The sequence below is a fragment of the Micropterus salmoides genome, unplaced genomic scaffold, assembly GCF_014851395.1.
Source record: "Micropterus salmoides isolate LMB-PRFRI ecotype aquatic unplaced genomic scaffold, ASM1485139v1 Ms_hic_scaffold_21, whole genome shotgun sequence".
Lineage (NCBI taxonomy): Eukaryota > Metazoa > Chordata > Actinopteri > Centrarchiformes > Centrarchidae > Micropterus > Micropterus salmoides.
In genome coordinates, this window is record NW_024041262.1 from 10,606,430 (window position 1) to 10,721,722 (window position 115,293).

The window sequence follows — 115,293 nt, forward strand, 5'->3', positions numbered from 1 at the left end:
GAGGGAGGGGGGTTCAACATGTGCGGCTGTACCGGCGAATACCAGGGACGGTTTTATATCCAGATCCTACAACCGACACAGGAGCAGAGGCTACATCCCCATTGCGCGTATCACGACGCAAATGGCACGCCCCCCCGTGCCCCTCGCACCCTCCTCCTCCTCCACACTGACAGGGAGGCGTTTGCTGCAGGGCGCCATTTTCAAAAGCCATCTTTGCATATGAGATTTATTTTGCTGCAGGAGGGCTGCAGCCGTCCTGCCGTCTCATGTTACACATATGTCTGCCCAAGAAGAATTTGGAGTGAACAGGACGAAAACAGGAAAACTGGACGAAATATCAACTTGTCACCTGTTTTTCTGTTCTGTTTTGTTTTTTTGTTGGAAAGGTGAGAAATTTTACAATTCATTTTTGGTCATTTATTAACAACAGGTTTGGGTTAGGCAGTGACAGGATATTGTTATTCGCAGTAGATTTATCATTTTACAGCACAGGGTTGTATAACGAGATTAAGGTTATTGTTTGTTCTTTAATGATTTCCATAGAATTTACATTTTATTTGTGTAGAAAATCCAAACGAAAAAACGCATTCATTGTTTAACATGTTAAAATCATTAACAGGCCTATAATTATGCAAAGTTATGACATAAAAAATTCATAAAAATAGATGTAAATAAATGTAACGACTTAATGTGAAACATTACATCTGAACAGGTTACTTGGACAGTAATTTCATTCGTTTTCAGTATAATTGAATATAAATTGAATATGAGACTAATTCATTTTAAAAATTAGAACATTTCAGGATGATTTCCCTTTATTTAAAATCTGTTAGAAAACACTTTTAGGCAGTGCGTTCAAGACGTAAAAACCCAAACAAATAAAAACTAAAAGTCGATCATTGGCGGGTGGGCGAGCCACATTCGCCATGTTGAGCTCCTGTGTGTGTGTGTGTGTGTGTGTGCGCGCGCGCGTGCGTGTGTGTACGTGCGCGCGCGCGCGTGTGTCCAGAGATCATATTACCCTGACCTTTATTTTATTTTTTACTGAAAATGAAGGTAATTTAGGCTACTAATCAAATGTGGAGAATTTAAATGTAAAATATATATTAAATAAACTAAATGATCCCGATTTTGGATGCAAGAAACAAAACAGACTCACCCAAAAAGCGAATTTGGCACCAGTGTGAGAACAGTTTCCTACAGATTTTTAGTCACTTTTATCGTCTTTTTTTCAAGCAGAAAGATGGACATTTCTCCTCTTGCTTCTTCTCGTCTGATTTGATGTTTTATCTTCTTCTAACGTCGCAGGGCTTCAGAAAAGTGTAAAATTACAGGCTGGCTGCAGGAGCAGGGCCCACTTTACATAATTACACAGGGTGGACTAGTCTGCTCACTTTGAAGAACACGCTTTTAGTTCTCCTAATCACCCCAGCGTGTACAACAGCAGCTCATTTAAATGCAGACATATTATCCTTATTATCTTATTCGCAGTTTTTGCAAAAGAGTTTGAACATTTTTCACAAAAGGCAGCATTCTGTTTGCTCCTGCCCGTTCATTTCTTTCCCCAGTTGATTACTTGGAGTTTTGTTGAATAGCCCTGCTCTCAACCGATTAAAAACAACTGTCAACGTGTTTGAATTTCGGTGACTAAAATTCAAAATATACTGGGGGGGTGTTTGGGCTTCTGGAGTCTTCACTGTTGGTGAAGTTAATTCAAAGTGACTGCAGCGGGACGGTCAGCGTTTCTGTGCAGCACTATGAGGCGATAATAGCAGTAACAATAATAAGACACACATTCACACCGGAATATTAACGTTACAGCAGACGGAGAGCAACGAGCCTGAACGACCACTTCTAGTTTGTCGTTCGTGTGTGTTTGATGCTTAAAGCTGCACTGAGCCTCAGGCTGCTGCCAAGAGTTCAACATGTAACTACAATTGCACTGCTACTACTATTACTACTCCTACTACTACTAATAAGTTGTTGTTAATAATAATAATAATAATATTAAGACATTCCTAAATAAAATTAAGAATACAATACACATACAATACAATAGGTTATTCTAAATAGATAGGCTACTTAAATTATCAAAGTAAGCAAACGTGTGTTATTAATGCATATGAATTCATAACGTTTTGATTAATTCTTAATTATAAATTATTGTAGGCCTAAATTTAAAAAAGATTACAAAGAATTATACTTTAAAATAAAACTGCTTCACAGATCCCTCAAACAAGCAATTCAGTAAATCTAAAACCAAATAAAACAGCCTACATGTATAAAAGCGGGGGAAAAAATATTGTCCTGTTACTTCTTTTCAGTTAGGCATTGTTAAAAAAACCCAAAATATTATAACAGAATAGAGATTTGACTTTAGCCTAGGCTGTACATATAGACATGTGCTGTATTTTCTCCTCTATTTATATTTTTTGTGTACTTTTAAAATAAAATGTTTATAAACAGTTTGGCTATTTTGGAGTTTATTCTCTCAAACCCTCTCCATAGTCTTTTGCTGACTGCATATGTTTGATCACTTTGTAATGTTGTTCGTGTATTTGTGTCATAATGATTAGGCTATTTGTTAAATAATTAAACTGAAGATTTAATATTTTCGGTTGTAGCCTTTTTGTCCATACAACGATTGTTGTGCGTGCCTGTTGTGCTCGCGTAATTGTTATTGGTCCACCTGAATTATTTAAAAACTTGGAAGACAGAAAAGCTTAGTGTGTGTGTTAGTGTGTAATCTAGGCACACCTGAAAGACGGCTGCTGCCCATAACTTCTGTTGAACATGGCCTAAAGTGCAAATTTCATTTTAAAAACGCTTTCAGACTTTAGTGTCAGGGGAGCAGAAAGGGTTATGATGGGCCACAGCAGCGGAGCATGCTGGGATGTGTCCGTGCTCAGCTGCATGGCGCTCGGAGGTGATTTTAGCAAAAAAAGAGGCAGGTTTAGTCGCCTCAAAGCGAGGGACTCTGGGTGTCAGAGTCCAGCCTGCGCGGTCCTCCTGCAGCGCTGATGGGCGTCATGCAGACCATCCATATCTCCATAACTGCATTGCACACAATTAAGACGCTAATTAACAAAGTGGCTGGTCCGTGCAATGTGTCCGGGATAATTCAAACAGCGTTCATATATGTAGGCTGCCAATAATACTTTAATAATTGCTTAGAGAAATCAGACATGCATGCAGGCAAACCGTCATCCTTCACTTTTTATTATTTCAGTCATTTAACTGATAAAATCAGGCTCACTAAATGAGGGTAAGGACAAGTTGGTGCTTTTCTAAAGATTTAATGAACTTTTCTTAACAGCCACTGGTGGCGTTTTTTTACATTAGAGTGGAGGTTACAGTTGTTTACCATCTATCCATCCATCGACAACCGCTTACCCTGCGTACAGGGTCAGTTGTTTACCTACTTTTTTTAGTCATCAACATCATTGAAAACTGACCAGTAAATGCTTACTACTCTATGGCCACTTTGCTATGTGGACTTGAATCTGCTGCCTTTTGTTGCTCTATACTTTACATGAAAGATGCTTATTTTCGCTACCAGTTGATTATTTGGTAAGACAGAGGCGGAGCTGAGAGGAGGAGGGGTGAGGTAGTGGTGGAGGGAGCCCCCCTCTTCTCTCCTCTCCTCTCCTCTCCACCTCCCCTCTCAGCCCCCGCTGCACTGGGATGGCCTGAGAGAGAATCCCCCACCCTTTAGTGAGAAGGCACCCAGCTACGAAATACAATACAAACTCAATTAAATGCAGTCTCTGCTGCGTTTTACCGCAATGAATGATAAATTGGTCGTCGTTCTCACACTGTAGGATCTCTGAAATTGCAATAATAGGCAGAATCGTTATGTAAAATATGCATAGGCCCACGTTTACCAAATTTAGTCCAGGAGGGGCAACTGTCTGTCCGCGCCTTTGTTAGGAAACTCCCCCTCAAATAACCAGGTTTGTCTCTAAAAGCATGTGTTTAAGGTCAAACTGCTACATGGACTAAATTGCCACATTGTTACCCGTGAGGGAGAACGGCCGCTGCAAAATAAAAATGAATCTACGACTTTCACATATTGTGAAAATGCTGAATAATTTTGTGGCCGTCTAGCGTGAAATTAGTACATGGCAAAAGATGGTTTAGCAGTAAACAGTGTAAACAATAATTACAGAGAGCAAGAGAGAGAGAGAGAGAGAGAGAGAAGGAGGGAGGGTCCTTACCTGCAGCCTCTGGTGCAGGGAGGAGAACACAACCATGCAAACTCATTTTAAACATTTCTCTAAACCTATAAACACATTCAAAATCATTCATGTATTTGCTTTAAACCAGACAGTTATGTGGTGAGATTGCAAATAAGTCCGAGAGCCTTTTTGTAACACATTCATTCAAATATGAGGATTTAAAGATTAAATTAAAGTTGAGGAAAATAAATAGAATCTTGATTTCTTTACTAAAATATGAATTATATTAGGCTTAATCTTGTTTATGTTCATGTAATTCAGCCATGGGGAGTGTCCATATTACATAAAGCTAAACTAATTTTAGAGACTTACATATTATATGGTAAGGACATGAGTGACTTTACATTTTTTTAAATAGTAAAAACGCTTTAAAAATCAGAGGATGAAAAATAATCCACTGTGGGCTCTTGCAACAATAGGTTAACTTTACCCAGTGTTTGATCCAGTAAGACAACAATTATACAAAAATAACACTAACAACCCATTGCTACTGGGTAAAGTTAACCCAGTAGTGTGTCTGTGCTATTGACCCACACAGGTTAAATTCAGGTTCAACCCATTGATTTAAATGGGCTCGACTGGATATGTTAGATTTATGCAGAACAATCATTTTATTCATCTCTGTTAAAGCAGAAACATTTTCTGTAACAGTAACATGAAGAATATAATATATAAGTATGTAATGTACATAGCCATTGCCCATTTTGCAAGTTTAATCAAGGTATTCCACTTCAGTCTTACACTACTTGCTGTTTTCAGATAAAACCTCAAATAAAAATTTCAGCACTCACTTATAGCCTAAATGTCACTCATAGCCCGCTCAGAACAAAAACATGTAGAGGGTCCCATGTGAAAAAGAACAAACAATAATTAATTTATTGTTTAATGTTAAAAATATAAATAATATACATGACTTGACACCACTGATTTAAAACGTATAAATCATTAATTTAAAATGATAGATTTTCGACCAGTCACCTGGTGAGTGTGTAAATTCGTGGAGGGTGAAACTACTGAAACACTTTTTATGACTCACATTCATAGCAAATATCACACTAAGTGGTATCACACTGATGCCAGTTACATGAGCTCGTAAGGCCCCTGAAGGAGAAGTGAAAACCACGCTGACTTCTGAAAATATGAGTTATTTCTGGTTATTTTCACAGCATTTCTTTCTGAAAGTGATCTTGAAAACTTGTAGATTTTTTTTAAACCAAAGGCTGCATCTGGTGAGTTACGCCTCCCATCAGGCTCCATTCCCTTTGAGACGTTCAACGCATAGTTCAATTCGCTCCTTACTGAGGGCATAAAACAACAAGCCCACTATTCATTTGTGAACGTATCTTGCACATTCCTTTTTTTCCCTTCTCTCTCTACACACTGACATTTTCTTCATACAAGCCTTTCCCAATTACCTCGCCGTGCTGAAACACACTCATTTAATAGAACAGAAAACAATCGATGCAGTATTATGCTCTGTCTCTTTTTTTTCTTTCTTTCTTTCCTTTTTTTTTTTTTTTTTTTATAACAGACACCAGCATGTTGACATGATGGGACTAAACGTGTTGGAACTGGGTGCAAAATATTATAAAGTGAGGAATGACGACCCACTTACACTTTACGTGAGTGTGTAGAAAAGCTATACGGACTGTGTCAGTCTAGTTTTATTAGAAAAAGGGGAAACCTCAGGAACAGATTCATAAACAAATCAAATACTACAATTTCAAACAGACGTGTCTAATTAACTCAGAAGTCAGGGTGCTGTTCAGGACAGCTAATATTTAAGTTTTGATGGGGATGTCTGAACGTATAAGGCCAATAGCGAGAGCTGTGTATCATGAAAAAAATATTGATTTTGCAGTGGCCTGAGAAAGACAGACACACACTCCCTCACTCTTTCTCCTCCTCCCTCTCACTCCTTTTTATTCCATTAATCTCTCGGAGCAGTGTAAGATACTGGAGGGTTAGTGTAACATTGTGCAGCTCTAATATATTCCAGCCCTCACTTTGCCTGTGGCATCCATATGTTTAATTCCACTACAAATGTTTTGACAGCAAATGAAAGTCGTTTCTTTTTCCTTTTTTCCCCCAGTACATTGTGGAAAAAAAACACTTTTTTAACTTCTCTTTCTCTGCATCTAGAGGGTTTCTCTCTCGTGTGTGTGTGTGTGTGTGTGTTTGAAAAAGGAGCACAGTGATGCTTTATTTAATTGGTTGTGGACCACCTGGAGTTTCAACATTTCCCCCGGCTGATTTCAGACTCCCCCAGGTCAACTATACATGTGATGTGTCTATAGCTGGAGAAGAGACAGGTGAAATATCTCATTAGCAATGCTAAACTGCGATAATGTTGCATGAATTGTGTTTTAAATTCCATGGTGTTTGTTTCGTGGTAAAAAAGAATAAAGAATGAAAAAGGGAAATTCTTGAATTTTATTTGGGGAACACATCATCCTTTTGCCTCCGACTCAACACACACACACACACACACACACACACACACACACACACACACCTAAAGGGTACTAAAAGGCATCTACTCACACAAAGCACACAATAAACACAAGCACATGACCTGCAGGTGTGTGTACGACAATGGACACCATCAACAAGACACTCCACTCTCTGTATTAGTCTCACTCACTCACAAACACACACACACACACACACACACACACACTTGTGTTGACCAGGAAGGAAGGAGGCTTATGAGGTCACCAGGAGAGAAAGAAAAGGAGATGGGAGAGTGGACTAGAAAGGGTGAGAGAAAGCAAAGGGGGAGTGTGTGTGTGTGTGTATATAGCAGGTTCGGGGTGGCAGGGGGTTTCTTACGTGTGCTTCCGGTGCAGGATAGCCCATTCATCATTCTCACATGGTGGGTTTACTTTGCCAGTGATAGAGAAAGGGTTGAGGAGCAGCATTACAGGAGAATTAATGTGTGTGTGCGTGGTGTGTGTGTGTGTGTGTGTGTGTATTTGTTGGAGGAGGGGCACATCAATTGAGAGTGGGACCGATAGCCAAACCAGATGTGAAGGTGTGTGCGTTTGCTTGTGTGTGTGTGTGTGTGGCAGGGTGTGTCACAGGGTCAGATTTCCTTCCCCCTTCCTCCCTCATAGCTGACATACATGTCATGTGCCACCTCTCCTTCTACCTCCCTCCTCTCTCTCCCATCCTCACCTACATAAAAAATTAGATGAAACATACACACACACAGCTTTCTACATTCCTCTGTAGCACACAAAATCACACGCATATGCTAAACCCACACACACATTATCAAAGCAGAAGATTGATCTTCACTTAAAGTTAAAGGTATCTTGTTTGTGATGACATCACGCTACAATTGTATGTCTGTGGGTTCAGAGTAAGGTCAGGTGACATAACTGATGATCCCGTCATGGGCTCAAACAGCTGCTGCCATGACAACAACAAAATATGCAACAGGCCATCCTGAGAAAGAGAAGAAGAAAAGGATGAGGAGGAGGAGGAGGAGGAGGTCAAAGGCTCGAGGACGGCTGAGGAGTCATGTCCTCCGTCAGAGTAAACTTCAACCACTGGAGTGACTTCACACCTCCCCTTCGCCTTTCTCTGGGTTTTTTGTTGTTGTATCTGTTCAATTCTGAATCAGCTCAACTGGAACGCCTGGTGGCTTCTCCAAGGCCGTCTGCTGACCCCTGACCAGCAGGATCAGCTGGTTTTGTGTTATGGGAAGCGACAGGAGGAGTCTCAAAGGATGAGCCACAGCCTCCCCTACTGGCCACATACCAAACCACACTCTGCTGAAAAGTGAGCGACTCAAGTTTGATACTGAATCATCTGAATCCGATTAACTAAACCAATTAAAGGATCCGTTCGACTAAAAGCCAGCAGAGGAGGTGGGATTTGATGGAGAGCGAGTTTAAAAAAAAAAAAAGATCATTCTTTAAGGGGAAATGGTGAAGGGTGATAGAGGGGACAGTGAGCCGAGGTCGTCGCTGTAACTGAGAATTGGGAACACCTGTGGGATTCTGGGATTTATCATATCATAGACATGCATGAATAATACACTGATGGCGTATAACATGCACGCGGGGTCTCTCTTTGCCTTGTTCTCTCTTCCTTTTTTCCTACACACACACACATACACTTCCCTCTGACCTTGTTTGGGGTCACACAGAGGGGGACTGAAATGAGTTTCAAATGTTCACATTATTTATTATTGGGTATCATCTCACTGTACAAATCCCTTACAGATGTTAGCCTCTGGTGCATGCCTGGGTGTATGTGTGTGTGTTTCCTTGTTATACAGTGTGTGTGCATAGTTAGGAAATGCTATGTAGAGACAGCACGTAATACTTTTAAAGGGAGGTTGGTATGTTAGTGATTGGTGAGGTATGGAGGTCAGAGTACGTTAAGTGATGGTGCATCTGTGTGTATGTGTCTCAGTAAGGGGGTGAGGCTCTGAGTGACTGGAGAAGAAATGAGGGATGATCTTTATGTGGCAGCTTATTTGTTTTTAAATGCAGGAGGCTCAGAGGCCCCTAACTAAAGGCATCAAGCACGGGGCATGAGGGGCGTCCGTCACTGTGCTGTCAGCAGACACACACAGAACAAGGCAACGAGAGGGAAGAGAGAGCGACGCGCAAACTGCCCCGTCTTGTGATCGGCCAGCCTTGTGAGTTTCATTTGAGGGAAAACAGCGTCTCATTTTTGGGAGGAGAAAACAAGCACTGTGCAAGAGCAGGATGATCAGTCACACACTGGACGCAGTTTCACAAGGAAACGAGTGATGAGTCTGTGAGAAGTGAGAAGTTGCACGGTGATGATGTGATCCAGGATCACAAAAGTTAAAGAAACTCTGATAATGCGCAGATAAAAGCACAGTGAAGGTAAATGTTTGGTAACAGGATTTTGTTCTGGGTGCTACTTTGTCCTTGAACAGCAGAAGTAAGGCAGCCATGTGTCAGGATTTCCTAAATTGGATGAACCATCTGTGTAAGCAGTTTAAACATTATGCAAATAAAATGAAGAATAAAAGAAGAAAATATAGTGGCATCTAAAAGGAATATAGTGTGGACATATTTAGCAATGTTATAGGTACCTGTGGGGAGTTTGCATACTGCAATTGAAACTTAAAACATTTTATACACTAATTCCAGTAGCCTATTTTTAATATATTTACATTTGAGCTACAAAATAAATAAATTAATACATACATACATACATATTTAATTATTTCCCCACCAGAATGTTATTCCAGGCCTTGTGAATGTTCAAACCATATTTCAGATTTTTTCCGAAAATACAACTGAAGACTTAACCACATAAATACAATATGAAAAAATGGTTTGGTTGCATTGGGGGAAACTTTACTCTCATGGCCTTAGCATTTTTAAAATCCTGGCTACAGTCCTGATTACGTCACTAACACGTGGCGTCATTTCCAGATTGAAGGATTAAAAGGTTGAGAAAAATGTCTTACTTCTTTGGCCAATAAAACCCATAAAAATCCTTTGGATTATTTCAAAACCTCATTAGCACAAAAATGAAAACAAGGTTGTTTTTCTTAGATGATGACATACATACAGTTCATATTTACATGGTTTTCAAACGACAGTGACGCAAAACTAAAATACTTACAGTTATAATACTAATAACAATCTTGATATTGCTGTCATTATAAGTAGTCAAGTAGTAGTGTCAGCCTTGAAAGTACATTATTAGTTTTATTAGAATTATATAATATAATTAAATAGAAATAAACAAAAAATGTGGATTTTCTTAAATTTGGGCTATGAAACTGGTAAATTTGTAGCTTTTAGGTTTAGTTGGACTCAAGGAAATAAACAAGAAAGCTCTACATAAACAAATAAGGACACATTTGATGATTCGAGAACGACAGTCAGATTCACAAAAAAGCAGAGAAGGGAGGCCTGGTTTTCCAGATGAGCTGCAGTTTGTCTGAGGTCTGGTAGCAATGAAACACTCTGTAAAAGGTCAACGGTGAACTCCGAGGAGAGGAGGAGCGGTGTCGAGGACTGGTTGGTCACCAGTCTTGCCTCAGGACAGAGGGTCAGCGTCGTCGCAGCCTGGATGGGACTGCTGACCTTTCTGGTGTCAGAGCTGGGGTCTGTGTGTGTGTGTGTGTGTGTGTGTGTGTGTGTGTGTGTGTGTGTGTGTGTGTGTGTGTGTGTGTGTGTGTGTGTGTGTGTGTGTGTGTCCCCTGGCCTGGGGGAGGATTGAAGGCAGGTCATATATAAATGTGCCCACATGTTGAAAAGGCGGATATGTATCGCCTCTGCATTTGGGATTTTTGTTTTGTGGATGGTTTGAATTTGGATATCAGCAAATAAATAAAGAACACACACATATAGAGGAGGGGGAGGGGACTTAGGTACTTTGTAAAACACCTCGGGTTCCTGTTTTTGGCCCACACACTAGAGAGTCCTTGGCAGAAGCTAAATGGACGAAAGTAAATAAAAGTGGCCATTATGTGTGGGCTCCAGTAAATAGCTGCTCTCTTGTCTCTCTGCGCTTCAAAAAGAGGGGCGGAAGATGTGATCACGAGGAAAGCCCGTGTCTTTTCTTCTCTGGCCACTACAGAGGGGGTCTGGCTCTTCTCCTCTGCCCCCCCGCCCTTTTCAGCTTTCTCTTTCTGCTTCCTGTTTCTCTCTCTCTATCTCCAGCATCCTTCTCCTCTTCGTCCTTCTCCAACCCAGTGTTTCTCAAACACGCAGGAAGGGGAGAGAGATCAATGGTGTCCTCGGAGAGAGAGGGAATTACACAGCTGAATTTCGATGAGAAGAGAAGAAAGGAAGAGGAAAGGGAGAACAAGCAGAGGCGGGGAAGGCATGTGAAAAGGGAGAGGGGGAAGAAGGATTGTATATCCTGCAAAGGGTTGGGGGTGGGGGGGGGGGGGGGAGAAATGGGAGGAATGTGGAAAAGTATGTAGAAGACAGGATGAGAGAGTGAGCCTTGCAAGACTTGATGCTAAAATCAGCCAAAAAATAAATAAAAATTACAATCCTTGAAAATTAATCTTCATGAGTGTAGTTTGAGGTGTGTGTCACTGTGTGTGTGTGTGTGTGTTGCTGGACTGAGATAACATCCATAACTGTGAGCATCGGTCCGTCAATTGTGCTGACAAGTGAATGCCTCGGCCTGCGTCTGATTTGCTGGAATTGGAGAGATATTTCCTGTTTATAAGGGGGAATCTACTGTGTTTGCATCAACACACACACACACACACACACACACACACACAAGACTCAAGTGGTAAGAGAGATGAGAAAATAGCAAGAGAGATGGGGAGAAAAACAGCAGCTGTATATTGAGATTTGAATCATGAGTCAACTTTTCTTCTGTCCTGGTGTGATTCAAAGTCGTGGGCATAGGTCACTTAGATGTGACCTTTGACCTTTGAGTTCTTTTTTCCTTCGTCATTTGGCCCGAACATCCTCAAGGTGTAACTGCACTTTATTTGCTTAAAAAAATAAAAATAAATCAGTCAGCAGAATGAGTCACCTAATTTACTAAACACTTGTTTTCTATGCAGATAGGTTGGGTTTCATTTCGCAACGTTTTGAGATGTGTTTCTCTGAGATTTCTGCCTCCACTGTGACAGATTAGAGGTGAATGTGATTTTGTTTGTGCTTCTCACATCATTAAGCATATACATTAAAATCTCTGTGTTTCTTTTAAGAAAAAAGTGTTATGTGCTATTTTGGTAATCCAACACTGCACCAACAGTTTTCATAGAGGGAAAATAGTAAAATGGGTGTAGAAGAACACTGTTCACTATGATGTCTGTGGATTCAAAGTATTTCTTTTGGGAAAGATGCTGTTTTATGCAATACTAAATAAAATTGAGCACCTTAAGTGAAATTCTGTTTACCACCATTGTATAGCAGCAGATATCTCAGAGCCTGGTACAGTATCTTAAATCCTGGGCAAAAAATCTCCAAAACAAAACCCAGCACAACTGCATGGATAATTACAAGATACCATTGTAATTTGTGTGAACCGGCCCTTTAATAAAACCACATAAAGAGCAAAAACAAGCAGCGAGTCTGATGCATGGCTTCTTGGCACAGATTGATTAAAAACATTTGACAAGCTAAAGTTCAGATTTTCAGGAACGTCCATGTTCACTTCCTCTGCCTATCCTACAGCATTCTGCGCCTACATGTGTCAAGATTCACAAAAAAACAAATTTGAATTCATCCCACAAAAAAAAATAACAACTTATTTGCAAGATTTGGAAATGCTTAACAGAGTTGAAAGCAAATGTGGCAAACTGTCCACCCCAGACCTCCAGACTCTTTCACTTCACTACTTTAATGTCAATCCGCTGTCTGGTTCTTGTCATGTCTCTCTTCTATGTAATCCTTTTGTGGTTGGGAAAATTCCTCTCACTTTCTGTGCACAGAGCACACTGAGTGCACATTTTATACATTTTTTAAATTTACATTTTATAAACGCTTGTAAGTTAGAGGCTGTATCATCCAAGGCAATTCACTGGGTTTGTTGAGAGTGTTCAGGCTGCTGTCGATTCTGTTTCTGACTGTAATGAATCAGCATAGCAATAAAAAAAATAAAGGATGAATAATCCTAATATTCATTGGGTAAGGACCTGGCAGTTCATGTGATAAGTGCCACTCCTAAAATCCTAATGATGCTGCTGGCACCAGAGAGCCATATAAAGCAGCGTTTCAAATGAAGGGCCTGTTTTCTGGCTGAGCAGCCGCAGACGGGTAAAGAGAAAGGAGAAGTGGAGGAGCCTGAGGAGAACCTGGGACACCAACTCTCCTGGCTCTGAACTCTGCACATGGCTCGAACGCTGTCAATTACTGGGAGATATACAGGCAGGCCCGTTTCCACCACTTTACTGAGTCTCCTTCAGTTGCGGCCCACTCGGACTGTAAATTATCACTCCCCCATCCAAGTTTTGCAGCAGTTTGGAGTCACCAGTGAGACCCTCCTCTGTCTCGGTCCGATTCTGAAGGAATTCCCTCCCTCTGGGTGCCAAACCCCAAACCATTGCGAAACGGAGCCGTGGAGCATGCAGCTGCACGTCCATGTGGACACGCTCACTCGCAAACATTGATTTAAACACACACAAATGCACATTCGTATATGGTATATAAAATCCCCTGGAGTTATAGATCATTGGGAACAGGTAGAGAGTTTAGCATGCGCGCGCACACACACACACACACACACACACACACACACACACAGGCTGTAGATCAAGGATGTGGGCAGGGACGTCAGCACTCCCATACACAGTGAGCCTTATTGCAGACTTTAATAGAGGAAAGCCAGCATGAATCCCCACAGTCATTCTGTTCCAGTCAAACACACCATTCACTACACACTGGCCCTGTGTGTGTGTGTGTGTGTGTGTGTGTGTGTGTGTGTGTGTGTGTGTGTGTGTGTGTGTGTGTTAACACACATAAGGCCCTACATACTGTACATCATGTGCTTCGGCGTGTCTGTGTGTGTGGTTAGATATACAATAAGCATGTACTGTATGAATGTGATTGAGTGTGTTCTCATGCAAATGTAACATACATACACAAATGTGTGTGTGTGGTCATGCATGTGAGTACATTTGTATTTACTGTATCTGTGACATCTGAGAGAGAGAAAGAGAAAAAGAGAGAGAGTGTGTGTGTGTGTGTGTGTGTGTGTGTGTGTGTGTGTGTGTGCGCGTGTGCGTGTGCGGTAGGATGGTGAACATATTGACCCATCAGTACTGCTCTGTCACCTCTTCTCTTTATGAGTCTGGCCTTTTAAAAACACACTGGATTTATGGTCAGTTTGGGCGCTATCTCAGGCACTCTGTGTGTGTGTGTGTGTGTGTCAAAAGAAGATTTTTTTTTCCCTAAACATGACTCTAATGTAGAAAATCAGTCTGGTTTGCTGTCAAGAGAGGAATTAAACACATAAACAGTCAACGTGATGAGCAGGTTATTAGCGCTGTGTTACTGCGACCCTACAGTACGTCACATGGAGAGAGATGAGATATTTAGAAAGAGGGAGTCTCATAGTGAGTTTATGTGCACAGAGTAACACATAAAAGAATAAACCAAATAATATCTCTGACCACCTCAGGTATCTCATCTACAAATAAAGCAGCATAAAAATGCAATGAAGATGCAGCCAGCTCTCTGTTTCAACTGAACTTTCATTTATATCATATAATAGGGGAAATTGACAATTTCAGTAGCAATAGCAAATACAGCAAAAGAATTAATTAAATCTTTTTTTTTACCCATAATACTTTGAGGGTGTGCATTTGCAAGGATTAATAAAGTAAAAGCACTAAAAAGATTTCATAGTTTCACTGACACACAGTGTAAATTATCTGAGATGTGATGTTTACACAAGTTGACCCAAAACTAGGTTATCGGAGTAAGAACAGAATTCTTCCCGCATGTAAACATAGTGATTAATGTCGACATTAAAACTTAAGCACACATTGCACATGCATGCGTACAGAGCAGAGTGGCGCAGATGGCGGCTTGACATCTCTCCCTCTCTCTCTCTTTCTGTGCTATGCGAAATCCCACGTCATCTTAAAAAAATCCGCCCTGCTTCCAAATTGATTTCACAGTGCAAGAACCCCCCCTGGAGATTAACAAAGTAAATTCCATTTCTTCTCCCAAACAGAAGCATCCCAAAATTTTTTGCTTAAACCTCAGATAAGCAGACACGGAGGATTTTCTTGAGACTATACATCCTTTATCTGTGATTCTAGGCACTATGAAGTTGTGGATGGAGTCTAATGTGTGGTCCATTTGCTTCATTAATGGGGCAGACGCTAGCCGTTCAGACAAGAAAACGCCTATTGTTCCCTTTACCTTCCCATTTTTAATGTGTAGCATTAGTCCAGCAGTTGTTAGTGCTAGACCATAGTGCTTTGCTGATGGTCAAATGACAAAGTCTTAATAGAATATAGTGGGACCAGCAGGACAAAGGTGGGCAATGTTCAGCTGGATGCAGCCAATTTCTGTGTGAGAGGCCTGCCTAAAAACCCTATTCATAGGCCTTCTAATGCTGGTCCGTAATTAAATGTGATTACTGGAGCAGAGGGCTTCTCTCTCCCTCTCTGAGGGCCACACACAGGACTGGAGGTTGCGTGCATGCGCTCATTAAGGAGGCGCTAACAGATGTACACAAGCAACGACCACAGGCATACCTAAAAATCTAAGCCATATCTCTCCCTGACACACACACAGACACACACACACACACACACACAAACATAAACAGCAGTAAAAAATCATGTATCTTCAAAATGTCAACATTTATGGCACTGAGAAAAGCAGGATTCGATTTGAAAGGAAATAAGCCCAAGGGTGGGAGAATTTTTTTAACCGAGGAGTGTGTAATCCTTCAACTGAGGTTTAAACATGAATTGGAGTTGCATGGCTTTTACCTGACAGTTTGCAGCCTACCAAAGTCTCCCCAAAAAGCACAAACACAAACAAACACATACCAAGTAACGCAGCAGTAAATAAAAACCAGCATAAGGTAAACCTTCAGTCAGTGATAATCATAAAGCAAACAAGCAGAAATATAAACAAAAATCAATTATGGTTTCTATCCACACACACACACACACACACACACACACACACACACACACACACACACGCACACCTTGTCTAGCCCGCTCTCCGGTCCAGTTTCCTGGGCAGACACGGTCCCCTGGTGCTCATGGGAAATAGTGAGCATGCCAGGCCCCACAAAGGCGTCCTTTCAGCCGCCTGCATGCTTGACCTGTGCAGGGTCAGCGCTCAGCTTTGTGGCCCGTGACCCCTGAGTGACCCAGGGTCACGGCGAGGGCCCGAGGTCAAATCCAGATGCCTGCGTCTAATTTTGCCCCAACTGGGTTATCCGTCCAAATCTGCCCTAAAATTTGGTCCCCTCCTAACCCACCAAAAACCCACTACTACCTCCACACATGACTGAGTCCCATAGAAATAGATAGGTACTCTGCAGTCTAATTGGGCTACTGTGGAGTAGTGCTCACACTCAAGCTCTCCGTCACACACACATGCTGGCTTGACCCCTTGTAACTGCGCTAATACCCCATCCCATGGCCTTTGGTCGATCTTGAGGGATTAAGTGCAGAAAGACACATACAAGCACAGATACATCCACACACATATACACACACACACACACACACACACACACACACACTTGTGAGCGCAGAAAGCCTGACTGAGGGTCTTACCTTGAGGGATTAGGTGCAGAGAGACAGGACCCTCCAGCCAATCAACTGGTCTGTCACATTGATTTTGAGGGGTCACTGGTGCACAATGGCCAGGGGTTTCCTGTCTTAACCTCTCTGATCACACACATATGCACGCACATACTCATATACATGCACACATAATGATAAATAACTTTATTTATGTCATGTATGTAAAAGGCAGAGTTAAGAATGTGCTTTATAAGAGGGTAAAATGCAAGAATAGTAAGTGTAAAATAAAAATAAGCCCTATAAGCATTGAAACTATACAAATACGTAATTATTACATATTCAAGTCGATAGAAGTGTGTTTTCAGAGGAAATTGTTAAAGATGATATTGACAGAACCATATTTTTCAGACAGGACTTTCCACAATCTTGACACAAAGGCACACACACACGCACAAACACACACATGTCTATACAATTTAAAATCCCCCCGTTTGCCTTTCAAAGCTTCATCACATCCCTGCCTCTGAAAATCCTCCGTCCCCGAGGGAAAGCACACCCGGCAGGGGGAAAGCTCCCAGGTCAAGCCCCCGCCCCTTCCAGCCCCTCGCTCCGTCTTCTCCTTCCTGGTCAAACAACACAATAGTCATCTATCGGAGAGGGCACCGGGCAGGCGCTTTGGCTGATGGAAATAAACCTACCGACTGCCAGCAACATTTCAGTTGCTCGGGCTGACTATTCACTCTGACGTCATCCACAATTGGTCTGTTCTGTTTCAGTCTTTTTTGTCCCCCATCCCCCTTCAAACACACACACAAACACACACACACATTTAGCACTTGCATCCCTCTGTTGCCCGTTTCCCTTTCCTGAAGGGAGTCTCTGAGGCATCTGGAAAAACAGGATTCATGCATGTCTGTTTGTATTGTTATGATTACAGACCTCATCAATGGTGGAAGAACTAGTCAGGCCCTTTAGTTAAGTAAAACACAACAATGTAAAAGGAAAAAACTCCATCGCAAGTAAAACTTTCAAAAACCCTCTTCAGCAAAAGTGCAGAATATTATCAGCAAAATGTGCCTAAAAAGACAAAAATATACCAAAACAAAAAATTCAAAATGCCACTTGTGACTGATGCATTATTACATTATTATTTTGTCACTGGTGCATCAGCGTGTCATTAGCATTTTGCTGTTCTAGCTGGTCATGGTGGAGTTAGACTTAACTATTTTATACAGTTCAGTAGTTTTGTCCAATGATTCCCAAAGTAGGGTTTAGACGCCCTTCAAAGGGTCAAGGAGGAAATAAGAAAAAAACATGTGTGCATGTAACTTGTATTCCCCCCCCCCCCCTCTCTGATCATAGTTTTTCTGTGAAATGTTTAATATTCAACCATTTTGGACCTTGAGCAGTTATTTCTAAAGGAAACCATCTGAAAAGTTAAGAGGGGAAATCACTCTTTAGTGGGACTGACAACATCTCACAGACATCTGAAACGTAACAAAGGCCCCTAAGTGGATGCTGTTTTTGTAAAAGGTCAAAAGCCACTGGTTTAATCTTTAACAATGCACTGTATTGTCTAAGCATATCACATGTTTTTCTAATGTTTAATCCTGTAAAAGCTGTTAGATAAAGTAGCGAAGTAAAACGCAGAGTATTTCTCTATGAAATGCAGATAAATTAAGCATAGCAGCATTAAAGGGAAATACTCAAGTAAAATACACAATAATGGAGAAACGATAACAACATGAATGTGCTTAAAGATAAAGAGGACAAGACATCGAGCTATTTTATTAACTGAAGTGTGTCCAGTGGCACCAAAATTATGACTGCTGTGTGTCCACTAGTGGGCGCCAAAGCATTTCAACAGTAATGAAACCAGCGAGCTGTCTTGTCTTCTCGTTCCTCCTCGACTGTAATTCCTACTTCCTGGTTACGCGTTCAGAAAAACAGCCAGGTTGGAGTTGTCAATATCCTCTTATACCGGTTCTGCGTCAACCTGAAGTTTATACACAAAAACGCAATTTCATAACGATAAATGGCCGTTTAATGTCTCTAAATTGCCGATGATAAAGTAAACAGGACAGCGAGGCGGTGCACGCAGAAGTCTCAGAGAAAGGTGAGTTAACGTAAATGAAACTGAGTTACTAACGTTAGTTGTTTAGCTCGCCAACGAAACGCTATTATCTTTACGGCCCGCTGTCTCTTTCATTTTAAAACATTTAATATTAACGTGTGTGTTTGGTTAGTGGGTATTTTACTAAACGACGATAGGCTCAGTTGTGTCAAACTCTTGTTCCCCCTCTGTGTTTTCTCCCAGAGCGCCACGTCAGTGATCTGCGGAGGAGTCAGAAAAACACAGTCGGAGTCTCGAGTCCCCGCTTTGGACCAGACATTAGACCGGTATACTTCACCGGTGGCCTCCAAAGAGCTGCGTTTTCTTTCCGAAGGACAATTCCGGAAGCGGTTCAAAATGACGGCGTCCAACTGGGGTCTGATAATGAACGTGGTGAACAGCATCGTCGGAGTCAGCGTGCTCACAATGCCCTTCTGCTTCAAACAGGTGGGTAACCTGCAGCTGCACGCGCACCAGCAGATAAGACGTGCAGGTGCGGCGACAAAATCCTTCCCAGAAGCACGGGCCTTTACTTTGACTGTGTGCAGTGGTGCAAGTATTTAGATTATTTACTCAAGGAAAAGTAGTAGTATCCTGGATTTAAAACAGAAGTATTAGGCTAACAAAAAGTACTCAAACAGATGTTAGTCTATATAATTATATTATTGAGTCATTAACGATGCATTAACATTGTGTATTCCTGGTATGGCAAATAATTGAGTTGCAACAAACCTTGTCTTTGAAGCATTTATTAATTAAAGAAAATGACATATATGATAAAAATCAGCTGGATGAAAGGTTTTGTCCCCTTTTCAGAAACTAACGTCTGGCACAGAGCAAAGGGATGCATAATCATTTGGACAGTCCAAGTTTCTATGTTTTGGGGAACAGAGATCCTTTCTCGGCCTTCAATGAACATTCAAGGCCAGGACAGTAATGGCTAGAAAGGAAAACTCTCACAGCTCTGACCTAAACCCTACACACGTGGACAGACTACTATAATGAGTATATGCATAAGAGGCTAAATGGAAGGTCAGCAATCACAAGCAGTACCTGATGTTGTACTTTATCAAGATGGAACTCATTTGTACATATACATAGGGGTAGTTTAATCTTTAATGATGCATCATATTTTACAAACGAATCAAATATTAATCTGACAACTTTTAACTATAGCTTTGAAATGATAGAATTGAATAAAAAGTATCTCCAGTATTTCTCTTTTAAGAAAGTGGTAAGATGGAAATAATTAAGTAAATGACAGGTACTGTAAAACTGTACATGTATACAGTACTTAGGTAAATTTACTTAATAGTTACTTTCTATCATTGACTACATACCTTTTGCACAAAACAAATAGGTTATAGTCAGATTGTATCGTATAGGGAAATGTTTCTAGCAACATTAATACTAGCTTTTGTTTATTTTCATTAATTTTATCAATATCACATATCAAGCCACACACAGGTAGCTATACCTGAATAGATTATACTGTATGTCTCTATCTGGCATGATTTGGTTCCCAGTAAATAATGACTAGAGCAACACACACATTGTCACACAAAGCGAACTTGATGTAGTTCATCGAAATAATATCATATACAGTAGGGCTGCAGCAAACGATGATTTTAGTGTTCACAGCTTCTATAGGTTATTTCAATGATTCATCGATGCGTCATTTAAGAAGTACTTTTGTTTAGCGGAGGCCAAACCACTTTTGTCTAGAAAACACACCTGAAATGTGAAATGGGAAATGAGCGTTCCTGCACATGAAACAGCTGTTGTTTGTTATTATAAAGATGGCAATTATAAAGGCAAAGAATATGGGTGAAAGGATGGATTAGCACACACAGGTAGCAGGGATTGTCTGAGCTACAGAGAGAGCTGGAGGGGAGTTAAAAGGTGCAGCTCCCCGACACATAGTTAACTCATGACTGAGGTTACAACTCACGGCCCAAAAAGGAGAACAACAAACACACGTGTACATTTTCAGCTGAGGTCTGCGGCTTACTTTGGCTAGCCTTCAACTCAACAATCAATCATGATTTCAGTTAAATGCTAAAGTTGCTGTTACTTACACCTTGTCTGTGGTCCGCTGGCAGAACACCGGGTGCTTTCTGATCAGGTGCTGTTGCCGAGGCGACGTAAGTTTTGTTTTATGGTGGATGGACTGTGACATTAGAGTTGTTGTTTTCTTTAGCTTGAAATAATCCCATACTTTGGACACTTTCTTCTTTGTCGCTCGCTATTTTCTCTCTCTTCCTCCACTTTACAAACAGCGCCATTATAATCACGTCGTGTTCACAGCATAAGTGCGCTGTGCGACAGTAATAAATGTCTGTGCGAAACACTGTGCTGTGTAGTTATACTGATTAAAGCATTTTAGTAATTGATTTAATCAATTTAATCGATGTATCGTTTCAGCCCTAATATACAGTCAGTTGTAGTTTGGGGTGGTGTGGAATTTAAAGACGGGTGTTTCTTGCACAATGCGGTGTGACGTATGTCTGTTTTACAAACTTGAATTACTATTCACTTTTCACACTGTGAACGGCAACGTAGTGCAAATAGAAAATAGGGCTGTTGCGATAACCGCAAAATTGAAATACCTCAAATACCTAAATTCTGGTCAAGCCTACCGCGGAGGATGGCAAGCACCGCAACAACCACAATGTTCATACTGTACACTTCAGGGCGTGTTAAATAAATAAATGAGTGCTTCAAAAGTTAAAAAGGTTCAAAAGGTTAGTTAGGAGTTAGTTAGGACAGCCCATTCAATCTGAATGGAGTTTGGATCGATCAGGGCTATTCTATGCTAACTTAGTCACAGTAAAGTACAATGATAGTTGGAATAAAGTTACAGACACAGGTTTTTTGAACTCACCAGGTAGATCAATCTCCTCGCTTTCTTTTCTCCAAGTAATGTCCAGTTTTGTCCGGTAGTCCGACAGAGCTAATGAGGCTAACAACAACACTGGAACCGATGGATGTGCATCCATCTGTTCCAGAAAAAATTCGCGTTTGGTCTGAATGCCGCATTACTCTGCTATTTGGCACCAAATGGAAATTACTTCACCGCGACAGCCCTAATAGATAATGAAATGACTAGAAATAAAATAAACAACATATTACCACAGAGTTGTTGAATCAACCTCTTGCTAAAGCGCTTTCAACAAAAACTGGACATTGTCACCTTCAGCTTGATGACAGTGCACTTCACTATGGCCTGCGTGTTTTTTTTGTGTTGTCATTGTACAAGGACATCAGTGTGAAGGGAAATTTATGAGTGACTACTTTTATAGCCTGGCAACTTCCCCGTGAGATCAGTGGACGCCTGGTTGAACATAATCAGTATCATTCTCCTTCTGTTGTGTGACTGCCTTAAGAGTGTTTTCACTCCCCCCATTAAAATCATTTGAACATATTGTCTTGCATGTTTTGGCACAAATACTTGTTTTGAAAATACTGTAGAGCAAGGCATTACCCTCCAACCCTGGAAAATAGACCCAAAAGGGAGAGGATTTCACAAAGCATAATTGTGATCACAGTAAGAGCTCAGGAAACAACTTGCTGTGAAGCCTACTTCCTGCCTCACTGCCTCCAGGTGCTTGGTGTGTGGCCATGAACCAAAGTGTACACAAATAAAATATAAGTTCAAAATGTGTGCTGTATTTATAGGTGTTTCTGTACAGGAAGAACTAAAACATAAAATAATATTTTTATTGAGCCTTTACATTTCCCTTTAATTAAAAAACAGCAATATACCTCTCTACAATAGTCTAAGACACAACAGAGATTTTAAGAACAGCAATTTATTACCAGTACAGTATATTATAATCATGGCTATATTATTATTATTATTATTACTATTATGACAATGCATGGAAGCACATACTCCAGACTATTCTCCCTTAAGCAAAAGAAAAAATATATTATTTTTAAGGATGTATGTTGTGTCTTACAGTGTGGGATAGTGCTGGGAACTCTCTTGTTGTTCTTCTGTTCGTGGATGACCCACAAGTCTTGCATGTTCCTGGTCCACACAGCGAGCAGCACCAAAAGAAGGACCTATGCAGGATTGGGTGAGTTTTAAATAGTAATGAGTGACATTTTTCTGTAACTAAGTGTTTGGTGCTTTGTGTTTATTACTAACAGTCCAACAGTGATTCAGCCTTTATACAGTAAAGGCTTTGCATTGGCAACTTTTCACTTTTCTCAGTGCGCATGACATCGTTTATGGCAGGACTTTCACAGATGAACCCTCTGAAGCACAGGAAATGATTTGTTTTACCATTTTGGCAGCAACAGCCGCAGCTTTGTTCAGAAAGAGGAAGAAGAAGGCAGTTAGCAGTAGCAACGATAGCAGGTCAGATAAAAGTGCGTCAGCAATGGAAAAGTCACCGCGTCACTACAGACATTGAAATGAACAAAGATTTGAGGTTTAAGCTGCTGTACTGTAGTACACATGGAAGATATGTAGTATATGGGAAAGGCTAAATTAGCACAGTTATGGTGGTTTGATTTTTAAGCATTATTAAAGCAGAAACTATTTTTAGGATGCTGCCATCTGTTGGTCCCCATGTTTACACCCATGTCACTCCCTTCTCTGCAGCCTTCCATGCTTACGGGAAACCCGGAAAAACACTGGTGGAGACGAGGCAGGTCTTATTATTAATTCGCTACATTATACTGTATTTGAAGTGACTTGATTTTCTTCAAATAATTATTGTAGTTGTATTAAAAAAAAGATTTATATTCAAAACCATAGACTTGAATAATTATTGTGATTTGACCTTTTCCCTCTCTCTCTCCCACTGCAGTATGATCGGTTTGATGTTGGGGACCTGCATTGCCTTCTACGTTGTGATAGCTGATCTGGGCTCAAATTTCTTCGCTCAGCTGTTAGGTTTACAGGTCTGAGATCAGTATTTGCTATTTTTTATTTCTCAATCTTTTTTTATTTCTTAACTTCATGATCATGATCAAGTTGTGCTTTTCGTCCCCACTGCTCTCTTCCGCATTCTTCTTAACTTTACTGATAAGCAGCCAAAAATAGTGACAAACCAACAACAAGCAGTCTGTTAGTAAGTTCTTGAGTATCAATGTTGTATTATCATGTGACACTGTCCTCTGAAGGTGACCTTCAGTTTTCGCGTGCTGCTGCTGATCGCTGTGTCTCTGTTCATCGTCCTCCCTCTGAGTCTACAGAGGAACATGATGTCGTCCATCCAGTCCTTCTCTGCTATGGCTCTCATGTTCTACACCCTTTTCATGTTCACGGTGAGCCCGCCAACACACAGACTGCTACACTTCACTCAATGCATCTGAATAGACTGCCGGGGAAACACACTTTGGCTTTGCTTACAAAGCTCAACAGTCAAAATGCACGAGGTAGAACGCTTTTTTTAAGTTAGCTGTACAGTTGCAAAGCATCGGACATATAAAGTGCAGTCATAATCTGACATCTGCAGTCCAGAAAGATGGCATAAAGAATTGTCAAGCTGCACAGTTAAAGTTTCAATTAGATCAAAAACCTTTGTGGATGTAATGTCAAGTGATTATTGCCGTTTTGTTGATGCATTTCTGTGTTCACTGTGTTATGTATTTTGAGTACTAGAGTTAATTCGCTCTTTATGCTCTTTAATTCTTTCCCAAAGACGTCACACATGTAAATATTATAGATGCCTTTATAACCGGCAAAATAGTTAATTGACATTACTCTCTGTTTTAACTTATTTGATGGTCAGAATATTGTCTTGGATAAATGTTATTTTGTTATATTCTGTGTTCATTCTTCCTTACTCGCTCCTTTGTACAGAACCATGTCTTCCTCTTGCTCCTCTTTTTTTTAAAGAGCAAATTCACACTAAATCACATCAAGCAGAAAACAACTGCTGTGCTGCTCTTCATAGCTGAAACAAAGGCTTTCCCCTGGGAGTGAGACACCGTTTGGTAATGGCCACTAGAGACATTTTAAGCACTGTAAGTGCAAAGCAAATGGAGGTCAAATCCACGCAATTATTCAACTCAACTAAATCACAACCCTTTGCAACTGTAGGGAATATTCTTTATGTATTTGCTCACTTGTTGATATAAATATGTCAAATGCATTTTATATCTCTCCCAGACTTATTTTTCTAGCCCATTAACTGCTGTTTGTACAGCATGTACAATGCATTTGACATAATACTTGTATTTGTTTAGGAAAAACACTTTATTCTCTTATCCTGAGTCAGCACAATGTTCCTATTTGAACATACCTTTATTCCCCAGTCAGTCACCATTGATTAGCAACACCTCCATGACAGCTTAAATGTTTCTGAGGTTAATACTAACCTTAACGATTATTTAAACCTGAAAAATTAAGAAGATTCAAGATTGAATTTTTAGCCATGTAGCCCCACCTCAACCTTTTAACATTTGAAGGATGCTGCACTTCTGGCTACACTCCAACCAGTAATGTTTAATATAAAACTATTTTGTACTTTTTTTTTTGTACTTTATTTTTCTTCTTTCTGGTTGAATGGTCCATTTTCTTTCCACTGTGCATTTTGTTTTGCAGTAGCCTTTTAGATGTGTATGCAAATAAGCAATAATATCTTGACTTTTTTTGAATTAATCAAGTACACTAGCCTATAAAATGTCGGAAAATTGTGAAAAATGTCAATCGCAGTTTCCTAGACCGTTATAGGATTTTTAAGATCAATATTTGACTATTTCAAAATCCGATATTCTAATATATCGTCCGATATTCTTTTTTTCTTCTTCTTGTCAGAAACACATAACATAAACAAAGATTATCCCTAACATTTCTTATGTGTAGTTGTGACATAATGCAGTTTAAAAAGAAACCTGTTGTTATAAATGGTACTTTGAACAAAAGTACAATAATAAATATTACATTTTTGATAAATAAGAGTTCAACGTATAAAGAAAAGTCTCTCGGTTCCTTTTGTAATTGTCTTTTATTGGCTGTTATAAACGCAGATACTGAGTTATCTGCAATTAGCTCACATCAGCTGATAATCAGCACGCCAATAGATACCCCAGCTGTTTTTCGTGCAGCAGACAGTCTAGATTGCACCGCTAAGAAAAGCAGCAAATAATCACATGCAAAAAGTTGGAACCTGCAATTGAAAGCGATTGGCTAATCAACTGATGGACTAATTGTTTCAGTACTGATGCAAACTCAGCAGAGACATGCACATCTTTGCATGTAACCAGTTCAAACAGGCATCAGCACAGCACAGAGCACATTTTCAGCTTAAACATATATTTAAACCCTTGCTATCAGTATTAAAGGACACACAGCGCTGAACCCATGTACCACTAAAGAGTGCACGGCTGTTTGCATTTAACTAAACAGCACTAAACACACAGCCCTCTCACAGCTGATGAGCTTTTGGCTTCATGGTTTCTGAGTGCGGTCTGAGGTGCGACATACTAAAACGGTTTGACTCAAGTGACGGTCCAGCAGCAGTTTTCTGCCTGGTGTGATTCAGCTCGTTTACTCTTTAAAGGCACACACAGAGTTTGTGAGAGAGAGATTCTGTTTTACTGACCTGTAGCACTGCTTTCACAGACTTCTCACTGCTGTATACAAGTCTCTCTGTGTGATGTGACTTGTAGTTCTGTAGCATGGCGATAAACTGGAGCTGTGGTGTGGTGTGGTGTGTGTCTGGCTTCAGATCCAGGCCCGGCCCGGTCCAGACCCCTAACCCTCTAACAGTGATGTATCTCCTTCCCTCCCTCCTTTTATTCTACCCTTCGTTTTTCCCTCCTATTCCATTGTACCACTTTACTTCTTTCTCTTCCTCCGGCTCCCTCGTTTCCTTCTGCTCTTCCTCACCCTCCTCGACTACCTCCTCTCCTCTGTCCAACTACTGTTTCTGTTGCTGGTGCTGTAGATAGTGTTGTCGTCACTGCGCTACGGCATAATCTCGGGCTCCTGGGTGGAGCAGGTTCACCTGTGGCGCTTCAAGGGCGTCATTCAGTGCCTGCCCATTATCGCCACAACCTTCTGCTGTCACCCGTAAGTAAACCACGGAAACCACCCCCAAAATAACACCACCATAAGGGCGGTGGGGGGTGCGGGGTAGAGAGTAAAGGAAGTGTGCAACTTTATACTCCTTAACCCCCCCCCCACACACACACACCTATCTTCCGTCCAGTCCTCTCAGTCATCCCCATTTCTGTTTTCACCTTTTAATTTGGGTTTGGTCTGAGCCATTCAAGCTCTGTGAGAGAGAGAGAGAGAGAGAGTGTGTGTGTGTGTGTGTGTTTGGTGGCAGTAGTATTAATAAGGCAGACGAGTGAAAAGTTTCATCTTTGCTGCCCTCCCACCTCCACCCTACAGCCAGGATGAGCGGTGTGGGTGTGGGAGGCTGGAGGGTTACAGAGTGTTCTGCTGTCCTTTGGGACTTGATCAGGTAATTAAAGGAGCAAGACACAGGAAACGCATGCTGATCAAAAACCTGTGGAGTTTTTTTTTTTTTAAATCTAGATTGCCCTTTTGTAAGCCTCTTATGCTTTATCAAATTTAGAGTTGACTTTTAGTCTTCACGTATCACCCTCATTACTCAGTTTCTTTTGGCTATGACAGGTTTTTTTGGTTCAGTATGGCGTTTCTCGTCATGTCTATATCTTGTTTCCCTTTCTTCATTTTCTCTGGTTTTCTCTGCTCATTCATTTCTTTCATTATCTGTCTGTGAGCCATCAGCATGGGTGTAGCCCCTCCTCTTCTCCGTTCTCTTCCCCCACTTGTCTTCATTTGGTTCGGGCCGTAACTCCCCCCCTCCCCCTCCTTCCCCTCAGATGGTGGTATCCTCGTTCAAACACGGGCTGCTCAGCGGCTGGTGGATAGGGCAGGTCAATGTGGTGCGCTGGGAGGGTGTGTTTCGCTGTCTCCCCATCTGTGGGATGGCCTTCGCCTGTCAGTCGTAAGTACTCCTCCCGCCCCTCCACCCGAACAGGACCATATGATGAAACTAATGTCAAACAAGATTCAAAATAAGGGCAAATCTGACAGTAGTCCTAAAATCATGTGGTTGGTAGATGCTCATATGGGGGATTTTCCACTGTTTAATACAGTGAATTAAATCTTTCATCATTGCATGTAGAAATTCAGCAAACTTCACAGGTAGCGCATGTGTACGCACCATTCCTTTAAGCCACAGTGGAGAGAGTTTGGGGTGAGTTACGTAAAGAGACACACAAATTCATGGTGGAGATGAGGTGGTTGTTGAGGATTTCTTATTGCAAAGGGAGGCTGCTTATTTTTGCTAATGTGCTGTTCACAGTCAGCTCATCTGTTTCTGTCCGTCCAGTCTAGAATTAACCTGAGACTTAAACTGCTCTTTGTCCACGCTACTGCTTTTGTTGTTGTAAAACTCAATTTGGCCGTTATGGAAAGCAAACATTTGTTGGAAAAACAATGCCATGCAGTCAAGTGACTTTTAAATGTCACAAAAAAAAACTACAATAAGGATTCACTGCAAGAAAAATAGCCTAACTTTTTCCATTCCATTAACTAACCCCGCAGAGACGGCAGAGATCACACAACCACATCCACTTCTCGCAGCTTAATCAGAGCTACTCTTAGTCACTGTGTTCATTCACCTCTCCATTTTCATCCCCCTGCATGCTCTGTCACTACCTCTTGTGTCCTCTCAGCTTTAGTGCTAGCTCTGGGTGTGCAGTGAGTTGAGCGGGCGAAGGGCAACGTGTGAGGGTCTAATGGGATCTGGGTGCACGAAGTCTTATCTTTGATTTGAATGCAGTGCTGGGAGGGATGTTAGGGAGTGGTATGGTGAGGTCATTAGCAGCCAGATGTTTGGGTGGTGGTACTGTATGGGTTTGTTTGTGTGAGAGAGTGTGAGGTAAGTGGCAGGAGTGGGTGACTGTAGCCTTGAGACTGCAACAAGACTTTAATTAATGTAATCTCACAGAGCCAACATAACATTATGGTAGGGCGGGTGTGTTCACCAAGTGAGGTGTGCTCATGTTAGAAGAAGAAGAAGAAAGTGCGGTGCCTGTGTGTGTTTATGCATGTGTGCGTCGGTTCCCACTAGCAGTGCTGACTGATATTTGGCAGGGTGATTTCTTGGCCTGTGGTCAGGCCGAGCGAGGCAAGCGCTCCGCTAGGCGGCAGGCAGCTAAGCCAAACCACTAATCAACACATTGGCCTGCCGCCATCTTACAGACACACACTGATGTATTCACAGGCTGATTAAACAGCTCTCAGCACATTGGATTTTTATTACATTCATGAAATGTGTTTACTTTCAGTTAAAACATTACTTAACATCACCATTTAGACGGGATGGGAGCTGGCCCTGCTGTTTTTTGGCTGTACGCTTGAATAGCGCGGAGGAGTTAGCTCATAATAGAGGGACATAAGAAAACTATGCAGCGAAAATGTCCCTCTGTGATGCTACTGTCAGCATGCTTTCAACTCCAAGTTAATGATATTATCTACAGCACATACACACTTTCACCCACATTCGCTTTGAAGACCTTCGCCATCATATTTCCTCCATTTAAGGGCAGCGTTGAAGCAAAAACACATTAGCCTCTGAGTCTGGACTATTGAGTGACCATTAGATGCTTTAGCTCCCCACTTACAATAAGCTGTTTTATTTAACCTTGGCTATGAGATTTACTGGTTTGCGGATTAAAAAAGCACCACGGGACAGTGCTTGCTCATAAAACCAGTGTGTGTGAAAGAGGGACACACAAAGAGAGAATGAGAGGCAGAGAAAGTTAGGGTTCCTTGCTCTCTGTCATTTCTTCCTTTCATAGCAAGAGAGAAAAAGAAGAGGCAAGCACAAATAGTCTGCCAGGAAACTTTATTATACTGTAAAACCTGCCAGGCACTCACACACACACACACACACACACACACACACACACATTATATATATATAATCAAACATCAAAAGAGGAGTATGAGACAAGAGTTCAGAATTTCAGCTCTTTTTTCGTGGTATTCACATCTACATGTGTTAAACTACTCAGGACATACCAACCTTTATTTGAACACACCCATTTTTTCAAGTGAGTAAAACTATTGGTCCCCTCCACATCGTCACAGTCTCTTATAGCAGAGGACCGAAAATGACAGAAGGAGACAGATACCTTGGTTTACATACAGTCTCAGGTTCAACCTCAGCCAGCCTTGATTACTGTCACCCATTCTGTGTCACACACACACATACACACGCTCATATGTAGACACTTCTTACACACTTCACCCCCTTTGCCATGACATTACTTACATCTACAATATTAATAACATAATATTCAGAATGTGAAAAAAGTCCACATGTTGAAAAACTTGTTGCATTCATGTGCTTGGCAGAAGTTATTATAGACACACAACTTGTATGTTCATGTGCTTTAAATGATGTCTGGCTATATGAGTTTTATTCATACATTTAAAGCGATTATTTAAGAGTAAGTTTTGCAGAAGGTGGTAGTGAACTATATTCATTAACAAACAATGCAGAATATCTGCAAATTTACATCACTGAGTAGGCACGAGTGACTTTACGACCAGTCAAACAACAAATTTGACTTAATTTGCTTAATTTGATGTGTTACATAACTGTCTTACTGTATTAAATCTTTAATGGGCTAAACAAGCAGAAATAAATCACTTGTCTGAGTTGGACGCTGACAAGGGCGTGAGGAGGGAGATGCATCATTTGATGATGAGTTGAACAAGTGGGCATCCAGATTGCTGCACATTAAAGAAATCTACAGAGCAATTTCCATTATCAAATTTGAAGTAAGCAGATAGCTACACTGTCAAATGTTGTCAGCTGTTTGAGCAGAAGAAGAAAAATCACAACTCTGCTGATTCAGGTGACATCAATGAAACTACTGTCCCAGACTCCCCCTTCTAGACTTGGAGGTGCCACTTCCCTTAGCAAAAGTTGTGTCTCTGATAATGCTGACAGCACATGAATGCACAGCAGCAGTACCTGTGTGTGTCATGCAGCACGCAGACTAGTGTTGTTGTTGGGCTGCTTGTCTCTCACAGGCAGGTGCTGCCGACCTACGACAGCCTGGATGAGCCGTCCGTCAAACGCATGAGCACCATCTTCACCTCAGCCCTCAACGTAGTCACCATCTTCTACATCACCGTGAGTGCAAGCACACTTCTATGCACACCAGCCTCCAGTGTTTACACTGGTTACATTTGCCCCTGTCACTGCTGTCACATGGAAACCTTGTGAGAGTGCCTGCTTGTTCTGATAGTTTTGTTGAAATCAGTGCTTAAAAATGTATTGAATGGTGTCTGTTACCATTATTATTGTCTTAGTATCTTTATGTCGGTCTTTCCAGCTGTTTTGTATTTGTATTAGTGGAAGAGTCTTGAAAGGTGAAGTTTCCATCAGACAGCACGGCAGATTTCTTGTGCACGTACGCTTTCATGTAAAAAACAATGAGGGACTTTCTAAAAATAAACATGTGCGTCTCCTTCTTTTTGTTTTCCTTCCAAACCTATATTTTGGTTCCCTCCGCCTCTCTCTCTGAACCAGGTGGGTTTCTTTGGCTACGTCAGTTTCACAGATAACATTGCAGGCAACGTGCTGATGAACTTCCCGTCCAACCTAGTGACGGAAATGATCCGCGTGGGCTTCATGATGTCTGTGGCCGTTGGCTTCCCCATGATGATCCTGCCCTGCCGGCAGGCCATCAACACCATGCTTTTTGAGCAGCAGGTCAGCTTGAATTCTACTAATAAACTAGCTTTATGGGGTAAATCTAAGTAAATTAATCATAATTTAATATACAGTGTGACCTATTGCCTACCTATTAATCATTGTTGATCAGGCACTCCCATTCTCTGCAATACAGTGTGACAATAGTAAAAACAGGAACATGTTGCGCCCTGTAAACAACAGAGCCCTCTGGAAACACCTGCTGGGGAACTTAACTGCGACGTAGATTGCATTTGCATCATATCCAGACATTGTAGGCACATGACTCCTGTGACGCGCACACAGTCTTTTGTAGTTTAGAAAAACGTGTCGCGTATGCAGTACATTTGTGAGATTTTATTTATTTATTTAGTCTTTCCTTCTGTACCTCTTATATCACTCTCTGTTTCCGACTTACAGCAGAAGGATGGGACGTTTGCTGCTGGGGGATACATGCCTCCTCTGCGCTTCAAGATGATCACTCTCTCCATTGTTTTTGGCACCATGCTGGGAGGCATTCTTATCCCCAACGGTACATCCTGCACGTGTGTGTGTGTGTGTGAGCAATCAGCCACGGATTTGAATTGTATGTGTATGCGTACAGCTTGCTGACTGGAGGTGCATGTGTTCCTTTATGTGGGCGGAGTGGCTGGGGAGCTTTACGACGTGTGTGAATGTGAATATATGAGTCAGTGACTGTCACACTCTAACACAGTCCTTAAATCAGGGCCCTAACTTTTATCTCCTTTTAGACGGGCAGACGGGAAGATAGGGCTATTATTCTCCCAGACTCTCTCTCTCACACCCACACACAGACACATGCCGCAGACACACACATCCATGTACACACCAATATTGGCTCTCTGTCAGGTTCTTTGAGTCTTTCTGTCCCCCTCACAAACGGCTCCAAAATGGTGGAGATGTAAAGGTTAGCATCAGTTTATGTTTTATTCATCCTTTTATATGGTGGCTGTTTGTTAAACTTTTGATTGGGTGGACACACACACACACACACACACACACACACACACACACACACACACACAGTGTGTTTGGCTGGGTCTTTGTGTATCTAATCAGACTAATAGACTGAGGAGAAGGGAGGTAAGGACCCTGGGGAGAATGGACACTAAATCTGAGGGAGACAATCTGGTGTCCGTCCTCTGGATGAACGATAGGTTTCCAGGCCCGATGCCCAGCCGGCCCGGTCCACAGAGACAGGGGTGGGGCCAAGGTTTTCTGCTGCCAGGAGCAGGGTGCCATGGATGGGAGCCTGAGGCTGGCCGGGTGCCGGATATGAATGGCAGAGGCAGGTCTAAATGGAGCTAGGGAATGATTTGAGTTTTATAGCAGAAGAGATCAGTGCGCTCTGTGGGACGCAAACCACGTCTGACTTTAAGCTAACTATTTCAGCTGTCCATTACGTTTTGGCCAGGATTTGTTTATTTATGATTACCACATAGGCCCTGACAACTGCAGAATTACCCCCCAGGGGTACAAGTAACACTGGTTGGGAATCACTGCTGTAAAAGGACCACAATATAATCTGTAACCTGTGTTTTTTTTCCCCCTTTTCTCTCTTTAGTGGAAACCATTCTGGGTCTGACTGGAGCGACCATGGGCAGCCTCATCTGCTTTATATGCCCTGCTCTCATCTACAGAAAGATCCAGAAGAATGGCATCCTCGCTCAGGTTACATAGCCAGAATTTTCCTAATCATTTGCTCATTGAAAATATGTTTATTCACTGTTTCTGACCTGTTGTGCTTCTCCTCTTTCTCTCTCTGTTCTGTAGCTGGTGCTTTTGGTAGGTCTGTGCATCCTGCTGGTCAGCACCTTTACCACCCTCTCAATTTCGGCCAGAAGCCCCGGAACCAAGGTCCAAGGTCCTCCTCCTCCAGCACCTGACAAGAAAAACCTGCCCCTACCGGACCTCCGCGAACTGCACGGTAAAGATCATGACATGCACTAATGGCTGGCAATCACTTACCTACTTGAGGGAATGTAGATTAAAGTGTTTTACTAATGAGCCATGGAAACATTTACCTCAAAGGTCCGGAGCCAGGGTAGTCTGCAGTGTCTGGGAGTGGACAGCAGCGCTGCATGTAGTTAAAGGCACCAGCAGCACGGGAGTTTATTTCTTGTTTTATTTTCAAAGTTATGGACCGCAGCCCGTAAAACAGCCACAAAAAGACAATATGAGGTAGTAGTAAAGAGCCAGAGAGACCAAAACAAAAGCACAAAGCTGTAGAAAAAGAAAGAGGTTTCTTTCATCTCTGAGAGAAGAAAAGATGGAGACAGACACAGTGACTGATTGACTGACGGACAGGCAGGGTGAGGAGATAACCTCTTGATAATATCTGAGAGCAGCGCTGAGTGCTTGACATTGATGGAACGAGGGTGATGCCCTTCAAACTCGAGTAATTTCTCTCCTCCACCCCTCTACCTCTGTTCATTTCTCCTGTTATCCCCTCCCCCCAAAATACATTACCCCCCATATCTCCAGTGGCAGCTATAAAATGCCTGCGAGCTTTAGCTGCATAAAGGGAAGAGGGTGATTGTGGGGCGAAGAGGAACCCTTCGAGTTAATGTTATCAGTTTTAGGCTGAAACAGGAGGGGCTTTTATTTTAACTTCCTGTTTATACCCCATGGTTTCTTTTCTTTGCAGCAGTCTTTCCACACATTTTTACTCCAGGTGAAACCCATGTGTTCCAACCTCCACACCAGTTTCCTGTTTGTCACTTACAATTTTAATTCATCTCTCTCTCTCTCCGACTCATTTATTATACCGGTCAGTATTTTGCCTTCGTCTGTGTTTGCTGCCACCTGGTGGAGCTACTCCTCAATAGTCAGCTTGAAGTCGGTTACAGCTGAGTTGATCTGTACGTACGTAGTATATGCCGAGGTGCTAATTTATTTTATTGCCAGCATTTAATGTGTGTAATAAACACAACTGTAGAAGAAAATATATGTCAGGGCCAGTATTAAATAGTACTAGCTAGCACTAGAATGTGGTAGTTTTATTTTTCTGAGACAAGAGAAAATAGTGGAATAAATGAGGCTTCAAATTTATGGTTTCTTAATTTTGTCGCAGTAACGTGTCTCATATTTATCAGACTGTATACACTGGCTGTGTGAAAAGTGCAGCAAAGGCAAATAAAAAGCTCACCCGCAGCAGTACTAAATAAGAGTAAAAAAAGCTCCTAGCATGAAAACTTTATTTTTATGGTTGTTTAAATCTATTACTAAAGGACTTATTTACTCAGTCATGTTGCCTTAACAGGGAGCACAGTTTAGCTGAAGGATCTTGGGGATATACACTGAACAAAATTATAAATGCAACACTTTTGTTTTTGCCCCCATTCATCATGAGCTGAACTCATGATGAATGGGGGCAAACGGCTTACTCATGTGTGTCTCAAACATCTAAGACTTTCTCTATGTACACGAGGCCTATTTTTCTCAAATATTGTTCACAAATCTGTCAAAATCTGTGTTAGTGAGCACTTCACCTTTCCCGAGATAATCCATCCACCTCACAGGTGTGGCATATCAAGATGCTGATCAGACAGCATGGGTATCGCACAGGTGTGCCTTAGGCTGGCCACAATAAAAGGCTTCCATCAGTTCCATCACACAGCACAATGCCACAGATGTCGCAAGTTTTGAGGGAGCGTGCAATTGGCATGCTGACTGCAGGAATGTCCACCAGAGCTGTTGCCCGTGAATTGAATGTTCATTTCTCTACCATAAGCCGTCTCCAAAGGCATTTCAGAGAATTTGGCAGTACATCCAACCGGCCTCACAACCGCAGACCACGTGGAACCACACCAGCCCAGGACCTCCACATCCAGCATCTTCACATCCAGGATCGTCTAGACCAGCCACCCGGACAGCTGCTGCAACAATCGGTTTGCATAACCAAAGAATTTCTGCACAAACTGTCAGGAACCGTCTCAGGGAAGCTCATCTGCACGCTCCTCGTCCTCATCGGGGTCTCGACCTGACTGCAGTTCATTGTCGTAACCAACTTGTTGGGCAAATGCTCACATTTGATGGCGTCTGGTACTTTGGATAGGTGTTCTCTTCACGGATGAATCCCGGTTTTCACTGTACAGGGCAGATGGCAGACAGCGTGTATGGTGTTGTGTGGGTGAGCAGTTTGCTGATGTCAACGCTGTGGATCGAGTGGCCCATGGTCGTGGTGGGGTTATGGTATGGACAGGCGTGTGTTATGGACAACAAACACAGGTGCATTTTATTGATGGCATTTTGAATGCACTGAGATACTGTGACGAGATCCTGAGTCCCACTGTTGTTCCATTCATCCACGACCATCACCTCATGTTGCAGCATGATAATGCACGGCCCCATGTTGCAAGGATCTTTACACAATTCCTGAAAGCTGAAAACATCCCAGTTCTTGTATGGCCAGCATGCTCACCAGACATGTCACCCATTGAGCATGTTTGGGACGCTCTGGATCAGCGTATATGACGGCGTGTTCCAGGTCCTACGAATATCCAGCAACTTCGCACAGCCATTGAAGAGGAGTGGACATTCCATTCCACAGGCCACAATCAACAACCTGATCAACTCTATGCGAAGGAGATGTGTTGTACTGTGTGAGGCAAATGGTGGTCACACCAGATACTGACTGGTTTCCAGATCCCCCCAGACCCCCCCAATACAGTGAAACTGGACTTTTTTGAGTGGCCTTTTCTTGTGGCCAGCCTAAGGCACATCTGTGCGATACCCATGCTGTCTGATCAGCATCTTGATATGCCACAGCTGTGAGGTGGATGGTTTATCTCGGCAAAGGTGAAGTGCTCACTAACACAGATTTTGACAGATTTGTGAACAATATTTGAGAGAAATAGGCCTTTTGTGAACACAGAGAAAGTTTTAGATCTTTGAGTTCAGCTCATGATGAATGGGGGCAAAAACAAAAGTGTTGCGTTTATAATTTTGTTCAGTTTCTATATTGGATATCGCACATTTGCATAGAGGTGATTTCCAGTAGCAGTAGACTTTGTTGTGATAGACTGTGTTTTGTGTGTTTTCATGTAGATAATCTTCCAAACAAGAAGCCAATGGAGATAGAAAAACCTGACCTTCCAGCTGTGGAGGTGGTACAACCCGTAGAGAGGGGCCAGGCTGAACCCCTCCAGATTAAAGGACCAGTGGAACTACCTGAGGGGAAGAAGGAGGAAGAGGTGCAGTTGGACCGCCCCGATGCTGGTAAGGAAACTGACCCAGGGCTTGAATCTTAATTGTTTCCTCAATGAACTGATTAGAATTTGTGATGTTTTGTGTATTTACACAGGTGTTGCAGCACCGGAGGGCGAGGCCCATCGCCATGAACCACCTATCCCTCATGACGAGGTCATGGTTGACACAAGAAAAAACAACGCAGAGCTGGAAGAGGACAAGAAACAACCTGTTCCTCCTGTAGGAGGTGGAGACGAAGAACCCAAAAGAGATGGAGGGCATGCTGTGGAGATAGAGGTAGAAAAAGACCACAAGGTTGAAGAGAAACCAAAGCCTGAGGAGGCTGTTGTGAGGAAAGAGGAAGTGGATTTGGGTGGAGGTGAAATCCTGTCCAATGAGGTGCTGGAGAAGCTGGATGCTGACGCAGGCAAAAAGCAGGACGTTCCCCGGCCAAAGGAAGTTGAGAAGCTCGATTCTGTGAAAGATCCTCTTGCAGGGAATGCAGCTGAGGTGGTCAATCAGGTCCATAATGTGGGCAAAGCTCCAGAGGCTGCAGGGAAACGTGAGTATTCTAGTAGTAGTAGTCTCTTTTGTGTAACTCTAGTTACATAAAAACAGTTCTAGGAAAATACAACATTGACCTTGTGATATTTGGTGATCCCACAGCTCCACTTCCTGAAGGAGAGCATCATCTTGCTGCAGCCGAGGCTCCTGCTGCAGACAGCAAAGATACAGCAGACGAGAAGTTGGACGGTAAGTGGAGTAGAAAACCTCTATTTGGATAGGCATGAGTTAATATCTTAGGTCACTTATTCACACACATTGTAAAACGGGTTGCACTGCAAGTGTATCATTTAGGGATATATTTTTCATTTTTGAATTGCTACAATTGATAGGATGTGATGTAATCTAAAATATAGCTGCATAAAAATATTTTTGTCCTGCTAACTTAGAATTAGTAAACTTCTTTTTTTTTTTAACCAACATTCAGTATTCATTCAGCCTCCATTGATCAGAATCAGCAGCTTTGAGTGGATATGACAGTAAGATGACAGTAAGACCCAGCACATGACTGTTTTCTGTTTAACCATAAGTGGGGAAAAACTGACAGCATCACTGTTAAATTTTCCACTTCTGTGTACACATACATGAGTGCTTAGGTTATTCTTGAAAGTGGCACAATAGATACAACAAGTACAACACTTCTTTTGATCACAGATTGAAAATGTTGAAAATGAAAATGTTTATTGAAGGTGGAGTTTTCTTTACTCGGCTATATTGTAACAAACCTTATAGGATTTGCCATGGTCTGCTGCATGCTGTTTATGCTCCTGCCTCTCTTTTCCCCATCTCAGTTTGCTTGTTTTATCTTATATAATGTAATCGGTCATCTGATCTTGCTTCTTGTGGCTATTTGTGATTCTACAAGGGGTGTAAAAGACAGCAGAGATATTCAAATCCATTTCTTTCTCCTACTTCTTGACCTGGCTCTCCGCACTACGCAGTCTTTTTTGGCTTTTGTTGACTTTCTTGCTCTGTTTACGTTTGCTCTCTCTCTCCTCCTCTTTCTCTTTTTCTTTCTTTCTCTGCTGGACTCCTATCACAGTGATAAAAAAGCTGGTTGCAGGTATGAATTCCCTCTTGCCTCTTCTCTTCATCTCGGTCTGTCCCTCAAATGTTCTGTCACTCAGTGGGCCATTTATTTGTTCATAGATATTTACATACTTATTAATTTGTGTTTTTATCATACAACTAAATAATCCACTCACCTTTCCCCTTAACATAGTTTGTGTGTGTCTACTGCTGCCCACTCCAGCTAATGTTTAAAGCTACAATCTAGTACTAAGCCATATCTCTGTTTCCCTTCCCCTCTCACCTAGACACTGGTCCCACATCAGCCTAACTAAGCTTCTTAACTAATGCTAATGTTCTCAGAGCAGGTTGTGACTTATTTTAAATTAATTCAATGTTTCTGTTGTGCAGAGGGCCAGCTCGACCACGCTGTGCTACTGCAGGTGATCCAGGAGCAGCAGCAGCAACAGAAGAGACTTCTTGACCAGCAGGAGAAACTACTGGCTGTCATAGAAGAGCAACACAAGGAAATCCACCAGAAACAACCTGCTGGTGAGTATACACATGATGTTTTCCAGGTGTGACAAAGGGCTGGACGATATGGCCAAAAATGTTATCACAATAAAAAGTTTCATATCTTTCGATATCGATAATTATCACGGAAAGTATCAAATCGTTCTTTCGAGTTTAAAGGCTGATTTATACACCCCAGCGAAAGCTGAAGAAACCTGAAAATTGTGGTTTCTTCTTCTTTATGGTCTTGATTCCAAACAGTGGATCACTTCACAAATCGGAGGTGGAACATTCAAAATAATTATGATAAAATCTTTGTCAACAAATACGCATGAGTAAACTTAAGTAAAAACCTTTTTCAGTCATTTTCCCTCAACAACTAAATATCTTCATAAAAAAAAGTTCAAATTTGTGTATGATTCATGTGAATAAAATGAAACATTTATGAATATTTATTGAACATTTATTATATTGTTATTGGAAAAAATTATATTGTGATAATTATTGTTATTTTATTGTCCAGCCCTAACGTGACACTTGATGGAGAGCACAGATTTCACACAACAAGTAGTAGTGTTCAATCTTAGAAATAAATGTGTTTATAACTTAAAGGAGCTGCAGCTGATGGTGAGGCAGAGAAAGGAGTTCAGGAACACTTGGAAGTGATGGAAGATGGAGCGGCGAAGCTCAAAGACTCTGACCTGGCCTCAGACCTGAAACAGCCCAAGGAGGGAGTTGGAGCTCCACAGGGTGGAGTAGCTGAGCATCATGCTGTGGCCCAGAATCAAGCTCAGGCAGGTGATAAGGTTCCTGAAGTAGGGGCTCCTGAATTAGCTGTTCAAGCGGCTTACAAGGAAGATGGCCATATTGCACCTAGAGGAGAATCCCATAAGCAGGGTGAGCTTGGGGCGAGAGGAGTGCCACTGGGAAAGAAAATACCTGACGACCGTCAGCCTGTACATGAAAATGTCCAGGTAGCTCAACTTGAAGATAAAGAAAGGAGCCTGGATAAGGAAAAGGAGAAAATTGAAAATATTAAAAAAGCACTGATAGAGAGAGAGGTTCAAGTAAGACTGGAAAAAGAACAGCTTGAGAGGGAGATAAAGGAAAAGATGGCCAGAGAACAGAAGTTAGAAAAGGAAAGAATGGAGAGAGAAAGGATAGAGAAGGAAGTGCAGGCAAGATTGGAAAGAGAAAGACAAGAAAAGCTGGCCAAAGAGCAGGAGTTGGAGAAGGAAAGAGCTGACAAAGAGAGGATAAAGAAAGAAGTGCAGGCTAGGGTGGAAAAAGAGCGACTGGAAAGGGAGAGAAGAGAGAAGCTGGCCAGAGAACAGGAGCTGGAGAAAGAGGGAGCGGTAAAAGAAAACGCTCCACAGGAGAACCCTGCAGAAGAGAGTTTTCAGCAGCAGATACAGAAAGCAGACCAGGAAATATCTGAGAGGAAAGAGAAACAGGCGGAGGAGGCTCAGGAGAGACTGGCCCAGGTGGGGCGAGTCGTAGAAGCCGTAAATGCTAGAAAAGCTGCACCGGGAGCTGAGAGAGAAGATGGTAAAGCTTTGAAGAAAGGAGCACGAGACCTCAAAGAGAATGTTGCTGCTCAGGCGGACCCCAGAGAAAGTGTGGAAGACGGGGGCGTCAAAGCCGAGGCTCGCCCCCAGGGCTCCCACGAGAAGGTCAGGGACCAGGGAGAGATGGATCTAAGGCGGAGGCGCAGGGCACTGGGACCCAGAGAGGCTGGAGGGCCCCTGAAGGAGACCAGGGCTTCCAGGGGCGTGCCGGGGCTGGAGCCCCTTCTGGAGCTGGGGGGCTCAGACCTGCACGCAGCCCTAGAAGAGCAGCTACTGGCTGGGGCAATGGTACACTCACGGCAGATTAAGCAGGCCTCAGAGGACGATGGTGCGAAATAACAGACAGACAGCAACATACTTCACACCTGCAGAGAACTTGTTATACTGTGGACCATGATATCGTTGCCTTGCTTTCTTTCTTTCTTTTTGAAATGTTACGGACAAAGAGGAACATTTTCCATTTCGTTATACTGTGCACTCAAATAACTCAAATTCTTTATTAAAGAGCAATGTGTGTACATATTAACTTATTTTTGCCTTTAGGACGAGCATTTTGAAAAGGTCGTAGTGTACATAAACCCTATGCAAATAACGTTCTATAGTGTTGTGACAAGGCGGACATAGTACTGTTTGTATGAATCACCTCAGTTCCTTTTCATTCAGCAGCTTTATGGAGTCTGCTTCTCTCTAGGATATGATTTATTGTCTCCTGTGCTGATTTTATTTTAAATGTTTCTGGTGAGTTTGTGTTTTCCTTTTACTTTGAGATATAAGTTTGTTGTGTGATCAGTGTTTAGGGAACCTACATTTACCACATGTTGGATGTGTCATGTGGGTTCAAGCGACCTTGCTGTTATTTCAGTACTCTTTCAAATGAAAATAAGTGCATTCAACTTATTGTTGGAGCTAAGAGGTATATATAGTGTAGTCTTGCTCTTTGATAAACTGGGCACGACGAAGCAGCTTGACACATCTGGATCCATCGCAGTCGATGCCATTCCATCTTCAGTATCTCATTCTTGTTGATTTATTAGTGCCTTCTGATCCATATGCTGCAGTGGTGATAGTTTATCAAAACAAAAATGTGGCAGTTTCTCTGCTTCCACTGGACCACTTACTGTAAACAGTACAGTAATTATGAGAAAATAAGTGTACATTGGAAGGAAATAAAGACTGTTGTGTTTCTTAGTAATCAAACTTTTCCTCCATCAGTTAGCCATTCCACACATGCTGGACCTTTGTTTTGTACAAAAGGCTATTTTAATGACTATTTTTCTATGTGCATTGTATTTCTGTAAATTTTGCTGATAAGAACATCTCTAACTTACATCACTGTTGGTTTGTGTTCAGACTATAATGACTATCAGCAATGTTTTATTCGCCTCTGTATATTACAGAACTGTATCAGTCTTGCATATTAAACAAAGTCATGAAAAGGTGTCTGTGAATTTTAAACACACCAAACACATTCAGTTCATTCACAGTGCCAAGTAGAAGAAGGGCTATGTTATCATCAAGATAAACTAATATTCGTTCAGCACTACAAGTCAATCAACACTTGAAACTTCATGTCTTCTCTCTCAGCAATGAACAGCTGATTTGACGGTCCAGGTAGGTCCGCTCCAACAGAGCCATGACAGTTTTCTTTCATTTGGCTCTTTTCTTGGCCTGAAATAAAACAAAGTAACATTTGAACAAAGGCCATCTATCACCACTTCATAGGACCAGCAGGAGGATTTCGGACCTTATCACGTACTGCATTTGTAAAGCAGGTCTTCAGTGCTTCAAATTCCTTGGCGCACAGGTCCTTCCTCAGCTCCTGTCTGCCTGTTGTGGTAGCTGCAACACACTTCCCATACCCTGCTGCCTGAATCACACATTAGTTGACATTAGATAAAGGAAAACAACGCAAGTTTATGTTTCACCTTCTGTCCAGGATAAAATGAAATTTCTGTTATTTTATTCTATTGTATGCACTTAACTATCGTCCTCTCTGTGCATTGTGTCATTAAACTCCATTGTTTCTCTTACTCTATTATTACAACATTCATCTTACTCATACAGTTTCTGTTTGTGTAAATGGGTAACTGCATTTCAACGTGCAATCATGAACTGAGTAAACTCTAACCTCAACAGTCAAGCCGAACAAACAATTGAAAAAGTCTGATATCTACGTTATAAATGAATAACTGGCATGTTCTTGTAACCTGCACTCTACAGCAGTGATTCTCAAAGTGGGGTCCGGGAACCCCCAAGGGTCCTTAAGGGGGTTCCCAGCAAAAAGGGGAATCATTTACCTTTGCTATAATTCCATCCATAAGTAACACAATGCGAGGATGTATGTCTGGTTTGCCCATTGGTTCATACACTCTGTAATAAAACATCTAAAAACAAAACTCCCATCAGATCGGGACCCTGGGACAAAATCTAACCTTATCAAACTTATTTAGGGGTCCTTGACATAAAGGATAACCACTGCTCTACAGTATTAGTAGTAGCATTAGTGTTGCAAAATGCAGGCTCTGCATAATGGATGTTAGTCTGTGGTGTCCAACAAACCGCATAGATGATGATGTTCAAATGAAAAATACGTGGGATGTGCTCTTTGGAAACTGCAAAAATGGCCTCGTTAACTTGCTATGGGGCATGGGGGCACACTGTGTTTTGTGGTCCTGACCTGAAAAGTGGTTTTATGTAGCATAAGCACCAAGTTGGAATTCATTTTAATATTAAGTGAACTATTTCTGAGACCAAGACGTTCCCGCTATGACAATGTCCCAATAACTTTTTCAGTGCTTACCTCTCCTGCACACTGTGCAAAAAGTTCGGGGAAATGTCTAATTTTCTCTCGAGTGCGACTCCAGACATTTGGCCCAGACATGGCTCCTTAATGGTTTCAAGTCAACTGACGAGCACGATAGAGATGAACTGCCAATTCAGAAACCGACGCTGCCTCACGGTTTGTTAAATGTACTTGCAAACATATAAAACATTTAAACGAAAATACACATCAACAAGCAGATGAAGCACTTCTGTCATCCATGGACGGCGCCATATTGTTGACCGTGTCATCAAGGTAACTTCCAAAAGCATATTCGGTTATGTTATTCGCTCATCTCCCTGTCAATCAAAATGTCAGCTCTAGCTTTCCTCAAGTTGATTCGCTGTTTGTCGACCTCGGGCGTGACCAAAACACCAATAGAATTTAGGATTGCTCCTTGCTGTTCCGTGATTGGCAAGCTGTCATCCCCAGCCCCGCCTTCCCCTTGTGCCCCTCAGAGGAAGATGAGTAACTCGCAGCCAGAATTGCTAAATCATGGCTACATTTATGGAACGATTAGCTTTTCTTCAGAAAGTAAGTAACCATTAAAGCCATTACTAGTTTAAGAAACCATGAAAAGCCGAACGGAGCATGACGACTATGACGCGCGTTGACGTGTCTGTTTGAAACTGTTAAGTTGTACCATCACTAGCTTGTTACTACTAGTCTGCTAGCTAACAGCATGAAGAAACAAACTGCTAATTAGATTTTATGTCATTTTTTCAGTGACTTGCCAGCTTGTTTCGTTGAAGTCTTAAAGAAACAGACAGACATAAAGCACAGATAAAACTGCTCGTTTGTCCAAAACGCCTAACCTGGTACTGGTGTCATGTCAAGTTTGTGTCCATGTCAGTGCTGTCAGTCAACCTGTAAAATACACAGGTTGGATTGTAATCAAACAGACAAAGTAAGCTTACTGTGCGCTTTGAACTTGTGACTTAGAATCACACTTTTTAACCATCATCTTTTCCACCAACTAAAGGTCCCGACTCTGATGAAGGCTACAGCAGATGATGAAAACCCCTGTCCTGGCTACCTTTTCCAAGAGATAGGAAGTATCCTTTGGCAGCCTCGGTTGTGCTTCAGCCAGCAGCTGCAACCGCTGAAGGTGATATAAATATGTGGCTCACATGCAAAGAAACTGATTTAGCTGATAGCTGCTGAATGGTCCAAAATGTCACCTGTAATCTACAAAAAATGTGGAAACTAGCTAAATTAACAAATTTTAAGGTTATTACTGTGAACATATGGTTCACCCGGTTGAAATCCATCGCTCACTGCTCAGTGACACACCTTCCTTTTTAGTGTAAAGGACTGGAAAGCTAAACCAATGGAAACTCTTCAGTAAAAATAAACAGACGAGATCCATTATTTGGATTTGAATCAAAAAAGCAGGGCAGCTTTTAAAGCTTATTAGCCTAAGCAGGAGTTAGTTATATAAAAAAAAGCACATCCGTAATATCCACACAAGAGTTAACGATTTATAATGTTATATTATTATTGTCTGGTGTAACCAGGGAGCATCAGACATACTGAAACTGTTACGCTATGGTAATATCCTTAACCATCATCACACCGTAGAAATCTCCCATGAGTCTTCAGGTTGTGGTCAGTGTTTATTGGAGTACCTTCTGGAGAGGCTGCAGGTGGAGTCCTGTCATGTCAAACTCAAGGTGAGAACTGTTATTTTTCAAGTTTCCACCTGTAATATGAAACTGAAATGGAGCTGCCATGTAGCCATAATGTATACATTTTTAAATGTTGGTGTTTTTCCTACGTTTCCTGTCTGTGAGTTACTCTAACAGGGTTCTGTTCATGCTTCAGGTGCTGAAGATCTTCGTCCATCTTTGCGGTCATGGCTCAAACCAGTTCCTCACAGAACTTAGAAGGAACTCCACCTTCATCCAGCAAGCATCAGGTTAGACATGAGTCACTTATGCTTTTCGCTCCGTTTAACTCTCATCACTCTGTGGCCCCTCCGTCACCAGAAAATTCACATCGCTGTTGGATGTTTTGCTCTTTAAGTTTACAGCGGCCCTCCTGATCCTATCCACGGCACGGCATTGTACCAGAAAGTGAGAAATACAGCACAGGTGAGACTCGGGTTGTATTTAATGATCATGTCAGTCATATATCTGTGACAGCTAGGTAAGCACACTCAATTTTTATACTTCATTCTTTTTGCAGGAAGTGGCCAGGTTGCTTTTCACAGATACAATTTCCACCAAAAGCGTCATCTCCCCGCTCAACGTAGCCCCCCCAACAATGGGTGAGTAACAACAAGCACTTAATTTAACGGACCATACTCCACACACATCTATTCATTACACTATCATGGTGTTGAGTTTAATGAATAATAAAACATGGACTCAAATCAAAATGGACAGAACCCATTCCTGCTGTCGTGTTTAATAATAGTGTACACTATTTGAAATATTAGAGAGCATGAGTGTCTATAAAGAGCTTAATGAATTTGAATCAGTTTCATAACCTTCTTTGCGTTTTCTGAACTAAAAGCCCTTAGTACAATTGGTCTTCTGTGTCTTTCTGTCCAGGTATGGGCTCAGGAACTTCCCACAGGTCAGGAATGCAGGGATTTGGATACAGTCCAGGGAAGCAGGGGACAGGTGAGTGGTACACCACCACACACAAACACAAATCCAATCAATCTTATCTTCTGTGTAAATTTCTGTACCGTTTTTCTGTCTGTACCTGTGTCTCCCAGCGGGCAGTGACTCACTACTTGATAAGATCCAGAAAGCTGCAGAGGTAGTGGCCAGTGCTGTCCTTCCCCCAACTGAACACCAGGGCATCCGTCTCCATGACAACCATTACCGGGCCGTAGTTGCGCCGTCTGCTCCCATAGAGGTGGCCGTGCCTGCGTGTGCCTATAACGTTCCTGCTCGCAGACCAAAAGGTGAGACGGTGAAGATTTCTAAATAGAAGGCTCGAAGCTGAAATATTTTTGCAGATGAGTCACTGACCAGCTCACTATGTAACAGTGTGTCAAGACTTTATTTTAAATCAATTTTAAATTTGACGCCTGTCTACCATGTGTCTTCACCGCAGCGTTGACCCAGCGGTGCCCAGGGCAGGCAGGAGGCGGCTGGGAAGAGACAGACAGCGGCAACAGCTCCTCTCACAACTCTTCTCAGGATATCGCAGCTAACAGCAGGGCCTCTGTGGGCAGCAAGTCAGCTGGTACCGGGAGCCAATCGGGGGCCAGTAGAGAGAGCAGTGGGGACTTATCAGATAGGTGAGTGGCAAAGTCAGCCTGTCAAACCAGCTATTTTCTGCCTATATCTCAACGCAGTCACATCCAGTGTGCGGCATTAGCATAAGATACCCCACGTATTCTCACTTTGTCCACGTCATTGTCTTTTCTGTCTCATGCACTGCCTGGTGTCCAGAGTGGAAGCATTGCACTTAGGGGACTGTGGCCAGGAGATGGCGCTCATCAGCAGACTGACTGAAGGATCCAGAGTTTTCCTGTCCAGAGAGGAGAGCCAGCACTTCATCAAAGAGTCGGTGCATCGAAAATCAGCCGTTTGGGGGCTGATTCTCTCTCTGTGAAATGTATTATTTGTCTGTTTTTATAACTGTTGTATGGCCTGATTTCTGTCTTGTTTAACCTGTCAGGTGCTCCATACTCAATTGTGAGGTCGTGGTGGAGTTGCTCACAAGCAAGCTTCAAGATCCCTCAAACATTGTTAGGATGGTAATAATGGTTAGGATCCACTCAAGATCCAGGTTTTCTTTTGATTTTGTGCAATCCTAATAAAAAAAATATTATTTTCCTTCAATCCTGCAGCGGTCGCTGTGTGCTATATCGTGCCTCATGACCTCTGACCTCCTCTCTCTGGAGCAAATGTTTAGCGCTACACAACGAAAGCTCCACCAGTTGAGTGAGGGGGCTCCAGGACCTGTGGCCAACAAAGCCACCAAGGTAAGAGAGACTTAAAGAGAACGCTACAAATGGTGAAGACGGATAGGACAGAACAAGATAACTCAGAATGAGGGTATATTTTTTTTGTATTATCTCCTCTTACCAGATCCTGCGACAGTTTGAGGCTCTGATGGGTGGATCTCTACACGCTCCGAGACAGGACACAGCAAGCAGCAGTCATCAGGCGGCAACAACTAATCAGCTTCCCACATCTACATACTCAGGCCCTTTACTACCAACCCACTCTACCGGCATCACCAATCTCAACCATTATCAGCCTGACACCTCGCTTACAGGTGTCGCTCAACCACCAAATCACCCATCTTCCCCTTCTAGTCTGGCCTTGGCCCAGAGAGACTCCTCAGGGGAGGTGACGAATGACGGCGTAGAGGAGAAACTTTCTCCCATTCAGCAACAGTTGGAGGTACAGCCAGTCAGGACTGCTGAGGTTAAACTGGTTGCTGAAGAATCAGAGCTGAATAGGGGCTCGTCCCATCCAGCAGAGCCCCACAGTGAGCAGCCCTGTCTGAGCAGACTATCCCTGTTCAGCGGTATGGAGCTGGTGACCAAGGGGAGGCCCCTGTGCGGAGGAGAGACGTCCCAGACGGGCAACAGCTTAAGGGAGAATCTAGCTGTGCATAACATCAGCATCAGCGACGGCGCTCCTCCAATTTGCAGTTTAGTTGTGGCTGATAGCAGCCAACCAGTATCAGCCTTCTCATTTCTCAACTTTTGACAAACGTATTACAGCTGGAACTGTTAGTTAAACCAGTGATCATGTTTATCCTTTCTGAAAACAATTTAATTTTATAAACCAAGATCAGATGTGGAAGATTATAACTACATGTATATTCACAATATGTTTGGGTTCGTATCTGTATGGTGCCTCGTTAGAAGTTGTATTTAAGCAGCAGATTGGGTCAAGAGACAAGAGATTTAGGACACGTAACTGTAGTCCTTGGATGAGTGCAATGCAGAGTTGGTTCAAAAAATCCCTCAACTGCTGTAAGTGAGGACTGGTGTTTAAGCTATGTCGCTGTGTGTTGGCTGAGGTCTAATTTCTCAAAAGTATTTCCCAAATACGGTTGTCTTGAATAACAGGTTATTACAGATAGTTGCTTTAATCTCAGGATTCCTTTTAGCTAACTGAAACAACTCTTAAGCTTCTGCAGCACACCTTAAACCTCTGAGGGAGAATTCCTCAATTTGTAATTTGCACTATAGTTGCTTTTCTTATGGACACACAAATCTGCAAATGAGAGTTGTCTTCCACATTTTTTGGTACTAAGCTATTATGTCAATGTAAATGTTATCAGAGTGTTTACAAATAATTTATTATATCTACCCTGTCTTGATAAAAACATACCCGTGAGAGTGGTTGTAGCGTGCATGCCTATGATTAAAAACTGTTGGGAGAAGTAATGGTGGAATTCATTTTTGTGTGCATAACCAATGCGTGCAATTGTCTTTGACAAAGGAATTGCAATCACAATAATGCAAAATACCTGCAATGTCATTAATGGTTGCTCATGTCACCAAATAAAAAGCCTTACCCTCACCATCTCACCATTGTTATTTCAGTTACATACTGTAATGTTGTTGAGGACTGGAATGTAGTACAAACTACATGCCCAGATGGTAATCCCACCTACTGCTGCGTACAATGAACGCTACCGATGTATTTTGTTTCAGTTCATGCTGTTGGACATGAACAATAAACTTTAAACTAAATTTTTGTTGCAGCACTAACTACGACATAAATGACTTTTCGCTGTACTGTATTTAACTGAACTCTAAATGGCACCAGTGACCTGTTGCAGACATCACTTTCAGCAACGCTTTATTTAAATGTCAAATGATTTGGAAAATTACATAAAATATGAATCACTTTCACATCTCGCATTTTATTTGCAACACAGTGTGCTGGTCATATTACACCATACGTGAACATGTATGGCCGACTGGCTTACGACACACACATATACATATGTTGTGTAAAATGTTAAAGAAGTAAACACGTGGTTACAAAGTGATTTAGAGAGCCTTTACTGGAGGCTGTTTTTGTCAAGAGCACTGTGCTGAGCCTGAGCCGCACACTCCTGTGCCTGCTCTCACAGCTCTATAATTAGCCAGGGTCTAATCTGAGGTTGGATTTTGGTGGTGAGACTAATGAAGAATCTCATTTCCTATACCTTGAACCCGCTAACCTGCCACACCAAAACGGATTCATTTAGATAGTGAAAGCAACTGCAAATACACTATACTTTAACTGCACCACTTTGGTTAGAGAAAACAAATAAGGCCTAAAATGTTATTTCTGGATCGTTTTAATAATGCTCCTTGGGAGTGAATCCATTGGCCTCCATGAACTTCCTTTGTGAACGAGATCACTATAACTCCCACTTCACAAATGCAAACATGCGACTGACTTCCCCAGTCGAGAGTAAACAGAATGAGGATTTACTGAGTAAAGTGCTTAGCTTTATTTAGTTTTGCAAGCACTTTGGATCATCACACTTTCCTTGTGATTAGCACCAATGAAAATGTTCACGCATCAACGCACGCATGTAAAGAGAATGATACCTCTTTATAAAGTGCACAGGGTGCGTGCGTGCGTGCACACACACACTCACATACACACAAACACATCAATACTGCACAGAAAACCACAGTGGCTGGGCCATGGATAGGCGGATGTGCTTATGGTCTTGACAAATGGTACATGGTGAGGTGGGGATGAGCCTTTGCTCCCAAAATCTGTAAACCTCCCCACACATCATCCCCTTCCTCCTGACCCGAGTGTGTCGCTTGAGGCTTTCAAGGAGGAGCCGCCGTGCCAGTCGTGTCAGCACTGATGGGCAAGGGACAAAAGGTCGGGAGTGGGGGGCGGGGGGCAGAGGTCACGGTCATGTCGAGCCTGGACGCCCTCTTGTCTGCAGACTACTGAAGTGTGCTTCCCTCAGGACTCTGTTGATGTGGTCATAGGAGACACCGCTGCTGTCGCCATGGAAACTATGCTGCAAAGAGCTAGCAGACTCTTCGGTCTTTGGGCTGAGGGAGTACTGGGTGATGCGGTTGTTCTGGCTGTGTATGCATGGCCTGGCGCTGACCACTATTGCTCTCTCTGGACTACTGATCCCATTACTGCTGTCGCTGCTGGAAGACTGCAAATACAGAAGAGAGATGGGCTCTGAAGTGTAGCTTCATGGATGGATGCAGAAGCTTTAAATAAAACATTCTGAGCTTTTCCTGACAGTGGTGCACTGTATATGCAATGCAGAGCCACATGTCTGTATATGCATGTACTGTTGCTTTCTCTATCTATAAACGTCAATGGGCTTCACATTATAAGCTTTACGATAGAGAATGAATTACGTTAGCAGAAAGATTTATCCTCATCTCAAAGATGACTTTCATCACACAGTCAGATGAAATCTGGGTAAACCTATATCTTTGTGATGGTGTAAATATGTAAAAATCAAGCGATTCTTACCTCTGAATCCAAATCTGAGACAAGCAGGGTGGGACCCCCTCCTGACCTCTTGGCCTGAGGACTCAGCTGTTGGTCCTCCTCACTGTCACAGCTACGATGTCGTTTCCTGTGCAAAACAGCAATGGGGAAAAAATAGACAGTATTGACAGTGTGACAGAAATTATGCGGGGGTGGGGGGTTGGATGGAGAAAAAGAGAGTATCAGAAAGGCAGAGGATGAAGAGGAACCAAAAATAGCAACTCACACTCATGCAGTTACATGATCAGAGTGTGGCACTCCCATTATGAGAGCACAATGATTAACATACCTTCACTGGGGTCTACATACAAATTTTACTTATAGTGCGGTTATTACATTGATTCTGCATTGTCAGACTGAATAAACTAGGACACTGTCTTGGCGTTTAACCGTTACAATATGTGATTTAGCTACAATGTTGCATTACAATAAAGTGATACAATTATTAAATGCAATGCTGTATGTAAAAATGAGCCAGTATTTATAATTATTCCCCTTACCTGTTGTCTGTCAGCATTTCTTCAGTCTTGACGGATGATTTTTTGGCAAAGCTAAAGGCTGACACTCCTTGTGAGCCGGACTGAGACGTCTTATTTTAAAGCTCTGGCTGTGTTACAGCTCCACCACCATTTCGCAGAAACTCAGTGTGGCAAGCTCCGTCTCATCTCATCAGAAAGTCTAGGATTTGTGAGTGAGCGATCGGCTGAAACACAGGTCGCCGAAGGAAAGCACAAACCTCAGCTGTGAGTTAGTCCAAGTCCGCCCTGCCTACGCCTCGGCGGTGGTACAAACTGCTGCTGGGCGTTTGAAAGCTAACAAGCTAACGTTAAGTACTGTAGGTATTCTCGTTCATGCAGGGAAATCTCGAGAAACTCCGAGCATGACAGTGAAGGGAGCACGCTTGCCTGCTAGCTGCTACAGCGCAACGATGTATCAGCTACTATTAAAGCTAACTACTTTAACGTTAGCTAACTAATATTGCACTATGCTGCTAACTTAAAGTTCTTCCGCTTTCGTATTCGGTCCAATTGGCGTTAATCGCGGTTAACGGCTGCTTGTACGTAAAGACAGTCCGCCGCAAGAAACTAGATGAGTAAAGTGGAAAAACATATAGGAAACTTTAATCTTGTCCGAAATAGGATAAGCGACAGAATGTTGTCGTTAGGTGAACCATAGTGAGCTTGTCTTCTTTGCTCGTCGTCACTGTCGGTATCAGTGAAGAGCTCCACCCCTATGTTTACCTGACGTCATCAGAATCGGTACAAAGCGGAAACGGCTTCCGGTGGTGTGGTGTCAAGCAAGGGGGTAAGCCAGGGATCGGACGCTGAAGCCGACCAAAGCCTGCACGGACGGTTCCATGTAGGCCCAAAAATGACGTCAAAACCCTGTGATATCCCGTCGAACGCGAGAGATGTAACCGTACTGCTTACATTATAAACTTTTAGTAAATCTTTTTTTTTTTAAGTAATCTTTATTGCAAAAAAAATTATACAAATCATAAGTGACATACCAAAATATACACAACAATATAAAAAATATACCCGCGACCCTGTAGGCAGGATAAGCGGTTGAAGATGGATGGATGGATGGATACAAACATATAAGATACTATACAGTTTTGCCAGGGGAAGCCTATCATTACAAAGAAAAAGAGGACCATATGTTGACAGTTTTAACTGCCTTTTTGTTGTTGGAGCCAGAGATCAGATTAATATAATGTACATCTTCTTGGATAAAAAGTACAAAATTAGTTTTTTTAGCGCTGAATTTACATTTATGAATGTGAAATTTTGCCAAAAGAATTAATACATTTATAATGAAGTAAATCTTTTCATTACTTTGACTTCTATAAAAGCAAAATACAACATTCTTCCACAATAAGGCAAAGTCTTTAAGATGGTCAATGATGAATCTGCTGAGGTTTTGCCAAAATGTTCTAGTGTGTGAGCAATACCAAACTAGAATGGGCATTTCCTTAAGAAAATTCATGTGAGAGCTGCCAGTTATTTTTTGCAATTGCTACCGCTGTCGGTGCAATGTGCAGCTCCATCAGCTAAGAGACTCAATGATGTGCTGCATACTTGTTCAGCAAACATATGTGTTAAGTTTTGCCCCTTTTCATTAACATGCTGTGACTGGCGTTTGACCCATCAATCTCTGGATCCAGAGCAAGAGCAAGACCTAAACCACTGGACTACTAAGATACACTGTGAAGAGAAGGCTTTCAAGTTTCTTTGTCAATCGTGTGTCTTATTCTGACAAAAAAATGCCTCCTAAGCACCAATAGAAGGCATGTTCTGCTTATAAACATATTTTCTGTGATGTCTACTCCGCTGTTGAAGGATAAAATAAACAGCCAAATAATTATGCTGTGAAAGACTTAATATCATGTAAACAATGATTGCATTTATAAAGACTAACAACATAGAATTTTAAACTAATCACTAAAAGTCAGTAAGGACTCTACATTCTGTTCGCATCTAACTTAACAAGAACCAGCTGTATTAATTCACAAGCCATAAGATATATGTGTTGTGCATTAAAATCAATGTCAGACATAAGAAGTAGTATTTTGAAGACTGTCTCTATCACTATCCTATTGAATATATTTTAAATTCAGCAGTTCTTATCAAACGAAACAGGCCCTTCACTCCTGGTTTCACTAGTAAACCACCACAATAATAATAATAATAATAATAATAATAATAATCTTTATTTGTAGAGCACTTTTCAAAAACAAGTTACAAAGTGCTTTAACAAGTGTAAAGACAATAATACCCAAGAGACAATAATACAAAAACAATACAAGATAAAGCATGAAAACATTGAAAAGACTAAAATACACGTTTAAGATAAATATAAAATTAGTAAAATACAATAAAATAAAAGGGATAAAATGAAGTCAAATAAGATCGGGAAATGCTCTCCTATAAAAGTATGTTTTAAGAAGGGACTTAAAAGAGTTCACTGACTCAGCTGACCTGATTTCCTCGGGCAGGCTGTTCCAGAGCCTCGGGGCCCTGACAGCAAAGGCTCTGTCCCCTTTAGTTTTCAGTCGAGACTCTGGAACAGACAACAGACCTCTGCCCGAGGATCTCAAGGTGTGTGCTGGTGTGTATGGGACTAAAAGGTCAGAAATATAACAAGGCGAGAGGCCATGAAGAGCTTTAAAAGTGATCAATAGAATTTTAAAGTCAATTCTAAAACATACTGGGAGCCAGTGTAATGAAGCTAAAATAGGAGTAATGTGGTCATATTTCTTTGTTCTGGTTAAAAGCCTGGCAGCTGAGTTCTGGACAGTCTGGAGTCGATCAATAGATTTTTGGGTTAAACAGGTGAAAAGGCTGTTGCAATAATCCAGGCGTGATGAGATGAAGGCGTGTAAAATGGTCTCCGTGTCCTTAAAAGTTAACATAGATCGAATTTTAGCTATATTTCTAAGTTGATAAAAACATGATTGAACAAGCTTTGTGGTGTGCTGCTCGAAATTTAAATTACTATCAAACCAAACACCAAGGTTCTTTGCCACAGGCTTAATGTGATTTACTAGGGAACCAGCAGGCAGTATTTGATTTGCCATCTGCTGGGATCCAATGACCAGGATTTCTGTTTTGTCTGAGTTCAGTTGGAGGAAATTATTTGACATCCATTTTGTAACTTCACAAAGGCAGTTGTTAAGTGAACTCAGCATTCCAGGATCTGTAGATCTGACGGGCAAGTATATTTGTCATCAGCATAAATATGAAAAGAAATGCCATGTTTATGGATAATATGTCCAAGGAGAAGCAGATACAAGGAAAACCTGAGTAACGCTTGTGTTTCAAGCAAATAGAAGACTTATTAGCAAATTTTATTGTAATTTTGTAATGTAATTTTCGCCCTGTCCCTCAGAATTCCCATGATGCATGGCGGTGAAGAAAGCTTTGTTAAAATTTGCAAATAAGTCTTCTATTTCCTTGAAACAGAAAAGTTACTTTGTGATTTATGTTTTGTTAATCATGTCTGCTTGGAATATGGTGTTTTTTGTTGGTAATTGTCACTCTTGTAGTGGTTTACTATTGAAACCAGGAGTGAAGGGCCTGTTTTTATTTGATAAGAATGTTAATAAGATCAAAATAAGGAGCTGAAGAGTTCTGCTGTGAAAGACTTAATTTCATGTAAACAATGATTAGAAAGACAGGCAGCATAGAATTTTGAGAGTAACCACTGCATGTCAGTAAAGACTATACATTTAGTATGAAGTTCAAACAATGAACAGCTGTGTAAATTCACAAGCTATAATATATTTACAGGTGCTGGTCATATAATTACAATATCATCAAAAAGTGGATTTATTTCAGTAATTCCATTTAAAAAGTGAAACTTGTATAATGTATACATTAATTCCACACAGATTGATATATTTCAAGTGTTCATTCCTTTTAATTGTGATGATTAAAACTGACAACTAATGAAACCCCCAAAATCAGTATCTCAGAAAATTTGAATATTACTTAAGACCAATACAAAAAAGGATTTTTAGAAATGTTGGCCGTAGGGTATTGGAAGTGATTGAACGACATGTTTCTTTGCAACGTTGCGCAACGTTCTGCAACGGACTTCGAGGTATGTTTTCTCCTGTTTGGTGGGCGTGTCACAGGTGTTACCCATTCAGCTGCCACAAATTTGTGAACACAACAGTGTTAAAAAGGCAGGAAAATTCAGTGCGCTTGCGTACACAGCAGGGTGATCAAGGAAACACCGTTTCCGTTGAAAATAACGTTTTGCTACGTTTTGTCTGCGCTGAACTCGCCCCTGTACTCAGAGCTGTTCACTTGGATCATCCAAGACGCATGTTAATGCCAGGTGTAAACAGGGCCCCAGATATAACCAGGACACATTTAGTTTTCAGGATAAAATTTTCATTAACAAAACTCAAATGTTAAAAATATTTAATTGTATTGTTTAATATAGTTTGTCATAAACATACATAGGTAGGTGTATTGGGTCAGGTATTCAAACTATAGCAAGGAACAGAAAATGATCTCTACGTGATGCCATGTTGCAAATTTCCCCTTGACTTCATCTGTAGCCATGTTAATGCTGTATGTCCCTCCCATAGATGAAGGCGATCCAGCACTCTGTGGAGACGCTGCAGACAGCGTTGGTCTCTCATCATCAGGACTTGGCTAAACTTTACAGAAAATACACAAAAGAAGAAAGGCATCTTCTGGAGGAAGGATTCCACCCAGGGCCGCCAGGTTCCCTTTTCCAAACCATCATAGTGAACTCTTACTCAGACTGGATCTCCGCTCACCCTGAGGAGCCTCAAGACTTTGAGAGCTTCTACAGAGACCCTAAATGCAAAACCCCCAATGCCAGCCACAATAAGATGCTATTTTTTTTAAATGAGGAGACATTTACTGTAAGCATGTTTGGTATGTCTCAATGCCACTTTAATAACGCATAACCCATGAGCTCTTATTTTATATTTTTATTTTACCTTTATTTTACCAGGAAGTCTCATTGAGATCAAAAAAGGTTGCAGCCATTTATAAAGACAACATATTAAAAAGCTACATACAAGGTAGCAGCCATACATAAACATAACATATTAAAATGCTACATACAATCATGACAAAATTCACAAAAACAAACAAAAAACAACACAAAAACACTTCTATTCAAACACAGTGGCCTCTCAAGAAAAACAACCACGTCTCCTTCACCACATTCTTTATGATGCTCTTAAATTTATCAATTGATATACATGTTTCTTTACATGTTTGGGATCTTTTTGCAAATTATTCCATGCCCAGGGTGCATAATATGAAAATGCAGTTTTCCCCAGTTCTGTCAAAGTTTACCTAGCATGGCTTTATTTATAAAAATATAGCAGTGCTGTTTTCTGCGGGTGGTCAGTGATGTACAACACACCAGATCATAAAGAATGCAATGGTGAGTGAGGGACTTTGCATTTGTAATAAAGCGTAGAGATGCATGATACACTGAATCAAGGCTCCGTAAGATGGAGGAGGCTGTGTGCATATATAATATGTCACCATAATCAATCACAGACAGAAAATTAGCTTCCACAAGTTTTTTTTTTTGGCATTGAAAGTAAAGCTAGATTTATTTCTAAAATAAAAGCCAATCTTCACTTTGAGCTTCCTAACTAGATTAGCAATATTTACATTAAATAAAAGTTTGTCGTCTATCCATATACCAAAGTACTTATACATGGGCACCCTTTCAATGGATTTACCATCAGATATAAAAATGCTAAGATCATCAAGCAACTGTAGTCGAGCTTTTGAGAAGACCATGAACTTCGTTTCCTGAGGATTTAAAACCAATTTTAAATTGAGCAGAGCAGTTTGTAATGACTGAAATGCAGTCGGAAACTCTTGCACAGCCTGTGCTATGGAAAGAGCATGAGTATAAATGACAGTGTCATCAGCATAGAAGTGTATTTTTGCTTGAACATCCTTACCTAAATCATTTATAAAAACAAAGAACAGAATAGGTCCCAAAATAGACCCCTGGGAGACCCCTTTAGATATCTCAAGAAACTCAGATTTGTGGCCTTATGCATGGACACACTGAGTCCGATCTACAAAATAGTTTCTAAACCATTTAACAGCATTAGCACAGAAACCAGCATCCCTAAGTTTGTTCAGCAACAATTCATGATTCACAGAATCAAACGCCTTGGATAGATCTACAAATAAGGCAGTGCAATGGTGTTTTCTTTTTAAGGCACCAATAAGATAATTTATTACCACCATAGCAGCAGTAAGGGTACTGTGGCCAGTTCTAAAACCAGATTGAAAATTGTTTAAAATATTATCAAGTACGAACTGTTTTAACTGTAAATGTACCTGGGATTCAAGGATCTTAGCCAGGATTGAGAGTTTGGAGATTGGACAGTAGTTGTTTAGCTCTTTAAATAAGGGGAGAACATAAGCAGCTTTCCAGATTTGGGGTATTGAATTGGACATAAGACTCAAATTAAAAATATGAGTAATAACATCTGCCACCACCTTTCGGAGATAAGGATCCAGATTCTTGGGACCTGCAGATTTTTTGTGGTCAGTGCCCTTCAGAGCTTTACAACCTTGAGCAACTGAAATAGTTTTAAAATCAAACAAATCCAGATTTCTATCAGTTGCAGTGGTGACAGAATATGACAGGTGCATTTACATTTGAGCTGTCAAATGCAGACCCAACACAGATAAAGTGTTTGTTTAACTGACTGACCATAGCAGCTTTATCCTTTATTTCATCTGAGCCAACCAGAATGTGTTCAGGGAGGCTTGAAGCAACATGTGTAGCTGACATAGATTGAATTAATTTCCAGAATTTTGAGGGGTTATTTAGATTCTCTGTAACTGTCTTCAGATAAAACTCTGATTTGGAATTTCTTATCATTAAGGTGCTCTTGTTCCTTAGGGTTTAAATGTAGTCCAATCAGCAGAGGTGTTAGAAAATCTAGGTTGGGCCCACGATTTATTTCTTAAATGAATTAGCTCTGAAAGACTGTTTGAGAACCAGGGATTTTCCCTACCACTGATCTAAACTTTTTAATCGGAACATGTTTATTAGAGATACACATAAAAAGTTAGTGAAAATATTCCCATGCCAATTCAACATCCGGAATCAGAGTTACTCTGTTAAGATCACTATGATATAAATCATGCAGGAAAGCCTGCACTTGAAAACCTTTAAAATATCTTTTAGAAAATTTACCTTGGGGATTTTTGTATTCCTGACACAAGCAATTGCACAATGATTGCTGACATCATTGCAAAATATGCCAGTTGAGGTGTATTTGTGAGATGTATTTGTTATAATTAAATCAAGCAAGGCAGATTTATGTTGTGCTTTAGGATTTGGCCTTGTTGGAGCATTAATGAGTTGCACTAGGTTTAATGAATCACACAGTTCTTTAAAACAATCTGATGTCCCTGAAAGCCAGTCCCAATTTAGATCACCCATAAGGATGAATTCAGAGTCATTTAATTCATGTAAAATATCTGAAATAGATTTGAAAGCAACCTTTGCAGCAGATGGGGGTCTATAGCAACCAACAACAGTGATGTAAGAATCCTTTGATACACCTACTTTGACGGCAAAGACCTCAAACTGTTTAGCTTTAGTAATTGGCAGAGTTACAGAGCTAATGAGCTTGGATTTGACATACATGGCAACCCCACCTCCTTTACCCAACCGATCAGTTCTATAGACTTTGTAACCATCAATAAAAATTAAGTCATCAGTTACAGATTTCTTAAGCCAAGTTTCTGATAGAACCATTACACCAGCATTTGTCGTATTTGCCCAGATCTTGATCATATCCATTTTAGGGACCAGACTTCTAACATTTAAATGTATGAAACCAAGGCCTGATCTACTTTTGAAAGCTGAGGGAGTGGGTAGACATTGCACAGAAATACATGATGTCAACTTATCTGCTGTTTTATTGCGGACAGACAATGCAGCAGTGTGGAATCTCATATTGAAACACTTCTTCTACGAGCTTTCTGTCAAGTTTCTGCCGGCGGTGACTGTAGCTGAAACAGGATGCTCGTTCAGGGTTAACAGTAACTCACACAACCTTCACATCCTCACTGGTAAGTTAGGGAGTCCATGTCTATTGACTCTTTTGGCCACTTTCCATGTTGAGATGCAAGAGCATGAGGGGTGAAATGCAGTGATCTCCATCTGGACAGTGTGTGATATTGCTTTGTTATTAATGTTTTCTCTTGAAATGTAGGTGACCTGCAATGATTCCTGAGGAATAGGAAACCAAAAGATGCTTTTTGTATTGTTGGAATCACAATGATTGACCTCTAACCCAAAGACTCCTGGAACTTTGTCTTTGGACAGGCTTCTCTCTGCAAGGGTGAGATTTTACCACAAAGCATTAATTAAGAAAATATAAATAACTTTGATAGATGAGACATAGAGGGATGCTGCTACACTAAATAATAATACTCCACTTCATCTCAATATACTGTAAATCTGCCCTGATATATCCAAGACAAGCACACTATCAAAGAAGAGGGAATCAGTAAACATTGCAGATAAATGGTAGTGTCTGATGATGTAATGTGGTGGAGATGCCACTAGGTGGTTCTAAAGTGATTTACATGTCATCCTCGCTGTTGTTTCTCAACTGTTCTTGCACGAATGGGCATTTTCAGCTTTGCCAGGTATGAGGACAACTTCTACAGCAGAAGTTATGCTGACAGGCTGAGGAAAGGGCTTCAGACAAAGCAGGGGGACTACTCTGTGTTTGATATTACATTCCCTCCATCAAGGGCACTCTGCTGCTTCGATCCTGCAAGGTTTCTTACATACTTCACCACTCACTCAGTTTTGGTCATTGAACCTTTGAATGGCCTTCCCAAAGGTCGCCCCCAATTTTACTTTTATCAGTACTGCTGATAAAACACTCAATACTGCTGTTTTTTTTGTCAGAAAACCCTGAAGTTAAATATTTCTTTCCAGACAATGACCTATGAGATTGGCCATATGTTTGAAATAATGCATTGCCAGTGGTTGAACTGCGTCATACAGGGCCCCAACCACCTTGAGGAGTCTGATAGTTGGCCCCTGGATTTCTGATCCATCTGCCTTTGCAAGCTACAGGTCGCAATCGGCTTCAAAATAGCTGAAAGATACAAGGTAGAAAACAAGGAAGAACCCTGATTCTGTTAATAATCCCAAATTTATCATTTGCAAATTTAAGTCTTTGTACAGTAGATGTAACTTATCGGACAGGGCAGGTTCCAGTGTTATAATGAAAATAGCACATTTACATATAGGAATAGAACAAGTCAATTTGGTTTCTCACTTACTTGGTGCTGGGCTGGGTCAATGTGTTCAGTTGAAGTATCACATGCCAAAGTCATCCTTATTATTTCAACTCTCTTTTTAGCAACATCCATACACCACACCGAGAATGTTCTCAGTTACTGTACCTTCAGTAACTGAGTTCAGAGTTCACAGGGGTCCTTAAAGTAAACTCTTAAACATTTTAACCTGCATGTGCTGAGCTAGTAGATACTGAAAGACATATTTCACTCTGAATCTGACTGTTTCACAACGACAGTTTGAATTTTAACTAATGTTTCAGGTCCAGTAAGTATATCCACTTTTTTTTTACTTCATTACACTAAAGTCATTTGTTGCGACATGTGCTGTGGTTTACAAGGAAGCTTCTGGTTCTTCTGAATTACAAGATGTTCGTCAAACCAATCGAAAGCCAGTAATGTAAGAGTCATCTACAAAAATTGGAAATACATAAAGGTAGATTGCAGCTCATCAGAAGAATCTGCTCTTCCACGTAAGAGAGAAAGTCTTAAGAATTAATTTTGATCGACTCTTATCAAGAGATCAGTTTACCAAATGCTACTTTAAGAGAATGTTTATCTGTGTTCAACAGGCCTTACTGCACTGGATCAAGGAGGGTCAGAGTCAAACAGCCAGACCAGAGGGGGCCTCTGCCTGTCAGCATGTGCTCCACTTTTCTAAACCCACTGAAGCCTTTCACACATCCAGGCTGTGGCTCCGCAGGTGCCTGGACATACTGGATAAAAGATGAACTATAGTATTTGCCCATAAATGTAGATAATATTGGGAAATAAATGCAACAGCTCTGATGTATTCATGTTTACCATGCAAAACTAACATTTCTTCTGCTGTTTGATTGCAAAACAGAATCTTAATTTTGGTTATAACTCAATTCCAAAATGACTACATGGCCCACTCCTATTTTTTCTGTGTGGTAATGACTACCTATACTAATGTATCTGGGAGACTCTTTACAATTGGACTATCAGCTATATATTGAGTTGTATTGATTTAAACATGTTGAGCAGTTCACACAGACATTTTGGGTATGTTTCCAGGCAGAATGAAATGATGACTTTAGTTTAATTTATTTATTTTTTCATCTAAATTAAAGATGCAATATGTACAGAAAATATATTTTAATGTGAAAATGTACAATATTCTGTTAACATGAAGTAAACATGGGTACAGAGTTCTGTTTTCAGTGAATTATGTGACAAATACAGCAGCTGTTGAATAAGTTGCTTTAAGGTTGTTAAAAAAACATTACACATAATTGAGAGGATCAAATCACACTTTTGCTTTATTGTGATTGAATGCTTTTTCATTACAAAAATAGTTTTTTGAGTCTGATATCTCATATCACTTAACAGTGCATTGTCAGTTTGGCGACAGGTTGATTCAAAATAAACACGTTTAATCACATACATTATCACCTGAGCTTTATGTATTTTCTATAACACGTGTTACAGAATCTGTGCAATTTTTTTGTTCTTGCAGCTACATTTGCGTCACAGTTTTTCTGGCTATCATTATGGTATTGATCACCAGCAGGTAATTAGTTCATCAAGTATCAGTGTTTCATCTTGCTTCTGAAATATCTAAAACCTCCATTAACACTCATGGTCCACTTTGAACACGTCCATGCTTACAGCCATATCTTGCACCATTGACAAGACTATATCACAAGCTTACTCAAAGCTTCTGATATAGTCTTGTAATTTAATAGCATACTCTTTCAATTTAACGGCACTTACACTAAAGGTACAGTATGTAAGGCACAATTGCTGCATACATATTATGATCGAAAAGTTCTAGTTTGCTCTCAGAGCCCAAATCTACAATGGCACTATACATGTCACTTCAACACTTGATTCCTTTTTTTTCTCATATGGCTTGACCCTTTTACCCTTATCCTATGTTATCAGCTCAAGCAAAACGTATAACCTCCGGGACACTTGCAGCCACCGCCTGGTCGTGAACCAAGCTGGCATCTACTTCAGAGCAGCCCTCAGGACTGTCCGTACTGTTGGTTGGTTTATGCACTGCACTGTGTTCCTCAGAGTAACCTTTCCTTTCATGTACATCTTCAGGGCATTTTGAGTTCCTCTTCCTGCAGAGCAATCCTCTCTTAGCTGGTTTTACCAAACCCAGGAAGACGGCACTAACTGCCATGCCAGCTGCACAGGAGTAGAAGGCTGATCCGTAGTTCTGAGTCACATCCACCAGCACACCTGGGGATAGAGGAGAATTAAAGGGGCACATTACATTGTACATTGTACATTGTAACTGCACTCAATCGAACATTGTATCTAAATCATAATTGTGTCTTAAAAAGGTGGTATTAAGCTCATTTTCAGGTTCAAAATCCTATTTAGGGGTTGTACCAGCATAGGTTTACATGATTTCATTTTCAAAAAACACCATATTTATTTCATACTGCACATTGCTGCAGCTCCTCTTTTCACCCTGTGTTGAAGGCTAATTTTTAGCTGTGGAGTGATACATCTTGTCTCTAAATGATCTTTGTTGGAGTTGCACATGCCAGTTCCTAGTTAAGGACAACTAGCCAATCAGAAGCAGAGAAGGACGGGCCAATGAGAAGCCGGTAAACACGGCTTTGGTTCAGCTGTCTATGTTGCCGACCAGCTTGGCAACATAGACTGAAGCAAGAGTTTCAGAGTGGTGAGTCATTAATCTGTACAAAAGTATCTTTCATCCATAAAGTTCTAACTGAGCTCTGTCTCTACATCACAGTAACAACTTTATGTCCATTGACTGCTTGGAGGGTAGCTAGTGTTTGGAAGGGAGAAGAGTTGCGTGCTGCAGCTCAGCGTTTTTCCATCGGTGTTTTTGAGGTCACAGGGATGAAAGGGAAACGGCTGGACTACAAACGAGTTGTTTTCAGGCAATTCAGAGCAGTGTTTTCTGTGGGAGATGAGAACTCCCTTTGTGGTGGACTTTGGGCTTTTTCACTTTGCAAACCTATTACATGCACAAAAAAGGTATATAAATCGATAAAGGAGAAGGAAAAAGCCAAAAAGTATAATACCACCTCTTTAAGACAATACAGCTTTAGTGAAATCATCAAGTGAAATCATAGCCAGTATTAATAGTAAACTTCTCACTACAACATTACACTTACCTCCAAGTGGGGGTCCAGCCAACCCAGCAAAGCTCTGTATGGACACATAAACACCAGCAGCTGAAGACATCCTCTCTATGCCCACCACATCATCCTCAGCCAGCATGGGGATGTGGGTGCATGCTAGGGTTCCCATAAAGAACCCATACCAAGCGCAGCACACAGCCAGGCCATAGAACTCCGTCACCAAAGTAAATCCCACCAGATCCGCAGTAATCATAATTACACATGCCAGAAGCACAAGCAGCTTCTTCTTCCTGAACAGCCTTCTTGTCAGGATCCACCCAATGAAGAAACGGCCAAAAATTTCAGCCACAGCCATGGTGGAAAGCATGTACGTGGCGCGGTCCCGCTCCACACCTCGACTCACACTCAGCTCAATGATGTAGAGATGAGGGGCGAAGAAGCCGAGCGTTGCAAACAGTCCAAACAGAGAGTAGAGAATGAAGCTGCACTCTCTGAGAATGGAGAAATCTAGAAGTTTACAATTCTTTGCTGATAGCTTTTCATCAACCAATTTCTTTTCCTCATCTTTTATCACTTGTTTCTCTGAATCTTTGTTCTTTTCACACACTCTATTCTTTGCCATACTGCTCTCCACGGATATCTCTTCTGTCTCTAACCTTGCTTCTTTGTGCAGCAAAGTCCACTCCTCTGGTCTGCTGTTGTCGGTGTCCTTGAGAGACTGGACACCAGAGTCTCCGGTGCTCACTGAGCTTATGGTCCGCTCATTGTCCAGACTACTTTGTGCATGTGAGGTATTTTTGGTCATAGAGTCCTTTGAATTGGTGCTCTCTACATTCTCTTGTGTACTGAGGGCTTCCAGTTCCTTTGGGTACGACCTGTCAGTCTCTGCCTCATGGGTCTCTCTGGGTTTGATAATGATTGGCCGAAGCAGAGCACCACAGATGATGATGGTGCTTTGTAAAGCTCCTATCACTGCCATGGTATGTCTCCAGCCAATATGGTCCCTCAATGCAGAAAAGGCTGAGGGGCAAGAGGAGGTATTATGTGAGTGAGTGGCATACATGGTATTAAGTATGGGGTGTTCAAAATCTGACTGTATATAGACGACTATAAAAATGGACATAAAAGAAACAAGACATGACCCAAGCCCAAGCCCACTGGTTCCCACTAAAGGTGTAGGTTTTAAGAAGATGTCACAAAGTTTGATGTAAAAAAAATTAATTTCCTAGAACAGCTAGGCACTCCACAACATTACATTACATTTACTCATTTGGCAGACGCTTTTGTCCAAAGCGACTTACATTTGAGGAACAAAATACATTCATTAACAGAGCATAAAATACAGCACGAGATCTACAACTGACAATACATATTAATAAACGCAGCAATAAATACTAGTAAGCGCTAATGACACATATTGCATCAATGGGGTAAATACCTAGTGCAAAAAAGTGCAATCAATACAAGATAATTGTAGGGGATAGAAGAAGAAGAGCACAGGAAGTGCATGTTAGATGTTAGGAGTTAGAGGTGTTATAAGAGGAAGTGTTCTCGGAAGAGATGAGTTTTCAAGAGCTTCTTGAAGTTAGAGAGGGACGCCCCTGCTCCGATGACATGTGGCAGCTCGTTCCACCATCGTGGGGTTGCGAACAGCCGGGACTGGGATTGCTTTGTGTGAAGGGATGGCAGAGCCAGGCGGCGTTGGAGGAGCGTACTGGCCGAGAAGGAACGTAAACTTGTATTATAGAGTTTAGGTAGAAGGTGCAGACCCAGTAGTCACTCTGTATGCGAGCATTAGTGACTTGAATCTGATTCTGAAGGCCATGGGTAGCCAGTGGAGGTCACACAGCAGGAGTAAACAGGAGTAAGTATTTGTTGGGGACTATTTTCAACCACACTCTAGTGAGTATTTACGGCAGCAAGATGGTGTATGTGGGATTGACCTACAATAAACAAAATGTGCCCATGGACATGTTATGGAAGAAACAAGGCACAAGGTACAAAGGTTAATGTTGATCAAGTGCAACGGTGTGGCTGTTGATGTGTTTTAATAGGTTTTAGATGACTACACTGTGAATACTTGTTAGTAGAATCAATACATTTTTGCTTTTAGTCTTTTCTTGGTAATTGTTGATAATAAAAAATATAAAGAATATTAACAGGCTTATCCTTTAAATGGGACCTATTATGCTTTTGGTAATACTGCTATATGTATGTTTCAATGTCAGATATTTATTCTAAACGTGTCTAAAAGTTTTAAATAATGAGGTAAACGTATGTAAAAGTTATCGCTGTGAGCAAAAAAAAAGCTCATGCCACTAAGTACAGGGGTGCGAGCGCCCACAGCCGCTCAGTCTGTCTCCGCTCTACTCAAAGTGCTTTCTGCTTTGTCCTTTCTCTATGTCTCACAGAAAGAGCTTGTGAAGGAAAGTTAGTTTCTTCTCAGTTAGCTCTGCTAGCCATGCAGCTAGAGGTTCCATTAGCTAGCCGACTCTGCCCAGACTAGATGTGTAAACATCATCACCCCCTCCCCGGAGCTCGAGCTCCCAGTCCGGACAGAGTCACTTAAGCTAATAGGGCTGCTAGCTGCATGGCTAACTAGCTAATGGTAGCACATGTTAGTGGGTACTTCAAAGCTATCTGTCCATATACAAACTCCATAAAATATGATCCAGTTTTACCAAATTCATTGATTATAAGTTGTAATCAGTGAGGCCCCAAGCAACTCTGCCAGGAAAAGTGCAGGCCTTTATACATGCAGCAGCGTCCACAAACACTATGCTCACACAGCCAGTATAAGATAAATCAGGAGTTTATGCTGTGAATCATGCAAAGCTACTTTAGTTGAATCCCAGAATAAAAATATAGAGCTGGAAATGAGCATAAAATCTTCCAATGAAATCCAAATTTAGTAATCTTTCCTTGAGTTTTCCTGTCACTAAATAAGTTATGCAAGTCACCTTGCCTTTAAGAGTAACAAACTCCAGAACAAATATTAAAAAACACATTCTGTATGCACAAAACGTCAGTGGAAGCTCTTGTACTCACCTGGTGCCAGGGCAAACATGGACAGGGACTCTCCAGTGGAAGCCACAGCTGTCACCAGAGCACGCCGATGGTTAAAGTACTGCGAAAGGATGGTCAAAGTGGGCAGGAAGGTCAGACAGAAGCCCAGACCTGAAGGGTGGAAAAGATGCAAGTTTTTAAACTCTAATAAAGCTAGACAAGCTGATAAAAAAACTTATTCAGAGAATAATGTGATGTTCAAAGAGGGAGAAGGAAGAAGAAAGCAATTCAATACCTGCAACTACTCCATAGGTGATGTACATTTGATTGATGGAGCTGGTAAAGGTGGTGGCAATGGTACCTGAGGAAATAAGTAATCCTCCAATCATAACAACAAGTTGGAACCCAAAGCGGTTAGTCATCGCAGAGGAGAGAGGACCTGAGGACCCATGGAGAACAAACTTTTGTTTAGTGTAGATGGTACAGTGATCCTCACAATTTCATAGTCATTTCAGTCTATAGTCTGAACTTTACTTTTCTTAACCTAATGAACTATACTCACCACTGAAAGTCATGACAAACAAGCAGATGGAAACAATCCAGGAGACCCGACTGTTGGTCTCTCCAAACTCCTCCATTAGGTCCTGGAGGAAGATGCCGAAGCTCTTGATGGTGCCATAGGTGAAAACCTCTACCAAGAAAAAGGCTCCAGCCACCACCCATCCCCAGCCTCCATCAGGGGCCTCTGGGTACACATTTGGCCCCAAGAAACATGTCCCCTTGGCTCCACATCGTGCCATGGCCTGTAAAGAGAAATGGCAGTTTTAGTGACTTGTGTGGTCAGCAATTTTAATAATAATAAAAATTTAAAAATACCTAAAATGTGCATACCTTACTTTGACTGACTTAAGGAAAAACATTTGTGCAAAATAGGGAGGTAAAATTTCAATTAGCTTCTATCAAGTGAATCGTTAGGCTACTTATTTTGTGCCTCTCAGTGGCTCATGAAAAAGTACTCGGTAGGCTACAGGCATATCAATTTACAGATATTTATGAACTAATCATTACAAAATAATTAATTAATATAGCACTTCTCAGCCTATTCCCTAGTAGTTCACCATTATCATCTATAGAGTTCTTGATTCTGAGATATTCATGAACGACTTATTAACAATGAATTCATAATGTTCCTCACTGGCTCCTTAATAGCTACTCACATTGTTTTGTTTTTCTAACAGCAAAAATGTCCTTAAGTTAAATTGCAGGGAGAAAACACTTTGACACCCTTCTCTTTATGTTAGTAGCTTTTTAATTGGAAATCACTGCCTGACCAACTCTTCTACACCTTGTTTTTAATGATTATTAAATTATTTATTACACACACAAGACACGTGGTGTTTGATTGTGTTGTCTTGCCCTGTTAAAACACATTTTTAAATATTTAATTTGGGTTGAAACAGGACAGTGCATTATCTGTATTGTTTAATTAAGAGGGGTGGTGATGTTGAATAGTCGGGGGCATATGGTCCGTCCTCATGCGGATGACGCAACGCACAGTCCAGCAGCGGCTCGTGGTCCGTGGGCAATGTAGGCTTTAACTGCAAACAAACTGTGTAAGTATCTGTCTGCCTGTTTGTATAGCCTATTTACTTCAACACGTGCTAGATATATGCAATTACTGTCCTAAAGCAAACGCGCTCGTATATAATTAAATTACTTGTTGCCTATTGAAGTCTGTCTCACCTGTGTGAAGCTATATTCAGGCGTAAACAGTCCGTCCCCCGCTTGACTGTTGCTCCTGGAATCCCGCTAGTGTTCAGCGCGCTGCGTCAATGAACTGAACTTTACTTACATTCTCGTGCATATATCCACAAACACACGCACATGTGGAGACACGCACATTCATTCACGCAAACATGTAGTCTGACACTAGCTCGCATTCATGAACACCCCGTCCTCTCTGACAGGCACGGGGGGGGGGTTTAAAGAGATCTGGTTACAGCCAGTTCTCCCCCCCATACCTCCAGTAGAGTTTGTAGCCAATTCAGTGTCGCTTTTACACGGATCACTGGTTACGACCACTAGGAGCGCAGGAGCTAGTGGTCTGGACAAGTTACCATCCTAAGTGGTATGTGGAGTGGTCTAGTCCTAATCCACCTTCTCTGGCTGTGTTATCTATCTATTTATCTATTTATCTATATATCTATCTATCTATCACACCCCAACAATACAATGAACAACAGATTCTAATTCATTCATTCGTCATTCATAATTCATTCGTCTACTTGTGGTCCAGAACACAAAGACCACGGACAGAGCAACTGGTCCAGACCACAAGGACCATATGGACCACTGGTTACACAAACTGCAATATTAATCTCTAATGTGACCTTCGCCTGCATAAACTCTCTGATTGCACCTTTAAAATACTTATTTTTCTTTAGAAAGTTTTTGTTTCATCTTCAACCATAAATGCTGATATTATCTAAGTATTTAGACTTGATGAAGTGGTTGGGCATCTGTTGTTAAATTTAAAGCCACAGTTGACTCTCTGTTTTGAAGGGAGACTTAGTTGAACTTTATCACCACTTTTGTCCCCACTTCTCTTGTTTAACATGCTAATAAATCTAAGTGAATTATACTGTGGTGCTAATTGTTTTCATAAAATTAACTGAACAATTGAATTTTGGAGAATCTATCCGATCTAACGATGGCATGTCCATATTGAGTAAAGTTTAAACATTTATATTTGTATGCACAATCTAAGCTGCATAGAACTAGCTCAAGTGTGCGACCCAGTGAGCATTTAAAGTTTATACATACATAGTAGGCTACCTCTATGAAAACCAGACCTGGCATCTAACTGAGACTTATTTAGGTTTATTTGTCAAAATGTGTAGCCACACACGGCCAGTAAAAAAGTGCAGCATCTAATTGGAACTCAGCTATTAATTGAAGTTTTATAATAAGCTAAACCCATTTCATTTAAGGTGTTTCCTGTTTATTTGTCTTTGTGTCTTGGTGCTCAATTTTGATCTGTTGCATAGTGACAGTTTGATGTAGCCTACAAGTTTAGCTTGATATACTGGTGTGATGAAGAAGAAAGAGGCATTTGGTAGATGCAAACAACTTTGGACCAATCATGAGTAACCACCAGAAACACGTACTATCTCTGAAACCAGGTTATTAGGAGAAAATCAGTCAATGGTACTGATTATTTTTAATTGATATTGTCAGTATCTGATATAACTTGTCAAAACAATAAAACACTTCACACTGTCCAGTAGGACCATACATATATTTATATAATAACTTTAGGACTGTTTGAGATGTATTTCAGTTAATCTTTTTTCAAAGACCTAACATTGTGATTTGTATCAGTACTAAACAATGTACTTTTGAACAAGAAGTATGAACACATTATCATCAGCAATTTGCCCTGTTTCAGTATAAACTAAACCAAAGTTTGTAGGACTATTGAACACTTGTCAAGTTAACATACAGTACATGTGGCAAGTTATTTTAGTGTATGATTGTTCTGCAAGTCCAAAAATAAGATATCTACTATTTTTTTAAATTTGTGTGGTATAATGTAGTTGTTTGGCTACAACTTTTGTGCAACTTTGACTTTTGCATTGTATTGTATACAATTATATTCATTGTGTGTTGGGCCCACATCTTGGGCCATAGCTGCTATGCTGATCATGGTTAAATGCTTGCCAGCCTAACCTGAAACCTTTGCAATCCACTGCAGATTTAGACTCAAAATGGCGGAGGGTTTCACCCTGTTCCTTCTGTCTGGGATGCTGATGTGTGGGCTGCTGCTCCACACGGTGTCCCAACATGGAGCCAGAGTTGATGAGCCCAGTAAGAAGCCCAATTTTATCATCATATTGGCAGATGATATAGGCTGGGGTGATGTGGATGCTAACCAGCCGGAAAAGAAGGGTAACAACACACCTTACCTCAACCTAATGGCCGAGCAAGGACTAAGGTATAGAATATATTAATTCATCTGTTATGTAGCTCTAAATTCAATGTCATCATTGACACTGATTTAAATTCTATTACCTCACCTCTTTGATATCATAGGAACCAGGGTCCTCATGTATAAATGCTGCATACGCACAAAAAGGTGACGTACGCTGGTTTTCAAGCACACGTGGGATGTAGTATAAAAATGAATGTAGCCTTGCAGTCTTTTACACATAATGCCCCAGGTCTTGTATTTTTAGTGAAAACATTAAATGGTAATGAAATTGTGATTATGTTTGGAGGAAGGTCGGTGTTTCAGTCTGGACATGGTGGAGTAACACTGCACGTGAAATGTTAGGCTTATATGACCGCATGAGTATGACTGATCTATACTCTCTCCCTCTCTGACATTTACTTCCACTTGGCAACAAGGTCAAATGTAATTTCTCCTAAGAAATGTCCTAACTTTTTCCAGATTGACAGACTTCCATTCTCCTGCCTCGACCTGTTCCCCATCCCGTGCTGCTATCCTGACAGGCCGCTATGGCCTAAGAAACGGGGTGACTCATAACTTTGCTGTGGGCTCTGTAGCCGGTCTGCCACTGTCTGAAGTCACCTTGCCACAGCTACTACAGAAGGCGGGATATTACACCGCCATGATCGGGAAATGGCATCTCGGCCACAATGGACCATATAGTCCAACTAACAGAGGTAGGTGGGAGCTTGACTGTCATAACACAAAACCACCGGGGACCCAACTGAACACCACAGGCAGAAACCAGGCAGGAATTTACAAAAAGGTGTGCCCTCATCTTCTGAAAAAACATCACACCTTGCCTAACTTGAGAATCATTAGAGATTGGTTATGGGCATGAACATTTATTTTCCTCTAGGAATGGACAAATCCAGTTCAAGAGCAACACAATCCTATTCCTATCTACTGTTTGCTATGTTTTGTTTCTGTCACCTCTTTGGCATGATCTGTTAAATGATCACTAGCCTACCAATAAAAAAACCTTTTTTAGACATACAGTACATGAGTTTAAATAAAGTTATCTGACACCTCAGTAAACCCGAGGAGGTAGTGGCCTGCTACAAGCTACAATAGGATCATTTATAGAAGAGTGAGATGTAAATGAGAACAGACATGTGTTAAATATGGCAGCAGGGCTGTCACAGAAGAATTGTTGCAACGTGAATACAGTTTATTTAACAGTTGAAGGATATCAAACATAAAAATGAAAACATATTTGTATATGCCTCATGAAACAATGAGATATGAGCTAACACACACATTTCCATTGCACAAAAAATGTACCTTTCCAGGTTGGTGTTGTGGCGTCACTTTATCTAGGTCATTCCAGTCACATCTAGTGTGTGAACAAATCCAGCCTCGCTGCAGGGAACAGACTACACACAACACAACTCCCTGCGGCTGTGTCTTGTGAGACGACAGACTTTCTCCTGACTTTATGCTACAGCTGACTCAACACCCGCCCCGACTATAACTTACCAATCAAACACCCCCCCAGCCCCCTACTAGACAGACTTCCTGCCTCCTCCACCTCACCTCAAACAGCCTTGGCCTGTGAATCGCATTATATTTGTATGCTTGTTACAACAGGTGATCCACACCTTAGCATTTTTAAGCGACTGGTGCATCGGCCAAGCTTTCCTCTAGTATGCTGTACTCAGCCTCGTGTTAGACAATTTCCGGTTCATATAGTGCGACAGGGATGTACAGCTGGTGTGAAGGAAAAAATACTTGCACACCACCACAGGGACTACGGTTTGATCCCTAATCTCAGTGGAATGGTATGAAGCTCAGCATTATGCCCTCCCAATAAAGTTCTTCGCTGCAGATGGTGATTTGCAATGGCACAACAAAGTGATACCCCAGATGTGTTCCTTATGCCCCCCTCCTGTCCTGGACTGTTGACTACCTGACTGGCAGATCACAGTACAGTGGGTACGGAAAGTATTCAGACCCCTTTAAATTTTTCACTCTTTGTTTCATTGCATCCATTTTCCAAAAATCAAAAAAGTTCATTTTATTTCTCAGTAATGTACACTCAGCACCCCATCTTGACAGAAAAAAACAGAAATGTAGAAATTTTTGCAAATTTATTAAAAAAGAAAAACTGAAATATCACATGGTCATAAGTATTCAGACCCTTTGCTCAGTATTTAGTAGAAGCACCCTTTTGATCTAATACAGCCATGAGTCGTTTTGGGAAAGATGCAACAAGTTTTTCACATCTGGATTTGGGTATCCTCTGCCATTCCTCCTTGCAGATCCTCTCCAGTTCTGTCAGGTTGGATGGTAAACGTTGGTGGACAGCCATTTTCAGGTCTCTCCAGAGACGCTCAATTGGGTTTAAGTCAGGGCTCTGGCTGGGCCATTCAAGAACAGCCACGGAGTTGTTGTGAAGCCACTCCTTCGTTATTTTAGCGGTGTGCTTAGGGTCATTGTCTTGTTGGAAGGTAAACCTTCGGCCCAGTCTGAGGTCCAGAGCACTCTGGAAAAGGTTTTCGTCCAGGATATCCCTGTACTTGGCCGCATTCATCTTTCCCTCGATTGCAACCAGTCGTCCTGTCCCTGCAGCTGAAAAACACCCCCACAGCATGATGCTGCCACCACCATGCTTCACTGTTGAGACTGTATTGGACAGGTGATGAGCAGTGCCTGGTTTTCTCCACACATACCGCTTAGAATTAAGGCCAAAAAGTTCTATCTTGGTCTCATCAGACCAGAGGATCTTACTTATCACCATCTTGGAGTCCTTCAGGTGTTTTTTAGCAAACTCCATGTGGGCTTTCATGTGTCTTGCACTGAGGAGAGGCTTCCGTCGGGCCACTCTGCCATAAAGCCCCGACTGGTGGATTGCTGCAGTGATGGTTGACTTACTACAACTTTCTCCCATCTCACGACTGCATCTCTGGAGCTCAGCCACAGTGACCTTTGGGTTCTTCTTTACCCCTCTCACCAAGGCTCTTCTCCCCCGATAGCCCAGTTTGGCCGAACGGCCAGCTCTAGGAAGGGTTCTGGTCGTCCCAAACGTCTTCCATTTGAGGATTATGGAGGCCACTGTGCTCTTAGGAACCTTAAGTGCAGCAGAAATTTTTTTGTAACCTTGGCCAGATCTGTGCCTTGCCACGATTCTGTCTCTGAGCTCTTCAGGCAGTTCCTTTGACCTCATGATTCTCATTTGCTCTGACATGCACTGTGAGCTGTAAGGTCTTATATAGACAGGTGTGTGGCTTTCCTAATCAAGTCCAATCAGTATAATCAAACACAGCTGGACTCAAATGAAGGTGTAGAACCATCTCAAGGATGATCAGAAGAAATAGACAGCACCTGAGTTAAATATGAGTGTCACGGCAAAGGGTCTGAATACTTATGACCATGTGATATTTCAGTTTTTCTTTTTTAATAAATTTGCAAAAATTTCTACATTTCTGTTTTTTTCTGTCAAGATGGGGTGCTGAGTGTACATTACTGAGAAATAAAATGAACTTTTTTGATTTTTGGAAAATGGCTGCAATGAAACAAAGAGTGAAAAATTTAAAGGGGTCTGAATACTTTCCGTACCCACTGTATGTGCGCCTGCAACACTGTGTGTCAGACATTGTGGTCAGCAACACCAGGGCCCCGCAGGGGACGGTCCTCTCTCCCTTCCTCTTCACCATCTACACCACAGACTTCAACTACCACACAGTCCTGCCATCTTCAGAAGTTTTCTGATGACTCTGCTGTGGTTGGATGGATCAGCAAGGGTGACGAGGCTGAGTACAGAACTGTGGTGGTGGGGTAAAGACTAAGGAGCTGGTTGTGGATCTAAGGAGAGCCAAGGCACAAGTTACCCCTGTTTCCATCCAGGGGGTCAGTGTGGACATTGGGGAGGATTACAAATACCTGGGAGTGCACATGGACAATAAACTGGACTGGGCCAAGAACACTCAAGCCCTTTGCAGGAAGGGCCAAAGGCGTCTCTATTTTCTGAGGAGGCTGAGGTCCTTCAACATCTGCGGGACGATGCTGAGGATGTTTTATGACGTTATGGGGGTGAAGCTGGACTCTCTGTCGGTGGTGTCAGAGAGGAAGATGCTGTCCAAACTACATGTCATCTTGGACAATGTCTCCCACCCACTCCATGACGTGCTGCTCAAACACAGGAGCACTTTCAGTGGAAGACTAATTCTGATTCTGATTAAGTGGTCATGTCGTCTCTTGTGTTAGTATAAGAGCCAAAAAAATGGTTTAAACTAGTGCCAGTTAGATCACAGCACCATATAGGCACACATAGGTCTTTTATGATAAGATCATTTTGAACCAAAAGCAAACACCAAATTAAAAATGTTTTCACATTTGTGAAATGAGCCAGGCAGACCAAGCTGAAGGACATTTGGATCACGTATAAGCTGTACTCCAGTTTAATGTAGGACATTGATAAGTCACAATACGAAACTTAAATCTCTAGAAAAACAGCAGGACTGCTCATTCTACAGTCACTATAGTAGCCGTCGCTGTCTGGAGTGGATGTAGATATTTCACAATTTTAACATAAAAATATGCAGATTTTACTATTTCAACATGATATGTTGTGGTGCAAAATTGTTTTTGTTATTAAAATTGAGAATGAAAAAACCCTTTGAACATTTGGCTAGGGAAAAGCCCAAACTGTGGCTGTATCAAAAAAAATACTAAAATTTCTTAATTCTTACTTTAAATTACTTTGTCAAACAACTCTTTCAAAGCTCAAAAAGGACTTTCAAGCTCAATTTCTTACTTATAATAATAAATGTGTTATTAGTGTTATCATTAGACATTTTCTAGGTAACAATGTGTGTTTGTATATGATATATTAGTTTAATAATGCTGCTTTGTCTGCTGGGAAGATGTTCTTATGGCAACATTAAGTAATCAACAGTTGTATTAATATTTACACCATGTTTATTGTCTCTTGGTCAGGTTTTAACTACTACTTAGGTATTCCTTACAGTAATGACATGGGCTGTACTGATACACCTGGATATAATTTGCCACAGTGCCTTCCCTGTGACTCATCTGGACCTCAAGTCATCAGGTCTGTGTTCCTACTTAAACAAATATGATACTCAAATATCATAGTGAAAGTTGTTCTACTGACAAATGTTGTACAAAGCATCAGAGAAACTGCAGGCTATTCTTAAATATGAGATTGAGTGCATGACATCGTTTTTAGGGGATTGTACTGTATATTATACCTTTGTCCATCCTGGTATGGGCACTTTACTTTTTAAGAGAAACTAAAGGATGTTTGTGTTGTTTATTTCTTAACTTTATAAGATTGTAAAACGTAGAAGTTTGATATCTAAGTAAAACCAAGGACGTTGAGTGCACATGTCATATTTTTATGTATGGAGCCATAACCAGCTTTTGACTTACCAAACACAAACGGACTCAAATTTTGCAAGACCTAGAGCTATAAATAGCATCAATTGTTTCCTTTCTGACCAGGCCATACTAACCTCCCATAACCTCCCCAACCCTGTAACTACTTAAGAGCCTCATTCACACCAACCACTTATGTTATTATGCCCTATTCTCATGGTCTAGATTGACGAGGAGTGCACATGGAGGCTGTTATTCCAAGGTGGGCCTTCCTCTGGTTGAAAACAGCAGTATTGTGGAGCAGCCACTTGACCTGTGGAAACTAACAGAACAATACAAATCCGCTGCAACCAGGATTATACGCAAAGCAAGGTCCAATACACCTGCAAACATACAGTTATATCACTCTGTTGATATTTGTGTTATGGAACAAACTATTTATACAGCAAACTAGCACATTTGTCATCCTTTCTCATATTTGACAAATTAATTTTTCATTGTGCAATCCAGTTTGTCAAGTGTGTCAGTCTCTCTCTCTGCAGACAGTGTGGATGAGGGGGAAACCTGAGAATTCAAATGTGATATGCTCCGGAAGAGATGAAAGAGGAAATGAATTGTTTTTGTCAATAGGGGAATGAAACACTCACTCAAACACGGTGTGGTAAATAAAGTCCACTGCACTGTTGTCTTCCATGACAAGTCAGACATTTGTAGACTTTATTCTGGAGGCTATGATAATGCAAGTGAAAGTCAACGCCAGTGTCCCCTACTCTAAGATCATACTCCATGTCCTTATACAGCACTACAGTCAAGAGAGTCTGTTACTGTTTCTTTACATTATGATCTCTCAGTCAGTCCTCTCGGTTTATTTATTGCTTGGAGTCTTGTTTTGTTTTTGCCAGTGTGCATTATCAGTGGAGAGATCTGAGCAGTGATCCATCATGTGAGATTATCATCTGGGGACATACTTGTACAGACAGGAGAGGAGAGAAGTAAGCAGCAGGTGCTAATATTTGTAACCACCTGTAGGTCATTGCCTTTCAAAGACATGCATGTGCCCACAGGCTGGAAAATGAGGTCCACAAAGCAGAGCATTGCCAAAGTTTCACCGCCAGTATGTCTGTCCTCAATGTTTAGCATGTTCAGAATCAGAATCAGCTTCATCGCCAAGTAGGTTTACATATACAAGTCATTTGCTTTGGTATAGTCACCCATGTGCAAGTGTTTTTCATTGTTTTTGGACGATAGGGGAGTTCAAAGGGTTTTTATTATTGTTGATACCAAAAAGACCTGGAGCCTGGGAAAATGAAAATTGCATGTTTTAACCCTAGATCAGCTTATCTGGAATCTATCTTTGTTAGGCCTGGTTTTCTTTTTGTGGTGTTTATCTAGTTTGTAAAACAATGTAACAACTTGTCCAAACTAAATGAACTAAATGTTATTGATAGTAGTACAATACAGAAAGTGTGTGTTTGTCAGTGTTGGAAGGACAGGAGGAGGGCGGCAAACCCTGCTGTTTGCAGCTGTCTGTGAAAAGCATGCCTTCGGTTATCAGTCAGGTGCTGTCAAGACCTTAGTATGCAGGCTTTCAGTCAGTGAAGTCATTTTAAGTGACTAATGCTGTGTTCCAGATATGTCAGAGAGTTGGAAAGTCCACATTCCTACAAAGAAAGCTTTAAGTGCTTCTATGCACAATTATGCCCAATGACTTCCACACAGGATTGTTTCCAACTTTAACAAAACACTTCAAGTAGTTAAACCTAAACATTGATGTAATTATTTACATCCGTGTTTATGTTGCTATGACAAGTTAAAATGTCTGAAAGAAATCTGCTCTGTTGGGAAAATTATAGTGACGTGTGTTTGGAAACCAGTATGTGATTGTATGTTAATCAAAATCATGTCCTGTCTTTTTGCTTAACCGTAAATCCATTTGTGAGCAAGTATTGAACAGCACAGGTCAGCACAGGTTGTCTGACATGGTGTCACCTCATTAATTGTCTTTGCAGGGAGCAAGGACAGCCCTACCTCCTCTACATAGCACTGGCTCACATGCATGTTCCCCTAGCCCCTCCAGATGTTCCTGCCACCGCCCGTCGCCCAGATGACAGCAAAGTGTACACCGCCAGCCTGCGAGAGATGGATGACCTGGTGGGGGCGGTAAAGAGCGCTTCTGATGACACAGACAAAGACAATACTCTAATCTGGTTCACCGGTTAGTCAGCTGGGTGGATCACATCTGTCTTTTTATACTACTAGTATAACTGTTACCCTAGACAAGCCTTTCTCACAGCCTTATGTGTGCGTGTTGTGTCTAGGTGACAACGGTCCTTGGGAACAGAAGTGCCAGTACGCAGGAAGGGTAGGGCCTTTCATGGGAAAGTGGCAGACCAGCAGAGGTATGAAAAGTGCACATTCCATGCATGCTTTATGAAAGGGATTGATGTGTTCATTAAGTAGTGGCTGGAGCTACTGTACATTTTATTGCTATGAATCAACATTTTCGTGAAGTCATCTTTTGCCTGCGTGTTAGGTGGAGGCTCAGCAAAGCGGACCACCTGGGAGGGAGGTCACAGGGTGCCAACAGTAGCTTATTGGCCTGGGAGGATCCCTGCAAACACAACCAGCTCTGCCCTGGTCAGGTACTAGAATTTTACCAGTAAGCAGAGACTAGGCTGCTTCAAATTTCTTAAATACTTTGATTGATCCTGTGTTGACTTTATAGGCTCTGTGTGTAGGATTCAGTATTAACTAGTCAAACAATTAACTAATCAACAGAACCTGTCAGTATGTTAGGTGTCATGCCAAACAGATAGTCGGACTTTCCTGAAGAGCTCCATGATGCTTTTATTCTTTGTTTCCTGGCAATGAAAATGTTGCTCTCATGGTGTTGAAAGTGCACTTGTGAAAATATGGTCACTCGACTTCCAGACAGTTAATCCTGACTTTTTCTATAGCGCTACCATGAGGTTGGCATGTGGCGTTGAGTGAAATGTCTCAACAACTGTTGGGTGGATTTCCATGAAATTTGGTACAGCCATTGACGCCCCTCTCAGGATAAATTGTAATCACTTTGGTGATGCTCTGAGTTCTCATGTATTTCCATCAACATGTCAAAATTAAAATTTGTATAATAATTGGTTTATGACAAAATATCTGACAATTCCATCAGCTGTGTTTTGTATTTCATGCTAATAAGCAAGACTTAGCATGCTAAGATGGTGAACACGATAAACATTTTACCTGCTAAACGTCAGCATGCTAGCATTGTCATTGTGAGCATTTTGCGTGCAGACATTAGCATTTAGCTCAAAGCACAGATTCAGAGCCCTTAGTGTAGCTGTAGACAATGTTGACGTAGTCTTGGTTACATAGAAATAAATGCTACTGTGTAAGATTTTCTTCTCCTTTCATCTTTATCTTTCTCTTCTGGTTATCAATTTTATCAAGCTCCCACTTTAAAGTTTCTTCATAAACACCATTATCTTAGCAGAGCACAAACTGAACACATCATGTCTCCTCTTTTATGCCCTCTTGCAGTGGTATGGACATCTTCTCCACCCTTCTGTCCCTGGCAGGAGTAACTCCCCCCTCAGACAGACGTTATGATGGCAGTGATGCCACAAATGTCCTCCTCCATGGTGAACAGACTGGTCATGAGGTACTAAATGGTTTTTGTTGTCAGTCTTTCTTTGGTTTCTATCGATCATTTCTTTGTATTATCAGTTGTGCATTAGGGTCTTGTTGCAGACATTAGTTCTTCTCTTCTTTTTTGTAGTTTCTCTTCCACCCTAACAGTGGTGCTGCAGGGAAGTTTGGTGACCTGCAGACAGTTCGAACAGGGAAACACAAAGCTTTCTACATGACAGGTACAGGTCATATGTCAGCAAAATGACAAATCTTGCTTATCTAACAGTGATGACGTGTTTATTAAGACATGTCTGCAATGCTGCTTGTTATGCCCTGCCACCATGGTGGATGATATGCACGGCTTTATGTCAACATGGCAGTACCAGTCTATGCCTGTCTGTCTGTGCCAATGTATTTTATGAGCTATATAACTTAAAAGGCATTGTGATATCAGCTTAAATCTCACAGTGAAGCATCACACTGCATACATTTAAATATCTAAGTTTTTTTTTTTTTTTATAGTACTATAACTCTTAGTGCTTTAGGATATTCAGTTCATGTTACTACTCAATCAGAAAATGACACATTCCAAACTTTAATAATAGCTGTAGCTGTTGGTACTATAAATTTGCCTGTTTTCACGCAAATCCATATTTGTTTAACCCTTTTTTTGCTGGCTCTGTCATTTGGTACACTAGGCAACTCACAAAAAGGAACTACATATAACAATATAATCTATGCTGTAATGTTACATGTTTTGAGTTCATGTAATTGTGTCAAGAAAAATAGTTTATCCATTTAATGTGGGCAAGGCAAAATTGTGAAAAAAGGCTAATAAGAAATACTCATGTCTTCTTTCCTTTGCAGGTGCAGCTGAGGCATGTGGCGGTGCAACAGGAAGGCAGCAGCTCCATGATCCGCCGCTGATATTTGATCTGGAGCATGACGAGGCTGAGGAAAAACCCCTGGAAGTCGAGGCACCTGAATACCAGGCGGTAGCAGAGAGGATTGCCCGCATGAGGGAGGAGTTATTATGGGACATTGCCACCGACAAGTCTGTGGCCACGGCAGACTACAGCACAGACGACTCAGCAGCGCCCTGCTGTGACCCAAGACAGGCTGTTTGCCGCTGCCACCCGCTGGGCTGAGGGTGGGATATCACACACTAACACTCACACAACAGGCTGAAAGAGAAGCAAACAGATGTGGAGACAAATATCTCTGGATGTGCTCAGCTGTTTGTTTGTAGAATGTGTTGTTTGGGAGGTTCAATGTGCAGATGGAGATGTGCAAACAAGCAGGCATGCAGGCAGCTGAACTTTGGCCAGCTGGTATTATGAGGTTTATAGTTTGGGGAAAATTTTATCTATCAGACATGGTACAATTTAGGAATCAATTTGTTGCAGTGTAACTCAGCATTTTGAAAGTTTGTTAAATAACTAAAGTTTCAGAGAACAAACTGCTAAAATATGCACAACTTAGCTTTATTGTTTTGTTGTGTATTTGATGAGATTTAATAGAGGATTTAAACATGAGAGATGTAAATTATGTTTTGTTTTTTTAATCAAAACTCCAAGCAGAGGTTGAATCACTTCTCAGCTTTAATGAATCTCTGGTGTAAATGTCCAGTATTGAACAGCTCAATGCAGCATAGGGGTGTCCTAACAGTGCCACCTTTTGGCAAATCAAATGGTATTACCATGTTACTTATTACAACAGTACTATATATAAATGTTATATATACATTATACACACAGTAAAAATCCTCAATATATATTTACGCACGGGAAGCCTATGCGTTGATGTGTAATACTTCAAACATTTTGCAAAAGAATATTTAATACATCAAAGTAAAAATGACTATGACTTACATGTTAACATACTGTCTTCAGCATCATGGAGTAAATAAAATGGTCTTCAGGATATCACTGAAATTCAAGGACCTGTAACTGTGTCACGTACAACTCACCATTAAGTATTTCACATTTAGCTGTTGACTGCTCCTCCCACAGAGCTTCCAGATATATTATCAGGTTACATTTGAGACTGCGCCGGTTTTTAGTCTCATCTACTGCTACCCTAATTAGTATGACAGCTGCATCTGCAAGTCATGTAATACTTTACTGCGTGTATCGTAGTTTAAATAGTGTACACTTACAACATCTTTTCCTTTCATGAGTGAACTACTGCTCTCCTTTCCTGAGGTGTGACAAGTTTAATGCCCATAATGCCCATTCCTGAGGCCCGACTAACAGAAATGCCCCTATTATAGATTTTCAGAAGTCTTGTAAGTGACAGAAAACATGATCTTAAGAGATTTTGCTTATTTCATCATATTATTGTCTGGTTTCACTTGGCTGTAGACGCAGCTAAAATTAACTTTTACATGACATCTTGGCATCTCTCTATAGAGGGTATTTTGTGAATCTGGCCACTGGTTACTCTACAATGGCTGCAGGCCAAGCCCGCCTGTTTTCTCTACTACCTTGGTATATTCAGTCTGCTCATTAATAGTCTGCTGGACCAACCGCATGCTCATCTGGTCACTTCCATGATAATATTGTGCAACAATAACTTCACTGTGTTGTCATTATTAAAAAAGAAGATGAACACTGTTTGTTAATGGCATAATATGGGAGTTAACAGTGGGAATCTTAGACGGTCTTTGAATATGTCTAAGAAAAGAGTTTAAAATGTGTTTTTTAATGATGAGTGGACAATCCACTCTTTTTTAGTGTTTTTTTTATTCTTTACAAAAGTGAGTGGCAGGACGCAGGATATAGAAACACCAGGACGTAACGTTCTGGCAAGAATTGACCCTAGTCCAGCAGGGGTACGTGTGGAAGGGTGGGGGTGCCACAATGTCTCAACACAGGAATATTTTTGTCCACCTTCCCTGCTTGAAACAAGTGAGTCTGATTGTTATGCAGGGATCGGATGTTTCGTGGGGTGGGGGAGTCAGTTACTCTGGTTGCCGACTGGAGGAAACTCATTCTCGTCATCCAGACAGACGGGGCCCTCAGCGAACTCGTGCTCCGGGATGACCTCGCCCTTCTGGGCTCCACCATCCTCAGAGTAACCTGTGAAGAGAAGGGACGAGGAAAAAACGCTGTTGAATCCTCATCTGCCTCCACTGGGAACCATCTATTGTCAACCGCTTATTCTGCGTACAGGGTCGCAGGGGGCTGGAGCCAATCACAGCTGACATCGGGCAGGTTGCATCGCAGAGCCACACATAGACAACCACTCACACCTAAGGACAATTTCGGAGACACCAATTAACCTAGCCTCCATGTTTTTGGAGGAGGAACCTGGAGAGAACCCACGCGGACACCATGCAAACACACAGAAATGCCGGGGTTTGAACCCACGACCTTCTTGCGGTGAGGTGACAGCGCTCACCACTGCACCACCACGCTGCCACAACTGGGAACCCCTGTGTTTAATTTTTCTTGCATATGTTGCATATATGCAAGAAAAATTCTGTTCTAAGAGCTTAGATGTTGGCTCAAGACTAGATTCACAAAACTGACTTTATTATGTGCTTTAGGTTCTTCAAAGTTTATAAGATCATCTTTAATAAAGTGTTTTTGTTACTACTGGTTTACCTAGAAAGAAGACATTTTTAAATATTGCTTTCTACTTGATACGCCACACCTGTGAGGTGGATGGATTACCTCGGCAAAGGAGAAGTGCTCACTAACACAGATTTTGACAGATTTGTAAAGAAATAGGCGAGAGAAATAGGCCTTTTGTGTACATAGAGAAAGTCTTAGATCTTTGGGTTTAGCTTATGATGAATGGGGGCAAAAACAAAAGCCTTGCGCTTATAACTTTGTTTAGTGTAGTAGAAGTACTGCATTGATGCTTATTTACCAACAGATATGAGAATCGAGACATTCTGAGATAAAACTAGGAAAATACTTAAAATAACTTTAACAACTTTTGTTTAGGGTTTTAGTTTTAAGTATTTCTAATATTATTTGCATAAGTGTTTTAACTTTAGAGGTCTCAGGAGATGCACAATAAGAGCTAGAATAATGTAGTTGGGTTTTAGAAGTTACTCTTAGGTAACCAGGTAAGAAGGCCAGTGTTGAATCCTGGAAAGGTTTTCATCAGTTTATGATACTGTACCCATGAGAGTGGTGGAGGAAGGCGGGGTTGAAGAGAGAGCCACAGTGGCAGCATATGATTGGCTGGCTGGCTGGGGAGAGACATCCTCTTGTTTCTCCTCTTCCTTGTCTTCCACCTGCTCCTCACTGAAGTCGAACAGCCTGCACGAACAGAGCAGACAAAGACAGCACCGTAACGCCCAACTCGTGATAAAACAAGCATAAAACAGTGTGACATTTTAAAGCTTCGGTCTGCAAGATTTTGATGTAAAAATACACCGTCGTCACAACGTAATTTTCAATGACAAAACAGATTACCATTGAGAAAAGAGTCCAATCTGTAATTAAGATGGATTTGCCTTATTTGTTAAAATGAAATCTTTGTGTCGCATATTGTCAATTAATTGAACATTTAATAAATTATTCAAAATTAACATTAAATTTCCATAAAAAGGTGAATGACCCCTCAGTGAAACTGTGTAACATTGTATTGACATTTAGTCGTCAAATTTCTGCATAATAAGGGACCATTTCTTTGACAAGTAGGTAAACACCTCTGTGCTGTGTACAGTTTACTTGTCATGTTAAACATATCCGACAGTTCAGGTACCTTTCAGTTGCATTTGTTACAGCTTAATGCTGTAGCCCAATGATTTTGTTGTAGTGCCAAAAGTACTTCAAAATCCCTAAATCTCTCCCCAGCTCAATATAAATATTTTTAAACTCAAAGTTAATTTGGGGGCAACTAACAAAATTATTGTACCTTTTTGACACAGCATTTTGTTAAGACACTAAGACACACACACCTGTGCTTCTGGACCAGGACGCACTCGCCTCCATCCTGTGGATCCACATTATAAATGTAGAGAAACCCGTCTGAAGACGCCACCAGCAGGCGAGGGAGCTTCTGAATTCTGACAAAAGAAAAACACACACATACACTAGATGTCAATGACCTTATACATAAATACACCTCTTAAAAAAACATCCCTGCCTTGTCTCTGTCTCGCTCTGCCTTACGTAGCCAGGGCGCAGATGTTCTTCAGGCCGAACATGTTGAGTCGTACGGTGGCGAAGGCTCTGTCCTGGTGCATCATGTCGGACACCTGGGTGGGCAAGTAGGTGCTGGCTGCTGTGAACATTTTGCCCACATATGCTGACCATGTAGGAGACACCTCCTCTTGACTGGAAGGAAACAGCATGGTACAAACAACATCGATAAATTTCTGGAGACTGAATTTCACGTAGTAAGCCACTTAGTTGAATTTCCACTGAATTGCTTTACATCATACTGTAAATACAGCAGAGGGTGCTGAAAGACAAAATGACAACAGGGAAATCACTTCTAATAAGAGAAATTGTAAGTTGGACAAAAGCATCTGCCAAATTAATATAATGTGATATGATGTTCGGAAGCAGGGCCACGCCTCAACCAGACCTCCAATCACCTGTCAAGGCTACATATATCCGCTCTGCTCAGCCTGCCCCGCTTGTTTCAAATTGCTTGACCCACCCTCCCTTGCCCTTCCCTTCATCCATTCATCCCTACACACATCCACTCATCCTCCATTCCCTCCATCCTCTCTTTCTTTATCCCTTCATCCCCCATCCATTCATTCCTCATCCCATCATCCTATCATCCCCCATCCCTGCTCCCCTCATCTCTTCAATCCTTCATCTTATCATCCCTTCATCCCCCTATCCCTGCTCCACTCAGACTTTCATTCCCTCATCCCATTATCCCTTCCTATTTATTCAGGTGCACAGCTCTCTCATGTCTCATCTAGGTACCGTCTGGGTACTTGAAATAAGCTCGGGTGAAAACACTTCCGAGATGAGTCTGATCTGCCCGGTCTTCTGTACACCCTCTCAGACCAGCCTATCAGACGGCATCCTTCTTCCACCATCACCCTTCCCCTCTATATGCATTAATCCATCCTCCATAATCCATGCATTCCACATTTGCATGTACCTCTAAATCACACACTGTTGTGGCGTGGTCCTTGCTAGTGAAGTAATGTTAATCCTCAAAAGGAAAGCATAAAAAAAAGTTTCTTTTGACAGAAAATAACTACAGCTACAGGTGAGACATACATACAATCACTCATCACTAACATGGTTTACTGTGTCAATTTAATCATTAATGGGTTCAGTCAGTAGAAACAAACTGTGTGTGTGTGTGTGTGTGTGTGCGTGCGTGTTTACCTGGGGCTGTGCTGCTCCAGTTTAAAGATATGGACTGTCTCAGTGTTGCTGGAAGCACACAGGAACTGGGCATCTGCACTGAAGGACAATGAGCTGATGCTAACATATCTGAAACCCGCAGATAGAAAAGGACAAAACAGTCAAGATTAAGTGTACTTTTTTATTGAAAACAAAAAATATAAGCATCTCAAACTCCAACACTAAATTAATGCTTTAGAAACAATTTGACCAAAATGTAGACTTTTGTCCACGATTCTAAATTAAACCTGAACGCTGCTAAAACGTTGTGTGTAAAAACAGCCTCTCCATTGCGTCTGTCTAATGTTTCCACTATTCAGCTACTCACATTGCTGTTTTAATCACTGATACTCTGTTAGTGACACTGGAGGCCACACAGTGCATCCACAACTAACTGCCATCTGTGACTGAGCAACAGGAGTGCAGTGTCTTACTCACCTACAACACTAACAGTTGAGTAACAGGAGGATCATTTGAACTGCTAACCTTTTGGTCACGAGCCCTTTGTTTAATCTCTGGCGTACAACCACCATGATTCATCTTGTCCACTGTCTGTCCACAGCTTGCTTGCTAATGGTTTCTGATTGAACTACATGAAGATATAACTAATGACCTTTTCATCCCTCGGCGGAATTCAAACAGTCTCTGTCCTTCAGGAATGCTGAACACCCTGATGACGGTGCCCTGTAGAGGAGAAAGGAGTCAAACAGAGGCTGGTTTGTGATAAAAGAGAAGGAGAGATAAAAAGGAATCAAGTCCTCACCTTCTCTGAAGCGCTGGCCAGTTTGGTGCCAGAGGCATTGAAGGTGAGGGCTGCCAGGGGACTGTCATGGGCTTGGATCAGCGTCAGAGTGCTCTAAAGGGGCAAACAAGTGCTTACTAATGACACTGAGCTGCTTGTTCCCATGGGACCTGAGACATGACAACAGGTGCAAGTTTTCCTTTGCTGCTATGTTAGAGTTTAATGCGGCCTCACCAGGTTGTTTGCATCGTAGACAGTGATCTCTCCGATGGTGGCGCTGCCAGGGTACGCCAGGTAGGAGTTACTGTGGTTGACAGAGAGAGCGCAAAGACCTACAAGGGATTACAGAATAGATTTAGCTCATTTAGTTTCCTGTATTCTTTTTCTCCTTTTCTTGTCTTTTTTCTTTAAGACACCTAGTGGATCAGTCTTGCCAGTTGCTTAACACTAGAGCTACATATACACTATCTGTCCGGGTCTATTATTTGCCTAGTATCGATCTGCTGGACCAATGCAAACTCCAAAATCAAACAAACAATGCATGTTTTGCTCTGTGTTCAACACAGTGACATTTTCTCACTGTGTCAGACTACATTAGTACTGTGCACCTTGGCAAGTAGCTTTAAAGCAGCACTTTGTACAGAAATACGACATTCTTCATCTTTAAAATGGAAAGCTGAGTTCATAAGAAATAAAACACACACTTTTCAATTCTGAACTACAGCCTTTCTTGGTCTGGTACGACCAGTAGCTTTGCTGACTTTATGACTCCACTCTGTTTGTGTTACTACTAGACTATGTGTAATAGCACATACCTGTAAATGTCACTTGCGGCCATAGTGGCCTCTATTTAGCAAGTTACATAGTATTGCTGAAAGTGACATAATTTATAATTCTGCTCATGAGTCTATAGGAATTAATGTACACTGTGTTTATATGGTCTATATATACTGTAGGTGTCCCAATAACAGCTTGAGTTTACCTGAGAGGTTGGTCGGTGTGTTGAGCAGAGTCTTGAGTAGTTTCATGTCTTTGATATTGTGGATGTAGATCGACTCCTCCAGGCACACCACCAGCCGCTGAGGTAACAGTAACACAATAAGTGACAGTGAGATTACCATAACTCACTCTCTCTCTCTCTCTCTCTCTCTCTCTCTCTCTTTATGTATATACACACACACAAACACACACATATATATATATTTGCACAAACCAGAAGCACCAACTTCGACCTATTACAGGTTATGGAAATATCTAATTCCTGGTCTTACCTGTCTGTTGAGCCTGACGGAGAGAATGTTGTTGGAGTAGCTGTAGTTACAAATCTCTGTTCCTTTCTTGAAGTGGTAGACGTTCATTCGCCGTGGCATGGACAGACTGACCACCACCACCAGACTGCTGGAGAAAAGTCGCTCCACTATATACACATCTGGACACTCTACTGGGGAAACGGACAGAAAGACCTTGGATGCATGCTTTCACTCAGAAAAGCATCGGAGGCTTCAACATAAGCTCATACAGTATATTCATAAAGGCAAATACAGCATCATCTTCTGTTGTCAATTCCAACACAATCTCCTGCACTTACTGCTATCAGAGAAACTGTCAGACATAGAGAACTTTATTGAGCTTGAACTTCCTCAAACTGACTCAAAACTTTCTCTTTCGTTGTTGCTGTTGAGGATCAGAAAATTGGGTGTTCCTGTGTTTACCCGCAGCAGAGCAACATGTGCAGCATCTCTGAACTGTTGTACGACCACAGCTCACAAAATCCTGTGTAGACTCCTATCACATTGTACTTATGTCACCTTAGGGAGGGGATGCTGGTGTGTCACAGTGTACTTAGTGTATGCATGTGGACAAACAATGAATGAATTATAAGACAAACATAAATCATGTGTCATGGGACATTACATACTTGAACTCTTTAAGACAACTGTAAAGTGTGCCGTCCCTCTTACCTCCCTCGTGGATGCAGTCTAGTTTGTCCACAGCAGTGACTGAGAAGAGCCGGTAGCCAGTCTTGGTGCCCACTGACAGAGAGCTACAATAACAGCATAAACACAAAACATTTTACCAGCCACATCCGCCATTGTTACAAGGTTAAAGATTCTTTAATAAAACTATAATTACATTTTCAATAACAGTGATCCAAAAAAATTATCCCGAAACAATTCCACATGCAATCCAGTCACATAGATAAAACACGCACACACCATTACAACATAGTTTTTGTCATTTTAATTCACATAGTACTATTGTTGCAGTAAAATAATCCCAGAAACCTTTTTTGTTTGCTTATTATTACTACAGATTAGTGAATGGATTTGGTTAAAAGCAATCGCTTGCTATTGAAAAGCATAGGATTATCCATGCACAGACACATGTACAATCTGTAGGATAGTGCTGCGCAAAACGGGGTGAAATCTATGTAATGGATGCTACAGTAAATGGCTCTATGATTTTTAGTTTCCATCAAGTAAAATTTCCAGGAAATGCTTGGTAGCCATATACATGACATGATATCTTCCAGACTATCATATCTTGTTTAGACAACACAGCCATAACGCAGCTTACATTCACATCTGTTAACTGCCCCCCAAAGAAGCTTACTTTATCATGGCTGAAGTTGAAACAAACAGGATGACAAAGAGATAAGAAGGCCCAGTTGACTGTTTGGCCACCTGGTTAGTTTTACAATCAAGAGATGCAGGGAGATATTTGTGTAAGGGGGGCAATACCTGTAACTGAAAAGTCAGTGAGTTCTGCTGGAGTTGTCTGCTAGTTTAGCCTTTAATAATCTCAAAGCATGTTACACTGGACACCTACAGCACAGGTGTGAGTGGTTAGAATTATTGGGGTGTCAAATAATGACACAGGAAGGTCCTGCTTGTAAAGCTGATTTCAATAATACCACGTTTACTCGTAATGGTAAATGTTTAGTATTAAAATAGAATAATGTATGGTGTCACAAATCAAGGACGAGGTAAGCAGGAAACTTGAATGAGACACTACACAATAGGCCCGTTTTCAATCAGATGTATTAAGGTGTGTCTTGTTACTCAACAGCCAGAAGTTTGGTTATTAGTTTAATGTGCAACAGGCCTTGGAGATTAACACAGTGGCCTACTTCACTTTCAGCTGGTAGAGACTAATCTAGAAGTTTTAATGAGGCACACAGACGCTTACAGAACGCACAAAACTGCTTGGTTGTTGCAGCTATAACGAAGTGACATTAAATAAACCAGAGTATATGTAAATGCGACTGAAAACAATTATGCAACAGTCAGGTGCATCAAGGAGATTGAGTTCATGCTGGGCCCCAGTCCGCGGGTCGCTTACGTGGTGTCCTGGTTAAACGAGGCACAGATGAAGCCTCGGTGCACCGCGGGGCCGTCCGGTACGTCCTGGGACTCCATCCGAGCAGCCAAATTCCCTCTTCTCTCGCCGGCCGAGGTCGGAGGCCTTGGGCTCGGGTCGATCCCAACCGGAACCCGCTTCCCCTCCTCCGCTCCCCGACTCCAAGCGCCACGCTCACACTCTTCAGGGAGAGGAATATCCGGGCGGGCTCAGATGGCACACAGTACTCACCGCGTGAACTATACAACCTGAACAGGAGAAAAGATCGACTATAATACCTCCTTACTGAGCCCTTTCACTTCGCCCAGTCGACACTGTTGTTACCATGTTATTAACTTCCAATATTCACACAGCAAAACAAAAACAGCTGATGGGTGGATGCGTCACTCAGAGGTGCATCACGATTGGCTGGCGGAAACATGTCAAACCTTCCTCTTCGGCGTTTCTATTAGTCGAGTTGTTAAAATCCTCTTATTGATTTGACGACATAGTTGTCAATCAAATAAGAACCGCCTATTTTGGTGAAAAAACGTTTAATTGGCCAATTGCACTTTCTGTCTTGTCACGAGGAATTGTTTTGATGATTTCATTGGATAAAAGACGGATCATGCATGCTACACGTCCGTGCAGCAGAGATGTTGAACTGCTAAACACTGCTATTGTTTATTTTACATTTGCATATGAGAATATTATGTTAGCTTACGTTTCGTAAATGTGTTATAGTTATTTATTTTGTACGTTTAGATCTACGCAGGTTGCATTGTTAAACCTAAATGCAGATGTTGATCCCCCTCCCCCTAACATGTAATATATTTATTTTGCTAAAAACAATAAATAGGCTTGGGACAACTTGTATGTGTCCAGTTATGTTATATTTATTCATACGTTATAACGTTATATATAATATAAATCTCACAAGAGCCATATTTTTATTTTTCTCGATTATAAGCCTAGTTTAAGTAGGATACATTTTGCTGATAACCCCTCTATACTTGTAAGTAGGCTAAGTAACATTCTGAGTGCAGGAGTTATACTTGTAGTTTAGTATTTTTACATTGTGATATGAGTGCTTTTATGCGAACTTACATTATTAATATAAGTTAATGTTTACTGTTTTGTTCTGCACATTATATTGTGATCACTTTGACACATTATTTAAATGTCCGGCTGCCTGCTGAGAAAAGAGAGACCTCTGCACCATTCCTTAATGTTCCTATGAGAATTGATTTGTCTGGGGAGCCCACTCCTGACTTATCTGTCCCCCAATGTCTCCGAAAATACCCTCATGTTGGAAATCGACTGCTTGCACGCTGCGGTGTTTGCGCATCTCTAATTAAAGACACAGAGAGATTTACTGTTATCATGCAAATTTTTAATCAGATAGCAATCGATTTTTTTCATTTCTAAACTATTTCCTTGACGTCACGGTTTCCGTGCGGTCTCCTTTAAGGTTGCCAGGGGTTACGGGCTCACATGTCAGAACGAGGAGAATTGACGTCACTGACGGCTGTTGATTGGTTCTCAGCCGTATCCGGTGGGGCAGCGGTCCAGGGCTCGGGAAAAAATCGAAGCGAGGAGGATCTGGTAACGGTGCGCTTTGAGAAATATCATCCATCCCGAGTCGCTATCGAAGGGCTCGGCAGGAATTCACAGTTTCTTGTGAGTATTTGCGTTTTTTCAGTCCATGGATCATGTGACCTCTGGATAGGTGATATTTGTTTCCTCCGTCTCTCGTTTGTTTATGATAGAACTCAAGATGGCGTCATTGGAGGAGAGCTTTGCCTTTGCACGGAGCTAGCGTTAGCCAGCTAGGCATCACACTAGATACATTCTCTAACAAAACCTAGGCCAAGGATATTCGAGCCAAATTATAACACGTTTTTTATTCATTTGTATTTGTGTATACAGATTATTATAGTTTAGGGCAGGGAGTGTGTCATCATTAATTGTGCTTGCTGTTAGCTACTTGGCTGCAGCCGTCAGCCTCCTCATGAAGCCTTCCTGACCTAGACGGTGATAACGTTACAGACAGGGCATTTGCTTCACAGTGTCTCTAACAGGCGGTAGCATTTACTTAGTTTGCAGACCAATAGATGCGTTATTATCATGTATCCTCTAGCATACTCCGCTGTCACTTGTTCAGCAAGGTCATTTGTGAATCGCAGTGTTTTCTGTAATTCAATTGACAGCCCGTTTCTTAGTAGACAGCAGAGGTGGTGCTGCAGCTCAGTAACTGAATTAGTGAATTAGCACGTTAATTGTACTTTCACTAGCACAGATATTTCAATCCAAGTAAGACTTACTAGTAATGTAAGGTAGAAGATCCCTGTTGTTGGGTCTTGTCTGTAGCATTTGCTCTTAATTTATACCACCTGGTCTGAAAACAGTATCATTTATCACTATCACTTAGTTATTCCTGTGGTAGGTTTAGATTAAAACAAGCCTGCCATGTTTCCATCATGAGTGTAGCAGGGTGCATAAAGGCTGTGCCAATATCATCTTTGATAACATGGCTAGTAATCTCCCCTGCGCCTTGTCAGATTAGAAATGATTCGAATCCTATTATACTGATGCACATGCATGATACACTTGCAAGGACAGGATGGATCGGTCTGCTTGCTCCACTTGTTTACTCAAGTACTTATGTAAAAAGCACATTTTGGTTTCAGCAGGGCTTTAGAGGCCTTCCTGTTTTAGACTACAAGGTTAGATCAAGCACAGAGTTATCCGAAGAAGCTTCTATCACAGAGGCTGATCACATGATCTGGCTATTTTTCTCCACAGCAGTATTGTGACTTGAAATTTTGAAACCCCAAGTAAGTGCATTTGCTTTTATGGTTTGGTCTGTCACACAGTGGATTGATTCTCTGGCCTTCATTTCAGGTTTAGTCTAAAATTAGGCTGTGTGTAATGTATGATACTCTCTCTCTCTCTCTCTATGATAGAGGGCTTTATTCAGGCTGGTAAAAAAGTTAAATTGTTTTGAGTAAATAAACCCAGGACAGACAGTGTGCCTTCCCCAGTTTGTTGTCTGTAGTCAGATATGTGTGATCACATCATATGACCAGTTTTCACCCATAACACTTAGAAGCTCCACAGTGCCCCCCCCCCCCCATGCCTTCTCACTCTGGTTCTATTTTTCTCACATTTTCTGTCTGTCCATTTCTCATCACTGCACACACAGGCACCCTGTGTTGCTCTCTGGTGATCCAGTGGATCCATGTTGTACAGTGATGACCTGAAAACATGTCCACTTTTTCACCGGTTACTCTCCACTTTCTCCAGCACAAAGGTTAGAGGTCACAGAGCAGGGTTGCGGTTGCGGTCATGGCTTCTGGAAGTACGAGCAGCGAAGAGGAGCGGAGCCTGAGGGAGTGTGAGCAGTATGTGCAGAAACATAACATTCAACAGCTGCTGAAGGACTGCATTGTCCAGCTGTGCACCTCCAGGCCAGACAGGCCCATGGCCTTCCTCAGGGAGTACTTCGAGAGGCTGGAAAAGGTTGGTGTGTGTGTGTGCTTTTTGGTTGCCCTTATTGTTCAGTGGCAAATCATTATACAGTGAAAGCTGAGCATTGTATATATTATATTACACCAGGCTGTTATTGTCTCATAAGCCAGCTAATATTTGCCATAACAAGCTGTATTTATTTACACTTGGTCAGACTAAATTTCCTTTTTATTTCTCGGGCAAAAAAAACATCTATCTCAGTTGTTTCTGTGTTTTGCTTTGTTCACTCTGCAACTGTGCATAGTGGACAAAGCAGTACACATTCTACACATTATACACATGCTTTTAGCCAAGAATTTGGACTTCGCAAGTGTATATGTATAGATGGGATTAGGCTTTCCGGGAGCCATGTTTAAAACTGGATGCTACATTTACTATAACTATCAGTTAAAAAAGAAACGGTTACGCAAAGTTAGTAAAACTTCATTCAAATTCATTAAATTAAATTAAAACATACAACTGCACATACAATAGCCTGAAATTCCACAGTAACCCATGAATGAATTTTTTTTCTGAAACTGCTGCTTGCATGCTATCTAGACCCAGAAAGATGCATTCATAGGTAGCTTCCTTTTTTTGATTGGACTTTCAATCTGGTCTTTTATAGTTTATCATCCTCTTATTTATCAGATTTCTTTTTCAGATGCTCAAAGTAACCTTTAAATCATCTTCCAATTCAGTCCAATCCAACTTTATTTCTAAAGCACATTTAAAAACAACCGGGTTGACCAAAGTGCTGTACATTGACGTGAGTCAAGAAATAGACAAAATACAACACCAACAAAACAGCAACATACAGCTCATCCCGGATTAAAAGCCAAGGAGTAAAAATTAGTTTTAAGTCGCAAAAAAATGTGTGTCTGTATATCTTGTGAAGTACTTTGCCTAGCATGTTATTGCACAAAAAGTCTTTTAAAAATAACCTATGAACTGCAGCAACTATAAACCATGTTGGCTGACAGTCTGCTGACTCCACCCTCTCTTCCCTCCCTTCCAGGAGGAGGCCAAACAGATTCAGAACCAGCAAAAGGCCAGCAGTTCCCGTTCAGACTCACGTGATGAGGAGGTGTCTCCCCCCATGAATCCTGTGGTAAAGGGTCGCCGGCGGAGAGGAGCCTTCAGCGCAGAGGTCTACACAGAGGAGGATGCAGCCTCATACGTCAGAAAGGTAGACAAGCCTAAAAGAGTGTTGCAACACTTAACATCTACATCAACAACCTGATACTATCAACATTATGCAAAGTTTACTTTGTTTGAAACTCTTCAGTGAGTGAAAACATCTTAACACGTAACGTGTTGTTTTCTAAGGTCATTCCAAAAGACTACAAGACGATGGCAGCCTTGGCCAAAGCTATTGAAAAGAATGTGCTCTTCTCACACCTGGACGACAATGAGAGGAGGTACCTATCTTTAAAGAGTGTTTTTTTCTTTTTTTAAACATCGATATAAATAAAGTTTTGATCATTGTGTAAGTGTTTTGGGCGAATCAACTCACAAATCTGTTCCTTCCCAGTGACATATTTGATGCAATGTTTCCAGTCACCTACATCGCAGGGGAAACAGTCATTCTGCAGGGTAGGCTTAAGTCTTTTGAGTGTTTAGCCGAACAAGCATTTATCTAAATCATAGCATGTCTTTGTGTGATGCTAATAGTGTTGTTGGATGCACCCAGGTGACGAAGGTGACAATTTCTATGTTATTGACCAAGGGGAGATGGATGTGAGTATCTGATCCTCGTCAGAGAGTTTTGGAAATCAGTGTTAATATACATAAAAATACAATTTAGTGGGTGTTTTGATCACAATTTAACACTTTGGCTTCTGCTCTACTAATCTGACAGGTGTATGTGAACAATGAATGGGTGACTAGCATCGGGGAAGGAGGCAGCTTTGGAGAGCTGGCCCTGATATACGGCACCCCAAGGGCAGCTACAGTTAGAGCCAAGACCAATGTGAAGCTGTGGGGCATTGACAGAGACAGCTACAGGAGAATACTTATGGTGAGGACTATAGTAGTACTATAGTAATGTTTAACTGTAATGCAGAGAACTTGTAATAAATATTTGTCTTTAATGTAATGCCTAGATGCAGCATCTCTCTTATTGAACTTCTAAGACTGCAACGAGTCCCTCAGTGTCTTTAGTTTCATTTTAACGCAGTTACACAATTGATAGTATTATTAATTATTCTAAATGTTTTTCTCTTTAGGGAAGCACTTTGAGAAAGAGGAAGATGTACGAGGAATTCCTCAGGAAAGTGTCCATTTTAGGTGGGTTCATTAAAAAAAAAAAAATCCACATAAAATAGAAGAGGAGAAGCACGTTACTTGTGTTTGGTGCTGAGAAATAACCTGAAAGAGCATATAAAAATATCTCACCTAAAAACAAAAGAGTTTTTTTTAGGGTGACTTGTCATTTCAGCTGAATCCTCTCTTCTGCCCCCCCCCCAGAGTCTCTTGACAAATGGGAGCGTCTTACAGTCGCTGATGCCTTGGAGCCCGTCCAGTTTGAGGATGGACAGAAGATTGTAGTGCAGGGAGAGCCTGGGGATGAATTCTTCATCATCTTAGAGGTACACACCAACTTTCTCTCACAGACACGCACAAAATACCAGATTCACCTTTAAATTCTCAACCATCCTGGTCAATGTTTTCCAAGTTAGATTAAAATCAACGGCAGCTGGACTAGTTTGAAACACTGTGAGAAGTCCTACACTGTGTCAGAAACACTTTGAGATGTCCTAAGTTACTTGTTTCAGTTTTTTCATGTTGCTGGTTATTATATATATACATAATTATTTAATCAGTTTAGGTGTTGGATCCACTTGTGACTTAATGTTGTTACATACATAGGTTTGGAGAAATGTGTCAAAAATAGACATGTTAATAAATTATATTTATCAATTAACAAAATACAAAGGGATTGAACAGAAGAAAAATCTAAGTCAAATCAGTATTTGGTGTGACCAACCTTTGTCTTCAAAACCGCATCAATTCTTCTAGCTATGTATGATTAAACAATTGTACCAAACAGGTGCTGTTGATCACCAGTTCAATATTTAGGTTGAAACACAATCATTAACTGAAACAGAAACCGTTTTGTAGGAGGAATACAGCTGGGTGAGAAACAGCCAAACTCAGCCAACAAGGTGAGATTGAAGAACACAATTTACTAGGGCTGGGCAATAAAACAATAATGATAATTATCGCAGTATAATTTTCCTCAATATAATAAATGTTCAATATATCGTCAATAAATATTTGGTTTAATTCATTTAAATCACGGACAAATTAGCCTTTAATTTAATATATTAATATTTGATGAAAAAGATTTTATCATAATAGTTTTGAATGTTCTACCTCAGATTTGTTAAGTGATCCACTGTTTGGCATCAAGTGTTTGTCACATTCTGACTATAAAGAAAAGTTTAACCACACAATGAACCATCTGGTTTCTTCAATTTTCACTAAGGAGCAAGAATCAGCCTTTAAACTTTAAAGAAATAATGATTTGACATATATCGTGATAATTATCGATATCGAATGATATGAAATGTTTTTATCATGATAACAAAATTTTGGCCATATCTCCCAGCCCTACAATTTACTGTCAAAAGTCATACACCATGGCAAGACTGAGCACAGCAACAAGACACAAGGCAGACAGGGGTTTCCAGATAGAGCGTCCAAGCTCTTTTGAAGAAGCACAAAGAAACGGGCAACGTAGTGGACCGTAGACTCAGTGGTTGGCCAAGGAGACTTACTGCAGCGGATAGTGGTACAACGGATTACAAAACTCAAGTGTAGCAGTGTAGTCTGTCTGTATTCGCTACTCTGTAATCTCACTCAGTGTCTCGCCCACGGCATTATCTGATAGGTTACGCATCATGAGTAAGAGCCTATCAACACTTGTGAGACAGTAGCTGCAGCGGAGCTGCAGATATTACTGAAACGGGAATAAACATCACAATCTATGATCTGTTTCTATGTTGACAAGCATCCCAGTGTCCCTGTTACAACACTGAATATGCAAATAGAAATGGGGTCCGTGCGGTCAACTACAAGCCGTTGCACCACTAGCAGCAGATAAGACACGTCTTGCCCTTCTCAGTCGGAAGATGTCCAGCAGTGCCATCAGCTCAGAGCTGCAGAAAACAGGACTGGTACACCTATCTACTGTCTGGAGAAGTCGGGTTAGCCAAAAAGCCACCTCCGACATGAAAACAAGGCCAAGCGACTCAACTATGCACAGAAACACAGGATCTGGGGTGCAGAAAAATCCCAGCCAGGAGTCAAAATTTGAAGATATTTGGCTACACCAAAGGGCTGGAGAGCGGTACAAGAATGAGTGTCTGCAGGCAACAGTGAAGCATGGAGGAGGTTCATTGCAAGTTTGAGGCTGCATTTCTGCAAACAGAGTTAGTGATTTAGTCAGAAATAATGGTCTCCTCAATGCTGAGAAGTACAGGCAGATACTTATTCGTCATGCAGTACCATCAGGGAGGCATCTGATTGGCCCCAAATGTATTCTGCAGCATGACAACAACACCAAACATTCAGCAAAAGTCATTAAGAACTATCTTCAGTGTGAAGAAGAACAAGGAGACCTGAAAGTGATGGTATAGCCCCCACAGAGCCCTGATCTCAACAACATCAAGTCTGTCTGGGATTACGTGAAGAGAGAGAAGAAACTGAGGCCTCTTACATCCACAGAAGATGTTTGGGCCAACGTACCTGCAGAGTAAAAAACTTGAGTGGCCATAAAAAATATTGATTTGATTTTCTTCTGTGCATTCACTTTGCATTTTTGTTAATTGATAAATATAATGTAGTAACATGTCTATTTTTGAAAGCATTCTTACTCTACAGCATTTTTTCCACACCTGCCTAAAAACTTTGCACAGTACTGTATCTTCTTTTGTGGCTCTTTTAAACTATTTCAACCAATTTGTTAACCAGACTTACACGCCCTCTTGTGGCGATGTGAAAATCTTGTCTCACTCCTAAACTAGATTTCCTGAGCTGAAATGATTAGTCAATTGATTGATTAGTCGATCAACAGAAAATCAAAATGTAACTATTTTGACAATCAAAATAGTAAAATGCAACAATATGACAGGTGTGTGTGTGTGTGTGTGTGTGTGTGTGTGTGTGTTTTCAGGGTTCTGCAGCCGTGTTGCAGCGTCGCTCAGAGAACGAGGAGTTTGTGGAAGTGGGGAGGTTAGGACCATCTGACTATTTTGGTAAGAACTAAATTATTGTCACAGCAATCTTTTATGTAATTTATTTAATTCATATAATTTTTTGGTACTGTTGTAAGTTAAAAAAAATGGAAATAATGCAGTAGTGGCACTCATGACATTCTAAGAATATATTATAACTATGACAGAGTCATACACTGTGTATATGTTTCTTGTTCTAGACAAAAAAACGTTGGGTTTGTCAAAGACGTTCTTTTTTTAATGAATTGCACTTTTGTTTTTTGAGGATTTTAAACTGTGTGTATGTTTTTGTGTGTGTGTTCTCCAGGTGAGATCGCTCTGCTGATGAACCGTCCCCGCGCCGCCACCGTGGTCGCCCGTGGCCCCCTGAAATGCGTCAAGCTGGACCGGCCCCGCTTCGAGCGCGTCCTGGGTCCCTGTTCAGACATTCTCAAACGTAACATCCAACAGTACAACAGCTTCGTCTCGCTGTCTGTCTGAAGGGGTGCGTCTCTCCCTGCCCTCCCTCCCTCTCCTTCCGCCCTTTTCCCTCTTTAATTTTTTATTTTTTTTTTCCTTTTAGACCCAGGGTCCACAATGCAATTTGCTTTTTGTCACTTTCTTCTTCTTTTCTGTTTGCTTTCCTCCCTTTCTTTTGTTTTCTTTTGTTTTACACACAGAGATAATTTTGTTGTAACCACCCGTCACGCAGACGTGACTTTCAGCCATTCACCAGCGCTTGTACCAGCTGCTGTACGCTACCTTGTAGGCACAGTTACATCACATGTTACCTATGTTATATATGTATTAGCTGGTTACACTTTCTTTTTTTAGACTTAAACACCAAGCTGGATTGTTGTGAGATCTGAAAGACATTAGGGTCTCCGACTGACGAGACAGGACAATCAACCTTTACTTGGCGCTTTTGGTGAATTTGTTACGGATTTATGTTGTAGATTGAAGTGAAGAGAGGACTGCTTCTTCCCCGTTAAAGAGCTTCCTTTTTGACATCAGTTAGCCTGATTATATAGACAGCGTAGAGCAGAACCTAGAATACTGTAGAAGGCAGAAAGAATATGATTGCATCAAACTTTGTCAGACATTTTTAGGTTTCAGCTATATGATGGTTGTACTTACTTATTGTTTTTGGTTACCTTTGATTGGTATGATGAAACACTGATGAGTCTGTTTTGCTGAGTTCTAGACAGCTTGCACAACGTACGTTTTTTTTTAAATTTTAATGTGCAGCTACCAGGCTAGTGCCAAATGTCTAACTGTCACAACGCAAAGATGCATAGCCTTGGAAATGCCATGCGTGTTCTGTTCCCTGACTATTTGGAGCTCCAAACAGGAAGTAGTTATAACCCTTATTGTCCTCGTAATCGGTAGAACGACCATACAATAACTGCCTTGACTACTCTGAGGAAGAAATAAAAAAACAAAAAAAGAAAGAAAAAAAAAAAACAAGAGTATTACGTGTATTTCAGTATTCAATTTTTTTAGTATATACCAAATAACTTGGTCACTCTTCTGCTATGGTTTGTAATCAAAATGTTATCATAGTATAGTTAAAATGATCATAGTTATATTATTATCATTGACTAAATGATAAACTTATGGTTTGGAGTGATGGTGATCTTAAAAAAAACAAACAAACAAAACGTTTAACTGTCTTTTGTAAACACTTATTTTTCCATAAATTCTATTTTAGGTGTCCAGTGCCACAAAGTAAATAAATGCTTCTTCTTGTCAACTGACAAAACAGTATGTAATTGTATTGTGTAAAACGTCTTGGGATAAAACTTTTTAAAAATAGATCAAATGGCTAATTAAAGGTTTATTGAAGTGAAGTCTTGGAAAAAAAACAAGATGGTTTATGGATTTCAGGACATCGGAAGTATTTATGTATCAAAGCATCGCAGGTGAGCTGACAGGCAATGTGAGCAGATATTTATTTAAAACTAGTGTCATTGCTTATTGCCTGTTGAAAAGGTGGCTATATTTTCATCAGAGTAGCTTGTGATCTGTTCTCTATGCTTATTTGGCATGATGTTTTGGGCATCCAGTGATCCGGTATGAATGGAAGCGTGTATTAAAAAGCGCGGCCTGCGGCTGCGTGCAGAAGCGGGATCTTATTATTATTATTTGGTTTGTTACGCCCAAGCTTAACTGCTTCATGACTATTTAGATGGCATAAAATGTTTAGTCTGTCTTTTATTTTGTTTTTATTTTTTAAAGATCTTTACCAAATCATACAATGTTGACTTCTGGATTATAGGCTTAACTCTTCATTCCTGCCTCACTTGTCTGTTACCAGAAATGACATAGAACCAGTCACATGTCCGTTTAAATTCTATCTCATTCAGAGCACTTGCTTGGAATCAAGGCGAATGTTTGTATGTCCCAAAAGATTTGACTTTAGTGCCGATTGCAGGGTAGTCAGGTTAGTGAGAAGAGTTTTTGTCAATGGACATGAGTGTATTTTTCTTTACTGTTTAATTGATCATCTTCATCTGGTCCCCCCTAACCCTGAGGTCATCCTCGTGGATTTGGTTACATGTGGATTTGTGTCCATTGACAGCACATCCTGTTTGTTCTGATTCACAGGAAATGACTCCGTTAGGGGCGAAGGTTTGACTCGCCTTCGTCAAAAATATTGTTTTCATGTAAATAGCGGCATCATCGGTTTTAGTCCAAAATGTTTTTAAACCACACTGCAATCGTCCCGGTTTGCCTTAGCTTACCTAACCTGGGCTTACAGTAGTAGTCAGTCACTCCTGCTAGCCCGACCTTCAGTGAGTTTGTTAGGCCTGCAGTGCAGAGAACTGCAGGCGATCAGAGGACCATTCTTTTTCTATTCTACCCTGTATTCAGTTTGACCTCCTGTATGTGCAAAGATGTTTATCCTTTTGGTATAGATTGTTCCAGATGGCAGTTTAAGCAATAAAAAGTAAAAATGATTCAGCTTTGTCTCCGGTTTTGTCCTTTCTTTTTTTTTAAGACTTACTGTACTGAAACTGGGCATTTACTCTAACTAACTAGTTTACATGATGTGGAATGTATTTTGAAGACATTGTCACTAATATGTAAAGAGGGTGTAAAGTGGCTGTGATCTGTCCACCAGGGGGAGACATGTTCCCTCATGATAATTGGTATTTAGTCCTGCACCAAAACATATATTAATAGTCCTGTTTTATTTTAAACTGTAAATGTTTACTTTTGCTTATTCCTCCTCTCATTATTTTTAAACATGCTCTGTTTGGTTAATAATACATGATATCACTGTTTTTTCCTTTTAAGAGGATTTTTATGACTTTAGACCACTTAGGTCATTTTTCCATGCAGTGATATTTTCAAATAATGAGCAAAAACTTCATTATGAACAATTGCACTTGGCATTGGGAAGCACCAACATTTACTGCTTTAATATTGTTGCTGTTAATTAGTTGGAGTTGGGAAAGGTTCAGTCTGTTCCTTAACATCCTAATCATTAGTGAATCCTAGTCATTCTTCATTTTCCACAGGAGTTAAAATATTCCTGCTGCTAGGTTTTAATGGAGATATACTGTATACATGCTGTGGTATGAAGGTATTTACCTGGGGTAGAGAGCACATTTTATGATACTGCTTGTCAGCCTTCCTGCCTGCTATGTCAGGCACATGTCTGACTTTATTTGGCATGACTCACAAACTCTTAAGATCTTAAAAATAGTTGTGGTTATTCGTCTGACATCACATCACACGGAGACCTGCAACGTCTCGGGTTTGTCAGATGACAACAAAGAAAATAACGAAGACCAAAGCTCAGACATGTTCACAGAGGAAAACGCATTCACAGATTTATAATAGCAAAAAGTTGGCTTAGTTAAGAATTATTACCAGTGGTTACCACATATTTCTCAGTTGCTTTAGGTTTCTCTGTCTCAGCCTGTTTTTAGTTGACACGGCTGTCGTAAAGCTGTTTAAACACTGATGAGACAGAAGGATTACAAGTCTGGAAAAAAGGGGTGGAGTAGACTGAAAGGCTGTTCAATAGGTAGCACTTTCCTCAAAGACACACACACACACACACACACACACACACACACTTCTGTTACTTGCAGGTGACAACTTATCTTGAAAGCTTGCACTATGCCATCCCATAAAATGACTTTATTTTATAATTATAACATCAAATGGACACACAAAGCTTTCTTTCCACAATATTCAATATATTCATTTATTTGACTGATCCAGTGCATCACAGCTCTCATATAAATAATTATTCCATTGCTGAATGTGTATGACAGTGAGAGAGCGCCTATGGCCTCATGTATCAGTGAAATATTCTACTGTTGCTACTTTGTTTTTACTCTCCCAGCTAATTTTCCAGGTGAAATTGGTCTTTAATTGTTCCTTAAAAGGTCTTAATTTACTTCCATTTTATGACTTTATGAAAGGGCATAAAAAGTACCCTTGGGGGAATTTATGACCATGAGAGAAACAAAAGGAAATAAAAAGTAATGGCTTTCTCTGTGATGGGAATTTGATGCCTGCAGTGATTCAAGTTCTGAACCTCCACAAAGCAATTACTTCTGTCTCTGACAAGCTGCTCTGAAGATTTCACAGTGTGTCCATTTATGGCTTCTTCTTAAACTGTCTGAGCCTTATTTGCTCACGATTTGACTGTGCTTCATGATGAAGTCCTCTGCGATACAAAGAGCAGCAATGAGGAGGAACCAGGACCTTGTTTCCTCTGTTACCTGACCTGTTTCGTTTCTGTGGCAGTCTGAGGTTTCGCTGAGGATTTGACAAAGTCCTTAGTGATCACCTCATCCTCACCCAGCCGCCGGACGCAGCGCTGGACCACTCGGAGGACCTTCTGTAACCTACGGTCCAGTGCTAAGAGGTGGGGGTCCGTAAGGATCGGCTGTAAGGGGTCTCCCTCCAGGGACTCCCTCATCACATCGCTCAGCCTGAATTCAGGTTGGGCCAGGAGCTGGAGCCGCAACAGAGTGGAGCGCTTTATCCTGAGGAGGAAGAGAAAAGCGGTTCATTTTCCTCGCAAAACTTCTTTGCTTCTTTAAAAATGACACTTGATCTCCATTATAAATCCACAAACGATCTTACATGCAGCACTGAGATAGCGGAGCCAGGATGGAAATCTCATCTTGAGAGTGCTTCCCAAACCTGAGCACAAGAATGTGACAAGGAAATGAAACTACAAAGCATCATTTCACAGTAATAATATGTGTTCTGTGATGTTTTTGTCTCACCCTCGGGCATTGTCCAAGTGGAGGAGGAAGCCTTCATCCCCAAATTTGGTAAAAATCTCATAGTGATGCCTGTCCATGTTGCCTGTAACATAGGGAAAAAAATGTTACAGAAATATATAGAACAATTACAGACAGTGAAAGTTCTAGTGCTCATGCCAATAATAGATGATAGTAGTAGGTAGTGATATACAATACTCGTAAGGAAGTCGAAGATGGACATGTCTATGATGTTGAGGAGCCTGTTGCCTGAGTTATAGGGATACAGCTGCTTTATGGTGTCACAGAAGAAGGGATTCACTTCCCACCTTTAAAAACAGACACACATAAATACATAAATGACATCATTCACCAGTTGTGATCCGGGAACTGTTTTTAACCAGACCCCTCCGTTTCCTTACAACCATTTTCTGCATTCTTTAAAGGTTCGATGTGCAAGAATTCAGACTACTCTCCACCTTGACTCAAATTCATACTCCAAAAAGATAGGGGGCAGCATATCACATATCAGGTAATAGTTGCGGCTAACTGCCATTAGCTAGTTAAGGGAATGTTTTAAAGTCTTAAATTTCTTAAAGAGGTCATATTATGCTAATTTTCAGGTTCATAATTTTATTTAGGGGTTGTACCAGAAGAGGTTTACATTACAAAAAACACCATATTTTTTTGCACATTGCTGCAGCTCCTCTTTTCACCCTGTGTGTTGAACGCTTCGTTTTAGCTACAGAGTGAGGCATCTTGCTTTTACAAAATCTTTGTTGGGGTTTGAACATGCGCAATTCCTAGTTAAGGACTACTAGCCAATCAGAAGCAGAGTAGGGCAGGTCGCGAGAAACCGGTAAACACGGCTTCGGTTCAGCTGTATATGTTCCTCTTACCAGCTTAGCAACGTGGACTGGAGCAAGAGTGTCAGAGTGGAGAGTTATTCATTTATAACAAAAGTATATTTCATTCACAAAGTTATTATAGTATAACTGTGCTCTGTCTCTGCATCACAGTAAGACCTTTTTCATTTCCATTGACTGCCTGCAGCGTAGCTAGTGTTTGAACGGGAGAGGAGAGGCAGCAGGCGGACGTCTTGTCACCGTGTGCTGCAGCTCAGTGTTTTTCCACCGGTGTTTTTGAGGGCGTGTCGGACTAGTCGCTAGGCGAACATTATGACACGTATTGCGCTGTGATGTCACAGCAAAGCAGAAGAAAAGGCTGGAGTACAAACAAGCTGTCTTCAAGCAGTTCAGAGCTGTTTTCTGTGGGAGATGGGAACTCCATTTGGGTGGACTTTGGGCTTTTTCACTTTGCAAACCTATTAAATGCACAAAAAAGGTATATAACTCAATAAAGGAGAGGGAAAAAGCTAAAAAGCATAATACCACCTCTTTAAATTCTTACACGTTGCACCTTTAAATGGATACATATGTACATTCCTACAATTGTGAGACATTATTATAATAATGTAACCAGCCTCTGTACTGCATTTTACATTGTAGGTCACTGAAGTGGATTTCATGGGAAACCCGCTCAGCAGATTTATGGCACCAAACAGGAAGTCTGGTGCAAATTGACTTCACAGTTTATAGAAATAGTGGATGGTGTAACAAAGAACGGGTGAAATTAAAAAATCCACCTCTTTTATCCTTAATTGGAAAAGCCTTTGACCAAGGAGATAAACATCCAATTTGATTCAGCATCGACAGGATTTATGGGAAATCTGGTCTTTTTGAAAAACACTGGAATCTGACTGGAGGCCACCAAATGTCTCAACCGCAGTTGGATTATAGTCAGTAAAAGTAAAATATACCACAATCTTCCCATTGAGCCAAACAAGACAACAGTTTATCAAGTACTGCGTGTAAGGAGGTCTTACTCTTCTCGTCCAGTGAAGGTGTAGGAGCGTATCCAGGGGTTGGGGATGGAGATGCGGGGAGCGATGCTGAGGCCGGGCAGGTAGGCAGACAGGGAGCCCTCCAGCAGGACGGGGCTCCCGCACACGGCATATTCCGTCTTACACACATACAGGCACTTGGCGAAGAAACATGTGTTATTTGCTGTTGAGAAGCAGAGCAAAATGGTGAAATACAAAATCAGTTTCCTGCCCACATACGGTTACATGCTTTTTGATCAGCTCTGTCCCCTTCCCTCCAACTGCATGCTGTGTCACCAGCCAGAAAAACATCAAACCATAAACAAAATACCTCACAGACAGGCTTAGATATGCCCTGTTTGTAAAGTAGATGTTCAAGTGTTACTAAATATCTGGTATTGGCATGATATAAATGAAACATGTCACTTCGCTGCTGAACATGGTCTTAAAAACAACTTAGAACAGTTAAATACAATACGGCACGGAAAACGGCACAAAATATCCAAGCTTCATTAAACAAATACTGGAACTTCAAAACCTCTCGAAGATTCTCAGAAAAAAACTCAATGAACCCAAACAAGTGACACAAGCTGCTGGATGCATGAAGCAAATAGTTGGACATTTTGGAAACTTTTCTTATCCACTTTCTTGCCAAGAGTTAATGGAGAAGATTGATACCACTCTCATGTCTTTCCGTTCGTGGTTATCTTAGTTTAGCCGGTTTTCATATTTTGTTTGTTTAATGCATACAAAAAACATTCATTATGCTAAGATAAGCTAACTCTAAGCTAACTGACGGCTCCATACATAGTGTACAGACACAATAGTGGTATGAATCTAACTTGGCAAAAAAAGTGAATTAGTGTATTTCCCAAAATGTCAAACTATTCCTTTAAAAGAGGCCTGCTGGCTCTTTACCTGGTGAGGTGAAGAAAACGGCTCGTAGGTCTTCGTTGTGTGTGACTTGGAGGACTTCTCCTGTGAGGTTCACCAGCCTGCCAGCCACCGGCGGGACTCTCCGGAAATCCAGGATCCTAACAAATAGGTTGATGAGATTCAGAAGAAAACCCCTAAAGAAATAACCTATCTCGGTTTCTTTTTTAAGGAATTTCGCACAGTTCATTCCTACATAAATACACATAATGTGAACTATCTGAAGATGAGGGTGTCTTTATCTCTGCCTCCATACCTCATTTCACAGGAGCCCACGGCTAATTTTCACTGATCCTTATCAATGACGTGTCATATTGACAGTCTCGGCGTGTAATTTAGCTGGCTGCGTTCATATACACTATCAAGAGCTTATACCTCCCCGAAGGCCATATTTTTGTTATGTCTCACAAACAGTAATCAAACAATCACTGTGTGAAGCTGAATGGCGGTTTCTCATATCGTCAGCATTCCCCAACTGCTGATTGCTGGTGATAATGATGATGGACTCCTGGCAGCCAGCACAGACACAACAACAGAGAGAGACAACATGCCGCTACAGATTAAAAACACACCGCTATAAATTAACAAATAGGAGAGAGAGGAGAAGTGATCTGACTGTCACCATGTGTTCTTACACTGTAAAGACTAATAGATAAAATATATCAATATACAGTATAAGAATGACTGTTCAGAATTATATTGATTGTTTGAGTTGTTGACGTGGCACTCCTGTTGTTTTCTGTCTGGTGTGGTGAAGTGATGACTGTGTTTCAGACTGAATCACCTCACATCAGCTAATGTGCAATTACACAAAGACGAGTGTGTGTGTTCTTGTGTTTGTCCATAGCTTGTGTTTTATGCTAGTTTGGAAATCCTGGGCTGGGCAAACATGTTGCAATCTTTGTGTGGGCTGGGTGGTGTATTTAATTTGGCACTGGGAGACTTAGTTTTATCTATTTGTTTGAGACAATTTAGCATTTTTAGGATTTTGTTTCAGAGTGGTATGAATGTTGCCTCTATCTCTTTAAGATTACAAACTAATTTCATCATTGCTCCTCTAAGACACAATCAATTAGAATGTGTTTGGTAATCCATAATTTTTTAACCATACAAATGTGAACAACCTTCATCCACTCTAATAGCACTTTTACACATCAGTGCTGAGACATTTCACCCAAAACCACAAATGTTAAGCTAATGGTGACGCTAGAGGAGAAGTCAGTAGATCACCAAAGTCAGTAGCATTCTTCCTGCAGGGACCATGAATGTCTGCACAGAATTTAATGTCACTTTAATGTCTAATTGTAGAGATATTTCTGCCTGGACCAAAGTGGTGGGTTGACAGACTGACATTGCCATCTCTAGAGCCATGCCACTAGCTCTCCAGTATGTTACACTGCTGCTTACAATCATTGGAAACCATTATTAACTAATTTTTACTTGCTCGTTTTAGTTTTACATTCGCATCACGGATTGTGCATTTAAAATAAAGTGCCCAAAGACAAACATTTGTAGCACATCAGTATGCACCAGAACCATAACTTGGAGCAATAAAAACACAGACAGTGCAGCAAAAACTAAAATTACCCCCAAGCACCACTGCCGCCACTCAAGCACAAATTCACTGCGAGACCACTTAAAATACACAGAGTGTAAAACGGGATGATAGTAAAACAGGAAAAAACAAATTCAGTGATAAAGAGCATTGTGAGTGAACAGGAGGGCTGCACCTGTCCAGGTGAAAGGCAGCAATCTCTGCATTGTGCCTCTGGAAATCGACAAAGTAGAAGACGTCTTCCGGAGTCTCCTCGTCCCTCTGCTGCCTGACACGAACACACACACACTAAGTCAAAACATACACAGTGATCAAGCTGTCTGTGAAATTGTCTGTAGTATAAAATCAACAGTACACATACTATCATGTCACACCTCATTGGTTTGAACATGGCTTTAGCAAAGTTTTGCATCTTCAGAGCCAGTTTCAGGTGGTGTCCACTTGGCTTCACAACTAGAGAGGAGAGTCCGAAAGAGAAAGAAACATGAGATGCTCAGTCATATCGAGTACACATTAGTGGAGATCAACCAACTTTATATCACACATTTCCTTTACGTTATGTAGAAACTGACTCCCACTTTACATTGTTTCTGCTTTTGGGTTTGAATGTTAGCAAGTGTTAAGTAAACACTGAGCATTGTTAATGAGTCGGTATTTGGTTTTCAGCTTAATGCCCCAGGGGCCAGTTCAAACTAGATCTGCCTGTTCCATGTGATAAAGTAATTGGGGGGTTGGTCACACAGCTTGTGCTCTGCTCTCTCTGTCTGGCTGTATATTATGTCACAGCTGTACACCAGACTAACCACACACACGCCTTCCCCCTGCTGCACTCTGTGAAACTCCTGAGTATTAATAGTTAACAATCATAAAAAGGTTTACAATCTCTACTTTTTTTCTGGAAATGAATGAAAAGAGGACCAAACTGGCGTAGCCTTCATGGCCGACGAAGACTGTCGCTCTTCGGTTACTGAAATAATGAGAAAGTCTTTTAAGGTTAAATTTAAACCGGCGGGACAGATTGTTTTGTTGCATTTCTTCTTGGCAGTAAATGATGTTTGCGTGGTCAGCCACTTCACTGTGTTTGGGAGCCACAGAGAGGACATACAATAAAAAATATTCTTGCTGAAATACTGAATAATATAGCTCTTTTTGCCACCCAAATCTGCTTTTATGTTCATATTTCTGCTTGAAAAAGTATAGTACAGCCTTTACACATGCATTTATATTCATTATATGAACGCCTTATTACTTATACTTTGCCAGCAGCTAGCTGCATCATTATTTCATCCACCATATCATATGCTAATTTCTTGCAACAGTAACATCTATTAAAAAAAAACTTTTTCAATTATCCATCCATACATTTGCAGTTTTGGCTTGCGTGGTGTTCAGAGGTACAGTAGGAGATGACAGCATAGGTAGTGGCTGGTGTGTAGGCTGAAGCCTGGAAATGTTGGCTTCCCTCAGAGCATGCAGACATCAAACATTTAATTAAGAGTTTTACTCTTTGAACATGAACGAATGCCTGTTTTTTTTTGCCCCAGAGCAAGTGTCTTACACAGACAGAAAAATCTGAATTTTTAGTGCCAAATGAAAACAAAATCCTTGCCATCACAAAGGCAGCAGTGTGTTTGTCTGTGATGGTGCCGCCAAGCACAGCAGAAAAGATGGGAAACAAAAAGAGGGAGACAAAGGGACTAGTCAGAGATCTAACAATCATGTTGTTACACGTTGTACACAAAATATAGAGCTACACAGCATGAGACATGAGACAAGGAACATCAAAACCCAAGCAGATATAGAAGCCTAATTTAATTCAGTGGTAAACTGACCATACCTTGGGTACAATCACATGCTCCTTTAAGGGCCTTCTCATCTTGAGTGTAATCTGTAAGAGATAACGGTTTGTTAGCTCATAATTTAGCACACATTGATCACAAAGGCGCTATAGCATTGTAACAGTAATTCACCACCAGAAGGATTTAGACACATATTCAGTCTCTAGAATCCAGCAAGATGTCCACTAAGTTCGAAAACTACTCTTTTACTTTATAGCACAAAGGGATATTGTTGAATGGCACAAAGCAGGAATAAAGCTCTGAAACTTTACAGATTCACATCATTTCATATGGCAAAAAGCTATATATATATATATTTATATACTTATATATTTATAAGAAATGTGGTCTTAATTTTGACTTGAGATACAGTGGTACAAATAGTGACAATATGTGACAAAGCCTTCTGGGTGGCAACCGTTTGTTTTTAATCCAAATGTATGCGATTACAATTCATTTCACATAAAGATGTTTTAAATCCCATCCATCCATCCATCTATCACCTGCGCTGACGACAGTCATGCTCTGCATCTCCTTGAGTAGTTGTGGGATAGCGGGGTCATCGCGGGAGTACAGAGCGTAGCGGCTTATTCCCAGGTGGAACTTCAGCCAGCTGGCGTCGGGGTCAAAGGTCACTTCATGTTCGTTCACAGTGATGTTGGACAGGGCCGCTGCCTCACTGTAGAGTTTCATATGTCTGAGGAGTGAGAAGCCGTACAGAGGTTAACTTTAACAAAACAGTCCGGACAGAGTACAAGTGCAATCGCACACTTTCTTGCTGTAGAGAGGATGTGAATGCCATGTTACATAAACAACTGTGAGGCAGCCGAATGAAAGAGACCAGGGCTCTTGCAAAACCTGGATTGGCAAGCTTTAAAAAAAACACCCTCTGCTTGGGAATTACAGGCAGGCAAATTAAAATCACTTCTTGCAACATTTTGTGTAGGCAGTATTTTATTTTTGGAAAGACCACAGATTTGGAACGGTACTTGATGCCAGAAATCTGTGTGGTAAAGTGCATTCAACAGGTTTTCTTCACAGCAGGTCTTACAATGTGTTTAGTACAGACATTTATTGAATTCATTACGCACACTCTGTTTTATAAATTTATTTGCCCATTTCCCCCTGTAGCCCAATTTTCATTTACATATAGAATTTTATTAGTTATCTAATGGGCTCTTTATTGTTTTTAAAAGCATTTGTAACACAAATGTGAATTCCAAAAGCATCCTCTCCTCTCTGCTGTACTTGAAGCCTGAACCAGACCCCCAAAAAATCTCCGGTGAATTGGGCCCCACATCGCCAGCGCTGACCGCACTGAGTGGGACAGTCATCTACCAACCCAAACAAACTCCATCACAGCCTGGATGAAGCCCAGAGATAATAAAGCAAAGGAATATAAATAGGATTTGTTCATCGCTCATCCTACTGAGCCATCAGTCGCCCAGCGAGCTGAAGTGACAGATCAGGTTAATCAGGACAAGGGATAAGTGCAGACCACAGACCACAGTGTTGAATCAAACAGGAGAAACAAAGAGGAAATGGAGAGTGTTTCAGTGGTGCAACATTTGCCAGGAAGCATGCAAGTAAGCACGCAAATAAAACCAGTTGTCATTTGAGAAGCCCTTGTCAAAAAGCTCTTCTATGTGTGTTTGCAGTGTTAAGATGCGGCTGCAAGATATAAACAAGGCTTTGGGCTATCCATTGTGTTTGTTTAGTCTTTTTTTTTCAAAGCAGCTGAGAGGAGATCCATTGCTCATATTTCTTCTGATTTTCCACTGTAAGAGCCCAAAATCTGTATCTCTCAGAGGGAGTGCACTGTGTCAGGATAGACAGCCTCGTGAGCCAAGACAGCTACGGCTCCCACAGATTATGATGGGCTTTAGCAGCTTTAAATCCCTGTTTACCTTAAAAAGAGCATTGCAGAGGCGAGCGCTCGCAATGACATGTTTGTGAGGGTTTTCTGCCACCAGCTTTCATGACGCACAGAAGTGTCTACACAATCTGACGTCTGTCTGTGGGTGTATGTCTGTTATTGTGAACAAATGCTGTTCAAGTGTGTTTATGTGCGTGGATGTGTGTTTGTGTGCATCTGCTGAGGGTTTGGCCGTAATGTCAGTGAACCCTGCCCCCTCTACCACAGTCAAGCCCTACACGTGCTTCACAACACAGTGAAATCTTTTTCTCTTCTTTCACAATAAAGTTGAGTAACACGTGAAAAGGTCCCATTTAGTTAGTTGTCAGGCCATCACAAAACCAACTGCACTGTGGGCAAAATAAGCAACATCTAAATGTGATCTTTAAAATCTTGAAAAACTACACAAGTAACTGACCTTTCCCAGCGTGACACCTTCCTCCTGTAGTACTCCATCAGCTGCTCCCCCTGCAGCAGCCTCTCCTCCGGCCCCAGCACCGGAGTCTGGATGTTGTACAGAGGGTGAGCAAACAGCCTCCCCAGCTTTGAGCCCCCATCTGTGGGTTCAGATGTGGTGCCATCCAGGGGCGGCACCGAAGTCCAGTTGTAGAGTTGGGGGGTGGCGAGACCCCCGTGCCTGGGAAGGGTTAGATTTCTGGGGCCGCATGAGCAAAAGTGTCCCGATCCTTGCCCCACGCTCCGCAGCTTTGGCAGGAGGATAAAGTAGAGGTCAGCGGAGAAGATGGCTGTGAGGGTCGCGGCCAAGAAAAGACGGTCTCTCCTCATCATTTTAACACGCAGAGGGGGAAATATAGATAGAGAAAGCTGAAGAAAGTCCTGACTATGTGCTGCTCCAGAGGGTGTGAGGCATCACTTGTCGGGCTGCATCCAGTGTCTCACACAGTCAGCCAAGGCAGTGGCGAGAGGTAAGCAGCCAGAGGTTGGTCCAAGTCTCTCTCTTTCTCTTCTCTATCTATGTGTTTCAGTCTGTTCCTTTCAGCCTCACTATTTCTTTTCCCTTCCTCCTCATCCTCCTCCTACTCCTCCTTCTCCCCCTCCTCCTCCCTTGGCCGCGACTAAAGAGAGAGCCGAGCTGAAAGCGAGCATGTGTGTGCAGCGGTAACCGACAGTTTGGCTGCTTCCAGGGACATGCTGACAAGAGAGAGCGAGAGTGTGCTTATGTGTGTGTGTGTGTGTGTGTGTGTGTGTGTGTGTGTGTGTGTGTGTGTGTGTGTGTGTGTGTGTGTGTGTGAGAGAGAGAGAAAGTAGATAGGTGTGTGTGTGTGTGTGTGTGTGTGTGTGTGTGTGTGTGTGTGTGTGTGTGTGTGCAAGTATGTACACAAACATTAAATGAAAGGTTAGCAGATTGTGGATGAGTGCAATGAGGGTGTTAAATAACACACACACACACACACACAGACACACACAAATACACTCGAAGGGTTAAAGCTGAAGGACAAAGATTAGCAGGAAGATTGTGAGTGTGTAAGTGTAAGTTTACAGGTGTTTGTATAAAAGTGTGTTATGGGTGTGTGAGTGCCTGACTTGCCTTGACATCCCTTTTTTTCCAAAGAAGGCGTGGTGACAAATCTCTCCTCCTCCCAAACCTATCATGCCATACCTTAAACTTAAACTTTCATCCTCTTTTCCCCTCTGTCATCTTTGCCACCTCTCTCCGCCCTCCTCTCTTTCTCTGCCTTTTTCCTCCACAGACCTCCACTCTGTTTGACTCCAGGCGGAAATTCTCTGCTGCACTTTCCTGCCTGCTGCAGTTCCCACACGTGAATCCCTCACTTCCTCCCTGTCATGCTGTTCTACAGAGAGAAGTTCAGGGGAGGCAGCGCTGGAAATAAATACAAGTTCTTGCACAACTTCAAATGAGGAAACACACAGGGAAAACTGACCTCCCTGATTCCTTGCGAAAACATTCAGTGTGTAAATTACGATTGCAGCTTGTTGCCTGTTTCGGCTCTAAAAGCCCTAAGCTGCTTCATGCCGAAGCAGTGAAGATCTCACAGGGCATTTCCCAGCCGGCATCTGTGCTGTTACTGTGGTATTTTGGAACATCTGCCGTCTGTTTGTGTGTGTATGCGTGCGTGTTTTGGTGTGTGGAAGTCTGGCAAAACTACACATTTATGTCTGGGAGTTGTTCTCCAGGGTGTTTTATCCTCTCTGAAGAGAAAACAGGCTGAGAGAAGTCCTCACTGATGTTGGAAATTAGTGAAAGGAAGCTTTAACCTGCCATTTAGCCAAATTGTAGATGAGCTTCTGTTTTGCCTCCACACACACACACACACACACACACACACAGTGTGTGACTGCCTCCTATAAGGTTTTTTTTCCACAGCTACAAAAACAAAAAGAGACGCTTTTGTTGTTCTTTTGACCCAAATACATGACATAAAACAAATCAGCTTTTAGTCACAACTAAATGAGTTTTCCATTTTAAGTCTGCTTGTGCATGGTCTCTTGAAACTGTATTTTCAACTGTATAATGAACTTTTAAGACAGAAAATCCCACAACTAAAGATCCCCCTGTAGATCCTTAGGGACAACACACTGAGAAATGTATAAGAAAGGTAAAGATAAAGGGAAAGTGTGCATTGGGTTGAAAATGTAATCACCTCATATCAAATCATCTGTGCTCGTCAGTAGAGAGAAGCACAACACAATTCAGTAATGCTGGGATGTCTTACAGATGCCCAAGGGGCAAAAGTGACATCTAGATCACTTGCCCCTTTATGTCCCAACTGTGTCTGTTTGTATTTATTCCTGAGACACTTATTCGAGAAAGGGCTCTGCACTCTCTCACTCCCCCGCTAAAACATCCAGACCAGTGCTTAAAATATGCTTTTCTTTTTTTTTAAGGATGAGGGGGCAAGCACATGCAAAGAAGGGCAACATGGAATATGGAAAGAAAAAAAACAAACAAAAGTGGGGCATTGAGTCTTACGTCACCAATTTGTGCAATTCAGCAGAGCTGTGATGATATGTACAGGGTGGGTTGCGTTGAGATAAATGTGTGAGATGGCCCAGATGTCTGTCTGTCTAGATGTTTGTATGAATGACCCAGAAGTCTCAAACATCAGGACATTTCACACTGCTGATAAAAGAACTACAACAATAATGTGAAGCTAGTGTTTCACAAACACAAGGGGAACATGCATAGCTGTAAATATTCCCATAAGATGATTTTTTTTAAATCTTGTGCGCACAAGATAAAAAATATAATCTTATGGGACTTCAATGGCTCCATAAAATACCCAGAGCTTGTCATTTGTATACCACTGTTTTTGGAAGGATTAAACATATAGATATAACCTTTCTTGAACCTTTGGACAGAGTCAGGCTAGCCATTTCCCACATTTCCAGTCTTTACGCTAAGCTAAGCTAAGATAAGCTAAGCTAAACGACTGCTTGATGTATCTCATACTTTGCATACAAACTTGCGACTGGTATCAATC

The 115,293-nt window shown here is 41.3% G+C and overlaps 10 protein-coding genes across 17 annotated transcripts; 5 read left to right on the forward strand and 5 right to left on the reverse strand.

Annotated features, from left to right (window-relative positions):
• The first annotated feature begins 18,339 nt into the window (after positions 1 to 18,339).
• On the forward strand, positions 18,340 to 41,554 carry slc38a10 (solute carrier family 38 member 10). 3 transcript variants are annotated; one of them, XM_038736168.1, is made up of 17 exons: positions 18,340 to 18,550; positions 18,752 to 18,994; positions 22,512 to 22,629; positions 23,160 to 23,205; positions 23,368 to 23,461; positions 23,684 to 23,827; positions 26,455 to 26,579; positions 30,591 to 30,693; positions 31,093 to 31,275; positions 31,675 to 31,786; positions 32,840 to 32,946; positions 33,049 to 33,202; positions 36,325 to 36,495; positions 36,581 to 37,027; positions 37,132 to 37,218; positions 38,449 to 38,589; positions 39,163 to 41,554. In XM_038736168.1, the coding sequence occupies exons 2-17, from the start codon at positions 18,905 to 18,907 to the stop codon at positions 40,455 to 40,457; spliced, it is 3,417 nt and encodes a 1,138-aa protein (XP_038592096.1). In that variant the 5' UTR covers positions 18,340 to 18,550; positions 18,752 to 18,904; the 3' UTR covers positions 40,458 to 41,554. The 3 variants fall into 3 exon arrangements, with proteins under 3 accessions (XP_038592096.1, XP_038592095.1, XP_038592097.1); XM_038736167.1 differs by lacking the exon at positions 26,455 to 26,579 and adding an exon at positions 27,362 to 27,486; XM_038736169.1 differs by lacking the exons at positions 18,340 to 18,550; positions 18,752 to 18,994; positions 22,512 to 22,629; ... (1 more) ...; positions 23,368 to 23,461; positions 26,455 to 26,579 and having other exon boundaries at positions 23,695 to 23,827.
• ndufaf8 (NADH:ubiquinone oxidoreductase complex assembly factor 8) lies at positions 41,476 to 43,194 on the reverse strand. Of its 2 annotated transcripts, none has more exons than XM_038736173.1 (3): positions 42,919 to 43,194; positions 41,863 to 41,985; positions 41,476 to 41,786 (listed from the first exon to the last, which is right to left on the reverse strand). In XM_038736173.1, exons 1-3 carry the CDS (start codon positions 42,997 to 42,999, stop codon positions 41,766 to 41,768), a joined length of 225 nt encoding a protein of 74 aa, XP_038592101.1. In that variant the 5' UTR covers positions 43,000 to 43,194; the 3' UTR covers positions 41,476 to 41,765. The 2 variants fall into 2 exon arrangements, with proteins under 2 accessions (XP_038592101.1, XP_038592102.1); XM_038736174.1 differs by having other exon boundaries at positions 41,875 to 41,985; positions 42,919 to 43,192.
• A 162-nt stretch (positions 43,195 to 43,356) lies between these two features.
• tepsin (TEPSIN adaptor related protein complex 4 accessory protein) lies at positions 43,357 to 48,446 on the forward strand. 2 transcript variants are annotated; one of them, XM_038736170.1, is made up of 13 exons: positions 43,357 to 43,473; positions 43,922 to 43,994; positions 44,521 to 44,612; positions 44,764 to 44,857; positions 44,965 to 45,032; positions 45,127 to 45,208; positions 45,495 to 45,566; positions 45,665 to 45,856; positions 46,009 to 46,195; positions 46,350 to 46,463; positions 46,579 to 46,666; positions 46,751 to 46,885; positions 46,992 to 48,446. In XM_038736170.1, the coding sequence occupies exons 1-13, from the start codon at positions 43,435 to 43,437 to the stop codon at positions 47,619 to 47,621; spliced, it is 1,866 nt and encodes a 621-aa protein (XP_038592098.1). In that variant the 5' UTR covers positions 43,357 to 43,434; the 3' UTR covers positions 47,622 to 48,446. The 2 variants fall into 2 exon arrangements, with proteins under 2 accessions (XP_038592098.1, XP_038592099.1); XM_038736171.1 differs by having other exon boundaries at positions 43,358 to 43,473; positions 46,579 to 46,657.
• Positions 48,447 to 48,769: 323 nt separating this feature from the next.
• Positions 48,770 to 51,630, reverse strand: si:dkey-21c1.1 (protein FAM104A-like). Its single transcript, XM_038736172.1, has 3 exons — positions 50,897 to 51,630; positions 50,379 to 50,484; positions 48,770 to 50,049 (listed from the first exon to the last, which is right to left on the reverse strand). Exons 1-3 carry the CDS (start codon positions 50,911 to 50,913, stop codon positions 49,792 to 49,794), a joined length of 381 nt encoding a protein of 126 aa, XP_038592100.1. The 5' UTR covers positions 50,914 to 51,630; the 3' UTR covers positions 48,770 to 49,791.
• Positions 51,631 to 55,497: 3,867 nt separating this feature from the next.
• Positions 55,498 to 61,660, forward strand: LOC119916425 (archaemetzincin-2). The gene is given in 8 exon segments (XM_038736423.1): positions 55,498 to 55,769; positions 55,952 to 55,962; positions 58,826 to 59,008; positions 59,152 to 59,283; positions 59,569 to 59,673; positions 59,676 to 59,725; positions 59,859 to 60,065; positions 60,826 to 61,660. Coding segments are annotated over 8 exon segments (1,119 nt in total). The 3' UTR covers positions 60,985 to 61,660.
• On the reverse strand, positions 61,510 to 68,323 carry LOC119916421 (monocarboxylate transporter 7-like). The gene is made up of 6 exons (XM_038736418.1): positions 68,095 to 68,323; positions 66,914 to 67,154; positions 66,647 to 66,790; positions 66,394 to 66,522; positions 63,379 to 64,365; positions 61,510 to 62,467 (listed from the first exon to the last, which is right to left on the reverse strand). Exons 2-6 carry the CDS (start codon positions 67,149 to 67,151, stop codon positions 62,163 to 62,165), a joined length of 1,803 nt encoding a protein of 600 aa, XP_038592346.1. The 5' UTR covers positions 67,152 to 67,154; positions 68,095 to 68,323; the 3' UTR covers positions 61,510 to 62,162.
• Positions 67,658 to 81,255, forward strand: arsg (arylsulfatase G). 2 transcript variants are annotated; one of them, XM_038736419.1, is made up of 11 exons: positions 67,658 to 67,964; positions 70,106 to 70,345; positions 70,802 to 71,037; positions 75,299 to 75,413; positions 75,926 to 76,072; positions 77,710 to 77,915; positions 78,019 to 78,099; positions 78,234 to 78,342; positions 79,241 to 79,361; positions 79,479 to 79,569; positions 80,198 to 81,255. In XM_038736419.1, exons 2-11 carry the CDS (start codon positions 70,119 to 70,121, stop codon positions 80,476 to 80,478), a joined length of 1,614 nt encoding a protein of 537 aa, XP_038592347.1. In that variant the 5' UTR covers positions 67,658 to 67,964; positions 70,106 to 70,118; the 3' UTR covers positions 80,479 to 81,255. The 2 variants fall into 2 exon arrangements, with proteins under 2 accessions (XP_038592347.1, XP_038592348.1); XM_038736420.1 differs by lacking the exons at positions 67,658 to 67,964; positions 70,106 to 70,345 and adding an exon at positions 70,443 to 70,486.
• LOC119916424 (WD repeat domain phosphoinositide-interacting protein 1-like) lies at positions 80,914 to 90,172 on the reverse strand. 2 transcript variants are annotated; one of them, XM_038736422.1, is made up of 12 exons: positions 89,750 to 90,172; positions 88,369 to 88,451; positions 87,679 to 87,845; positions 87,390 to 87,486; positions 86,642 to 86,739; positions 86,429 to 86,521; positions 86,279 to 86,349; positions 85,648 to 85,755; positions 84,463 to 84,627; positions 84,249 to 84,356; positions 83,465 to 83,604; positions 80,914 to 82,410 (listed from the first exon to the last, which is right to left on the reverse strand). In XM_038736422.1, the coding sequence occupies exons 1-12, from the start codon at positions 89,824 to 89,826 to the stop codon at positions 82,289 to 82,291; spliced, it is 1,329 nt and encodes a 442-aa protein (XP_038592350.1). In that variant the 5' UTR covers positions 89,827 to 90,172; the 3' UTR covers positions 80,914 to 82,288. The 2 variants fall into 2 exon arrangements, with proteins under 2 accessions (XP_038592350.1, XP_038592349.1); XM_038736421.1 differs by having other exon boundaries at positions 87,679 to 87,848.
• Positions 90,173 to 91,268: 1,096 nt separating this feature from the next.
• On the forward strand, positions 91,269 to 101,435 carry LOC119916432 (cAMP-dependent protein kinase type I-alpha regulatory subunit). Its single transcript, XM_038736440.1, has 11 exons — positions 91,269 to 91,426; positions 93,053 to 93,268; positions 94,275 to 94,445; positions 94,586 to 94,677; positions 94,791 to 94,852; positions 94,950 to 94,996; positions 95,118 to 95,276; positions 95,485 to 95,545; positions 95,726 to 95,847; positions 98,436 to 98,517; positions 98,804 to 101,435. Exons 2-11 carry the CDS (start codon positions 93,095 to 93,097, stop codon positions 98,974 to 98,976), a joined length of 1,143 nt encoding a protein of 380 aa, XP_038592368.1. The 5' UTR covers positions 91,269 to 91,426; positions 93,053 to 93,094; the 3' UTR covers positions 98,977 to 101,435.
• Positions 101,436 to 102,607: 1,172 nt separating this feature from the next.
• On the reverse strand, positions 102,608 to 113,033 carry fam20a (FAM20A golgi associated secretory pathway pseudokinase). Of its 2 annotated transcripts, none has more exons than XM_038736436.1 (11): positions 112,248 to 113,030; positions 110,418 to 110,611; positions 109,914 to 109,964; positions 108,451 to 108,529; positions 108,252 to 108,344; positions 106,507 to 106,622; positions 105,592 to 105,772; positions 103,926 to 104,035; positions 103,731 to 103,812; positions 103,585 to 103,644; positions 102,608 to 103,484 (listed from the first exon to the last, which is right to left on the reverse strand). In XM_038736436.1, exons 1-11 carry the CDS (start codon positions 112,616 to 112,618, stop codon positions 103,214 to 103,216), a joined length of 1,608 nt encoding a protein of 535 aa, XP_038592364.1. In that variant the 5' UTR covers positions 112,619 to 113,030; the 3' UTR covers positions 102,608 to 103,213. The 2 variants fall into 2 exon arrangements, with proteins under 2 accessions (XP_038592364.1, XP_038592365.1); XM_038736437.1 differs by having other exon boundaries at positions 103,343 to 103,484; positions 103,921 to 104,035; positions 112,248 to 113,033.
• Positions 113,034 to 115,293: the final 2,260 nt, after the last annotated feature.

What these genes read in the sequence shown, in the direction of transcription:
- LOC119916432 (XM_038736440.1), top strand. Translation starts at nt 93,095, where the DNA reads ATGGCTTCTGGAAGTACGAGCAGCGAAGAGGAGCGGAGCCTGAGGGAG. An exon ending in TTGACCAAGGGGAGATGGAT is followed by an intron (nt 94,997 to 95,117) that starts GTGAGTATCTGA and finishes CTAATCTGACAG; the next exon opens with GTGTATGTGAACAATGAATG. An exon ending in GCTACAGGAGAATACTTATG is followed by an intron (nt 95,277 to 95,484) that starts GTGAGGACTATA and finishes TTTTCTCTTTAG; the next exon opens with GGAAGCACTTTGAGAAAGAG.
- tepsin (XM_038736170.1), top strand. Translation starts at nt 43,435, where the DNA reads ATGGCTACATTTATGGAACGATTAGCTTTTCTTCAGAAA. An exon ending in CGTAGCCCCCCCAACAATGG is followed by an intron (nt 45,209 to 45,494) that starts GTGAGTAACAAC and finishes CTTTCTGTCCAG; the next exon opens with GTATGGGCTCAGGAACTTCC. An exon ending in TTGTTAGGATGGTAATAATG is followed by an intron (nt 46,667 to 46,750) that starts GTTAGGATCCAC and finishes TCAATCCTGCAG; the next exon opens with CGGTCGCTGTGTGCTATATC.
- LOC119916421 (XM_038736418.1), bottom strand. Translation starts at nt 67,151, where the DNA reads ATGGCACGATGTGGAGCCAAGGGGACATGTTTCTTGGGGCCAAATGTG. An exon ending in GTTTGTCATGACTTTCAGTG is followed by an intron (nt 66,791 to 66,913) that starts GTGAGTATAGTT and finishes ATGGGTCCTCAG; the next exon opens with GTCCTCTCTCCTCTGCGATG. An exon ending in CATGTTTGCCCTGGCACCAG is followed by an intron (nt 64,366 to 66,393) that starts GTGAGTACAAGA and finishes CTTGCCCCTCAG; the next exon opens with CCTTTTCTGCATTGAGGGAC.
- LOC119916424 (XM_038736421.1), bottom strand. Translation starts at nt 89,826, where the DNA reads ATGGAGTCCCAGGACGTACCGGACGGCCCCGCGGTGCACCGAGGCTTC. An exon ending in GTCCTGGTCCAGAAGCACAG is followed by an intron (nt 83,605 to 84,248) that starts GTGTGTGTGTCT and finishes CTGTTCGTGCAG; the next exon opens with GCTGTTCGACTTCAGTGAGG. An exon ending in TTCCTCCACCACTCTCATGG is followed by an intron (nt 82,411 to 83,464) that starts GTACAGTATCAT and finishes TTCTCTTCACAG; the next exon opens with GTTACTCTGAGGATGGTGGA.
- si:dkey-21c1.1 (XM_038736172.1), bottom strand. An exon ending in TCTCAGATTTGGATTCAGAG is followed by an intron (nt 50,050 to 50,378) that starts GTAAGAATCGCT and finishes CTGTATTTGCAG; the next exon opens with TCTTCCAGCAGCGACAGCAG.
- ndufaf8 (XM_038736173.1), bottom strand. Translation starts at nt 42,999, where the DNA reads ATGTCTGGGCCAAATGTCTGGAGTCGCACTCGAGAGAAAATTAGACAT. An exon ending in TTGCACAGTGTGCAGGAGAG is followed by an intron (nt 41,986 to 42,918) that starts GTAAGCACTGAA and finishes TGTGTGATTCAG; the next exon opens with GCAGCAGGGTATGGGAAGTG. An exon ending in CAAATGCAGTACGTGATAAG is followed by an intron (nt 41,787 to 41,862) that starts GTCCGAAATCCT and finishes GTTTTATTTCAG; the next exon opens with GCCAAGAAAAGAGCCAAATG.
- arsg (XM_038736419.1), top strand. Translation starts at nt 70,119, where the DNA reads ATGGCGGAGGGTTTCACCCTGTTCCTTCTGTCTGGGATGCTGATGTGT. An exon ending in TACTCTAATCTGGTTCACCG is followed by an intron (nt 77,916 to 78,018) that starts GTTAGTCAGCTG and finishes TGTTGTGTCTAG; the next exon opens with GTGACAACGGTCCTTGGGAA. An exon ending in GTGAACAGACTGGTCATGAG is followed by an intron (nt 79,362 to 79,478) that starts GTACTAAATGGT and finishes TCTTTTTTGTAG; the next exon opens with TTTCTCTTCCACCCTAACAG.
- fam20a (XM_038736436.1), bottom strand. Translation starts at nt 112,618, where the DNA reads ATGATGAGGAGAGACCGTCTTTTCTTGGCCGCGACCCTCACAGCCATC. An exon ending in CGTTTTCTTCACCTCACCAG is followed by an intron (nt 105,773 to 106,506) that starts GTAAAGAGCCAG and finishes GCTTCTCAACAG; the next exon opens with CAAATAACACATGTTTCTTC. An exon ending in ACCTTCACTGGACGAGAAGA is followed by an intron (nt 104,036 to 105,591) that starts GTAAGACCTCCT and finishes CTGTTTTTAAAG; the next exon opens with GTGGGAAGTGAATCCCTTCT.
- slc38a10 (XM_038736168.1), top strand. Translation starts at nt 18,905, where the DNA reads ATGACGGCGTCCAACTGGGGTCTGATAATGAACGTGGTGAACAGCATC. An exon ending in CCATGCTTTTTGAGCAGCAG is followed by an intron (nt 31,276 to 31,674) that starts GTCAGCTTGAAT and finishes TCCGACTTACAG; the next exon opens with CAGAAGGATGGGACGTTTGC. An exon ending in GGACCTCCGCGAACTGCACG is followed by an intron (nt 33,203 to 36,324) that starts GTAAAGATCATG and finishes GTTTTCATGTAG; the next exon opens with ATAATCTTCCAAACAAGAAG.